The 144,179-nt window shown below is 36.1% G+C and overlaps 1 protein-coding gene and 1 pseudogene across 1 annotated transcript; both read left to right on the top strand.

Moving 5' to 3' along the window:
- Positions 1 to 66,928: 66,928 nt before the first annotated feature.
- TGFBI (transforming growth factor beta induced) lies at positions 66,929 to 128,262 on the top strand. Its single transcript, XM_074213504.1, has 17 exons — positions 66,929 to 67,319; positions 76,949 to 77,047; positions 92,145 to 92,209; positions 93,976 to 94,136; positions 94,500 to 94,664; positions 95,715 to 95,861; positions 99,160 to 99,301; positions 101,952 to 102,164; positions 102,361 to 102,498; positions 103,565 to 103,710; positions 111,077 to 111,213; positions 112,180 to 112,310; positions 116,471 to 116,595; positions 118,132 to 118,234; positions 124,667 to 124,746; positions 126,639 to 126,663; positions 127,586 to 128,262. The coding sequence occupies exons 1-17, from the start codon at positions 67,186 to 67,188 to the stop codon at positions 127,624 to 127,626; spliced, it is 2,052 nt and encodes a 683-aa protein (XP_074069605.1). The 5' UTR covers positions 66,929 to 67,185; the 3' UTR covers positions 127,627 to 128,262.
- LOC141506598 (large ribosomal subunit protein eL6 pseudogene) lies at positions 107,538 to 111,069 on the top strand (annotated as a pseudogene).
- Positions 128,263 to 144,179: the final 15,917 nt, after the last annotated feature.

The raw sequence follows: 144,179 nt of genomic DNA, 5'->3' as shown, positions 1-144,179 counted from the left end.
AGTCACAAAGGACAGCCAAAGAAAATGCTTGGAATTAAAAGATGGAATGGAACAGCCAGGAGGTCAGTGTCACAGGCCTCAAAGAATACATATCAGGCTAAGATATAAGAAGTCTTTCTGTAGAGAAAGAATCTGAATAAAGATTAAAGCATACTTTTTAAACTTTATTTTTCTTGGGTTTTTTCTTTTTGGTCTATATTTTCTTTCACAACATGACTAATACAGATATATGTTTTATATGATTACACATGTAGAACATATCAAATTACTTGTCTTCTGAATGAAGGGGATTGGGAAGGAGGAATTTGGAACTCAAAATTTTTAAAAAATGGTTAAAATTGTTTTTTACAGGTAACTGAAAAAATATTAAATAAATATAAAAAAGAAAACTGGAAAAGTAAAATATAGTTAAGGATTCAAGAGGTGAGGAGAATATAGAGCTGAATTGATCCACCAAGACATCAAAATGAAAAGAAAAGGAAAGAGTGGCTAGTTTAGGGGAGATGACCTAGGAGATTCTTAAGACATCAAGGTATTTACAGAGTGATGAAGACTAGAATTTTGTAAGGGAAAGGCAGAAGGAGAGGTGAAAACCCATTAAATTATGGTCAGATAAGGGAATTTTGGAATTCTTTAATGTAAAGTACACATAAGGGTGATGGTAGGATCAAGAATGTACCCATCTGTGTATAACTGAGGTAGGATGGAGGAATAGCACATGAAAAACAAGAAGGTTGAGACACTAAGTATTGAGATGCTTGAGGGAGATTCACTATGTATGGTGATGTCTCCTAGAATGAGGTCAAGAGCTGTGGAGGAGAGAAAAATCACAAGCTAGTTAAGAAATGGGAGAACGTTCTAAGCAGGAAGAAGGATGTGAGTTTTGGTTCACTGGGACAGTGCGTTCTATAGACAGTTCTGAGTAAACCAACTTGAGGAAGTAGAGAATTTGTGCTGGGTGGTAATGAGAATTAAGTTTAGTGAATATGTGGAAAACCAGATTTATTTAAGTCTGAATTCTAGACGAGAAGAATTTGAACCTGTGATATAATACTAATTAGTAGGGAGCCTCAGTGGGCTTATTTCAATTGCACCTTGACATGATCACTCTGAGAACATTTGTTGCAGAGCCTTGAGGAGAACTGACTTTTTTTTTGGGGGGGGGGAGTTGAACTGGAGTTCTATATTAAAAAAACAAACTAATGAGGAGAATGAAGGAGAAGGGACAGAAAAGATAAAATAAATAATAAGAACTGATTGGATATGGAAAGCAGAGGACTTCAGGACTCCCAAAATTTTAAATACTGATTTTCAAAGACCATACAATTACATTTTTATTTACATTTATATTTTGATAGAATTTTCATTCCTTTCAAATAGCTTAACAAGTTAGCAAGAATAATTAGGTGTCTCTCAGACTGGCCAAGAAAGGATAATGATCATTGTTGGAAGGGTTGTGGGAAATCTGGGACACTATTACATTGTTGGTGGAGCTGTGAACTCATCCAAACTTTTTGGAGAGAAATTTGGAACTATGCCCAAAGGGCAACAAAAATGTGCATGCTCTTTGATCCAGCAATACCACTACTAGGTCCATACCCTGAAGAGATGATGAAAAAGGGTAAAAACATCACTTGTACAAAAATATTCATAGCAGCCCTGTTTGTGGTGGCAAAGAATTGAAAATCAAGTAAATGTCCCTTAATTAGGGAATGGCTTAGCAAACTGTGGTATATGTATGTCATGGAACACTATTGTTCTATTAGAAACCAGGAAGGATGGGAATTCAGGGAAGCCTGGAAAGATTTGCATGAACTGAGGCTGAGTGAGATGAACAGAACCAGAAAAACACTATCCACCTTAACAGCAACATGGGGGCAATGATCAACCTTGATGGACTTGCTCATTCCATCAGTGTAACAATCAGGGACAATTTGGGGCTCTCTGCAATGGAGAATACCATCTGTATCCAGAGAACAAACTGTGGACCAAGGACTATTACCTTTAATTTAGGGGAGAAAACCTGATATCTTATTGTCTGAGCTTGCTATTTTTTATACTTTGTTTCTTCCTTAAGGATATGATTTCTCTCTCATCAATTTGTGTCAATGTACAACATGGAAACAATGTAAAGCCTGACAAATTGCTTTCTGTGGGGGGTGGGGGAAAGGGAAGTAAGATTAGGGGAAAAATTGTAAAACTCAAAATAAATAAAATCTTGAAGAAAAAAGAATAATTAGGTGTCTTAGGAAACTACCAGATGGAAAAGTTTCCAAACACTGATGGCCACTAGGTGAGTGTGTCCTCGTCTGAGCTTTGCATTGACATTATGTTCATACTGGGTAGATATCTCCAACCAATGGTGTTGATACCTAGGGAACTTGTCTCCCCGCTGTTGGGTAAAGTCTCAGAGTCTCTGCTCCCATGTGGTCAGGGTCAGAATCTTCTCTCCTCCACCACATTAGATTTGAAGATCTGCCTAGTACTGTTTAACTCAGCCCCAATGGCAAAATTTATTAATTGTGACTGAAGGGAGTAAGGAAAGAAGGGAAGAATGTGGGAAAGAAGGGAAGAATGATGACTCCAAGGATTTGAGACCAGGTGGCTATGTTTCCCATAGGCTTATTTCAGTTGCACAAAAGTTGGACATCTTAAACATTTCCAAATTTTCTTGGAAACCAGAACTTATAGTAACATGAATTTCTAATTTGAAAAAATTTCAACTGTCAGTGTTGGCTTCTGTATGTACAGATGTGTACTCAATATAACTGAAAATGTAATACAGATTTTCCTTGAAAAAAAGTTAAGACATTTAGACTCTTATTTGAGTGACTCATATTTTAACCAGACAATTTAGGACATTGCTTCATTCTGATTATGAATTTTAATCCTGTTCTTTGCTTCATTCTGATCATGAACTTTAATCCTGTTCTTTGTTCAAGTTTAGACAAGGAAACTAAATCATAAGTAAATACATACTGATGACTCCAGAGATTCAAAAGGCATTTCTTTTTTTGAGCCCTTGAGAGTTAGATCATAAATATTACTGCTAGGAGTTTTAGCAAAGTAAAGAAAAGAAAAGGTGACGAATCCTGGGTTTATTTTTTTCTCTCCTAAATTTGTTATTCACTATTCTTTGAGACTGTCTAGATTGTGTGAGTCATTTATTGGACATTTTGAAAAGTAGCACAAACACTAATCTGTCTGGACTGCTCTCATGCATAGTCCTGCCCAGAGACAGGAGGTATGGAATAGATGATCATTAAAGGCCCCAAGAATCCACATATTCTATTTTCACATAATCAGGATAGCTACAGTGTATCCCCTCAAATATAATGCATCACCAATTGTCCCCTGCACACCTACTCACCTGCTGCTGAAGGGAGTTGGAGGAAGTCATGCAGTCTTCCTGATTGAATATTCAATAAATCCATGAAATAAATCTTCTACTTGGCTCTCACTGCAACAAGGCAATCCTCTTGCCCCCTCCCTAACTCATTCTCTAAACCCTCTATACAGAAATTATTCATAACTTTCTCTCCTTAAATCTTCCATAATTTCTCCTCTCTACAAACTGTACTGACTTTGACACTTATTTTTCTGATTAAGTGAAGCAATGAACCAGAACTCCTTTCTTTTCATTACAAATGCCCTTGATGTCCTGCCCATTCATGCTTCCTTTCCCCAGTCTTTGATAGTAGGGTGTCTCTTCTTGACAAGGCCAACATACAATACATATTCTCTATCCCCTGCTATCCTCTCCAGCAGATTATCTCCTCAGTTTTCCTTCCTCTTTTATTCAATTTCTCTCTTTCTACTGGTCTCTTTCTTACTTTCTTCAAACCCTTTCCTACCCCATTGAAGATAATTGACTGAAAGAAGGCAGATCTCCTACTTCTCACAAATTTGCTCAAACAAAAACCTGAAACATCAGAGTACACTGAATCAAAAAAATTCAGTCAAAAACTATAATGATTTCTTCTATCCAGGACTGCAAATGAAATTAGCCAGAAGTACACAGGGAGTAGAACAGTAACATCACAAACAAGTAAATAGCCTTTCAGCATGATCAGAATTGGATCAGAGACCAAGACTCTGTAAAGTTTTACATTGTTTGTAGAAATCATAAGGCAGTATCCAAATCTACTATACCAGAGGGCAAAGTGAAGTAGAAATAATCTACAATCACCTCCTGAAAGGAACACCAAAAAGAAAAGATTCAGGAATGTTATAGATCAAAGCCAGAGCCCCTAAATCAAATAAAAATGCTATGAATATCTAGAAAGAAGAAATTCAAATGCCAAGGTACAATCAAGAAATGGCAATTTCTATTATAAGTGATAAAAAACATCTTATAATACATTAATCCAAAAAGTAAAAAAGAGAGGTTTACACCAAAGAGTAATTGCTATTGAAAAGCTTAGAATAATCCTACAAAGAGAAAAAAATAGATCTTTATTAAAATAGAGAATTTTCAAGTATTTTTGATAAAATGACCAGAGCTGAGTAGATATTGTGAAAAACAAATACAAGTCAAAAAAAACCTAGAAAGGTAAATATATTAGAATGAAATTTATTATTATTTTATTTTTATTTGTTCTGTTAAATATGTCAGTTACATTTTAATCTAGATTGGCAGCTGGAGTTTTTCTGCAGCTTGTTTGACACTTCTGTATTAGAGCAATAGAAGAATCTACTGTATGAGGATATAATGTTAACTTGCTAATAGGACCAGATGAAATAAGGGATCTTTCAGAACTTTGATGTTTTCAAAGTAAACTTCTTCAGAAGTTAAATTTAAAAAAAAACAAAAGACTTGTAAAATGATAGATTCTGTACTGAGGGTTTGAAGAGGGGAAAGAGGAGGGAGGGTAAAAGAAGGAAGATATTAGTGAAGAAAAGAGGAAATGGAATGCTATTTATCACTATTGAATTGAGAGAAGAAAAGTATATACAAAGATGGAAGAAGGGCTGGGGAGAATGGGAATTAGATGACCTTCACTCTGACCTGAAAAGGATTAAAGGAGGAGGGAATACACATACATAAAACACAAACACACACACTTTTAGTGTGCATAAATATAGAATCCAATAGAGAAACAAATAGGGACTCAATGATTCAGTTGAGGGAAGTTAATACTGGGAGGGAATACTTGCCAGCACAAACAAACTTCATAATCCTAAAGGAGAGTTTAAAGGGAGAAAGGAAAGACCTAGACTCCAAGGGGCTAATCCATCATTTGGGGAATGTCTGAATCAGCTGTGCTATATCGATGCAATGAAATTTTATTGGCTTGTCAAAAATGATGAAAGAGATGATTTCAGAGACTCCTAAGCAGGATGAACTAATGTAGAATAAAAGAGTAGAATCAGGAGCACAATTTATATAAGAACACAAACACTGTAAAGAAAAACAACTTCAAAATACTTAAAAACCCTGCTCAATTTTGTAGCCAACCATGTCTCCAGAGGATATATGCCACTCACTTTTTAACAAAGAAGTGATAGACTCGAAGTGTTTATGGACATGGCCATTTTGTGAATTAGTTTTGCTTAATTTTGCTTGATTATGCTAATACAAGAGGCATTTTTTTCTGTTTTAAATAAGGGAATGTAATTGGGACAGGAAAGGAGGACATAGCAAAAGTGACAGAAAACAAGGTGCTTTAAAATAAAAATGCTCAAAAGGGAACAGATGGAAGAGCAGACAAGCAGAATAGTTGTGAAAGTAATATATAGAATTTATTATACATCTAATAAAATTTATTTTACATGTAGTAAAACCAGGCATATGAAATAGAGAACCATGGTATCATATAAATTGTCCTTTTGTGCAGTGTCTGCCTTTATCTAACTCTCTTTCATTCCCTCTGTCTGTCTGCCTCTTTGTCTCTGTATTTATTTGTCTGTCTTTTTCTGTCCCTCTCTCAGTCTCTTTCTGTCTCTCTTTCATGCTCCCCTTTCAACTTAATTTTAAAAAATTTATTTTATGTCCCCCCTCCGAATATTGCATAATTGATCTTTAAAGTATTTACCATTGTTGAACTAAACAGAGACTGGAATATTTTTTCTGCATTTTAATAAATATGATTTTCATTTTCACATCTGACCAGTACCATGTACTGTAGCATTGGAAAGTTTAGTTGTTCATAAAAAGGGCAAGGCCATCATATTCTTGTCTGACCTAAAGCCAGGATATTGCTCATTTTAATGAGATTCCTGAAGAGCGAAACACTTGTACAATTATTTCTGTGTTGTCTCTGTGGTTACTTATTGAAATTGTGAACTTGAAAGACAAGGATCTTTTACCTGAGAATTAAACTTCCCCCAGAAGTCATGGGCACATTTGGATAAGAGCCTGGAGGAACAGTGGGTTTTCTGCCTTGTTCCAGTGGGGTATTGGAGCAGCAGACATCCTGTATGTAAGTAGTGTTTTCACAGCTACATGAGACTTCAATTTGCTATTCCAGAATATGGATCTTTTTCATCTTACCCTAGCTTTTGAACTTCAAGTATTAGACCTCATGCTTTAGATATGCTTTTTGGAGGTCTTCACCTTGTTATCAATGAAAAAATTTGCTGAGCTGATCTAGGATTAACCTCTGAACAAATTCTAAAATTGTTGTCTTACTTTAGGGGGTTATCTGGTTTCCTGTTTTTTGATCCTGTCCCTTTTCCTGATACACCTTCAAAATTTGTTCTTAGCCAGCCATCAAATTTGTTCATCCCTGAGAGTTTGTTCATTTTTACAAAGTGTTCTTAAAGAGACCTAAGAGAGATGCAAATCTCTAAGGATGAGATTTTAGGCTCTGTGAATAGCAGCAGAGCTCTATTAAGTATGGGATAAATGGGGATTTGGCAGGTAGTGGGAAAGATATATCTGGGAAGGGTATATACCTTCCTGAAACTTCCTCAATTCACTATACGTATACATATATATATATATATATGTATATATATATACATATATATATATATATATATATATGTATAGCTGCATATAATTCCAAGTTCAAGAGGCTTCACTAGAAAGGGATAGTTGTTGCTGCTTGTCCTTTGTTTTTTGTCTTATCATTAACTTGATTGTCATGGTCATTTTTGAATATGAAGGACGACTATTATTGTTTGAAGAGGACCAATGATTTCACTAGTTGATATGTCTGGTGTGTGAATTGATTTGGAATGAGGCAGAGTTGCACAAAGTTGTTGGTCTCACTCTTTCTTCCAGAATCATCAAAGTTCAGTAACAAAAAGTCAGAACAATCAGCAGTGGCCTGGGATACAGTGGATAATCTTGGTGTCTCTGATGTCTGACCTAGACCTAAATGCTCCTCAGCACTTGTTTCAACCCTTTTGTGGCCACTGGAACAAATTCTTTCAGCTACCCATTTCACTGGGGATGTCTTCATTTTCTTAGAATACATACCCCACTAACTCACTGATGTACTTATAGTTGTCAGTTACCTTCATCCTGGTTCACCCCCTTTGGAGTGTGGCCCTGTACATGCTACCACTTTTTGGAGTCACAGGTGAGTTGAGTGCCAGGACACCAAAGGTAGAAAGCCAGAAAGAATAAGATAGGAGTAAGGATGTTAAATCAGCCTCATTCCTGATCCCTGGGAACTCACCTTCTGATATTAACATAATGAGGACAATCAGGAAAAACTTTGAAGAAATACAGAGAAGAAAAAAAAATGTTTACAGGATCTCAAAATTTGAACTTTAGAAGGGATGTTTTGTTGTTGTTTTGATATTTTAGTTGTGCCCAACTCTTCAAAACCCCATTCGGAGATTTCTCAGCAAAGATAATGGAGCATTTTGCCATTTCCTTCTCCAGCTCATTTTAGAGATAAGAAATTGAGGCAAACAGAATTAAGTCACACAAAATTAAGTCAGTCACATAGCTAGTAAGTGTCTGAGGCTGAATTCAAACTCAGATTCTCCTAACTCCAGGGTAGTACCAACCCATATTTAAAGGAATCCTGTCTGTAACTCAACCAACAAATGATCAATTCTCCAGCTTCTACTGGGACACATCCCAAGGGGGAATTGCTTTTCTAGGCAAGACATATCTAATTTTTGGAAGTTATGTTTTATTTTTTCCCCTGATGTCAAGCTTAAATTATCTTCTTTGTAATTGGTACCTGTTTCTTCTGTACTCTAGTACCCAGTAGAACAAATCTAATCTGACTTCCCCATGGCACTTGAAGGCAGGCATCATTTCTATACTCCTTAAGTTTTTTCTTCTCTTGATTTATCAGTATTGGTTATTTCCCCCAATCCTCATATGTTATGGATTCAAGTCCCTCAAAGGGGGCAACAAAGTATACTGTGCTTGTTCTAGTATACTAAATTTGTTATCATATTCTGTACTTTTGTTATTGTATACTCAGATTCAGGTCTCACTCTGGACCCCAGTGTCAGGGAAAAGGAACTTTACTGCCATGGGAAACAAGGAGCTTCCTCTTCCAGGGCAGAGGGGAATACTTGTGGTCATCCATAGATTAGAGCACAGACCAGGAGAGCAGACAGAACCCTCTTAAGACCTTAAAGTAATTGATTTCCCTGAGGGATATCTCAGAAAACAGCAGCAAAATCCCTCAAAAGTTTGAGAATGTGCATCCTCCACCCTGAGAGCAGAGCCCCCACCTTAATAAAGAGTAAAAAACAATTCATAGGTTGGGGAAATGAACAAACAACAGAAGAAAAAAAATTGACCACAGACAATTAATTTGATCCCATGGAGGAACAAAATACACACTCAGAAGATAACAAAGTCAAAATTTCTGTATCCAAAGCCTATAAGAAAAATATGAATTGGTTTCAGCATATGGAAGAGCTCAAAAAAAGAGTTTGAAAATCAAATAAGAGAGGTAGAGGAAAAATTAAATGAGACAGATGCAGGAAAATCATAAGAGCAAGTTAGCAGCTTGGTGAAGGAAATACAAAAAAATACTGAAGAAAGTAACATCTTATAAGCCAGTTTAGGTCAAATGGAAAAAACAGTCCAAAAGTTCATTGAGAAGAATGCCTTTAAAAGCAGAATTGGCCAGATGGAAAAGGAGATACCAAAGCTCTCTGAAAAAATAATTCCTTCAAATGTAAAATGGGGCCAAGGGAAACTGATGACTTTGTGAGAAATCAAGAATCAATAAACAAACAAAAAGAATGAAAACCTAGAAAAAAATGTGAAACATCTCACTGGAAAAACAACTGATATGGAAAACAAATCCAGGAGAAATAATTTAAAAATTATTGGCTACTTGAAAGTCAGTGACCAGAAAAAGAGCCTAGACTTCATTTTCAAGATATAATCCAAGAAAATTGTCCTGATATCTTAGAAGCAGAGGGCAAAATAGAAATTGAGGGAATCCACAGATCGCCTTTTGAAAGGGGTCCCAAAATAAAAACTGCCAGAAATATTATAGCCAAATTCCAGAACTCTCAAGTAAAAGAGAAAATATTACAAGCAGCCAGAAAGAAACGATTCAAATATCATGGAGTTTCAGTCAGTACAACACAAGATTTGGCAGCTTCTACATTAAGGGTTAGTAGGGCTTGGAATATGATATTCCAGAAGGCAAAAGAGCTTGGAATGCAACCAAGAATCAAATACCCAGGAAATCTGAACATCCTCATTCATGGGAAAATATGGACATTCAATTAAATAGGGGGTTTTTCAAACTTTCCTGATGAAAGGACCAGAGCTGAACAGAAAATTTGATCTTCAAGTACAGGACAAGATGACATGGGTGAATCTAGAGACTATTTCACTGTCTTATACTGCCTCTCATGATGTCATTAATTTGAGGATAATTATTGCCAGTTGCTGAACTGGCAATTGATAATTGCTGAATTAACAAGGAGGCAGCCAGTATTACAAAAATTATGATCATTAGAGGGGCAAGTATTTGCAACTGGAATTCCACACAGTAGCAACTGCTAGGAAGTCCCAAAAGGGAACTGGACACAGGGGTTCTTATTTTGGTGGAGGGAGAGGGGCTTCAGATGCAAGGGAGTTAGGGCATTCTATGGTTTTACAAGGTAAGTTGTTTTGCATAACTACTGAAAGTCCATAGAGAAAGCTTGGGACTCCCTGTGGGGGGATTTAAGGACATCTATAAAATAGTCAAAAACTAAAATGATAATGTCTGACCATTTCAAGTCAATTCATGGATTTGAGAATTTAAACAAGATCACCTTTAGCCAACTGGAGCTTGTCAATGTGAAGATTTGAGATTTGTTCTAGTAATTTATCCACATTATTGATATAAAAATCATGTATTGAGACTTTTGCACTCACCTGGCCCTGTGATGTGAGCATTATACTGCATCTGAGAATGAATTTGTATTTAATTAGAAATGTTTCCCTCTGCTTTTAACTAGATTACATATAGTGGGTGCTGGTGTTCCAAAAGAAACAAATTCCCTTAGATGGCTAGCCATTTCATTCTCTAAGCGAGAATAAGACAAGTTTATTATGTTTATTCCAGACAAGTTCTACCTCCTCCTTCTTTTAGTTCTTCCAGATGATCTCATAGTCACAGCTAGCATTCTGACGGGAAGGAAGAAAAGAAGAAGGAAGGAAGGAAGGAGGGAGGGAGGAATATTTATTTAGTGACTGCTCTTTTTCATATTCTAAGGGAAGCAATTTACAGACCTTATATATGGAGAGAATTACCAAAAACTAAGAAGACAGATGATGCAAAAGTAACTGCTTATGTCTTTTTTTTTTGTTTAGGGTTTATACCATTTCTTTTTTTTAAATTTATTTTTTATTCTCATTTTGTACAAATTTTTTTACATTAATAAAATATTCTTGTTTACAAGTAAACAAAATACCCCTCCCCCCATGAATATAGATAGACTTGCTTGGGTGAAAAAAGTAAAGGGGAGAGAAAAAAATTAAAATTAAAAAAAAAGAATAGTAATAATTGTAGGTATGGCCAGGTGGCACAATGGACGAAGCACCAGCCCTGGAGCCATGAGCACCCGACTCCATATCCAGCCTTATAAACCCAACAATCACCCAGCCATGTGACATGCAAGCCACCCAATCCCCACTGCCCTGCAAAAAGCAAAAAGAAGAGAAAAAAAAGACCCAAAATAAAATAAAATAGTAATAATAGTAGGGGTGGCTGGGTGGCAGACAAAGCATTGGCCCTTGAGCCAGGAGCAGCTGGGTCCAAATCCGGCCCCAGACACCCAAAGATCACCCTGCTATGTGACCCCCAGGCAGGCCACCCAGCCCCACTTGTCCTGCACCCTCCCCCAAATAATAATAATAACAAAAAATGTGCTTCAGTCTTTGTTCCAACACCAACAACTCTGTCACGGGTGGATCACATTCTTTATGATAAGTCCATCACAAAAGTTACTTCCATATTTTTCCAATGTTGCCATTGCTGATTGCAACTCCCTCCTTTCTTATTTCTCCACTACCATGTACTATATTTTCTCTCTCCTTTCACTCTGACTCTGCTGTAGGGTCACTGAGTGGTGCAGCAGACAGATCCCTGGTCCTGAGCCCAAGAAGCCCTGAGCCCCCATACCACCCCTTAGGCCCAGAATCCACTTGACCCTATGGTCCTCGGCAGGCCTTCCAATCCCAGCCCCTTGCAAGAAGTAAAAAAGAAAATGTGTTATATCTGATCACTCTCCCCCCATGGTCCATCCTGTCCTCCTTTATTCACATCCCCACCCCTTCCCCCTGCTCCCCCCTCCTTCTTACTCCAGATGTCTATACCCCATTGAGTATATTTGCTGTTTCCTCTCCTAGCCATCTCTGATGAGAGCAAAGGTTCCCTCATTACCCCTTGCCTCCCCCCTTCCATATCATTGCAATAGCTCATTGTAATAAAAAAATCTTATTATGTGAAATATCTTGGACTATTCCCCCTCTCCTTTTTCTTTCTCCCATTCCATTTCCCTTTTTTTCTATTGACTCCATTTTTACACCATATTTTATCTTCGAATTCAGCTTTCTTCTGTGCTTCAACTATAAAAGCTCCCTCTACCTGCTCTATTAACTTAGGAGGTTCATATGAATATTATCAGTATCATATTTCTATACATGCAGTTCATCCTCATTGAGTCCCTCATATTTCCCCCCTCTCCTCCAATCTCCATGCTTCACCTGAGTCCTGTATCTGAAGATCAAACCTTCTGTTCAGCTCTGGCCATTCCAACAGGAACATTTGAAATTCCCCTGGTTCATTAGAAAGTCCATCTTTTTCCCTGGAAGAGGACATTCAGCCTTGCTGGGTAGTTCACTATTGGCTGCATTCTAAGCTCTTTTGCCTTCTGGTATATTGTATTCCAAGCCCTACAAGCTTCCAATGTAGTTGCTGCTAAGTCCTGGGTGATCCTGACTGCAGTTCCACGATATTTGAACTGTGTCCTTCTGGCTGCTTGTAATATTTTCTCTTTGACTTGGGAGTTCTGGAACTTGGCTATAACATTCCTGGGGTTGGTTTTTGGGGATCTCTTTCTCGGGGAGACCAGTGGATTCTCTCCATTTCTATCTTGCCCTCTGCTTCTAGAATATCAGGGCAATTTTCCTGTAGTAATTCTTTGAAAATGATGTCAAGGCTCTTTTCCTGATCATGACTTTCAGGTATTCCAATAATTTTTAAATTATCTTTCCTAAGTCTGTTTTCCATATCAGTTGTTTTTTCCATGAGATATTTCACATTTTCTTGTAATTTTGGTTTTGAAGCATTGATTCCTGATTTCTGGTAAATTCATCAATCTCCCTGAATTCTGTTCTTTGTCTGAAATATTTGTTCTCCTCAGAGTTTTCTTATCTCTTTTTCCATCTGGCCAATTTTGCTTTTTAAAGCATTCTTCTCCTCAATAACTTTTTGAACTGTTTTATCCATTTGACCTAAGCTGTTTTTTAGCATGCTGTTTTCTTCAGCACTTTTTTGGATTTCCTTGACTAAGCTGCTGACTTCATTTTCATGTTTTTCCTGCATCTCTCTCCTTTCTTTTCCCAGTTTTTCTTCCAACTCCCTCATTTGATTTTCAAAGTCTTTTTTGAGCTTTGTCATAGCCTGAGCCCAATTTCTGTTTTTCTTGGAGTCTTTAGATGCAGCAGCTTGTGCTTCCTCATCTTAAGACTGAGTATTTTGATCCTTCTTGGGCTCATTTGCAAAATATTTTTCAATAGTCTTCCTTTTGTTTCTCTGCTTGCTCATTTTCCCAGCCTGGGCCTGGTTTGGGGGTGCTTTCTGAGCTTTTGGGGCACTCCCACAAGGGTCTCAGTGTGTGAGGCTCTGTCCTCCCTCTTGGTCTGTGAATGACCATAAGCGCCCCCCTCTGCCACAGGGCCGAAGTGGGGGGGGCAGCTGCTGTTCTATGGGGGGGCCTAGACTGCAATCAGTATCTGAATGTGGTCAGACCCCCAGAGTCCTGTTCCAGGGGCAGAGGACTGAGCTCGGCAGTCTCTCTCTCTCTTCACTCCCCTCCCTCAGCTCAATGGGCTCATTCCCTGGAAGCTCCTGCTTACTGGCCTGGCCTGCTTCTGTTTCCTGGATCAGGGCTAGGGAAAGACCATGCTGCTTGCTGTGTGCTCTGAAGGCTGGGCTCCATGTGCTCACTCTGGCAGAGGTCCCCCGCTGTTCCCCCACTTTGTGCTTGGTGCTCCCCGGGGTGCAGCTCAGGAGACTCCCCCACTACTGTGAGCCGTGGCTCCCAGTGCCCTGGGGCTGCCTCGGGGAGGCTGAAGTTCTTTGCCTCTGGCAACCCCTCTGGCAGGCCACCCCTCAGACCCCGGGGAGCAGAGCCTTTCTGCTCTTTTCCAGGTTACCTTGAGTAGGAGAACTGCCTCACTGGGTCCCTCTGTGGGTTCTGTCTCTCAAAAGTTTAGTTAGAGTCCTTAGCTTATGAGTTTTGTCAGAGATCTAAGACTGGATCCCTTCTTGTTGCCATCTTGGCTCCACCCCCTGCTTACCTCTTTAATATATCCTGGCACACATATTGCTTTCCCATCTGCATCTTTATCAGTAATGTACAAATGAACTAATGAACCTTTCTTTAATCTAAGCAAATTCAACATTTATAAAGTGCCCATTATGTGGTAGGCACAATATCTCCAATGCATAGGTAGATGATAGATGGATGAATAGATAGATAGATAGATAGATAGACAGACAGATAGATAGATAGACAGACATACTGGATCTACAAGACAAAATGAATGTGTAAACAGATGAGTATATTCATAATTTAAGGGAAATGGAAAGAACTATAAGGAAATTAGTATGGGTTACCTATAGGAATAATCCATGATCTGAGTCATGAAATGAGCTAGTGATTCTAAGAAAGACGAGGGAAAATGGAGTGAATTCCAGGAATGGGGATAGTTCGTGAAAAGACATATAGATAAGAAATAAGAGTGCTAAGTCAAGGTCATGATTAGTAGGATTGTTTAGCTAGAACTTAGAGTACCTAAAGGGAAGTGTTATCATTTTTAATATTTTATTTATTTTCTAATTATATATAATAGTAGTATCTACCTATCAGTTTTTTGAAAGGTTTTGAATTTTACAATTTTCCCCCACCATCCCTTCCCTCCCCCCCACCACAGAAGACTGTCTGATAGTCTTTACATTGTTTCCATGGTATACATTGATTGAAATTGAATGTGTTATAAGAGTAAACATAAACACCCCTCCCCACCCCAAGAAGATGAGAAACCTCAAGAACAGAGAGAGAGAGAGAGAAAATGTACTTCAGTCTGTGTTCAGATTCCATTGGCTCTGTCTCTGGGGTGAGTTGCTTTCTTTTATCATAAGTCCACCAGAGAAGTTGCTTCAATATTTTTCCCACAGGTGCTATTACTAGTTGTACCTCCACTCTATCCCTCCCCACTCTTATGTATTCTATTCTCTCTCTCTGTTTATCCTGGCCCTGTCTAAAACTGTGTATCTGAGTACCCTCTCCCTCAATCTTCCCTCTCTTCTATCACCTATTCTCCCCTTCCCTCCCCTCACTCCCCCTTACCCCATCCCTTTCTTTTCATTTTTCTCTAGGTAAGATAACATTCCTCAGCCTATTAAGTATGTATGTTATTTCCTCTCTGAGTCATTTTTGATGAGAATGAAGGCCCACTCACTGCCCCCCTTGCCTTCCCCCTTTCCACTCCATTGAAAAAGCTTTTTCTTGACTCTTATGTGAAATTTCTTAGCTTCTTCATCTCCTTTCCCTTCCTCCCAGTACTTTCCTTTATCACCCATTGACTCCATCTTTTTACTATATTATATCATTATATTCTGCCCCTTCCTATGTCCTGTCTATATATGCTCCTTCTAACAACTCTTATAAATGAGAAGGTTCATATGAGTTATCAATATCTTCTTCCCATGCAGTAATACAAACAGTTCAGTATTATTAAGTTCCTCATAGTTATTCCTTCTCTTCCACCCCTTCTATGGTTCACCAGAGTCCTGTACTTGGAGATCAAACTTTCTGTTCAGCTCTGGTTGTTTCAATAGGAAAGTTTGAAAGTCCCCTGTTTCATTGAAAGTCCATCTTTTCCCCTGAAAGAGGATCTTCAGTTTTGCTGGGTAGTTGTAAACCAAGATCTTTTGCCTTCTGGAATATCATATTCCAATCCCTACAAGCCCTTAATATAGATGCTGCTAGGTCCTGTGCAATCCTGACTATGGAGCCATGGTAGTTGAATTGTTTGTTTCTGGCAGCTTTTAGAATTTTCTCTGATCTGGGAATTTTGGAATTTGGCTATAATATTCCTGGAAGTTTTTCTTTTGGAATCTCTTTCAGGAAGTGACTGGTGAATTCTCTCGATTTATATGTTACCCTCTGCTTCTAGGATCTCTGGGCAATTTTGCTGTATTATTTCCTTGAAAAATGAAGTCTAGGCTCTTTTCCTGATCATGCCTTTCAGATAGCCCAGTGATTTTTAAATTATTTCTTCTGGATCTATTTTCAAAGTTGGTTGTTTTTCCAATAAGATATTTCACATTTTCTTCTAATTTTTGGCTTTTTTTGGAAGAGTTTTATTTCTTCTGAATTCTTGCAAAGTCATTGGCTTCCTTTAGTTCCATTCTGCATTTGAAGGAGTTATTTTCTTCAGAGACCTTTTTTTATTTCCTTTACCAGCTGTCCATTTCTACTTTTTAAGGCATTCGTCTCCTCATTTGCCTTTTGTTTTGCTTTTTCATTAGGCCTAAACTGGTTTTTAACATATTTTCTTCAGTATTTATTTGTAGATCTTTCACCAAGCTTTTGATTTGGTTTTCATGATTTTTCTGCATTGCTCTCATTTCTCCTCCCAATTTTTCCTCTATCTCCCTTAATTGCTTTTCAAAGTCTTTTTTGAGCTCATCCATAGTCTGAGCTCATTTTCTATTTCTCTTGGAGGTTCTGGATGCAGAAGCTTTGATTTTGTCGTCATCTGAGTATGTCTTTTGATCTTCCATGGGACTAAAGTAATTCTCTATGGTCAGATTCTTCTTTTTCTGTTGTTTACTAATTTCCTCAGCCCAAGACAGCATTTCCAAGGCTTTGGGGTTTTTTTTGGGGGGGGGGGAACACTCCACTGGGACCTTTATTCCTCCAAGGTCTTGTGCTCTCTTGCCTGTGCTTGTAGATGGCCCCTGTACTTCACTCTGCCCTGGAGCTATAAGGAGAAATCCAGCTTGGCTACTTAGAATGAAAACCCAAACTGCAACCTGAATCTGAGTGTAGGCTAGCAGCAGAGACCTACCCTGAGGAATAGCAGAGAAATTTCTTCCATCTTTTCTGACCCCCTTACCATCTGTGGGTTGTATTCTGGGGGTGCAGGCTGCTTTCTCCAGATTCTTGCTGCAGATTCTGCGGCTTGTACTCCTCACTCCACACTCATTCAGGTGTAGCAGAGTTCTCTTACTGCCCCTTCAAGCTATTGCTGGTGATCTCTGGGCTGGGTTGGTCTGGGCTGGGCTGCAACCATGGTTTTTTCCCCAACTCCTGATCCTGGTGGAAACACACCTTTCACATGGAACCTCTAAGTTATCTTGGACTGGGAAAATCTATCACTCAGTCTTTTTGTGGCCCCTCTAAATTTTGACTAGAGTCATAATTTGTTGGCTTTTGGAGTTTTGGAGGGAAGGAGTTCCCCAGGAAATGCTGCCTTCTTGTTGCCACCTTGGCTCTACCCCCCCCCCATTGTATTCTGCCCCCCCAAGGTAATTAAGGGGGAGTGTTATTCAACAAACCTAGAAAGGTAGGCCAGAGCCATTAGTGAAGGTTTTTAAATGCAAAGCTGAGGATTTTGCATTTTATATTAGATGTCATAGAGAAACATGGAAGATATATGGCCAGACATTCTTTTAATAAAAAATTTGGCAACTTTATTATAGAGGATGTATTGGAAAGCAAAGCATGGAAACTGGGATTGCAAATAAGAAAGTTTTGCATTAAACTAGATGAGGGGTAATATTGACTTAAACTACACTGATACTTAACAGAATCCCACTAAAAATGAACCAGCTGAATTTCATGGGACCCAGATAAAAGTCAAGAAAGCAGATTTATATTCCAGAAGATAATGATGATAGAGGAAAAGAGAAATAAAACTTGAGACTCCTTTTGGTCATCAGAGACCATGAAGAAGGTCATCTGAGCTGCCTCTGATTTGTTCTTTGCAGGGAGGACTTTGCAGAAGCTTTGGAGAAAGAAAATTATGAGGAAATTATGAGACTGAAATAAAGGAAAACCTGGTTTGAAATCCTCCTCAGACACTTTGCTTTCTCTGTTATCTTGAGCAAATTACCAAACTCTTTGAGTTTCAACTACCTTCTCATTTGAAAAATGAGAAAAACTATAGACTCTACATTACAGTAATTGTAAAGATCACACCAGATAATGTATATTAAACATTTTTGTAATCCTCAGCAGCACTCTATAAATGCCAGCTATTATTTTCACTGAAGAGGGTGCTTACATATTTGTTGATGGGGATAAAGATAGTGATATCAGACACAAAATAATGAAGTCCTATTCATTTTTTATAGCTTTGACTCTCTGTCCCAATATTTTATTAGAATAAACTAAAATAAATGATTTTCACAATGTGATGGGGAGAAAGGAGAATTTCAAACTCAATTGCGAGTACAATTCACTCCATTAAAAGTTCATTTGTTATCTGTTTGAGCTGCAGCCAAATTTGGGATGCCAAATTCCTGCTGGCTTGCTCAAGTCACTGAAGGAATTGAATTGGTAGTTGTGTTTCTAATGATGAAGGTATTGAACCAACTGTATTTTGCAACTATTGTTTAGCAGGAAGGAGATACTTGAATTTCTTTATTATTTACCATTTGTACAACAGCAGGCTGATGTAGTTTGAAAACTAGAACACTTTTGTTTTAGCGACTATCATGGTGCCTAGAATAAATTCATTCCCCACTTTATCTCATAAAATCCTTGCCTTTTGTCAGGATTCACTGCAAGTGATCCCTTCAACCATGCACAAGTTATTAGGGCTTTCTCTTCTCTCTAATTATATTGTGTTTATTTGTCTGTATAAGTATTGTATCTGCCTAGAGGGGATAAGCTAGTAAATATTTTTAACAGCCTGCTCTTTAAAAAAATAAAAGCAGAATACACATTTAAATTTATCCAGCATTACTAACATTGTCTATATCACTTTGTTGTCTAAACAAATCCCCCCCAAAATCTAATAAATCAAATATCAGTTTGTAGCATTTGTTAATTTCTATGGTATAAAAGCTCATATTAAAATTCAACAATCAATTCATATGAACTGGTTAGAACTGGCTAAAACATAGGCTAAGCTTTAAGTTTCTTGAGGGTAGGGAATGGTTTTCCATTTGTTTCTGTATCCTCAGTACCTGTACTTAGGAAAAAGAAAAAGATGACCTTAATTGAAAAGAAAAATTCCAAGTGCCAGATAATGGCAAAATGAGTTAGAAATTTTATTTTAAAACAATTTTAGATTCATAATCCATATCATGGCCCCTTTGAAAATTCGGTGAAGCTTATGAATTCCTCAGAATAATGTTTGTAAATGTATAAAATAAAATACATAGGATTAAAATAGAAGTCAATTATATTACAATACAGTTATGAAAAAGATTGAGGACCACAAGTTAAGAACCATAGCAGTCAGTCAATTGTTAATTCAGTTAATGTGGTATGTGTTAATATTTCCCAGCCTCATAATTTGGTGCAATAGTGGGTCTCATCTCATTTTAGGTCTTTAAGAAATGGTTGGATGACCACTTGCTGGGTGTTTTATAGAGAGAATTCTTTTTCAGGTATGAAACTGGCTAGATGATCCCAAGACTCCTTCAAACTCTGAGGTTCTATTATTCTACAAATCTGGAGTTTGTACTAAAAGGCATCAATCTATTCCTAAATTCCTTCTTCAGGGAGGAGTTCCCTAGACTACCTAGCAAGGTGTCAGGGACAATTACAGAAAGCTGAACTCCTTCAAAAACTGTGTCTTCTACATATTGATCTTCTCTAATTGGTTGCCAAGTCTTATTCATTCTATCTCCACAACCCTGTCAAGTCATGCCACAGTCACTTCAAATGAGGTTTTCATCACCTCTTGCCTGAACAATAACAATAGTTTCTTACTTAGTCTCTATGTATTCAGGCTCTCAACTTAGCTGCATTTCTTCCACATAATTAATAAATGGATATTCTAAAACATAATCTTGACTATGACATTCTCCTGGTCACCAACTCCATCTTTTCAGCCTGATTTTTCATTATGTCTCACATATTTTTTGGTAGTCAAACCAGCCTTTGCTGTTCCCATAACTTATATTCTATTTCTTACCTCCATGAATTATCCCCAATGTCTGTAATATTCTACTTTCTCATCTCAATTTTCTGGAATTCATGATTCCCTTCAAAGCTCAAGCTCCAGCACCATAAGAGATTTCTCCTAATTCCTCAGTTATACTTTCCCTGTTTCCATTCTCAACTTGCTTTGCATCAGTTTATCAATAGAGATATTCTATATGTAGACTATAAGATCTTGGAAGGTAGGAACTGTTTGGTTTTTCATCTTTGTATCCTTAGGGCTCAGGACTGTTCTTTGATTATATCAAATGCTGTTGAATTGAATAGAGAATGTTCATTTAAAATCTGTATGGGATGTAGGAAACTATTTTTCACACAATGAATAGCTGTTTTGGTACTGAGCTAACTCGATGACCTAGAATCCAATAAAGTTAACATCAGTTCTGCGACATTGTGGGAAGTATGGAGTCCAGAATGAGGTTGGCTCTGGTCCCTCTGTACTCTGTCTTTGTCAAATCACTTTTGGAATATAGTGTAGAGTTCTGAGGACAAACATCAACAAATTGGAGTGACCATTGAATGAAGATAGAAGTAGGAAAATGTACTATGTAGATAACTGTATCTGCTTTGAAGTCTTTTCACAGATTCTAGCTGTGTTTAGTTTCTGTGTATAATTAGGACTTTAACTGAGAAAGGAAAACTCCCCAACAATGAGAGTTTTCCAGAAATCTACAGCACTGCCTCAGGAAGTATTAGATTCCTCCTTACATTTTAAGTGATAACTAATTAACTACTTGTCAAGGATATTATACAGGGAATTTCTTTGGAAGTAGGGGTTATGTTGGATAATCCATGAAGTCTTTCAAACTGTCAGATTCTTTGAAGAGTAGTTGAATAAAGGATTTATATGGAAAACAGGTAAGACTTTTCTTTTTCTAAGCACTAAGAAAGTATGAGAAGCAATGAATAGAAGTTGCCACCAGGTAGATTTAGACAAGATATAAAGAAAAACTTCTTAACATAGAGAGATAACTCAAGAAAGAATTAGCTGTCTGGAGAGGGAAGGAATTTCCCTTCACTGTAGGACCCCAGACTGGATGACTACAGTTTAAAGATATTTTAAAGGGGTAATCCTATACAGGTATGGAAGCAATTAGTAATAAGATGATGATGTTCTGATGTTCTTTCAAACTCTAAGATTCTGTGACCCTCCCTGGAAATAATCAGGTCCTTTGAGAGGCTAGGTTAACCTTTCCCAATAGACTAGAGGAAAAGGTAAATGTTGATTTAATATTCAAGCTTGGTGATAACATAAACTTTTTCTTGATATTCAGGGTTCTATGCTATCAAGTCTTCACCCATAAGGTTCCTGAACATTCTCAAACTCTCTTTACTATTGTATTATGGGAAGGAAAGGAATATAATTCAATTTAATTAAATGAGTCTTTTACAGTAATACATGATTTCAAAGTTAAGAAAAATTTCAGAGATTTTCTAGTCTAACATATATCTTAACAAGAATTTCCTGCTGAGAGGCAGCATAGTATAGTGGAATAAGTGCTACATTTGAAGTCAGAAGGCCTGAGTACCAATCTTTTTTTTTGGGGGGGGGGGCTTTTGCAAAGCAATGTATAATGTATAAGATGCATCCTTTTCCCAAAAACTTGGGGGTCTAAAAACTGAGAGCATCTTATATAACAGTTGTAGATTTTTTTACTTGCATTTACCATTTTTTCACACTTCTTGTCTTTGTGTTCATTGTTTCACATTTGTTGCAGGTATATTAGGCTATGTTTTGCCATGCTCTGCCTAGAAATGGCTCAGAAAAGATTTCTGTACAGTGATGAATTCAAGTTCAAAGTGATTCATTTTTGCAAAAGTGAATGGAAATCATGCTGCTGAAGGTCAATTTGATCTTCCTCCAACTGAAAAAAAATCACCATCTTAGGAGAGTCTCTGACTGCTCTCCTGATTGGGCTCTGGTCTGGAGTTGATCATAAGCTCTCCCTGGGCAAGTCTGTAAATGATGCATGCTTAGTCTATTCTGTTTCATGAAACCAAAGCATCCATTGTGCCTCCTTTGAAATCAGTCACTTCTTTTTCATCACAATTCGGCTCTCCTGCTGACCCATCTTTGTGGACACAGGAATTCCAGTGGCCCTTTTCTTCAATCCATCTCTTCACTTTCCTCTCTAACCCAGGCCTTTTGGCTGACTTGCCTCTTGGCCTTCTTCAGTGGGGTTTCTTCTTCCTGTAGCCAGGCTCTGATTGTTTCTCTCAGTTGGAGGAGGACCAAACTGACCTTCAGCAACATGATTTCCATCCACTTTCATGAAATGAGTCACTTTGAACTTGAATTCAGCACTGTATGAAAGTCTTTTCTGAGCCATTTCTGGGAAGAATGTGGCAAAATGAACTGGTAACAAATGCGAATCAATAAGCACAAAGACAAGCAGTGTGAAGAGTGGGAAATGCAAGTATAAAAATCTACAACCACTGGATAAAATGCTCCCAATTTTTAGACCGCAATTTTTTTGGAAAAGGTTATGTCTTATACATGAAGAAATATAGTGCCTTGTCCAAGTTATCTACAATTTCCTTTTCCCTAAGAAGATTAGATCACATGGGCTGGAGGTTCTTTTCAGCTCTAAAATTAGGTTCCTATGGTCTTTACAACATTTTTGACCTGCAGTTCTGTGGTCTGATAAATACATATGAGCAATAAAAAACCCTACAAAATAACTTTAAGAGGGTGAAAGTGTTAATAAGTAGGCACTCAGAAAAGGCCTCATCCTGAAGGTGGTTTCTGAGTTGAGTCCTTAAAGAATCTAAGGGTTTCTAAGAAATAGAGTTTAGGAAGAAGTGGATTCTAAAGATTAAGGACCATGAATGTAAAGGTGTGAATGCAAGAAAAGAAATGTATATGGGGAAGAACAACAGACTGGTTTGACTGGAACCAAAATTGCCTGAAAGAGAATAAAATTTGGAAAAGGTTGCAAAGGTATGTTTATCCTAGACTGCTTTTAATGCTAAAGAATTTTTACTTAATACTAGAGGTGACAAGGAGTTATTGAAGCTATTGAAGCTGTTTTGTTTTTTGTTTCTTAGGTTTTTCACAAGACAAATGGGGTTAAGAGACTTGCCCAAGGCCACACAGCTAGGTAATTATTAAGTATCTGAGACTGGATTTGAACCCAGGTACTCCTGACTCCCAGGCCAGTGCTTTATCCACTGTACCACCTAACTGCCCCTGAAGCTATATTTTTAAAGAAAAGGTTTCTCATATTGCCCTGGTTGGAAATAAAGAATCTACTCGCAGGTCTGATCCTATGACAGACTGACAAGAAAACTTTCAGTCTTTGTGTCCTGGGATGGTTTCATTACTTCTCCTCCCCTACCACTTCCCCCCTTGATCCTGGGAACTCAGCATATTAATGCCATTCTTAATACAGATATCCATCTAACTAGGGCACGATACTTCAGAGCTTTCTAAATTTAAGAAATCTGCCTGCCTCAGGCTCCCCACTACTATGTCTAACTTGAAGATAATTAGTAGAAGAATCAATTGGTCAGATTTAAATTCAAGGAATATTGAGTCAGTAGCTGTATAGCAAACTCTAGTTGATAATATGCTAGGGCTTTGTTATACATACCCTACATCTCTTTACCACTCCTAGATGCCTTGTCATGGAGGAGGGACTTGTCCAACTCAATGAAAGTATGGTCTATGTCATGCAGAGTTAGCCAATATGATTAGATCATGATGAAGAATTCCTGACAAAAGGTGATCCACTGGAAAAGGAAATGGAAGACTGCTCCAGTATCTTTGCCAAGAAAACCTCATGAATGATATTAAAATGCTGGACAGACAGGTCTGACATGCTTTGGTCCACAGGGTCCACAAAGAGTTGGATACAAATGAACAACATCTCTTCACAATCCAAAGTCTTGATGCCTTGAAGTTCATGGTAAAATATGATTTGCAGCTATAAAACATCACTAATAGAATTTTGGTATTGAAAAGATAGGTTTTTGTTTCAGAGAAAAGGTCAGGATCATTCAAGGCATAGCACAACTTTCCAAATCATACACTTCAGGGTCTAGTTCATTGTCCACATACACTGTCAAGAAGCTCACCAGGATGACCAATCACTTGTGTCTGATAGTCTGAACAAGAAGAATTCTTTGTTAATTTGATTTTTCCTATGTAAAAAAAGTTAATTCAAATTCTCTTGAGTGACTGTGAATCTAGTTTAGGATATTCTGCAGTATTCTCAGGCTTGATACAATCCACACAAATAGGGAGCATCTGGAGGCCTCATCGTATAAGGAAGTCCTCTTAATCTTTTTGTTGGACATCTTCCCTGACAACAGAGAAAATCTTCCGTGGTTTGCCTTCCCTGTAAAAAAGTAATCAGGGAAATGTTTTCCTTATATTGAGTTCAAAATCTTTGCACCTTCCCCTATCTTTTCAATTTTTATACTCTGGTAGACACAGAGTAGGAAACAAAAATGAAATAAAATGAAAAGAAATGTAGTAATCCATTTTGGCAGAAACACAGAGTTCATAAGGCAAGTAATATAAAATAAAGATAGAAACACAGGATGAAGGGATTTTTGAAAGCCTGAGGCACAAGTTTATATTTATCTTAAAGGCAATAGGCCTAGAACTGCCATTGTACTAATCTCATAAAGCTGGACCACTCTAGGCACTAACTTAAGAGATGAACTGGACTCTTTCCTGGCATCTCTAGAGGCAGTCTTGGACTCATTGATTCAACTGAATTTTACAAAATGTAAGCATGGGAGCACTCATTCTTACAATACCCTACTAAACTGTATAGAAGTAAGAATCTTGGAGTGGCTAGATGGCGCAGTGGATAGAGCACCAGCCCTGGAGTCAGGAGTACCTGAATTCAAATCCAGCCTCAGACAATTAATAATTACCTAGCTGTGTGGCCTTGGGCAAGCCACTTAACCCCATTTGCCTTGCAAAACCCCCCCCCCAAAAAAAGTAAGAATCTTTCCCACCTTGGTGTTTTTTGGAAACCCTCTCTCCATCTAGAGCTGAAGAAACAACTTCAGCATAAACTTCTCAACAGGAAGATGATAGTTATACTTTCTGAACAACTCTTTCCGGCTAGCACCTTCATCTAATTCATCAGAGTCCCTGACTGACTGTGAGGATCTAAACCAATTGGTTTTCATACCAAGAAAGTCCATTCACTGTTTTTGACAAGGTTGATGATTTTGACATATGGTATACAAGATTTGTAGATCTGAACAAGGCCATTAATACTGTCAGTCATGAGGGTTTATGGAAAATTGTGTCAAAATTCAGTTGCCTAGAGAAGTTCATCAGTGTTGTATGTCAATTTCATGACAACAAGCTTGCCTGGGGTTCTGAATAGTGGACGATGCTCTTGAGCTTTCTCAGTCACCATTAGAGTGAAACAAGGATGTTTCTCCTTTGCTCCTATACTTTTTAAGCATGATGTTTTCAGCCAAGTAATCAAAAGCCTTCACTAAGGATGAACATGGCCTCAAAGTCAGCTACCACACTGATGGTAGCTTCAACTGGAAAAGGCTGCAAGTCAAGACCAAAGTGGAAGGAGTATTGGTGTAGGATCTTCTATTTGCAGATGACTGTGCACTCAGTGCACAAACTGAGATGCAGCAAAGTATGGATCAATTCTCTGCTGCTTGTTTAATTTTGGTCTAACAACTAATACCAAGAAAACACAGGTGCTCCATCAATCAGCAGCACACCATCCATATGTGTAAACATTGATTACAGCAAATGGAGAAGTTTTTTTGTTGTTGTTTTTTTGTTGCTTTTTTTTTAGGTTTTTGCAAGGCCAATGGGGTTAAGTGGCTTGCCCAAGGCCACACAGCTAGGTAATTATTAAGTATCAGACCGGATTTGAACCCAGGTACTCCTGACTCCAGGGCCGGTGCTTTATCCACTGTGCCACCTAGCCACCCCAATGGAGAAGTTTTGAATGTGGACAAGTTCACTTACCTTGGCAGTGTCCCTTCCAAAGAGGTACAGATTGACAATGAAGTTGACACACATATTGCCAGAGCTAGCTCAGTGTTTGGGAGGCTCCAAAAGGAAGTATGGGAGAGAAGAGGTATTAGACTGACTACCAAACTGAAGTTCTACAGAGCCACTGTGCTGACCTCATTGCTTTTTTATTGATGTTTTACTTTTTCAAATGGATATTATGAAAGGTTTTTTTAAACAGTCATCCATATGCCTATGAATATTTCTAAGTTACAAAATTTCCTTCTAACCTCCCTTCCTACCCCCCCTTCCCTCAGCAGCAGTCAGGTTAATATTTTGCTTACACATTTGTGTTAAACATGTTTAGAGGAGGGGTGGCTAAGTGGCTCAGTGGGGTGGCTAGGTGGTACAGTGGGGTGGCTAGGTGGCGCAGTGAATAAAGCACCGGCCCTGGAGTCAGGAGTACCTGGGTTCAAATCAGGTCTCAAACACTTAATAATTACCTAGCTGTGTGGCCTTGGGCAAGCCACTTAACCCCATTTGCCTTGCAAAAACCTAAAAAAAAAAAAACATGTTTAGAGGTCAGCTATTTTTGGTATAAAAAAATTAGGATTAAGGGAAATAAATACATAAGAGACATTTTTTTCAAATGTGAATGTAGTTTTCCTCAGATTCTGAAGGATTTTTGTTTTGTTTTGTCTTGTTTTTCTTCCTCTGGATGGGGATAGCATTGTCCATAGTTGGTATAATAGGCTTGTCCTAACTCTCTGAACTGCTGAGAAAAGATGCATCCATTAGGGTTGATCATCTCACAATGTTGTTAATGTGCATGTTGTTTTCTTGGTTCTACTCCCTTCCTTCATCATCAGATCCTGTAATTCCTTCCATGCTTCTCTACAGTCCAATCATTTATTAGAAACAATAATATTCCATAGTATTCATGTATCTGTTTAACCAATGCCCAGTTGATAGACATCCCCTCAATTTTGAATTCTTTGTCTCTACAAAAAGAGCTGCTATGAATGCTTTGGAATATGTGGGATTTTCCCCATTTTTTATGATTTCTTCTGGTTTTAAGCCTAGAATTGGAATTGTTGGATGAAAGGGTATGAACAGTTTTATTGCTTTTTGGGCATAGTTCCATATTGCTCTCCAGAATAGTTGGATCCATTCACAACTCCACCAGCAATGCATCAATGTCCCAATCCTCCCACAACCTCTCCAACATTAATCATTTTCCCCTTTTTGTTATCTTAGCCAATCTGATGGGGGTAAAGTGATACCTCAGAGTTGTTTTAATTTGCATTTCTCTAATCAATGATGATTTGGAGTATTTTTATATGATTATATATAGCTTTAATTTCCTCATCTGTGCTGTATGCCTTTCTGGCTAACTTATCTGTTCCTCATAACTAATATTTGTCTCAGACGAATGTCAGAGGCAGGAGACAAAGATGACAAGTTCTTCATTTATTTTACAGAATGCAGGAGTTTAAATATCCTCTTAGTTCCTGGTTTACTCCCAATTCACATGGTGTTCTCCAATTAGCAAATTAAACAAATGTCTCTGTGCTTGTGGAAAGCAGGTGATAAAGTTTACTTCCTCAGGCTAGTACTTCTTACACAATATTGCTATCACCAGTGATCTGGAGAGCCGACCCAGGAAATTAGGCCAGGCGTATACCTGGGCAAGAGGACCACTAGGCCATTCCCAGTCACACAATGAACTCTCTGTAACCCTCAATAGTCTCTTACACATTTGAAAATGGTCTATTTATATCCTTTTACTATTTATCAGTTAGAGAATGACTTGCAACCTTATAAATTTGATGCAATTCTCCATATATTTTAGAAATGAAACTTTTATCAGAATTCCTAGCTGTGAAGATTATTTCCCAGCTTTCTGCTTTCCTTCTAATTTTGGTAGCATTGATTTATTAACACAAAATCTTTTTAATTTAATATAATCAAAATCATTCATTTTCAGTTTATAATATACTCTATTTCTTGTTTGATCATAAATTTGTCCCCTTTCCATAGATCAGATAGATCATTTCTTGGTCTATTAGTTTATCTATGATGTAGTCATTTATGTCTAAATCCTGTACTCATTTTGACCTTATTTTGGTATAGGGTGTGAGATATGGATCTATGCCTAGTTTTTGCCATACTATTTTCCAGTTTTCTCAACAATTTTTGTCAGATAATGAGTTCTTATACCAGAAGCTAATACCTTTAGGTCTGTCAAACAGTAGATTGCTGCAGTCATTTACTACTGTTTCTTTTGAACCTATCCTAATCCACTGATACATTCCTCTATTTCTTCACCAGTCAGTACAAGGCAGTTTTGATGACTGCTGATTTATAGTATAGTTTTAGATCTGATAGAGTTAGGCCACCTTCCTTTACATTTTTTTTTTCATAAGTTCCCTTGCTATTCTTGGCCTTTTGTTGCTCCAGATGAATATTGTTACTATTTTTTTCTAGATATGAATTTATTTGGATGAGAAGTTCTTTATAATTGTGTTCATATAGTTTCTGGGTTTGTCTTGGGAGGTAGATTCCCAAGTATTTAACGTTATCTACATTTACTTTCTTTTTTTTTTGGCAAGGCAATGTGGTTAAGTGATTTGCCCAGATCACACAACTAAGTAATTATTAAGTTTCTGCCATTGGATTTGAACTGAGGTCCTCCTGACTCCAGGGCTGATATTCTATTTACTGTGCCACCTAACTTGCCCCTACAGTCACTTTAAATGGAATTTCTCTATCTCTTGCTCTTGAGCTTTGTTGTTCTATATATATATAGAAATGCTAATGATTTGTGAGGGTATATTTTATATCCTGCTACTTTGCTGAATTTGTTAATTGTTTCAAGGAGTTTTTTAAGATGATTATTAGGGTTCTCTAAAGATATCATCTTATCATCTGCAAAGAGTGAAAGCTTTGCATCCTCATTGCCAATTCTGATTCCTTAAATTTCTTTTTCTTCTCTTATTGCTAGAGCTAACATTTCTAAAACTATATTGAATAGTAATGGTCATAATAGACAATTCAGTTTCATCCCTGATCTAATTGGAAATGCTCCCCATTTTATCCATATTACATATGTTTGTTGATGGTTTTAGATAGATACTACTTATTATTTTATGGAAAACTCCATTTATTCCTAAACTTCCTAGAGTTTTTAATAGGAATGATATATTTTATCTAAGGCTTTTTCAGCATCTATTGAGATAATTATATTATTTCTGTTGATTTTGCTATTGATATGTTTAATTATTTTGATTGTTTTCCTAATATTGAACAATCCCTAGCTATTGGTATAAATCTTGCTTGATCATGGTGTATTATTCTAGTAATAAGTTGCTGTAATCTCAATGTTAAAATTCTATTTAAGATTTTTGGCATCAATGTTCATTAGGGAGATTGATCTATTATTTTCTTTGTCTATTTTGGTTCTTCCTGATTTAGATATCAGCACCATGTTGTTGTCATAAAAGGAATTTAGTAGAACTCCTATTTTTAAAAATAGTTTATGTAGAATGAGAATTAATTGTTCTTTAATTGTTTGGTAGAATCCACTTGTCAATCCATCTGAACCTGGAGACTTTTTATTGGTGAGTTTATTGATGATTTCTTTGATTTCTTTTTCTGAAATGGTTTATTTAAGTATGTTATTTCCTCTTCTGTTAATCTGTGCAGGTTGTATATTTGTAAATATTCAACATTTCATTCAGGGAATTTCCTCCTCATTGGTAGTTAGTACACCTTTTTCATTTTTGATACTGGCAATTTGGTTGGCTTCTTTCTTTTTTAAATTAGATTAACCAAAAGTTTATCTATTTTATTGGCTTTTTAAAAATAAAATCAACTCGGTTCTATTTATTAGATCAACGATGTTCTTGCTTTCAGTTTTATTAATCTCGCCTTTAATTTTCAGAATTTCTAATTTGGTATTTAATTGGGGATCTTTAATTTGTTCTTTTTTCTAGCTTTTTAAAGTTGCATACCCAATTCATTGATCTCCTCTTTCTCTATTTTAATCATAGAGATATAAAGTTTCCCCTCAAAACTGCCTTGGCTAAATCCCATAAATTTTGATATGATGGGTCATCATTATCATTTTTCTTGGATTGTTGATTATTAATTGTTGATTATTTCTGCTTTGGTGTTTGATCCACTCATTATTTAAAAATAAGCTATTTAGTTTCCAATTCATTTTTAGTTTCTCTTTTGGTGACTCTTTATTACATGTAATTTTTACTGTATCATTGCTGAGAAGTATGCTTTTATTATTTCTGCCTTTCTGCATTTGAGTAAGAGGTTTTTATGCCTTAGTACATGGTCAACTTCAATATAGATGCCATGTACTGCAGAGAAAAAGATATATTCTTTTCTATCCCTATTAAGTTTTCTCCTGAGGTATCATATCTAAGTTTTCTAAGAGTTCATTCAACTTCTTAACTTCCTTCTTGTTAATTTTGTGGTTAGATTTATCTAGTTCTGAAAGAGGGAGGTTAAGGTACCCCAATATTAAAGTTTTGCTGTCTATGTCTCCTTATAATTCACTCAGCTTTTCCTCTAGGAATTTGCATGCTATACCACTAGATGCATATATGTTTAATAATGATTTAGCTTTATTACCTGTGGTACCTTTTTTTTAGGTTTTTGCAAGGCAAATGGGGTTAAGAGGCTTGCCCAAGGCCACACAGCTAGGTAATTAAGTGTCTGAGGCGGAATTTGAACTCAGATACTCCTGACTCCAGGGTCAGTGCTCTATCTATTGCACCACCTAGCCACTCCCTGTGGTGCCTTTTAAGAAGATATAGTGTCCTTATTTATCCCTTTTAATAATATCTATTTTTGCTTTTGCTTTATCTGAGGTCAGGATGGCTACCCCTGATTTTTTACCCCAACTAAAGCACAGCATATTTTGCTCTATCCTTTTACCTTTACCCTGTATGTTTCTGCTTCAAAAGCATTTATTGAAAACAACATATTATAGAATTCTGTTTTATAATCCATTCTGCTATCTGCTTCAGTTTTTTGATATATTTCATCCCATTCACATTTACAGTTAAGATCACTAATTCTATTTTTTCCTCCATACTATCTTTCCCCTTTAAATTTTTCTCTTTCCTTTCCTTTTCTTCCTCCTCACCAGTTTTACTCTTTGTCCTTTAACTTTTCTTTTAAAATTCAACTTTCAGTTTATTTTCACTTATACCTTCACCTCCTTTTTATTAGTCCATTCTTCCATTATCTTTCCCTTCCCCTGCCCCCACTTCCCTGTGGAGTAGGATAGATTTTTAAACCCAAAGGGGAATGTATCTTATTCCCTCTCAGGGTCAAATCTATTGAATACAATTTACTCAGTGTTCACACCCTCCCTTTTTCCCTCTAAAATTATAAATCTTTGTGTCTCTTCACCTGGTATTATTCATCACTCAGGTACTATTAATCACAGCTTGATTAATTGATTGCTTGATAAGCTCAAATTGATATCAAAGTTCCATCACAAATTGATTGATTGTTTAATAAGCAGCATTGCCTCAAAGTCACTAAGTACCCTCCCCTCTTCTGTCTCATTAGAAGTACACTTTTCAAAGTCTTGAATTACATCAAATAATAATCATTTTCCCCTTACCCCTTTTTCAAGTACCCTCCAAAGACACACAATCCTCATGAGTCAAAGTATCATCTAAAGCCAAATTGTTTCATGAACTATTTGTACCCCTCCCCCAAGTCTATTTTCTCCCTCACTTTGCCCCCTCCTCCCCCTCCCCTTGTTAAGAGAAGTAAGGATTAGGCCAAACTTTTATTTAATTAACTATAAAAGTCTTAAAGGGCTCTAAGTACTGGGAGGCTCTGAAGGTCTCACTTGAGAACTTTACAAATGATTGTAAGTTATGGGAGACACAGATTCAACTTATGATGCCCTCATCAGAGAAAGTGCTAGGTTTTGTCAGCACAGCAAATTAAAGTGGGTCAAAAGATACTGAGACATTTAAGTTTAGAGTTAACAGCCCTGCTTTTCATCTGGGCTTTTTATCTCAAATATAGTGATGTCAACTTGGACCTCTTCAATAGAGAAGCAATACCCAACTATACCCATATCCTCTAAGTCCAATTTCTTTAATTATATTCAACCCTTTAATTACCCTAATAGAGGTAAAATTCTCAAGAGTTAGAGGTTTGAGGGGTGTATACAATTTGATGGTCCTGACTAACATTTGTTTGGGGTTTTTTTGTTTTTTCCTTTCCCTTTTCATTTTTCTTTCTATGCATCTCTTGAGTTGTGTATTTGGTGACTGAATTCTTTGTTCAGTTCTGGTTTTTGTGTCAGGAAATTCTGAAAGTCCTCTATTTTGTTGAACATCCATCTTTTCCCCTGACAATATATGCTAAAATTTTCAGGTTAATAAATTCTGGGTTGTAATCCCAGGTCCTTTGCCCTCTGATATATGGTATTCCAGGTATTCCAGTCCTTCAGCATCGAGGCTGATAGGTCTATAGGTCTAGTGTGAGTCTGATTGTGTTTCCTTTGTATTTAAATTGATTCCTTTTTACTATTTATTGTATTTTCCTCCTTTTATTTAAGAGATCTGAAATTTAGCTATAACAGTCCTTGGAGTTTTTATCCTGGGGGTTTATTTTTGGAGGGGGGGGTCTGTGTATTCTTTCAATGGATATATAGCAGATTTGGAAAGTTTTCCCTTATAATTTCTTGCATGATATTTTCCAGGGTTTTTTTATCTCATTTTTTTAGTAGTCTGATGATTTGTAAATTATCTCTCCTGGATCTAGTTTCCAGGTCATTTGTTTTTCCCAAAAGTTACTTTACATTTTCTTCAATTTTTTCAACCTTTTTATTTTGTTTGATGGAATCTTGTAGTCTCATAGCTTCATAGGTTTCTGTTTCTTTAGTTCTAATTTTAGGGCTTTATTTTCCTCAATTACCTTTTGTGGTTCCTTTTTAAAAGTCTTGAATTCTCTGGTCATTTTTTCATAATTTTCCTGCATAACTCTCATTTATTTTTTTCCATTTTTCTTCTTCCTTTCTTCTTTGGCTTTTAAATTCTTTTTTAAGTTCATCTATGAGTTTTTGGATTTGAGTCTAATTCATAGACTATGTTGAGACTTCCCCCATGAGTGATTTTTCACTGATTTCTTCTTCCAACATGGAATTGTTATCATCTTTATCAAAAGCAATTTTCTACAGTGAGTGCTCTTTTAGCTTTCTTGCTCATCTTTGTTGTTTTAGCTCTGCTCCTGGAGTACAAGGAGTATAGATCTAAGTTTTGGGTTTTTTTTAAGCTGGGGATGGGGTCTGATCCTTGGCTTGTCATTGGCCAAGATATTGCCTATGCAGTCCAGGCCTTGCCTTTGCAGAGGTTTATTTCCTCCAAATCCAGTCCTGTCTTTTGCTCCAGTGTTCCCAGGATTGAGACTTGTCTAGAATTGGGATTCTCCCTACTGGCTTGCTATCTATCTGTTGAGACCTTTGCTGATGTCAAGCTCTCTGCACTTTGGCTAAAAGCCGCCTTCTGGCTTTCCTGCTCTCCTTCCTCCTAGGCTTTACTTCCCCTTTTTCCCTCAAAGAGACAGACTTCACTAAAGATCATCCACAATGTTTTACACCATTGAAAACTTCTTTGGATCTTCTATTTTTCTTGGTGGGATCTGTAACATGAATGTCAGTTCAGAGGCTTCATTTATCTTTGGTAGGGAAAAGCTCTGGAAGCATGTTAGTTTCATGTCACCATCTTGGCTCTGCCCCAGAAGTTCCTGCTTATTTCATTGCTATATGTCTATGAAACCTGGACAGTCTACCAGAGCCGTGTCAGGAAAGTGAATTGCCTCCATTTAAATTGTCTTAGGAAGATTCTGAAGATCATCTGGCAGAGAAGATACCAGACATTGAGGTCCTTTCTCAGTTTAAAGTACCTAACATCCCAACATTACTACAGAGGTACAACTATGATGGGCTGGACATGTTGTTAGAATGCCAGACTAACACTTACCAAAAACCTAATTTATGGAGAATTCACACAGGGTAAGAGCTCATAAAGTGGTCAGAAGAAGCAATACCAAGATACCTTGAAGGTCTCATTAAAGAACTCTAAAATTAATTGTACAGTATGGGAGACACTGGCACAGGACTACCAAGCATGGCATTCACTCATCAGTGAGGGTGCTGCCCTCTGTGAGGAAGGCAGAATTGAAACAGTTCAAAGGAAATGTGACATTCATAAGCTTATCATATCCACCCCAGGTGTTCACATGGACTATTTGGGCCAACCTGTGGTAGAGCTCTCAGCCATAGTCAGAAACACTATAATTTGTCTCAAACATAGTGATGTCATTTTATCTTTTTCAATGGTAATGGACTTACTTCTAAGGATAGGAAGACTCTCACATTCAAACCAGGATAATATACAAACACATATACATACACATAATTAATTTTAACCTTTGCTAAAAATTTTCAAATATTTTGCTATAATAGAGATAATACTATTTCTGTTCAAGGGTGGGGAGATGGAAAATGATCAAACTTGTGAATAAGGGAGAATATTTTGGCAAAAATGTGAAATGCAATCAGGCACAATATTGGGCTATCTGTAATGGAGAATACCATCTGTATCCAGAGAAAGAATTGTGGAGTTTGAAAAAAGACCAAAGACTATAGTACACACCCTACTTATAAATTTTAATTTATATTTATATTTAATTTTTTAAATGTTATCTTATTACATAATTTTTCCTATCTGTTATACATTATTTTTCTTCCTTAGGGATATGATTTCTCTCTCAATACATTTAACCATGGAAACAATGTAAAGACTAACAGATTGCCTTCTGTGCGGGGTGGGGAGAGGGAAGTAAGATTAGGAGAAAAATTGTAAAACTCAAAATAAATAAAATCTTTCTTTAAAAAAATGTGAAGGATGGATTGGATAATTAGGAGGCTATTATTGTAATAAAGGAGATTGAATCAATATGATAGTAATAGAATTTTAATGGAAGAAGAAATTAAAAAACCATCTCAGACATATTTGTACATAATTTTTTTTGTGATATCTGGTTCTACATGCATATATTTGAATATTTGGATGTCAGAATTAGGATTCTAAACAAAGATCTTGGTGTCTGGATGGATGGAAACAGGATACAATTCAATAAAGGAAAGAGCAAAGAACTGTCCTTTGTTTATACACATCATCCTCCAGTCACAAAAATAAGACCAAACAAGTAGAGTAGGTGGCAGACCTGATTTAACAACAATATAATGTAAAAAAAAGACTTAAGGGTTTTTTTGTTTGTTTGTTTGTTTTTGCAAGGTAGAGGGGTTAAGTGGCTTGCCCAAGGCCACACAGTTAGGTAATTATTAAGTATCTGAGGCTGGATTTGAACTCAGATACTCCTGATTCCAGGACCAGTGCTCTATCCACTGCACCACCTAGCCACCCCCAACTTAAGGGTTTTAATGAACTAATAGGCTTTTTGCAATCTTTTTTTCACCAGTTTCTCCTTCTTTTCTCTAAATTCATCCTGCCTCTAAAGTATAGTGTTTTGAGTCCTGGACTTGGAATCAGACCTCACACTTACTTGTTCTTTGACCCTGAGCAAGTCACTTAACTGGTATCTTCCTCAATTTCCTTAACGAAAAGAAATGGGTGATAAAAATAGCACCTACCTTCCAGAGTTGTCATGAGGATCAAATGAAATCATATTCTTAAACTTTTAACACAGTGCCTGGCATACACTTGGTGCTTAATAAATGCTTATTTCTTTTCTCTTTCCTTCTTAATATCAGCATAACCTGCCTTCTCTTTACACTTTCTCTGGGTGATCTTTTATTTTTTCATGACTTCAATTATTATCTCTATGCAATTGATTTCCAAGTCTAGCCTCCATTATGTCCCACATTCCTAACTGCTTCTTGGAAACCAACTGGATGTTTTCACAAGCCCCATAAACTACCAAATCCCAAACAGAATTTGCCCTCCTTATTCCTTGATCTGACCATCCTTAAAATACTGCTAAATTATATTAAGCCTGAGTCACTCAGATGCAAAACTTCAATCATTTTTTGACTCTCATTTTCTCATCCCTCAAGTACTTTATTTACTTATGTTTGCAAGGCAATCAGGTCACACAGCTAGGTAATTATTAAGTATCTGAGGTCACATTTGAACTCAGGTCCACCTGACTCCAGGGCCAGTGCTCTATGCACAGCACCACCTAACTGTCCTATAGTAGGTTTTTAAATAAGTATTTGTTGAATGTATGGATTTATTATAACTACCCCCACCCCATCTTCCTTCAACAGCTCCAGTTAGCTGCTTTATAAGCAAGATGTGTGCTTGTAAATGTTTAATAACTAACTCTGAAAATATATATTTGTTTATATGATATACCTTTAAGATTAATCTGCATTATTAGCATTTTCTCCACCACTTTCTTAAGTCTAGAATATGAACAAAACAATAAATCAAGCCCAAATTTGTAGCATTGGCCAATTTCTGAAGTCTATCTGCTCACACTGAAATTTAACAAAATTTAACAATTTCCTGAGTCTATACACCCCCTACTTATAAATTTCTAGGGAGCTATTCTATGAAGTTACATAACTATATACTAGTTCAAAGTAAGAATTTTCTATAGTATAGACTAATGATGAAAAACTCAAATAGAAATAGGGTATAGGCCACATATTGACTTTGTTTTAAATGTAATAGTATCTATACTTCATTATAGTTCTATTTATTTTGTTAAATATTTTCTATTTATATTTTAACCTGGCTCCAGCTGCACTCCCATAGTGTCTTTGACATCTCCGATTTTGACAAATCCTGATTAACTCCTCAACAGATCCTTATCTCATCAGTTATAGATATTTTATTTAATATTACCAATGATAGGTGGAAGGGATCTCAGAAGTCTACTCCAACAATGTCATTTTAGAAAAGAGGAAACGGGGGCAGCTAGGTCGCATAGTGAATTGAGTCCTGGAATTGGGAAGACCTGACTTCAAATCTAACATCAGACACTTAGTAATAACCTAGCTGTTTTTGCCTTGCAAAAAAAAAAAAAAGGAAACTAGGGCCAAGAAAGACTAATTTTCTGCTGTGTAAAATTAGTTAAATGTTTTTTATAAGAATCAAAAAATATGTTAAATAGTATATAACTATTATCTATATTATGATGTGACTTGCCACCCGGGAAACTCACTCCACCCCTGGATTTCATACTCTGTCCTGTCAGCCTCTCCCTCTGGATGGTTCCTCCCTAACCCTCCACTTTAAGGAGGGTGCCCAGGCTGACCTTTTTGGACTTTCTCTCTTTCCCCATTAAAATGTGAATTCCTTGAGGTTAATCACTTTCTTTTTGATTTTTAAGAAATATTTCTAGCTGGCCAAGATGGCAGAGAGAAGACAGGCACAGTTCTAAACTCTCCTGATCTTCCCCCATATATATGAAACAAACCTGTTAACAGAAATCTGATCAATAAAACCCAGAAAGAAAAGTCAGAAGAAAGAACATCTACCTCAGGATTTATCTCCCACAATAATGGGTCACTGGTCGAAGAGGATGAACTCTTCTGGGTGCATGGGACTGAGGAGAGCCTGGGAGCCTGGATTAGCCTCCTATTAGCCTGATTAGCTGCAGGGCTAGCTAGAGTCTGGAAACCTGAGGGTCCAAGAACAGGACCTGATGGATCAGTGGCCAGTCTAGAGTCTGGTCCACTGTGGGGGAGGGGGGCTTGGGGAGCTTGTGAGCAGGACTAGAGGGAGAGTTCCAGTGTGGGAGAGCTGTAGACCTCATCCTCTGGGCTCCTCTGGTCAGGAGGAACTCAGAGTCCAAGCCTCCATTTCAGCTGAAGTCTCTTCCTAGAACAAACACAATTACAGACTACCTTTGCCCCAGGCTAAGGCTCAGTAGCAAGAGCCACCTCAGCTGACAATAAGGGGAGTGATCACCTCACCCCAGGGTATAGCCCACTATTGATCTAAAACAGAAGTATTTAACAGCTTCAACTACTCCCTGCAGTCTAAGGCAGAGGGCCTGAATCAAGGTCACAGACATTCCAGATAAAGAAACCAGCAGCCCCTACTGGACAGCTGCAGATATTGCACTCAGTGAGCAAATCCTCTAGCACTCGCATTGGCCAGCTGGAGGTACTCCACTCATTGAGTAAAGCCTCTAGGGATCCCAACACCAAACATCTGTGAATCAGCCCCTCCACAACTCAAGGTCTTAGTAAAATGAGGAAAAGGCCATCAGAAAGAAGGGTCCATAGAAAAATTCTTGGAAGGAAAAGACCCTAACTCAGAGAGACCTAGAACCTCTGAGGAGAATCTGATCTGGTCTTCAACACAGAAAGACTTCCTTGAAGAAATAAGGAAGGAGCTTTAAAAATCAATTGAGGGGCAGCTAGATGGTGCAGTGGATAGAGCACCAGCCCTGGAGTCAGGAGTACCTGAGTTCAAATCTGGCCTCAGACATTTAATAATTACCTAGCTGTGTGGCCTTGGGAAAGCCACTTAACCCCATTTTCCTTGCAAAAACCTTTAAAAAAAAGAAAGATCAACTGGAAAATTTGGGAAAAGAAACCCAAGAGAAGATTAACAAGAAAGCAAATCACTGGAAAGTATAATTGGACAAACACAAAATGAGAATAATTCTCTCAGATCCTTAAGTGGACAAATATTAAATGAGAATAATTCTCTCAGATGCTCAATTGAACAAATGCAAAAAGAAAATAATTCTCTCCAAACCTCAATTAGTCAAATGAAAAGCTCTTTCAAAAATAGAATTGACCAATTGGAAAAGGAGTTGCAATAGGTAAATGAAGAAAACTCTTCTCTAAAGAAAAAGAATGGGGGTGGCTAGGTGGTACAGTGAATCGAGCATCAGCCCTGGAGTCAGGAGTACCTGAGTTCAAATCTGGCCTCAGACACTTAATAATTACCTAGCTGTGTGGCCTTGGGCAAGCCACTTAACCCCATTGCCTTGCAAAAAAAACTTAAAAAAAAAGAATGGAGTCTGTGGAAACTAATGACTACACGAGACAGCAAGAATCTGTTAAACACAACCAAAAAATAGAAAAAATAGAAGAAAATGCAAAATTCCTCAGAAGCAAAACCACTGACTTTGAGAATAGATCAAGAAGGGACAACCTGATAGTCTTCCTGAAAATATTGAAGAGAGGGAAAAAAAAGTCTAGACTTCATATTACAGGATTTAGTGATGGAAAATTACGCTGATATCATGGAACCAGAGGCCAAATAGTTATTGAAAGAATACATCTCTTCCCTCCAGAACAAGATTGTAAAATGAAAACACCATTTGGTCATGGTATGGCCAAATTCCAGAACTATCAGATAAAAGAAAAAATCCTGCAAGCATCAAGAAAGAAACAATTTAGATACCAGGGAGCCACAGTAATGATTATACAAGGACCTGACTGCATCAACATTATTGCATCAAAGGGATATCTGGAATGAGATATTCCAAAGAGCAAGGGAGCTTGGAATGCAGCTAGGAATCCACTATCTGGCAAAACTAAGACTTTTCTTTCAGGGAAAAGATGGACATTTAATGAATTGGAAGAATTCCAAAAATTCCTGATGAAAAATCCAGAGTCAAATAGAAAATTTGGACATCAAACAGGAGGTTCAAGACATGAAAAGGCAAAAAAAAAAAAGAGGGGTAAAGAAAAAAATACTGCTATCCAATAAGATGAAACTGGCTATATCCCAGCATGGAAAAAATAGTCTCATAACTCCTAAGAAATGTAACTCTATCAGAGAGAATATACTTAGCCATAAATGATGGACACTCATGACTTATCCATGACACTGCTACGCAATGGTATGAAACCGGCTATAACCCTACTTGGGATAAAGACTCTAATAACTCTCAAGAACTGTAATTCTATTAGAAAGAATACACTTAGCTAGAAGTGATGGATACTCAGGATTTTCTATGACTCAGATACAGTGATTTAAAAACTCTTCCTCCTTAAAAGGGGGGACAGGAAGGAGATGGGAGAATGTAAGGGATTGAATGGGGTTAATCTCATTACATTAAGAGGTACAAAAATCCTATGGTAATAGCAGGGAAGAAGGGAGGAGATGAGAAACTCCTGAATCTTCATCCCATCAGACTTGGCTTAAAGTTAAGTTACACACACACACTCAGTTAATTTAAAAAACATCTTACCTTTCAAGTATTAAAAGGGGGAAAGGGGACAGGGGGGGATGGAGACAAAGAGGGGGAGAAAAAGGGAAACTAACAGAATGAAAGGAAGGGTAAAATGAAAAAGGAAAGGGGAAAGAAAGGGGAGGGGTGGATATAGGAGGACAAACACACTGAAGGGAGTGGTATTCAGAAACAAAATACTGGGGAATATGGTTAAAGGGGGAAAAGGGGAAAATATAGAGGGAAGATAGCATGGAGGGCAATAAAGAGTTAGTAATTATAACATTGAATGTGAATGGGATGAACTCTCCCTTAAAATGTAAGTGAATAACAGAGTGGATTAAAAACAAGAATCCTACAATAGGCTACTCACAAGAAACTCATTTGAAGCAGAGAGATACATTATAGAGTAAAGGTAAAAGATTGAGGCAGAATATATTTTGCTTCAGCTGAAGTGAAAAAAATCAGGGGTAACAGTCCTTATCTCAGACAAAGCAGATACAAAAATAGATAGCATTAAAAGAGATAAGGAAGGAAACTATAATCTCCTAAAAGGTACCATAGATAATAAAATGATTTCAATACTGAATATGTATGCACCCAATGAAATAGCATCCAAATTCTTAGAGGAGAAGCTGAAAGAACTACAGGAAGACATAGATAGCAAAACTCTACTAGTGGGAGACCTCAACCTCCCACTCTCAGATTTAAATAAATCTAAACATAAAAGAAACAAGAAAGAAGTTAAGGTAGTAAATAGATTATTAGAAAACCTAGATATGATAGACATATGGAGGAAATTGAATGGGGATAGAAAGGAATATACTTTTTTCTCTGCAGTACCTGGCACTTAAACAAAAATTGACTATGTACTAGGACATAAAAACTTAATAATAAATTGCATAAAGGCAGAAATAGTGGATACATCTTTCTCAGATCACAATGCAACAAAAATCATATGCAATATTGGGCCAGGGAGACATAGACCCAGAACTAATTGGAAACTGAATAACCTCATTTTAAATAATGAGTGGGAAAAAAAAGAATGAGTGGAAGAAACAACAAATTATAGAAAAAATTAATTATTTTTTCCTAGATAATGACAATAATGAAACAACAAAGTGACTGTCAGGAGACATATCATATCTTTAAATGCTTACATGAATAAATTAGAGAAAGAGGAAATCACTGAACTAAATATCCAACTAAAATAATTAAAGAAAGAACAAATTTAACCCCCCCCAAGTAAATACCAAATTAGAAATTTGAAAAATCAAAGGAGAAATTAATAAAAGCAAAAGCAAAAAATCTATTGAATTAATAGATAAAACCAAGAGTTGGTTTTATGAAAAAACTAAAAAACTTGCTAAACCTCTGGTCAGTTTGATTAAAAAAAAAGAAAGAAGAAAACCAAATTGCTAATATCATAAATGAAAAAGGTGAACTCACCAACAATGAGGAGGAAGTTAAAGTAATAATTCAGAATTATTTTGCCCAACTCAATGCCAGTAAATTTGACAATCTAAGTAAAATGGATGAATATTTACAAAAATATAAGTTTCCCACATTAAATCAAGAGGAGATTAAATACCTAAACAACCCTATCTTGGAAAAAGAAATTCAACAAGCCATCATTGAGCTCCCTAAGAAAAAATCTCTAGGGCCTGATGGATTCACAAGTGAATTCTACAAAACATTTAAGGAACAATTGGTTCCAATTCCATATAAACACTTTGGAAAAATAGGGGAAGACAGAACTCTGTCTAATTCTTTCCTATGACCCTAATATGGTGCTGATACCCAAACCAGAAAGAGTTAAAACAGATAAAGAAAATTATAGACCGACCTCCCTGATAAATATAGATGCAAAAATCAAAAATTAAATCCTAGCAAAACGATTACAACAAGTTATCACTAGGATAATACATTTTGACCAAGTAGGATTCATCCCAGGAATGCAGGATTGGTTCAATAGTAGGAAAACTGTTAGGATAATTAATTATATTACAAACCTACCAGAAATTATATGATTATATCAATAGATGCTGAAAAAACTTTTGACAAAATACAGCATCCATTCCTATTAAAAACACTAGAGAGTGTAGGAATAAATGGATTGTTCCTTAAAATAATTAGCAGTATCTATCTGAAACCATCAACAAGCATTATATTCAATAGGGAGAGGCTAGAGGCATTCCCAATAAGATCAGGGGTGAAGCAAGGATGTCCATCATCATCACTCCTATTCAATATCATATTAGAAATGTTAGCTTCAGCAATTAGAGAAGAAAAAGAAATTGAAGGAATTAGAATTGGGAAGAAAGAAACAAAACTCTCACTCTTCATCCAAAAAACTACTGGAAGCAGCTAGCAATTTTAGCAAAGTTGCAGGATATAAAATAAACCCTCATAAATCCTCAACTTTTCTATATATGACTATCAAGATACGTCAGGAATAGCTAGAAAGAGAAATCCCATTCAAAGTATCCTCAGGCACTATAAAATAACTGGGAGTCTATTTGCCAAGGCAGATTCAGAAACTTTTTGAAAACAATTACAAAACACTTCTCACACAAATTAAATCAGTTTTAAATAACTGAGCAAACATCAACTGCTCATGGATAGGTAGAGCTAATATAATCAAAATGACAATTCTACCAAAACTAAACTACCTGCTTAGTGCCCTACCAATCAAAATTCCAAAAACTTAGTTTAATGAGTTAGAAAAAGTTGTAAGTAAATTCATATGGAGAAATAAAAAGTCAAGAATTTCCATGGATTTAATGAAAGAACAAAAGAAAGTGACAGCCCTAAATTATTAGAAATTATATTAGAAATCATTGTATTATGTTATATTATATAATATCATATTATATCATATCAATCATATCATTTCATATTATATTACATGATATTACATCACATTATATAATATTACATTGTTACGTTATGTTATGCTATGTTACATTATATTATGTTATATAATTATATGCATCAGTCATCAAAACTCTCTGGTATTGGCTAAGAAATAGAGTGGTAGACTAATGGAATAGACTAGGTGCAATAACAGGAAATGATTATAATAATCTGCTGTTTGATAAACCCAAAGAGTCCAGCTATTGGTATAAAAACTCCCTCTTCAAAAAAAAAAACTGCTGGAAAAATTGGAAGTTAGTATGGAAGAAACTTAGATTAGACCAACACCTCACACCCCATCCCAAGATAAGATCCAAATGGATACAGGATTTAGACATAAAAACAATACTATAAGCAAACTAGAAGATCACAGATTAGTTTACCTGTCAGATCTATGGAAAGTGAAGTAGTTTATGATTAAGGAAGAGACAGAGAACATCACTAAAAAAACAAACTAGATGGTTTTGACTATATTAAATTAAAAAGCTTTTGCACAGACAAAACCACTGTAACCAAGATCAAAAGAAATGTAGTAAACTAGGAAACAATCTTTACAATTAATGATTCTGACAAAGGACTCATTTCTAAAATATACAGAGAACTGAGTCAAATTAAAAGAAAAGCCATTCCCCAATTGACAAATGGTCAAAGGCTATGCAAAGGTAATTTACATATGAGGTGATGAAAGCAATCCATAGTCATATGAAAAATTGCACTAAATTATTACTTATTAGAGAAATGCAAATTGAAGCTTCTCTGAGGTACCACCTCACACCTCTCAGACTGACCAATATGACCAAAAAGTATAATGACCATTGTTGAAAGGGTTGTGGGAAATCTGGGACACTATTACATTGTTGGTGGAGCTGTGAACTCATCCAACCTTTCTGGAGAGAAATTTGGAACTATGCCCCCAAACATGCATACCCTTTGATCCAGCAATACCACTACTGGGTCTATACCCTTAAAAGATGATGAAAAAGGGTAAAAACATCACTTGTACAAAAATATTCATAGCAACCCTGTTTGTGGTGGCAAAGAATTGAAAATCAAGTAAATGTTCCTCAATTGGGGAATGGCTTAGCAAACTGTTGTATATGTATGTCATGGAACACTATTATTCTATTAGAAACCAGGAGGGATGGGAATTCAGGGAAGCCTGGAAAGATTTGCATGAACTAATGCTGAGCGAGATGAGCAGAACCAGAAAAACACTATCCATCTTAACAGCAACATGGGGGCGATGATCAACCTTGATTGACTTGCTCATTCCATCAGTATAACAATCAGGGACAATTTGGGGTTCCATGCAATGGAGAATACCATCTGTATCCAGAGAAAGAACTATGAACCAAGGACTATTACCTTTAATTTGGGGGGGGGGACTGATATCTTATTGTCTGATCTTGTTATCTCTTATACTTTGTTTCTTCCTTAAGGATATGATTTCTCTCTCATCATCCTCAATTTGTGTCAATGTACAACATCGAAACAATGTAAAGACTGACAAATTGCTTTCCGTGGCGGTGGGGGGGGTAGGGAAGTAATATCGGGAAAAATTGTAAAACTCATAATAAATAAAATATGTATAATTTAAAAAATGACAAGGATTCAAAACTGAATATGAGAACTTTGCTTTAAAATTCACTTATATAATAAATTCATTTTATGGAAAATTCATTTTAAGGATGATGGAAAAATTAGGCATGAGCAGATAAAATTTCTAATTATATAAGAGGAAAAATTAACATAGACATGTGTCATGGCATAATGAATGGATTGCTCAACTTGAAGAAAGGAATACTGGATGAATATTTCAACATTCACTTAATAGTTTTGTGATCCTAAGAAAGTACCTTGACCTCTATGGAAAAAAAAGAAATATTTCCAGTATATATTAAGCATAGTACCTACCACATCATAAACACAATAAATATTTATTAATTTGACTTTATAATTCTTCATTGTCAATATGCTGCAACTCATTCACAACTTTCTGTTTTTGAATTGGCTCATCATTTTAATTTCTTTAAAACTGTTGCATTCCCTGACTTGCAGCTATATAACATCACCATAAGAATATCAATCTTTAAAAGATGGGCTTTTGTTTCAGGGGGAAACTTTGAGTCATTAAATCCTTACACATTTTCCCAGGCAATCTAGCATGCTCTTGTGAGTGTGTGTGTGTGTGTGTGTTTTGTGTGTGTGTGTGTGGGGGGGGAATAATTGACAAAAGAATAAAAAATGCAATAAGCATAAATAAAATTACATTTTAAAGCCTTAGATATGCAATCCACAAAGATCTTTATTTGCAGATTTGCGGATTTACAGTCCCATTTTGATACAGATCTACAGTCTGAGTATTTTGTATGTACTATGGTGATGGGTGATAATTACTTACAAACCTTAAAATGCTATGTAAATGTCATTTGTTGCTGTTTTTATCAGCAGTAACAACTCTGGATCAACTCTGTGTTCTCTCTGAGAACCATTTTCCATGTATCTTTGCTTCATACGTGGTCATTGTCAATTCACCCTCTGCTGGTCACCCTAGTAGTGATGAACCTTGCTGCATTTATTGAGACTCATTCTCAAAAAACAAAAATCATCTTTTGCTACAACTATACTCTGAAAGTATTTTCCTTGAAATCTTCAAAAGTCTTTCCTTTCAGAAACCATTTCCTAGGACATCTTAACCTTTAGTTATTCCCTTAATCTGTAAACAATAATTATAGTTATTTCTAGTTGAACATGTTTTCTCATATTTTTATAACTATAATAGCTTGTATTTACATGGACCTTTAAGATCTGACAAAGCACTTTCTTTCCAGTAACCTTGTGAGACAGATAATAAGAGAAGAGCAGAAGCAGTTTAATAGGATAGAAAGCATTCTGACCCTGGAGTTAGGGAATCTGGATTCACAGCCCATTTCTGACATTTATTTCTTGTGTGACCTTAGACAAATCACTTAACCTTTCTTGGTTTCCTGTGTTCATTGTTGTTTTTTTCTTCATTCTCAAAGAGAATTATGACATGCAAGTGAATTGGATTTAGATGAGGGATGACTATGCAAATTCCCCAGCCTCACATTCTCCTCCTGAGCCATCTAAATTCAGTGGCAAGATAATAATCAAGATTACTGGAGATGGTCCTATAGATATACATCTATAAAGCAAAAGGGTAAGAGAAAGGACTGGATTATATAGCCTCTGAGGTCCCATTTATCTCTATGATCCCATAAAGTTATGTGATTTGTCCATAATCACACAACTAATAGATATCTTTGTTTATTGTATCTCCATTTTTATTTTAAATAGGTATGTCTGGTCTATACTGTTAGATTGCCTGACAAGAACCATACATCTTCCCTTCTTTTGTATTTCCTAAGAGTGCTTCATTCAACTATAGTCAGCATAATGTGATGGAAATATTCCTGGAATCAGAATCAGAAAACCTGGATTAATATACCCTGACTACGAGGCTAAATGTGATTTCCTCATCTGTCAAATGGAATCATAGGATCATAGCTTTGCCACCAGAAGAGACTTCAGAGTTCAAACTAAGGATGCTTTTTACTATATTCTATAGTCAATTATCTTTGATTTCATTATATATTAATGATCAATCAATATTATGATTACATCCATATGGACTAGTTGAATTGAATAGAATTTATTTTCTCCTAGATTTTTTTAAAAGGAAAATACTTTCCTCATAAAAGTAAGTAAATCTTAAAGTTCTTTAGAAAAAAATGAGTTATTCCTAATTAGTGGTATTGGCTTTTGCTCAAGGATGAGTTCTTGATGAGTAATCCAAGCATTTATCATCATTACTCACTAGTTTGCTTCAAAACAAAATTTGCCCTAAGATTTCACACAAAACTTCACAGAAATGAATTGAGCTTGGTCTTACTTTTTTAGGATTATTACAATTATCAGAGGAGCAGCAGTTTTCTTTATCTATTCCAGGACAATTTTATACCCAGGTCAAAGTTAAGTCTGTGTTATACTGAAGTGGGGTGAGGAGCACTGGCTTTCTGCCAGATTATTTGAAGAAGACTCCACTCATACACAAATAAAACACAGGCAGTTCTATTAGGAAACAGTAGCTGTCTTCATCAAAGAGAGAGTTACTTGTCATTAGGTTGTGTCCATAGTTGACACTAACAATCCAAACATCTGGAATCACTTGCACAAGAAAAGAAAGTCATTAAAGTGTGGGACCTTCTGACATGTCAATTTTTCTATTCCTTGATTTATCAATCTAATTGTCCCACCATAGTTGGTCCCCAGGGTAGATTGCAAAAACAAATGTTAAAAATGGGACATGACTTTATTACAATACAATGCCAGAGAAGGCCATGATGATTTTACAAAAATTAACAAGATTTTAAACCTTTATTTTTTATCTTTAATCACCGGAAGATTCTTTTTTCTTTTCCTTATGTTTTTCTTTTGGTACACATACACCATCATGACCCCTCTAATTTGGTGGGCCATAGTCAACTTTTATTATTAAGATGCCACTGGGATTGCTAATGTTAACAAAAAGTAAAGACTGTTTACTTAACAAAAGATTGCCAAATAATATTAACTATTGTTCCACGGATAATGAAGCAAAGTAAAAAAAAAATAGAGCTAAAATTGTATTGCCTAAAATGTGAGTACTTATCCACCTGAATTAGTCAATCCCTTGCCCCACTCTAAACCTGTTTCTCTATCAACAAAGTGAGAACAATAACACCTGCATTATCTACCATTAAAGATTATTGTGAAGATTAAATGAAATTATTGTGAGATTAAATAAATGAGATTAAGTGAAGATTAACTAATGAAGATAAAGTCCTTTGCTGAAAGTGCAACACAAATGTCAGTTATTGATTTAGCATTATCATTATGATTATTAAAGAATGCTGATCAGGACAGCCTGGTCAACTTGATGAATCCAACAGATTAAATTTTAGAGATGAATGTCAGCTATTGCTTTATTGTTATTGAATAATTTGTTATTTGTTGGTCTTCATTGTCATCTTGAAGTTTATACTCCCAGAAGTTGAATTGCAGATTTTTTGAAAGTTTCAAACTTGTAAAACATAATGTGATCATTTTAACATTTATTATGATAAACTTTGTTTCTCATTTCTTTGTTTTTGTCTTTGTATCCAGCACAATGCTTTGCATGGAATGGGCATTTAATAGGTACTTATTGGATTAGATTAGATTGGATTGGATGCTTCTGAGGTAAAGGGGATTGTTGGTTCAGAACAAATCCCTGAACCTAAAAAGACTTTTGGAAAATTTTATCATGTCAGTTTGGCAGAGAAGAGATGACTCTCAAATCTCTCTGTTAAATCTCATATTATATGGAATTCAGACAAGGGCATAAGGACAAGCAGCTAGATAACCAGCATGCAAGCAGTTAAGCAGACTATAGGAAAAAGACATTAACCAGGTAAGATTGCTTAAGATGTATACCATCATGTAGGTATAAATATTGAAGATAATTTGGGTGAAGGAAGCATAACGCATTGAGGAATCCCAAAACACAACTTGGGTAGGCAGGCCCAAAATACAAACATTCCTTGCAGTGGTATCTGACTTTCCTGGAATATTTCTCTGGTCAGTCTGACCTTTACAGTAAGCTTTGAGTTAGATGATTTCTAGCCACATAAAGTTAGGTTCAAACAATATTAATAGAAAGTAAATAATAAAGTATTTCCCCACAGGATGTTCTTAGATCCAAGAGAGAAGCAAGCATTCACCTTTGACATGTTCATTTTTTGGAGCTTTTTTAATAACCATATATTTAAAGATGTTTATATTATACTTCTGAATTATTTGATAGATTCTCATGCAATAGAAGAAAATGATTTGGAAAAGCATAAAATAGTCAAGATGGTATATTATTTCATGTAAAAGAATAAACAGAAGAGCAATCCATTCATTATAATCTCCTTTGAGTTCTTATAAATGAGTTTACAGAGTACACTTTTACAGGAGGGCTGTTTTCTTGTCCCAAAGCCAGAAATTGAGGTCTACAATCCTGTCTTTAATATTAGTCTTAACTCCATGTTTATCTTGAGATTTTTTTTTCCTTCTTGGCTGCTTTGGTTTTACATTTTTTCTAGATTGAGAACAATATTTTCTGGAGAAAACAGTTGAAAAAAATCTTCTGATTATTTATTTATTTAATAATATATCAATGACATATCTCAGAAATTTTCAAAATGAAAACTATCAAACAAAATCAATGAATAGATACAATGTGAGACTGGAAATTTGATAATAATCAACAGGTACCATTATCATAAATTCCAAGGACTTATTCATAACTTTTTTTTTACTTTTTTGACTAGGATTTGGTGTCATTAGTTTTTTTGGAAATCTTTTTACAAAGATTTTGCATTTGCAAAAAGATTTGACTTATAATTCATCAAGGAGAAAATAAAAGTAAAAGTCTGCCTGACTAAATTATATAAAATACAATAAAATAAGAGTGTGGGAAGCTTCATATATAATTCAGTTCAAAACAAGGCACTTTCTCTTAAAGTTATATAAAGGTTTACCAGACACAGTGAATGCTCAACAAAAATTAGCCTCTCCTCCAGGGATAATAAACTTGGAAAGCAAATGATTTGCATTGTTGGATTCAGGGTCAGATGGAAGATAAAGGTTGTGGTACCAAAAGATTTCAAAATATCTGGACAATTAAAAATAAATGCTCCAGGCTTAGTTTGTTGTGCTTCATGGCATGGTGAAAACAAAACAGAATGAACAAAAACAAAAATCTTTCAAGAATCAGAGGTATAACACTCATTCCTTAGGCAAAGATGGCAACTGCTCTTTTTTTTAAAAAAAAATCAATGACAATGGTTCTTTTGGGGGGCTATCAATTCCTTTGAACTTGGTGGCAGAATAGATTTAAGAAAACTAAGTTAACTTAAGTGCCTTCAGGTAGTGCACATGAAAATATTTCACAGATATGCAGAATATTAGCATTAGAAGAGATCTCAGTGCCCCCTACTTCAACTCATAACTTGAAAAGAACTCTAGTTACAACATATCTGGAAAGGGTCATGCATTACTTGCTAGAAAACTTCAAAGCACCTCCTTCATTTAAAACATTGTAACAGAGATAGATAAATGAACAGTTGAAACTCGCAGTGAAAGGGGCTCCATTTGGCTCAAGAAATTTGGGAATTTATTACATCTTTATAAAAATTGTGGGTTATAGAAGGTCATAGCAATTGTTAAAAGAAGTAAAAAATTCTGATTTTATGTTTAGTTCTAGGTAAAATGCCCATAATAAATATTTAGTTTAATTCTGTGCTGGATTTAAAACACACCACAGGCACACACACACACACACACACACACACACACACACACACACACATCATGATTTGGGGCTGAATAGGATCTTACATGATTTTTTAAAATTTCATTTATGAAGTCAGAATTGAGAGACATTTTGCCAGGAATGCAAAGCAAAAATGCACAAGTGTTTATTAAGTGCTTACTTTTTATCAGGTGCTGTGTGAAGAGTTGAAAATTAAAAAAAAAAAAGAACAACACCTGCCCTCAAAGAGTTTACATTCTAATGAGGGAAAACATCATACAAAAGAAAGTGGAAAATGGGGTGATGTGGGGAGAACAGATGGTCACAAAACACTGGGAGTAAGAAGCAGAGCCAGTAGGGGAATGAAACATGACGATAGAATGAATGTCCTGGGAAGAATTTACCAGTAGAAGTTGTTGATCCTCTATATTCTTTCTTTTCTGAGCACCTTGATAATTGTACTTATTCTAGGTCTGCCATGAAAGCAAGTCACCTTAAGAAATAAGTAATTTAAAAAACCTGAAGGCAGGAAATAAACTTTTATTATAAAAACCTATTTTTGTATCAGGTATTAAGCTAAGCATTTTAGAAATATCATCTCATTTGATCCCCATAATAAACCTAATAAGTTAATGCTATTATGAATTCCTTATTTTACATTGGAAACTGAGAAAAAGCTTAAGTAACACCACTGAAGTGTATGAGGTCTTATTTGTCAGATCTTCTGACTATTGTTCTACCCATTATACTACTTAGCTGATTCTAAGCAGATTTGAGTTTTATTTCAAGTATACTGAGCATTTGTTAAATGCTCTATGCATTTGCTATGTAAGGTGCTATGGGAAGTATAGCTCTGGAATCCCTACCTCCTTTCAGATTTATTGGGAAGATTTATTTAGAATTCTATTTCTGTCACTTTAGGTCAAGCCCCATTCTAATATACATTCTGTGATCAACATTAGATTCCTTGAAGGCAGGAACTATCATTTTCCTTTTTGTCTTAAGTGTTTAATGAATGTTTATTGATTGATTAATTAGAAAGCCATAGGGCAAATGGTAAAGTTTTTTTAATTAAGACAGAATAGTAAGACAAGTCACCCAGAAAAATGATATGATTCTTATTTTTTCCCTTCATCTCTCTCATTCTCTTTCTATTCCTCTTGGTCACAAACAAAATACAATAGATGTAATATCCTATAGGTAGAGCAGGAAACAACAACTCCTAGGGAAGCTCAATTTGGAGTAGGAATTATATGGAGTAGGAAACACAGATTTAGAGTTTGGAGGAAGATTAGACATTCTAAAACAACCATTTTATTTTAATGATAAGAAGATTCAGAACTAGGAAGATCAATAACTTGTCAGATACCAACTGGGTGGTAAAAGATTGTGCTAACTACTGGAGATACAAATATGAAAAAAGAAAGACAATTCCTACCCTCGAGAAACTTACAATCTAATGGAGGAAGAATAACATATAGAAGGAAGCTGAAAAGAGAGGAAAAGTACCTGGAAAGTCCAAAAGGAGTGCAATGAAGAGATGGGAAAATTTAAGACTGTTTTCCTTAATTAGATGCTTTGGCAGTAGTTCTTGGCTCCACCTTCCTTTCAATCAGCAAGGACACTGAAAGTATTGATGAGGTATGTATATTAAAGCAATGTTATGTTACAGAAAAATGAGGTTCCTAGTATATGATGGAGAAATCCAAAAGAGTATAACTGAGTTATTTTTTAAGTTACTTTTTATAGAATCATAAGAATTAGCTGCATGGGGCAGCTAGGTAGTATTGTGGGTAGAGTTCTGAGCTTGAAAAGAAGACCTAGGGGTGGCTAGGTGGCACAGTGGATAAAGCACTGGCCCTGCAGTCAGGAGTACCTGGGTTCAAATCCGGTCTCAGGCACTTAATAATTACCTAGCTGTGTGGCCTTGGGCAAGCCACTTAACCCCATTTGCCTTGCAAAAAGAAAATACCTAGAATAGGGCCTGGCATATTCTAAGTGCTATTTAAAAATTATTTCCTTCTCTTTTCTTTCCCCTTCCTTTTTTTTTTTAGTTGGTATTGATTTGCATCTTTGTTCATGGACTGACTATACAGATATCATATTCAGAAATGATGGTCATGTCTTAACTAGTCCTTTCTTGTCTGTTATGACATGTTCAATGTCATTTTTAAAATATTACTCAGTCCTTTCTATGCCTAAAATCTTCTAACTCCTTTTTTTGAAGAGGACATTCATAAATCATAAGCAAAAGACTTTTATGACTAATTGGCTTCTTTCATTTCTTAATCCTGAATCATATTTTCTTCTTCACTGGAGAAATCACAGGACCTGTGCCTAATGCCTATGATTATTTTTGCGTTGAAGTCACTAAGGTCTATTTTGACTTAAATTTTGAAGATTTTATCAAAATATTTATATAATTACTTTACAATTTTATTCTCTGCAGTAGAGCTAGTGCATAGCCTGCAATTATCTTCATAACTATCTTCTTGCTTTTGTTCAGCATAAACATTTGAAGATGAGATTACTGAGTCCTGGCAATAAAATCAACTTAACCAACGTCCTTATTTTCTTTTCAAAACAAATCTTGATAAACCTTTATTTCATTTAACAGTAACCTCTTTAAATTGTCTGGATTCTTTAATATAAAGACTATTAAAATTAATAAGATTCTGTTCCTAAAATGGTATGAGAGTTGATTGACCATCAGTCAAAAATCTTGCATTTCAAGTAGCCATCAGTCTTTAAAAATAGTATAAAATTATATGATTTTTATATCCTCTGTCACCTTATTTTTGCCATTCTACTCCATCATTGAAAAATAAAGTATGAAGAGGTTGCATAAGACTTGAGTGCCATTTTATATTTTTATTTCATGGATAGCCATCACTGACAAAACTTGGTCACCTAATGGACAAACTACTGATGATTATCCCACTTCTTATTTTCTGGGTCAATTATGAGATAGCAGAATTTCAAGAAACTTAAATGGTAGATATATAATCTGTGTACAAACTGGTATGGCACAAAATAGAATATGATAAAAAAAAAAGATTCAGTAAAATTTTGAGGAGAGACCATGATTTTCTTTTTTTTCCCAAGGCAATGGGGGTTAAGTGGCTTGCCCAAGGCCACACAGCTAGGTAATTATCAAGTGTCTGAGGTCGGATTTGAACTCAGATACTCCTGACTCCAGGGCTGATGCTCTATCCACTGCACCACCTAGCTGCCCAAGACCATGATTTTCAATTGGCAATTCAGATTTGTGAAGGTGGTGTTATCTAAGTTGAGTCATAAGAGAAAAAAATAATAAAAAAATATATTTCAAGCATGGGGATAACCTATAAGCTAATGCATCAATTGGCTAAGTAAAGAAATCTCCTTAAATTCAAGAGTTGCAGGACAGTTAGGTGGCACAGTGGATAGAGTATTAACCTTGGAGTCAGGAGGACCTGAGTTCAAATCCGACCTCAGACACTTGATAATTGCCTAGTGTGTGGCCTTGGACAAGTTACCCCATTGACTTAAATAAATAAAATTTTAAAAAAATTCAATAGTTGCTTTAAGTTAATTATCATCCTAGAAGCTCCTTATTATCTCTAGTATTAGATATAAACATCTCTTTTTGGCATTTAAAGTTCTTAACAGCCCGGTCTTTTCTTATCTTTCCAAGTCTTCTTAATGTTTTTGAAAGATTTTCTTGCAAACAGCTTAGCTCCTATTTATATCATCCTTTTAAACACACACACACACAAGCATGAAGACACATACACAGACACACACACACAGACACACAGAACTCAATGCTATATTCTGTCTCATTTCTACTTAATTGAGGGGAGCAGAATTAAGGAAGGAAAGAGACTGGAAGGAAGGCTAAGTAAAAAGCCCAGGTGTAATACTGCTTATTCAGGATCCAAAAGTGGAGATCTGACACTTGTTCTTTCCCCTTAGAAAATATGAACCATTTAATCACTTCCACAAATTATGTAGTCCAACTTCTTGCTATGTCTCATACACAAGACTCTGTTCTATTACCTTGCCTTTTTACTGAATGTCCCCCAGGCCTGGTCTGTGCTCTCAGTCTGTCATCTCTGTCTCTGTCTTTGTCTCTCCTTCCCCGCCTCCCCCCAGCCATCCAATTCAATATTACCTTCTGGAGAATTTTTCTTGATCCCCCTAGTTATGAGTACTTTACTCTAAAGTTTCTTGTATCAATGTTGTAGATACCTTGTATATGTATACACAAGTTTATGCACATCTATGTATACATACCTCTGAGCTTAGACTTATAATTCCCACTGGCACTAAGTAATAGTACTGGTTGAAAACCCAGAGGAATGACTGATAACTTTTCTCTTCAGTATACTAGGATAATCATACGGAATTGTGGTTTTCAGCACTCTTGCATATAAGCCCCCCATCTAGATTATATTATCAATTACTCAATAGATCTCCATTAACTTTCAGAAAGGAGATATGCTGAGAAAGTATAAAAAGAAAAAAGCAATAGTTACTAAACAATTCCCAGAAACTTCTCTTCTTGCAAACACAAAGTTCTTGGCAAAAGTAGGTTTAAATAACATTAATGAGTTATATATGGAGAAAATACATGAGACCCAGAAGTACCTCCTGATTTCTAATCCTAGAAGTTCTTTTCTCACTTTACAGAGTCCTGGAGAGTTTTGGATCAGTGTCTTTATAAAATACATGATCAATATTTCTCTATGAAGTGTCATGATTCCTGAAATTTGTCATCAGGAAAAAAAAGAAGCAAAAGATAAATATCTTCAATTTATGCTTAGCAACTCATAAATCATTGGTCCTTTTAGTTTGCCTGCTAATCATCATGCCTACAGTGCTAACACTTCAGTCATTGATGTCTGGAAGTACAGACTGACTATGCCTCTTCATGTAGATTAGAAATAGACTGATAATATCTACATTTTCTCTAAATATTGGAACCAGGCAGGAAACGTCTGCTTCAAGGACTGTTTGCCCCCATTGACTGGACCCTAATCATGCCTTTATATTTACACATTGTCTTCCCCATCAGAATATAAGATTCTTGAAGACAGGACTATTTCACTTTCTATTTATATAACTCCAGCATGGATAACTGTCTATTGATTGATTGATTCTCCCTTAGTCTGTTTTGAAAATATATATATTTGTAGATATAATACTGTACTGTGTTTTATTCCATTGGGGCATCCTGATGCTATGAATCCCAGAAATTTTTGCTGAGTGAAATATTGAAAAAGGATTCTCTCAAGGGAAAAGGAAGTCACATCTAAAGAAATTTATGGGGAAATGCTCTTTGAATGCAGTAGCAATTTAGTCAATACCTCATCAAACACTGAAGGCATAGCCCTACCCTCAGAGATTACATATGCAATTAGATGTACTGAACAGTAAATACACATGATTCTCCATTTAAGCACCTGATTATCCTACCACATAGTTTGTATTGACAGTAGGCTGCCAGGATTGTTAAGCAATTCTGGCTAATCCATGGAAAATTGTTCATATTCTCTATGCAGAACTAGTGCCAGCCCTCCCCCTTTTGGATTTTGAGTATACAGGAGCCCACTTCCTTGGCTTTGGGAAGAAGACAGACCTTTTTTTTTATCTCTTTGGCTTCCCTCCCAGTCTCTTACCTCACCAGTCCTGTTCCACTTAGCAGAATTCATAGAGGAGAGATGGAATGTAGCATTAAATGTGGTGTGCATATGTACCTGTGTGTGTGTTTTTAATATGATATCAAGGAAATAAACTGTTTGGATTAAAAACTTTCCAAAAATAAAGAAAACATCCATTAGTTACTTACTTTATGGCATTTGTATTAAGTAAAAAGAAAGAGTCCCCATCTTCAAGGAACTGACAATCTAACAGGTGTGACAAATATACAGAAAATCTTGGAATAAAAACAAGGGAGTTTGGCAGTACAAAAGAGTAAACTATTTATAAGTAGCATGATGACATGAAGTTTTAGGTAAGAGTAACAAGACAGTAGTGTTTAGGAGGGCTTAAATCTGAGACAGCTGGAAGACAGAGTTTCTTGATCTTAGAATGATTTAAGTGTGAGTTGATGAGTGTATGAACTGCAAAAGTCATGGTTGAAATGAAGAGGGAGACTCCAAGGGAGGTTTGAGGTCAGATAAAAGAATTTTAGAAATGATTAGATGAAGATAGGACTTCCAGAGGAATGAGAATGCAGAATTGAAGACGACTCAGATTTCTAGCTTGGGATTTTGGGGAAATAGTAACAGAATTGGAAAAGTTGGGAAAGGAAACTGACAGTGGGAGTTATTCATCCCTAGGCTTATTTGCCAAGACTATGGAATCTTCTTCTCAAGAGACCTTTTAAAACAGAATGGTCTCATTCTTCGGGAACATTTGGTGTACAGTACCTCACAAGAGCAAGGAGATGGGGTATTTAAACTCTCATTATCCATACAGCCTTAGGATTAAAGAAAAATAAAACAAAAAAAAACACAGAAATTCTCCCTATTATGCTCATTTTTCCACCCCCAAACTCAGAGGTTAAATATAATAATAACCCCTGATTCCAATGGCAAAAGTACCTACAAACATAAGTCCTGTGTGTTCCTCTATCAGTATGCTTACCTGGATCAAATCAATGTGAAACCGCTTGTAAAAATTAATTCCCTTGGAAAATAAAATTGTTTTCTGACTAATGAACAATCTTTGGCAAGTACTGAGTGATTAGGCAAGGCAGAATCTTATTTGGAAAAATTTTATTGAACAGTTGTGAAAACAAAATGCCATCCAAAACAGTGAAGAATTGAAAAGTTCCTCTCTTTAGGGTGGATTTTGAATTCTAGTTCCTAGAATCTAGCAGCCTATTGTCCAACCACAGGCTGCAGGTTTTCTAAATTTCCACTGTCCAGGGGTCTAGTGACCTTCCTTCACGAGCATGGAAAAAGGAAATGACTGCAACTGAGCCTAGTTTCCTTTTATTGTTTTGTAAACTTCACTAAATTTCCAATAACTGCAATATAGACAAATATTTCTTTGCTTATTCACAACATCTTATAAAGGGCTATGAAAAATGATGTTATAAGATTAAAAACTACATGAGGGCAAGGCCTGTTTCTGGTTTCTTTCTTTCTTTTCCTAAAATCAAGCATAATGACTTGAAAATTTGGGGGTGGGGGGAAGAGAGGCAAGGGAAGAAGGACCAAATATATGATTTCAATAATAAGGGGACCTCCCAATGAGAAAACTCCTTCTACCAAGACATAAAATAGTCGGGGTGGGGGGCATTGAAAGGGTGAGTGATTTTCCAGGGATCACATAGTATATATCAGAGGTTGGACATGATCTGAGGTCTTTGTGGTTGTGGTAGGCTCTCTATTCATTATGCCATAATTCCTCTTTATAAATTATTATTTTTTGGAGGCAATCAGTATTAAATAACTTTCCCAGGGTAGCTAGTATACAAAGCCAGATTTGAACTCAGGTCTTTCTGAATTCAGGGTCAAGGTTCTTTCCATTGTGCCACATAGGTACCTTTATACTGCTTAATGATTTAAATATGGAATGTGGTCTAAAGAATAGTTTCAGACAGGCTAACTTGGAGCTCAATGAAAGCTATCAGTCAAAAAGTATTTGCAATTGAACTTTGTTTTAAACAATGAATGTATTCCCCAGATAAATGGGGAATGTTTCAGTGCATTAAGACTGTATGTTATTTGAATTAACTTTTGTAAAATTTAAAATCATATTGTAATTTTGTTCTTTATTTGGTTTGGTAAGTTCAAGGTGGGGAAAGAGTTCTAGATTTTTACCTGTACCTGGTTTCAAATTGTGCCAGTTTCCTCCTCTGTAATATTGGACTAGATGAAGTCTTAGATATCTTCCTCTATTGAATATTCTTAAATTAGTGTTCATGGGAGAATGAGTTGGGGGAATGGTCATATACAACTGAGATAAATGGAATTGATTCATTTGAATATGAAAGATTGTTGCAGTTTTCCATCATCCTACAGACATGTTTGCACTTTAAAGTCAAATGAGTAAAAGGCAGGATGCTCTCTGGAAATAATTATAGCCATGTCAACTGTCTTAACTGATACTTGGAATGTAATTATGAATCCAAACTTTCTTACTCCTGTCCATATGTGCTTGATAAAAGGAGTTCTGTGTCTTTGATTGGGCTGAAGAGGTGGTTACAAGACTGAATAATCTTTTGCCTGTTCTTCTACAGAGCCAAAATGGGACCAAAATTCATGATTTCCTTTTGGCAAAAATTGTGTGGAACAGCTAATTAATCAGGACCCCTTAATACAGTAATATTTTTCCCCCCATCAAACTGTGTGAGTTGTTCTCTGCACCAAGTGAAAGTAGCCTTTTTGTTTAAAACTCCTAAAGAAGTCTTATATTTACGTCACACAATTCTCTCTTTCTTCTCTTTAGATTGTTTAGCATGAAAGGGAAAAACCTTTCCAAATAAAAATTCCTTAATGTGAAAAAATTTCCCCTCTTTGGCTCAAGGATCATCTCTGGGGATAGATTAGATGCCTGATCTTTCTTCCTGCAGCTATCACTCCTAGTCATTGTAATCTAGAATGGAAATAATACAAAATATCTACTCATAAGAAGGATTATTTACTTTAGAATATTTCTGCAATATATGGACTAGAAGTTGGGAGTTTAGGGAAGGGAGAGCGCTATACTTTCCCTGTTGAACTAATGGAAAAACTGAAGTTAGAGAGGAAATAAGTCACATGGACACTACTGCTCCAGCAAAGTTGATATACATCCAAATATATACATACACACACACACACACACACACACACACACACACATATAAATATACATATATATATATACATATATGGTGAATTCTAACATGTAGACTTGAGTTTCAAATCTGAGTTCAAAACAAATACTTATAGAGGGTCATTCACATTGACTCCTCTCACATAGCCTCTCCTCCTTCATCCCTAGAAATAAATATCATTTCTCTGCCCTCCTTTGCAATGTGGATTCCAGAGACTGTTATAGACTGAAATCCTAAAGCAGTAAGTATCCTCTCAAGCCAAAGGGCACTCACATCTGTAGATGATACATGAAGGGAATTCTATTTTAATTTAGCTCTCCTGTTTCTTAATACTAGAAAACTCTCTCCTAACAGCTCTTAGCTATTTAACTCACCTCTCTTCTAACACTAGAAAAGACAGAAAAATGTAAACTGTGCATGACTTTGAGGTCAAGAAAGATACAGATCTTCAGATCCTGTTTCTGTCAATCACTTGTTCGGTAAATATGGGCAGATCATGGCATCTATGTTAGTCATGTGATGTCTTGTATACCAAGAAGGTAATAAAACTCATACTACCTGCTTCAACCAGTATGCTCTATTGTTAAATTAGGCAAGGTCAAAAGAATAAGAAAAAGTTCACCAATGCATTAAATAATCCTCCTATGACAAAGCTCTGGGAGGACCTAAACAGCAGTAGGTCATGTTGGGTAGGTATGGTTGTGTCGCCATCTGTATCTTAATGTAAGATTCTTACATTGAGATCACATATTTTATATTTGACTTACTTGGTAGTGTCTGAGGACAGTAGGCCATGCATGAGAACAAAATGGCATAAAATTATTATCATTACATGAGCTTAAGCATAACTCCAAATATAGCTAATTCAACTTATGCACTATTCCTATCTCTGTATGGTTTCTAACCTCCTGGACATTCATGACTTTTCTTGCCTGAAAAATCAGTCAAGAAATCTACCATGATAAAAATAACTGATTCATAATACTAGAACCATGGTAGGTACTTAAAAATGCCTAATGAATGATTGATCAGTTATTGTTAAATAACTTAATTCTATAGGAAATCATAGATTTAGAGCTAAAGAAACCACCTAGTCCAATACCCTCATTCTGTTCCTCTAAAAACTGGAGAATAGTTTACTTGGATGCAGAGAATGAAAGCTCCTAGTCCTGGGTCCTATCCTTATTGATCTTAGGAAATTTATCTACTCCTCTTGGAACTCAGATTCTTGATCTGTAAAACAAGAGAGCTAGTTTTGATGGTCTCTAAGATCCCAACCAGTTCTAGTCTAAAATTGGATTACTTATGAAATGTATGCAAAGTAAAATAAAGAATTTGACCTTTATAAAAATAAGAGAAAAACAATGAGGAAAATGATTTACTAACATGTTGACACTTTTCCCCTCAAAAAAGGGAGATTAATCTAAGGGCTCAAAACTGAAAATATAATCCAATACAAATAGTATGCTCCACCCACAAGAATTAGATTTGGAGAAAAGTCCATTTATGTTTCCCTGGCAGTTGAAGCCAGCTGTTTTAAGAGTAATTGGCACTTCTAACTGAAGAGCAAGACAGAGACCATTTCTGCCTTGGCAAAGTTGTCACCCACATGACTGTGGTTGATTTCTTTCCCTTTCAAAGCAGCTATCCTGGGTAGGAGTGGGGCCAACATAACCTCCCCAAACTGCCTGGAATGCTGTCTGGTCAGAAAGCACCCTGGAGACAGATTTCATGCTTGTATATTGAGATTTCCACTAGTTTGTTTTGAAGAGAACCCAAGGAGGATGTTGGAGAACAATAGGCCCCTTACCTGAGGATGGCGATGGACTCTGAGGTTCAAGGACCTGAGTTCAAAATCCACTTCTGATGCTTCCAATCTATGTAACCTTGGGCAATTCTTTTAACTGTCCTGAGCCTCAATTTCTTTATCTGTAGGTTCCTTTAATTATAGCCCTGAGATCTTCAGTAAGATAAGTTCTGCATCTAGCAAATAGTTATTCCTACTTCAGTTTCTATCATGTAATTGTAGCTATATTCCTTACAGAGGCAGTGATACACAACAGGAATATTATAGTCAGAAAGCTCACATCCAAGTCAAGAATCTGCCACTTAAAAGTTGTGCAACCTCAGGTTCTTCACTGAACTCCCATGACTTCAGTTTCCTTGTCAAGAAAAGGATAAACTGTTTGACACTAAAAATAATGTAGGTGATGCTAAACAAGTAAGAGAAATGCACAGAGGAAAGCAGGAAAGGTTATAAATGAACATATTATCAGTGATGACTTACAAGAAATAACATAAAAGATAACATCTGAGAAATATAGGAAACAAGGATATGTACCTGTGATTTTGTTGGTGTGGGAAGAACTTGCTCTACCACTGATGGTGGGCAGCTTCTCTGCAATTTAGTCTTGTACAATTGCCTAGATAACTGAGAAGTTAGGTGATCCCTCAGCTATTTCCAGGAAATGTATGATTGGTAAGAGGAGTGAGCCCAACTGCCCATATGATATATTACTGCTTCATTGACTGTATTAGTCTCAAGGAAGGATTAGAGAAAGGCATCTCAAGTATAAGACCCCTCTTGTTCTCTCAGCACTTCTCAGTACCTCTAATCTCACCACAATATGCTAACTCAAGACCTAAGGGATACCAACACCCTAGACCTCCTCTCCTCTTTGAATGACGAGCTGATGTGGTGGAATATCAAAATCTTTTCAGTACTTTCCTTTGGAGATCACAGAAACTAGACTTGTTTTGCTACCTCCCTTTGTTGTGTCTCTCCCTCCTCTCCCCATTAGATTATAAACTCTTTGAGAGCAGAGACTGTCTTTCCTTTTATTAAATGTATTCCAAGCAATTAGCACATTGCCTGACACATAGCAGGCATTTAATAAATGTTTATTGGATTGGTTCGGTTAAAAGGTATAAATGAGTTTTGATCTTCACTGTTAAGAAACAAAAATCAGGGGTGGCTAGGTGATATAGTGGATAGAGCACCGTACCTGGAGTTGGGAATACCTGAGCTCAAATCCAGCCCCAGACACTTAATAATTACCTAGCTGTGAGGCCTTGGGAAAGCCACTTAACCCCATTACCTTGCAAAAAAAAACTCTAAAAAAATTAAAAAGAAAAAAAGAAAGAAAAATGAAAACTGATAAAAATTATTTAATATTTAACAGGTTACAACCATTCTCAATCTTTTAACCTGTAAAGCAATGATCAGAGATGAACTGATAAAGGTTTCAAAATCTGCTCTGAGTTTACATTACTATAGTAAGTACTATCTATTTAAAATGATCAGCAAGTATTATCTGTAATGAGAATAAGTCAGAAGACTTCCTAGTAAGATCAGGGATAAAGCAAGCATATCCATTATTATTACTATTATTCAATATATTAAAATACTAGCTATAGCAATAAGAGAAGAAAAATAAATTAGGCAAAGATTAGGCAAAGAAATAAAACTATTACTTTTTGCTGGTGATATGATGGCTGGAAGAATTCTAAAGAACCAACTAGAAAACAAATTGAAATAATTTGTGATTTCAACAAAGTTAAAGGACATAAAATAAACTCATATAAATCATGAACATTTGTATAATCAAAAAAATCTAGTTAGCAAGAGATAAAGAAGTCCTATTTAAAATAACTATTGCTAATATAAAATACTTGGGAGTCTACCTGCCAAGACAAATACAGGAACTATATGATCACAATTACCAAACACTTTTCACCAAAATAAAGTCAGATCTAAATAATTAGAAAAATATTCATTGTTCATAGGTAGACTGAGTCAACATAATAAAAAGGACAATTCTACTAAATTAATTTGCTTGTTCAATTTCATACCAATAATACTGCCAAAAATTTATTTTAGAGAGATAGAAAAAAATGACAAAATTCATCTTAAAGAACAAAAGTCAAGAATATTAAGAGAATCAGTAAAAAAAATGTAAAGGAAGATGACTTAGCTGTATGGATCTCAAATTGTATTCATAATCATCAAAACAATTTGATTCTAACTAAGACAAATAGTGGTAGATGAGTGGAGTAAAGAAAGTACACAAAACACAGTAATAAATGATCACAGTAATCTAATGTTTGATAAACCCAAAGATACAAGCTTTTGGAACAATAGTCCACTGTTTGACAAAAACTACTAGGAAAAATAAAAAGTATTTTGGCAGAAACTAGGTATAGATCAACATCTCAAATCATATACTGAAATCAGGTGAAAATGAGGATATGATTTAGACATAATGATCATACCATAAGCAAATTAGGGGGAGTATGGAATAATTTACATGATAGATCTATTAATAGGGGAATAATTTATGATCAAACAAGGGATAATATGTGAAATGAAAAATTTTGATTACATGAAGTCTTTTCATAAACAAAACCAAAGCAGGTAAGATTAGAAGGAAAGCAGAAAAATAGGGAGTAGAGGATTTTATAGCAAATTTCTCTGATAAAGCCCTTATTTCTCAAATATGTAAAGAACTGAGTCAAATTTATGAGCATAAGCTATCCCTCAATTAATGCACGATAAAAGATAGGCAATTTTCAGATGAAGAAATCAAGGCTATCTACAGTCATATCACTATTAGTGAAATGTAAACTAAGACAATATAAGATATCACTTCATACCTATCAGATTAGCTAACATGACAGAAAGAAAAATAATAAATGTTAGAGGGAGTGGGCAAAAATTGGGAAACAAAGGCATTCTTCATAAAGTTGTGAATTCATCTAACCATTCTGGAGAGAAATTTGGAACTATGTCCAAAAAGCTAAAGAAGTGTGCATACTTTTGGATCCAACAATACCACTCCTACATCTGTATCTCAAAAAGATGAAAAAAAGGTAAAGGACTTAAATGTACAAAGATATTTACAGTAGCTCTTTTTGTGATGGCAAAGAACTGGAAATTTAAAGGATGCTTATCATTTGGAGAATAGTTGAACAATTGTGCCATTTGACTGTGATGGAGTGCTATAAAAAATAACAAGCAAGATGGTTTCAGAAAAACCTGGAAAGACATATATAAAACTGATGCAAAGTGACATAAGTTGGAAAACATTTTTCATAGTAACAGCAATAGTATATGATGATCAGCTGTTGAATGAATTAGCTATTCTCAGCAATACAAAGATCTAAGACATTTCTAAAAGATTCATGATGAAAAGTGCCAGACAAAGAACTAAAGCAGTCTGAATACAGATCGAAGTATACTTCTCCTTACTTTATTTTTTCTTAGTGTTTTGTCAGTGTTTTATAACATGACTAATATGGAAATATTTTTTGCATGACTACACATGTATTACCTATATCAAATTGCATGCTGTCTCAGAAGGTAGAGAGGAAAGGGTGGGGAAGAGAGAATTTAGATCTCAAAATTTCTACAAAAAAGAATTTAAAAATTTTACTTGATAAACCCAAAGATACAAGCTTTTGGAACAATAGTCCACTGTTTGACAAAAACTACTAGGAAAAATAAAAAGTATTTTGGCAGAAACTAGGTATAGATCAACATCTCAAATCATATACTGAAATCAGGTGAAAATGAGGATATGATTTAGACATAATGATCATACCATAAGCAAATTAGGGGGAGTATGGAATAATTTACATGATAGATCTATTAATAGGGGAATAATTTATGATCAAACAAGGGATAATATGTGAATTGTAATATGTAATTAGAAAAAAAATTGAAATGTAAAAAAATAACTGCTCTGAGAGGCTGAGAAATGTAGGTCTGAAACACTTTTAAGTTTAATTTATCCTATTAAAATGTCCTCCCTTGCTTTCTTTTTAGACAATCAACAAAACAATAAATCAAGCCCTGATGTGTAGCATTTTCCAGGGTGTAAATGCTCCAACAATGCATTCTCAGAGCCAGCTGGAGCAGGCTCCAATTGGAGCACACTCCTGATGGGGATATGATTCTTGTACTACCTATAACACAGAGTTGTCAGGAAATCTTTACAAACTTTAAGATATTACAGAATTAAGAGTTATTATTACTATTCTTAGCTTCAGGACCCATTCTGGAAAATAGAAAGTTAGTTCTTGGATAATCTGGGTCATTTCTTTAATATCACAACCCCATTTATTTCCTTTATGCTTTCACACCAGTCCCTAGATTTGTAGCTGGGAAAATTACACCCCAGAAAGCAAAAGTAAATAAGTCCAACAACTCAAGAAAGATTTGTTTGAATCACAATTATCCTATTCCTCACCTTGACCTGAAGGTCACGATGACACAGCTTTTTAAGGAAGGCATGGGACTAACAGGGAACTATGAATTCTGGCATGTTTTACCAAGCCAGAAAAGATTAGACAAAGGGTTCATTTGTGGACTGGGACTGTCTTGGAAAGTTTTTTAAGGTTCTCATAGAAAACTTGGTAATCGAGTGATTCTTTTTTAATGGTCACAACTCATGAATGAAGGGATTGTGATTTGCATAAATGGAAGATGTAACCACACTTAGAAATCAAGTTTCTTTTTATGTATAGAACACGAAGGCTTGGAATGAGAAACGGATTAAGTATCAGATTCTTCCATTGATTACCTGAATGACCTTGGATCTCTTTGGGTCTCATTTTCATCATCTGTAAAATGAGGGGGTTGGAATAGTTGGTCTAAGCACTGAGGAAAATACAAAAAAATGCTTCATGGAGGAAAGTAGAACTGTCAGTCTAAATTGCACAATCTAGTCCCAACAGGGCAACCACTGACACCTCCCCCAGGTCATAGTATACCTTTCTTATCAAATAATCAATCAATAAACATTAAATGCCTATAATGTACTAAGCTCTGTGCTAAGTGCTGTTCCAGAACCGTTATTATGGGATTAATTTTATAGGGTCAAAGAATGTTAGACATCAACTAGTACAACCTCTTTATTTTACAAATGGGAAAACTGAGACCCAGAGATATGCTCCAAGCACTCATAGTCTGTTGAAGAGCTGGAACTCAAGTCTCCTAACCACTGTGAAATAATCTTCAATTTCTCTCTTTTCAGGTCAAGCCCTGGTTCCTCCATAGACTTTTTCTTAATTACTTCTATCCTCATTGCCCTCTTAATTCTCTCTTGAACTCGATGTTTTTAGTTTTGTGCTGTGTCTAAGGAAGACACAACTCTATAGTGCTCTAGGTAATTTTTTAGAATCATAAATTGCAGAGAAAATGTAAACCTATATTGCTAGAGAGTTTCCTCATGCAGAATTACCTCTGTCAATGAAACCTGAGATCCAGTTCCCATCTCTTGTCTTCTTAGACTAGCACTTAATTATACACTACCTTCTACTGGTGGTTTAAGTGCTTCCATTCTTTCCCAGTTGTCTCCCCAGTTAGAAGGCAAGCTACTTGAGGACAGTATTATTTTATTTATCTTTGTAATCTCTCTGAGGTCAAGCAAGGATTCTCCCAAATCTGTTGGGTGCACCAAATCCCAGTACATTGTTTGATTTTAATTGGGCAAGGTGATTTCAAGGAGACAAACCTCAGGTTCCCAGCGTCACATGAATGGGCTGTCCCTCGGATTTGGGCTGATATCTGGGTGGAGAAGGTTGTTTGTCACCCTTCGCTTTTTGCTAGTGGATCCCTAGTCTGCAGCCCCTTTGAGAATCTATCCAGATTTGCCTCTCAAGACCTATGAAGCAAAGCAGTACAGGGTGGGGAAAGGGGAAGTTTCCTTAGAAAGGAGAACAAAGGCAGGGACAAATGCAGAAGGTTTAGGGCTATCCTCTAGTGGGTAGAGGGGGTGGGGTAGGGAGGGGGTGTTGAGGGTAGTCTGGATGGACCGCACACTCCCCATTGCATTGCATTGCTCAGGCGCTGGGGCTTCTCCGCCCCCTTCCAGCCTCTCCCGCTCCCGCTCCCTGGCTCTTATTTAACCTGGCTCCCCCAGTTGGCGGATCTCTCACTTCCACTTAGGAGCCCGACGACAGATTGTGTGTGCCTGTGTGTGTGTGTGTGTGTGTGTGTGTGTGTGTGTGTGTGTGTGTGTGAGCGTGTGAGCGTGTGAGCGTGTGCGCGTGTGTGTATGTGTGTGTGAGCAGAGCTGTAGCTCCCCAGTCTCATTCCCTTCCTGTCCCGAGACCATGAAGTCCTTTGTGTGGTGGCTACCCCTGGCTGTGGCTCTGGCTCTGACCCTGGGGGAGACCCTTGCAGGACCAGCCAAGTCTCCCTACCAGCTTGTACTACAACACAGCCGACTCCGAGGCAGGCAGCATGGGTAAGCCTGGGACAGCAAAAAAAAGAGGGGGGGGGGGGGATAGAGAGAAAAGGGAAAGGAGGACTCAGGGGCTTCCAAAAGCAAACTTCACTGAAAACTTGTTTCCTTCTCGGACTATTCATTGCCTCAGTCTTCTCCTATTTCTTTTTCCTAATGGAAGAATTATTTGGGGAGTTAAACGAAAAATGAAAGATTTCTACTGCAGCCACCTTACTTTTTGAATTTCCAGCCTTCCTCCCACCAAAGAAAATAGTTTCTGTCTTAGATCATGTGCTTCAGTGCCCTGCCCCCAAAACTGGTTTCCCTCTGATTTTAAGGTTTGAAGCTTCTGGGGAACAGACCTGTTCTTGCTTCTGGTGTAGCTTAGCTGTACAGCCTAAGGGAACGAGTTTGGGAACAGGTTGGGGCAAATGTTTGGGGGTCATCATATTGCCAGGGGCATGAGTCTGTCAGACTTAGAGAAATGGAAGTTCCACTGCAGGACCCCAACTCCCTGGGATTTGGAGAATAAGTAATCACTTTTCCTTCCTGGTCACTAAAGGATGTTTGGACTTGCAAGGATCCTATATGTGAATTTAACTCTTTTGATGGGGAAAGAAAAGTCAATTCAACAAATCAAGCTACTATCCAGCCTCTGTTGTGGGATCAACAAAGTTTGGATAAGTTGAATTTGAAACAGCTTGGTACAATGAACTGATTGTGGAGTGAGGAGATATGCATTCAAAACCTACCTCTGATGCTTAACTACTTGTGTTACCTTAGGGAAGTCATAACTTGCCAGGTTTCAGTTGCTCCATTAGCAAAAGTAGTAGAAGAAAGGCAGAATGACATTGTAGAAAGAATACTTGGAGTCAAAAGACTTGGATTCAAATCTTGCCTCTCCATGACCTTGGGGAAGTAACAAGATCTGTGATTCGTAGTTTCCTCAATTATAAAATGAGGAGATTGGACCAGATGATTTTCTGTGTCCCTTTTACACCTAAATCTATGATTTTGTGATATCTAAAACTAGAAACTTTGAAAAGACATGACCTTGTGGTGCTTAAATTATAAAGGGACAATACAACATAATCAAAGATAATTATAATGCACAATAATACATGATTAGTACGTTAGGGCAATACAAATCAAACTGTAATGGGAGATATTTTCCTCCTAGGAGAAAAGTCATGGGGTTGAAAGGATAATAGATGATATCATAGAGGAGGTTATATTACTATCCAATTTTATAAGACAGATAGATAGAAACTTAAGTCTAAGATAAAGAAAGACATTCCAGGCACAAGGAAACAGTGTGAGTAATGGCACAGAGGTAGAAAAACTCATAATATGTTTGAGGGGGAAAAAGTCATACTTATCAGTATGCTTCTCTATGATTGGGTCTCTCACTCTACAATGGTCTTGGGAAATAGAACATGCAGTGACTAAAGCAATCTCTGCTGCTCCTGACACCACTGCCACAGAGTTGACCTCAAGTAAAAGGGGGGAGGGAGTATGGGAGTAATTTTCATCTTGGCGAAAGTCTCAAGACCTTTGATTCACCATTATCACTCAATTATTCTCCTAAGATGAGGAAGGAAGCAATAGTTAGAGAGTTTCTTTGAATTCCTCTAGGTTACATCCCTTTACTACACATATAAGGAAGATGGACAATGGACAGAGTACAGGACTTGAAATTAGGAAGATCTGAGCTCAAATCTAGCCTCAGACACTTTCTAGCTTGGCAAGTTATTTAATTTCCACCTGTCTTAATTTCCTCAAATCTAAAATGGGAATAATAATAGCCTATTCTTTCCAGGGTGGTTGTGAGGGATGAATTGAAATATTTGTTAAGTGCTTTACAAACCTTAAAGTTTAAATCAATGAATCTATTAAATGCTTGAAGTACTCTTTGGCAATTAGGAGGCTCCTACTGAGCTCTACAAACGGTTTCCATGGTACTATAGTTATGTCTGCCCTATGGATGTAATAAGGCCCTTGATGTGAGATAGGAGTTTCTTCTCAAGAAAAATTTTCAAAAGCAACTTCTCTCTTCTCCACTCAGGATAGCTCCCTTTGCCTGAAGATAAGAGTATAAGCCAGAACCTTGGAAAATGAAAACTAGAATGGGCTTTAAAGATCATCTACTCCATCTCCATGGAGGAGGAGGATGAAGGTGAGGTAGAGAGTTTAAGAGATTTGTTCAAAGTTCTATCAATCTGAAGGGACTTTGTGATTTAGTGGAAAGAATAATGCATAGAGTATCAGAGGATCTCTACTCTAAACCCAGTGAATTAGTGGCATTAAGTGCCTTTGGCAATGTTCTTATTGTATCTTGTGAGAGTTTCTTCAAGTGTAAAATAAGGGGAGATGCTTAGAAGACTTTTAAGATTCCTTCCTGCTCAGCTCTTTGGATATTCAGACCTCTGTATCTCCCAACTTCCCTTTGTGGCTTTATTTCATTCTTTCTAGACATAGGTTTAACTTCCTTCATAAAAGTTTTTAGAAGTTAAGTTTTTATCTTAAAATACTTTAAAAGAATTTCTCAGGGAAAAAGATGGCCTAAAATTTTGCAAATCATTAAGATGACAAGAAATTCTATCAGTGATCCCTACCAGATGTATTTGTCCCATTTCAACACAATTCACAAGATTGTGACTAATAATATTCTATAGCAACACCTCAAATTCATTTAGTAACTCATCTCTTTCAAACTTAAAGAACTTAAATATACATGCTATCATACACTCCCCATGTCATTCAAAAAGCAGGAGTTTGGGACTGCTTATGTGTCAAACATGCGTATCCTAAGAAAGATCAAGAGAAGTTGTAACTTGCCTAAAACCCATCCAGGATTATTTAGAGCTAAGGTTTTAAAGATCCTGACCCAGTTGGATGTTTTTGAATATTGCCTTTGTGCATTGAGCCCTTAGAGCACTTACAAAATGATCAGAATTTGTCATTTATGATCAAGATCAAGAAGTTAGGATATGGTTATGTATATGGTTATGTATATGTAGTTATATACACCACATCCCACACTTTCTATAGTATTCTCAGAGTGAAGAAAGACAGGGTAGACCTGTGTCTAGACTTCTAGATGTGTCTTTCAAACCAATTAAGATTTGTGGCCAGTGTTAAGATCTGGAAAAAGAACTCTGGGGGGGATAGATAAGTCTGACAAATAGAAGTAGACTTGAAAAAAATATAATAGGGAATTCAGATGATGGCAATGGAGAGACATATCTGTCTATAATTTATAAACTCTTAGAGATGAAAGCTTCTGTTCCTTTACCCTAGAATTCTCTCTCTTCCACTCTTCTTATTCATCTTCACTCTAAAGGGTTGATAATAAGAAAGGAAACTCTAACTGTAGAACAATGGATAGACTACCAAGCCTCAGTTCAGTAAGCCCTGAATACTTCAGACACTTACTAGTTGAGTGAACCTGGGCAAGTCACCTAATCTCTGCTTCCTTCAGTTTCCATAACATAAAATGTGACCCTAACATTATTGTGTGGGTCAGATGAGGTAATGTTTATAAAAAGCACTTAGCACAGTGTCTGGAATATGGTATTCATTAATGTTTATTCCTCTCCCACTCCTAGTCCTCCAAAGTCACCACTAGAAAGGAGAATAGAGTGGAGAAGAGAGTACTCCTGTTCTGGTCACCTCTCTCCTCCTCAGGGCATAGTAGGGACAGAGTTTTCTTCCCTCATGACTTCAACATCTCATGCTGTTCTTCCACTGCTTTGGAAGAAGCTTTTGGAAGACTAGGTCCAAGTCTGAACTTGAATACAATGTCCTTGTGACCATCCTTTATTGTCATGACCAAGGAACCAAGTCTCTGGGCTGGTCATTGTCATGAGAGCACAAAACATAGCTTCATCCAAAGGAGGAAAAGAGATCTGAGGTAGTTAGAGAAATGTAGATGCCTGCAGCAGTTTAATCTTTTACTAAGGACTAAGCTAAATATTTATTGAATGAAGGAATGGATGAGGTTATGCTTGAATTTAAGGAGGGAATTAAAGAGGAAACCAGTAAACTTTTTTATAACAGACTGAAACCATCACACTAGCTTTCAGGGAACCTGCCTAAAAAAACTATCTGTGGTTGCAGCCTCCAAATCTTATTTCTCCAAACAGAAAGGTACAAGTATCAATTCATTTGGAATAGACTAATAGACTACCTCTCCATAAAAGTTCAGACTGATTCTGTTTGCCTTCTGATAAGTTGTTTCTTCTCTGTCTCTTTGCCTCTGACTTGTCTGTCCACCAGACTCCCTTTGCCTCTCTTCCTCTCTATCTCCCTCTATCTTTTCAGGAGTCAGTTATGTGATATTTGAACCACATGCTTGGCTAGGGGTACTTTTATTTTCATTTTAGGATCTTGGATTTTAAGGACCTGATGATCTGAATCCCTGGGAGTACAGGTTATTATCCCTTTCTTGCCTTGTTGCATTAGGATTGAATTATTGTTGCACCACTCCCTTTCCTGCCTAACACACCCAGAAATAGATACATTCAGTTAGATACTGGACTTTTCCAGTAGAGAAGGGCTATAAGTAACTCAGGAGTCAGATAACCCAAATTTACATATAAGCTCTGTTATTCCACAGCCTCCCCCACATGCCCCTGAACTAAGACTCTTCATCTCCAAGATTAGTGATTGAGACTAATAGGTTCTGAGGTTCCTTCTAATTCTTTATCAATAATCCTATGATTTTTACCTAGGTAGCACAATGAATACAGAACTGAATATGGAGTTAGGAAGATCTGAATTCCAATCTAATCTAGACATTTACTTACTATTCCTGTATGATCCTGGACAAGTTATTTAGCCTTAGTTTTCTCAACTGTAAAATGTGGATAATAACTACACCTGCCTCTCAGGGTTGTTGTGAGGATCAAATGAGCTAATATTTGTAAACCTCTTAGTTTATTGCCTGGCATATAATTGGTGCCAATAGGACTATTATTACTTCCATCACCACTGCCACTGCTACTTCCACTGCTACTTCCACTATCACTTTTACTATTACTATCACTATCACCACCACCACCATTATTACTGCTTCTGTTGCTACTAACTCTACTACTACCACTACTACTGCCACCACAATTGCCTCTACCACCACCACCACTACTCTACTACTACTACTACTACTACTATTACTACTACCACCACCATTTTTACTTCTTTCTTTTCTTTCTTTTTTTTTAGTTTTTGCAAAACAATGGGGTTAAGTGATTTGCCCAAGGTCATACAGCTATTAAATGTCTGAGGCTGGATTTGAACTTAGGCCTTCCTGACTCCAGGGTCAATGCTTTATATACTTATTTCTTTCCTTTAATTAAAAAAACTGCAAAATTCAGCTTTCCTTCAGAATCTCAAAAAGGAGATTTGACATCTTTTGGGATTAGGATAATGCATTCATTTTAACCCAGATGCCATAAAATGTAAATGTTCTGTTACATAATCTGTGAAATACTTTTTTTTAGAAAGAGGAATATCCAATCATAATGGACTGTGGAAACAGTTTCATTTAAAAATTTTTTTTAAACTGGTATTTTTCTGTCAATGTTCCTTTTACTTTCCCATAAACATATACAGCACAACACAATACACATAAATTGAAAGATAGATGGAATATTACAGAATGACTATCATTAAGACTCTATCTGTACTATGGATTATGCATCTAAAAGTAATAAATGATTGTCCTTGAGCAAAAAGGTATAGTGTCTACACTGTTTCAGGGACCAGGTTCATAACTTTGTTCAAAGTTCCTAAATTGTCATTGAGCAAGTTACTTAACTCTCAATAATCTGGACAGCTCGAAGAATGAAATAAATAGGAGACATGGTGTTGATCTACTTCAGGAAGAGGGAGTTTTTTTACCTGGAAGTTCCCCCTGCTACTGAAATCCTAAATCTTCCTATGTGCAAAGCTTTATGCCAGGGATGAATGATACAGAAAACATTTTTGTTCTTTAAGCAGCTTACCTGCAACTGAGAGGACGGAACATTTACATAGATAAATGAATACAATATAATTTGAGCAAGAGAATACTAATGCCTGGGATGGGTTTCTTTTGGGAGGTTTTTTGGTGTGAGAAAATGGGGTTAAATGACTTACCCAAAGTCCTTCAAGTTAATACATATGATGTATCTGAGACCAGATTTGGATTGAGGTCCTCCTGACTCCAGGGCTGGTGCTTTATCCATTGCATCCTCTAGCTGCCTCATGGGAGCCCAATTTTGAAGAACTTCACAATACTAACTGAGAAGTTTATATTTTATCCTAAAAGGAATTAAGAAGCCACTGGTGGCGAAAATAGATCTGTAATTATAGTAAGGTGGCTAGGGATTAGTATTGATAATGACCAGTGATTCCTTTGCATTTTTATAGTTTCAGTTTTGAGCTCTGAGATTCAAGTGCGTCGATTTTAAAAAGTCATCCAGAGTTCTTGAAAGGCAAAACTATTTGAACTCTTTTTTTCCTGCTTTCTTCTAACTCGTGATCCAGCCAAGATGAACTGCTGTTTGGGGTTTAGCCAGAAGTCCTGTTGATGTTTTAGCATGAATCCCTCTTGTTCTCCGGGTGTTCATATGGAAACATTGATATAACTTAGGTCAAGTTCAGGGAAAAAAGAAGATTGGGGCTTTACATTCTAAAAACAAAATAAATTTAAAGAAAGCAAAATAAAACAAAATAAGAAAGCAAGACAATACAATCCTCCTTTGGAATTGTGAAAAACTTATTCCTAACACATCCCAGGTCACTTTGATAATAGTTTCCCCATATTTCCAAGAAAAAGCATCAATCTAATTTCCCTTGTTAGCTGAATGTTACTGTTCAGTCATTCAGCCTAGTCCTACTCCTTATGAACTGTAGACCCATAACACACCAACATTATCCATGAAGTTTGCTTGGCAAAGAAACTGGAGTGGTTTGCCTTTTCCTTCTCCAGTATTTCGTTCATCTGTGTGTGCTGTTTTTCAAATTCAACAGCTAGCTTCAAGAAATATTTCTTTAACAGCTATAGACACTTGACACATACTAGCTGATTGCCTTGCATCCAGGACCATCTCCAGTCATTCTGATTCATATGTGGTCACTGGAACCAGTCAACTCCAGAGGAGAAAGTGAGGCTGGTGACTTAGTACAGTACCCCCTCACTCAAATTCAATCCATGTGCTTGTCATGACATCACCTCCTTGATGTCACATGGTCTTTTTTGAGAAGGAAGGACAAATATCCTCTTCCTCATCATCATCATCTCTCCTATGTACTAATCTTACAATAAAATCTATGACTAAAAGAGATAGTCAGAGATGCTCTAGTGGATACCCTCCACCCCTGATTTTACCAGTGAGGAAAGTGAGGTTCAGTAGTCAAGCTCTTGACGAAATACACACCAAAGGTAACCACCATTGAGCTAAGATTTGACCCCAGTTCCTCTGACTCTGATTCTATCACTCTTTCTATCATCCTGAATGCCTCCATGCTGACTTTGTGAAAGAATATAAAAGAAGTACAAAACAAAGTATTTGTTTTAAGTAATCTAGTTGAGTAGAGGAGGCCTGTTGCTACAGAAGCAAGTGAATAATAGAATGCCATTTTTGTTAAGCATTAATAGCTATGGTCTCTAAATGGGAATGGTAGAGATCAGAGGAGTAGGTTATAATAGCTGATAAATAGTTGGAAAGGAGGGCCTCAAGCTTGGCTGTAAAGAATGAGTTAAATTTGGATAGGAAGAAGAGAAGAGAGTATTTGACTCTCCTGTTCAAATAACAATAGAGCATAAATAATTATAGTACTGGGAATGAACTCTATTTCAATCATCCACTGACTTTCAAGTCAAATGTCTCTTTTGTTCCAGAGAAGTAGTGAGATGATATAGCCTGTTAACATGAAACAGTTTTTCTGTGTATGAACCTTACATATCTGAAAATAGAAACCGTGATTTTGGCTTTATCATCAGATAACACTATTTGATCTTCCAAGGACAATTCTGCTATTATGTTAAGCATTTTTGAAAGCAGCCTCTACACTTCTAGAATGTTATAATATTTTGAGCACATTCTGTTTCAATGTAACAGTAATAATTCACATTTTTCTAATGGATCATAGACTTAGAAAATAAGTAGAACATAGATACCATTCCCACTTTATAGAAGAAGAAATTGAAGGTGTAGAAGGGTTAAATGACTTGACCACAGTAACATAAGTAAATGAATCAGGATTTGAAGCCAGAGCCTCAGACTCCAACTCAGTTTTCCCACTGTACTATGCTGTTTCTGGGTTTACAAAGTTCTTTCCTCATAGTAACTATATGTGGCAGATAGTACAGCTGTGGTGATTGCCATTTTACTGATGAAGAAAAAGAATCACAGATAAATCACATGGTATTATGGGAAGAGCCCTAGAACTGATCATATTTCCCATGTATAAGACTCACCTTAATTTTGGGCCCCAAATTTGAAAAAAAAATGTATTATAGAAAGTTATTGAAGTCATTTTTATTCATCATGAAATTCAAGGACCTTCTGATCATTGCTTTCAGGCATCTTTTGGGCAAGTCTGGTGCATGGAAACAAGCTTAGTCCATTCCATTTCATGAACCTGAAATGTCCATTGTGTTCTCTTTTGAAACCAGGAACTTCTTTTTCATCAGCAATTCTTGCTTCATGCTGAACCATCTTTGTGGACACAAGAATTCCACTGGCCCTTTGCTCTTCATTCCATTCTTCAGTTCCCTCTCTAGATCAGGGCATTTGGCTGCTTTACCTCTCATGTTTTCAGTCGGGTTCCTTCTTCCTGTAGCCAGTCTCAGATTGTTTTCTCAGTTGGAGGAAGATCAAACCGACCCTCAGCAGCACGATTTCCATTCACTCTTGCAAACTGGATCACTTTGAACTTGAATTCAACACTACAAAAATCTTTTCTGAGCCTTTTCTGGGCATGACATGGCAAAACATAACCTGATATACTGGTAACAAGTGTGAAACAATGAACACAAAGACAACAGGCACAAAAAAGTGGGAAATGCAAGTAAAAAAATCACAACAATGAGCACAAAAGCAAGAGCAAAAAAAGCAGGAAAAGCAAGTAAAAAAATCTACAACCACTGTATAAGAAGCTCCCAGTTTCTAGCCCCCAAATTTTTTGAAAAAGGGTATGTCTATACATGGGGAAATATGGTATACCTATAAAACAGAGATAATTATATCCATGGTACTTTTCTTGTTAGGAGGATGTATTTGGGTTTTTTATGTTTTGTTTTTTGGTCACAAAACTAGTATGTAATCATAGCATGGGCTTCCTAATTCCAATACTATCTCTCCATTCCTGTACCTCTCTACTGGGTTATTCTAAGGTTCAAATGATACAATGTTTATAATACATATGACACGATGTAAACATCAGTTATGATTTTATTAAGTGATTTCCCATTAAACAACACAGCTAACAAATGATGATCAGGTCCTCTGAATTCCAAATAGAGTGCTCAGCAATCCACTGCATTTGAGGGGTCCAGAAATTATTGAAGTAGGAAGCAGCTCAGACCCTAAGAAACTCTAGGTCAATTGGTGTGAATGGTAGACTGCTTACCATCTTTCTGATGTTTTTTGTTTTCCTTTCAGCCCCAATGTTTGTGCTGTGCAGAAGATCATTGGAACCAACAAGAAGTATTTCACAAATTGTAAACAGTGGTACCAGAGGAAAATCTGCGGAAAATCCACGTAGGTTCGAGAGTATCACCCCACCCCCCAGGAATCACAGCTAAGGTTTCCCTACGTTTTTTGTGTGTGCGTGTGTGTGTGCATGTGTGTGTGTGTGTGTGTGTGTGTGTGTGTGTAAGAGAGGGAAACAAAGAGAAAGAAAGAAAATGCTTATAAGCTCTTGGAGTAGAGCTGAGTTTGGGCTCCAGCACTCTGAAATGTTGCTATGCATAAGAAAAAGATATGAAACATGTATATACATGTTTGAGAAGCATATGCTTTTAGTATGTCACTTTATTAAATTACAAGAGTAAATGGGCCAATTTTGATTTCCTACCTTCTGCCCTCTACACCCCCCCCCCATTTTTACTTTTGACAGGACCATGATAGTTTTTTAGGACTGATTCAAGGTCTAGGGAAAGACATGAAACTTCTTATGTGAGGTTTTCCTAATTCTTAATCAATGATATATGTGTTTGTTGGTTACCATGTAATGCTAGAAAATAAGATCAGTCAATAAGCCCTGGAACAGAGAATGTGCCAGATATGAAAGGAATGGATGACATGCTGGAGAGCCTGAACAAAGAGTATTTTTTTAAAAAAATAACTTAAAAGAGTACTAGTTTTGGAGCCAGAAGACCTGGGTTTGAATCCTGGCTCAGTTAATGATTATATATATATATATATATATATATATATATATATATATATATGTATATATATGTACTTGGGCATGTCACTTAATTTTTCTTGACCTATTTTCTCAGTGTAAAATTACTACTACTACTACTAAAATGGACTAGATCAATGGTTCTTAAAGTTTTATGAACTTCTTTTTTAAAAATTAGTAACTATATTTCTATAATTAGTGCCTTTTGCAATCCTTTTTTATTTTATGTACTTAAAAATATTATTCTGAGAAGGAATTCATAGACTTCATTCAGACTCATTTGACTGTCATTCAGACAGACAAAAAAGTCAAGAACTGGAATAGATTATCTTTAGAGTTCTTCTTTGCTCTAAATCTGTGTTCTAATAATTTTCTGCATCTACATAGAAACAGACATGGCAATGCAAATGAAGATTTTGAGAGTTGTTTGTTTGCAGTGATGGGATATGAAGTCACATGACTGTTCAAGATGCATACTTAGTGACTTGGTTAGTATAGGTGGAGGCAACAACCCTTAGCACTGCCCAATGCTGCATGAAAACAGAGTAGCCTGCATGTTCTAACAAAGATGTTCAGAATTCCAGTGAAACATATCTGTTTGGGAGCCAACAGAAAACAGATATATTTTTCTCTGGTCACGAAAATGGACAAGCTGTTTTAAAATTGGTTTATCTGTCTCAGCTAGACAGACATGTTCTCTAAGTGACATTACTTTGTAAAGTAGGGCCTGTACAGCTCCTATGTCTAGAAAAGAAAGGTTAATATATTATATCCCCAAAATACTTTCCAGTTTCTAGAGTTTAAAATTTTTATTCCTTTTAACATCATTTTGTATAATTTCCTCCATCTTAATGGGTAACTGATAGAAAGATAGATGAAATATCTTCTTTATTCTTAAATTCAAATGCTTTCTTATTTGTGATCCTAATTTTAATTATGGTAAGTGACTTTGGGTACTATTAGGCAAGGAAAAATTGGCATGCTGAATTCATAGAATTTAAAATTAAAAGATAAATTAGTGATCACCTGGGCCACTGGTATTAAACTCAAATAGAAACTGAAGTCACTGAATCATCCATAAGAATCCCTACAAGCCACATACTGACTTAGAAAACCACATATTAACATTATCTATTTTCTAATATATTTTTATGTATTTTGTTAAATATTTACCAATTATATTTTAATTTGATCCCCTGGCATTTAGAAGTGTTGTAGGCTGCACATATTTGACATCACTGAATTTATCTAATTTCTCTCTCAAAGAGGTTAAGTGACTTGCACCCTTTCTCAAGGATATAGGACCTTAGATATATTTGTTTGCATATTGTCCCCCCCATTAGATTGTAAGCTCCTTGAGGATAGGGACAATCTTTTTTTGCTTCTTTTCAATATCCCCAGTGTTTAGTCTAGTACCTGGAACAAAAAAGGTGGTTAATTAAAAAGTTTATTTGATTGATAAATCTAGAACCAAAAGGAACTTTTAAGACTATTTTGTCAACTCATTGCAACAACTTAACAGAATCATCCATTATGTCAGACATTGTGCTAAGCACTAAGGATACAAAGAAGGCAATAACAATTTCTGCCTTCAAGAAGTTCACAATCTGATGAGAGGGACAATGTGCAAACAGTTATGTAAAGTTAAGGATGTAAGGAATAAATTGGAGATGAGTTCAGAGGGAAGATAAGACCATTAAAGGGAAATGATAGTAGGAAGGATGAAAGCAGAAATGAGGAATGAGATAATGTCAGACACAGGGAATAATCAATAAAAATACAGAGGGAGAAAATGGAATGTTGTGTTTGTGGACCAGAATGAGGTCAACCTTGTTGAGTCCACTTATAGATAAGAAAATTAAGGCCCATGGAGGTAAAGTGAACTTCCCAAGGTCTTACATTTATCAACTATTAGAAGTTCTCACCTCTTTGGATACATGTGCTCTGACTACAGAGTCCATATGCTCTCCATTGTACTACCTTAAATTTATCATACCATAAAATTCTAAATTAGTACTAGCCTTAGTCCAGGTCCAGTGGTTTTAAGGAGAGGCTAGAGCTAGGTGGTGCAGTAGATAGAAGGGTATTCAGGAACACCTGAGTTCCTGAGGTCACAATGTTATTTGCCTCCATTTTCACCATCCATAGGATGAACTAGAGAAGGTAATGGCAAACACCTCAGTATATTTGTCAAGAAAACCCTAAAAAGGGATTAATTAAGAGTCAGACATGATTGAACAGCAACAAGCAAATGGCTTCCAAGTGACTAAAATTGGCATTTGATGCTCTGAGTCAAGGCCTATTCTTAAAGCCAAAAGTTAGATGTGCTATGGATACTCAACTCTGTTCTCTGTACATGTCAAATTATTATTATTTCACTGGTGGGCAAGTGGAGGTTCTGTGAATTTGATGTTATCCAGATGTAAAGGAAGTTGACAACAAACCCAGACCCAAATTCTATCGTAGGTTATTCATAAAGATGTCCAGAAAGAATGATACTAAATAAACAATTTTCTTTCCTCTTTACTTAAGAGCTGTGCTAGTTAAGCTGCAGGTTTCTCTGTTGTTTTGAAGTAACAGTCCTGAAAAGTTAGCAAACAAAAATTATATTCAAAATGATACAATCATTTTGAGCAGTATCAGTGGGGAAAAATGAAATGCCTCATTTAAGTGGAAACTGAACTATGTTTGAAGGAAATTAGGGATTCTAAGAGACAGTCAAAACCTTAGTTGGTTAAGAAGTATCTATTAAGTGCCTACTGTGTGGTAGGAATTATGCTGAGCATGGGGAATACAAAGAAAGGCAAAAATAGTCTCTGCCTCAAAGTCCTTTTCTAATGAAGGAGACATCACAGGAGCAAATATATATGAAGAAAGCTACATACAGGACAAATATAAAATAATCAAAAGCTGGAAAGAACTGAAATTAAGAGTATTTCAATTGTCCCTCAGGTAAATTATTAAGAAAGAGGAGATGACTTGCAAAGAATCCAGAAAAAAGAGGAAAGTAAAGAAAAAGACTAATTTAGAAGGAAAGACTGGAGGAAGCAACATTAAATATGAGAGTAGAATAAGGAGAAAGGACAGGAAAAGAAGGCATGAACCTTATTCTAAGGGAGATATTTATAAACAAAAGAGAAAACTATATAAGAAAATGTATTACTAAAGTGTCAAATTCAATGAAATCATGTGGTGATATATTTGGTACATATAGTATGTGCTTTGGAGGCAACTTTTTTTTGCAGGAGTGAGATGTTTGTGAGAGTTATCAGGGAAGATTTCATAGAGGAGATAGGATTAGAATATGGTTGGGGGAGCAGGAAGACTCTAGGCCAAAGATGCAACATTTAAAATGGCACAGATATGGAAACTAGCATGTCATATTTGGGATATTGAGGAGACTATACTCTAATGAGAAACATGGACAATTGAATAAGTAAGAGAGAGCCAAATTGTGAAGTGAGCAGAGAAGTTTTACTTGAGAACCTAAACCAAGGGAAATGAAGAGAAGGAAAACTCAATCAGATCAGCATTTGCTCTTTCTCAGTAGAATTTATGAACACTGTAGGTGTAAGTACAAGGGCAGATTGAAGCACTGGTCAATGGAAATCTTTGGTTTTCATTCTCTCTACTTGCCTTTGGCCTCCAAGGCCATGAATGATAGAGGGTTTGTATTTCTCGGTATCTGCATCATCCATTGCCTCACCAAAATTTTTTTTTTCCTTTAAAAGTAACTTTTCTTCAGTTTGAGTAAGAGAAAAGACCTGAGTATTTGGTGCTTTTTGTCAAACACAACATATGGATTTAATACAGGAAATGATTACAAATGACCCTCTATTCAGTGACTTGAGTGTATTTTATTACCTTGGAAAATTCACTTCAGATCCCATTTCAGATTTTAAAAACTCAACAGGGGTGACATAGACACTGATCATATAAAAGGGAACTCAGGGCCCATGTTTCCCTGTCAGAGAAACATGCAGCCCAAGAAGTGTTTTGAGCCCAAATCTGATTAGTAACCTTAACATTTTTGCATTCAGCAATTCAACCAATACTGCAGGAAATTGTGGTCAGCAGGTCTCATTGCCTGTATGACAGGCTGTCTTTGTTCAAGGCTCCCTGAAAAAAGGCCTGCTTATTTAGTGTGCAGCCTTGACCCTGACATCATAGAATTGGAATGATTTGTAACCAAGGCTCAGACATCATAAATGTAGTTTTATTTAGACCAGTACAAGTGCTGTCAAATTAAAAAAATAAAATAAAAATCTATGTCTGTTTCAAAAGTCCTACCATTGTTTAATGATTTAGATATTTATTAAAGAGACAAAAATCAAGATCTGTCAGAGCTGGGAGATAGGATGTCGCCAATGACTCTAATAGAAACTGATATTTCTTTCCCAGGACTATGAAATTGCCACTTAAGTCCTGTGTCAAAAATTTGGGAATTGAACTCTTACTGATTATAGCTAGTATGAAGCAGTCTTTCCAATCCCAGAACCAGAGCTTGCTGGAGAGACCACTAGGCATCAGTGTGACTGAAAGGAATGTGTTTTGTCCCCCTCTTCCTCAATAAAGAACAGCTCCTCTATTGCCATGCCTCTAGATTGTCATTCCTCAAGGTCCTGAAGCTGCCATATTCTTCTCTCCTTCTATCTTGAAATGTACCACATTGTATGACTAGGGACCAGAGCCATGCTGGACAGCTGAGATAAGCATAGGATAGCTGCAAAGAGCATATGCCATTCACTTCTCTAGCCCCAGGTCATAAAAAAACTCAGCCCTAGATTTCCCTAGACCCTATTCATTTTGTCTTCTTTTTCCAGTGTCTTCTGAAGCCTCCATTTATTGTTAATGACCTTCTCCTCACCTTACACCTCTTTTTTATATTTGTTTCCTTGTATTGAAGTGACTTAGTGGCACAGTTCTGGACTTGAAGTTAGGAAGAAGAGTTCAGATCCTTGCTCAAATATTTGCTGGTTCAAGGAAAGTCACTTAGGAGCATCTTGGTTGTACAGTGAATAAAGTACAAACACTGGAATCAGAAGGACCTGAGTTCAAATCCAGACTCAAACTAGATGTTGTGACCCTGGGCAAAAAACAAAAGCAAAAACAAAACAAAAAAAAAACTCCATAATGTCACTTAATTTCTCTCAGCCTCAGTACCTATCTCACATAGTTGTCATGAGGATCAGATGAGATTATCCGTGTAAAGTGCTTTGTAAAATTTAAAGTGCTATGTATTTCTCTTTGAAATAATGTCTTTCTGAATTGTAAGTAAAAATGATTTTAGCATTCTTTTTTTTAAATTTTAAATTCCAAATTCTATCCCCCCCCATCTCCTTCCTGAGTTGGGAAGTAATTTGATATGTTATACATGTGCAATCATGAAAAAAAATGTTTCTTTATGAATCATATTATGAAATAAAACAGACAAAAAACATAAAAAGTGAAAAATAGTATGCTTTGATCTGTATTCAGACTCTATCAATTCTTTCTCTGGAGGAGAAATTCTATCTTCTGGAGGAGGATAATATTTTTTATCATGAGTCCTTTGAAATTGTCCTGGATCCTTGTATTTTAAAGTACTATCTTTATACCTGTTAGATATTATAACATGATTTATAAATTTTAAAGTATGATCTTTATACATACTAGTTATTATTGTTTTATTCTTGTGCTCACTGAAATCCAGTTTTCTCTACCTGGTCCTCCACACTGAGGACCTCATATTTCTTGGTACTCTCCTCGTTAAATATGGCTGCTTTCTCTTTCAAAGCTCCTGTTCAATAGGAGGAGAAGTGGGAATATTCCTTGCTCCCCAGTACCCCTTTCATGATGTGCTTCATAAGGGAAATACTCAATCCTCCTATGAAACCAGAAGGGTATTCAATAACATGAGTAACATAAGCAAATGACCCAGAGAAGTAGGACATGCTCACTAGATGCTGAGAAAGTCAGTCATGGCCCATTATCAACAGAACCACAGGTCTATACATTCAGTAGCTTGCATAAACTACCCAAATATTCCAAAATTTAAATCACTTATACAAACCTTCCAGAATTCGTCTGAATCAAGTCCATGTGCTTCAGTTCAGAGTACTGAGCAAGTTTATTCTGTAGTTCCAGTCCTTGTAGAATAGAAAATCTTTTAGTAGTGAAAAAAAAGGTTTAAAAATTTGTTGCCACTTCTGAGGAGGGACAGGGTGATAGAACAGAGAGAGAATAGATAAATGGGATTGGGGAGGAATATAATGTAGGGCAATACAGTTAACAATAGCAATGGTGGGAAAATACTCTGATGGACTTATGATAAATAATAAAACCTCTCCCAGAGTATCTGAGCACAGACTAAAGTATACCTTTTTTCCTTTCACTTTATTTCTCTTGAGGTTTCTCTGTCTTTTGTGGGGAGGGAGATTTATGTTTGCTTTCATAGCAAGATTATGTAGTAATTTGAAAATAAATAAACAAATCATTAAAAAATGTATTGCTTTCCTAAGATTGGGACCCTGAAAAAAAAAAGCTAAAAGTAAAAATAATCAGGATTATAGAAAAAGAATTGCTTATATTTAGATAATCAATCTGGGTTTGTTTTAAGATTCTGTTAGAAAACCCTGAAAGAGAATGTGTTTGCTTAGATGAGTCTGTACCCCTCTTTTCCTCCCTTAATGAAGTTCAGCTTATCCCCAGGCACTGACAGTGATCACAGAAGGGCTAGCACATGGAGGAGATGGTGATTTTTTTTTCTTCTTTTCATTTAACTTCATTGGAACTTAATTTATAAATGGAAAATTCAAACTTCCTTCTTCATCTGATTAAAGTATAAATGCAGATTAAGAGGAGATGGAAAGAAAACTAAAAACACTTTGTTCTTATATTTATGCTTTTGACCCATCCTAATTATGTATTTATCTTACCCACAAGTTGCACTTCATATCTGAGGTAGACTTTTATGATTAGTAATAATAATATTATAGGAGCCTGTAAGATATTAGGAAGCATGGTAATACTTAAATACTTAGCCAAATATGGACAGACTTTCCACCAGCAAGCTGACCTCTTAGTGATAGATGGTGCAATAACATCAGTAACAAAAACAATAAGGAAAGGGACAGTGCCAGTGATTTCATTATATAGGGAAATTCAGGGTGAGGAAACTCCATTCACCTATATAGATTATCATCTTTTCTACAATATATAACCTTAGAGATTTCTCTAGATTGGTGATGTCAAATTCAATTAGAAATAGGGAATCACTATTACTTAAATAAGGATCCTTATGAGTCACATATTGACTTAGTTTTCAAATGTATTTTTTTATTCTTTTGTTAAATATTTCCCAATTATATTTTACTTCAACACAAATTTTCCTTGTTTTGAATCCTCTCTCATATTTATTATTATTATTTTTTTTTTTGCAAGGCAATGGGGTTAAGTGACTTAACCAAGGCCACACAGCTAGGTAATTATTAAGTGTCTGAGGCCAGATTTGAACTCAGGTACTCCTGACTCAAGGGCCGGTGCTCTATCCACTGCGCCACCTAGTTGCCCCTATTATGATTATTTTTACAGAGTCAGTATTATAAGCCTTAATAAATTGTACTTGGTAATGATGCCTCGATTCAGTTAAGGGTCTGAAGAATACTTAAATAAAAGGTTATTTCAGGGAAGAAGCTTTTTTGTAACTAAATTTAAGCAATCCATTCTATTAACCAACTTCCTTTCCTTTTTTACACTTCTTGCTCTGGCATTTCATCCATGAACATCTTCTCCAGAACTGGATCCAAGTTTTATGCCCTCTAACATATTGCACTAACAGGTGATAGAATATTCTTTGCTCCTCTCTACTATTTATAGGTTTTCTCACTATTGTTCTCAGGCAGAAACATCTCTTGCTTGGAGTAGGCATGTTCACTTTTCCTTGATATCAGTCTACTCTGATACTGAGAGGTACAATCTAACTGGTTTTTTTTTATTAATAAGTTCAACACCTGGCTCTTTCTTTTATAGTTATGTCTGTCCTTCTGGTTGTATTGGTTGATATTCTTTCAAGTACCCTAGCCTCCATGTTTGGGTCCTTTATGCTCATCCTTCAATGGCTAGTTATGTCCATATACAATAATAAAACAGGGAACAGATGGTTGAGCTATGCTGTCATTTCCAAGAAAAAAGTATTCAAGGCCAAGTAACTCACATAAATGACTTCTTTAAAATTATGGGGAGAGGCGGTTAGGTGGCACAGTGGATAGAGCATCGGCCCGGGAGTCAGGAGTACCTGAGTTCAAATCTGGCCTCAGTCACTTAATAATTACATATCTGTGTGGCTTTGGGCAAGCCACTTAACCCCACTGCCTTGAAAAAAATAACTAAAATAAAATGAGGAGGGGTCTTTTACAGGTGCACATCCCCAAGAAATTGCATGATCATATCCATTAGCAATATATAGACATTCAGTCCCAGTAAAGGCTGGGTACAACTAGTTCTTCTGAAGTTCCCTTCCAAAGGAGGGGAAAATCTTTTTCATCAACCACAAAAATACTGAGTCCCAGAAGGCTGGTCTGAAGACAAACTGAGCTCTGAAGAGTTCCCCTAGTTTGAATCCCTCTTCCAATCCATCCTCTTCCTTAAGTAATAATAGTACCTAGCATTTGTACAGCACTTTTAAAGTGTGCCAAGCATCATACACATATTATCAAATCTGATCTTTATAAACAACTCTGAAATTTAGATGTTATTATTGTTCCCATTTTATAGATGAGGAAACTGAAGCTCAGGCTAACATGACAAGCTGGGAAGCTCCTAACTCTGCTACTCTGCCCACTACACTACTGGGGACAATTGCCTGCTTAATAATTATATTTCTAGTCTTATTTTAAATGACTTTTCTTCATATATTCCATGTTCCAGTCAAATTAGGCTGTTCATTGTTTCCTACACTTGGTATTCCTTTGTTTGAGTAATCCTGAAGCCTGAAATATATTCTCTTTTAACCTCAGCTTTCTTAGTTTAGTTTTCTTAGTTTCTGATCAGTCTCCCAAAAGGGAGTCTTTGTTGATCTCCTTAAATATAGAATTTTCTCCTTCCTCAAATCATTTAAATGCTTATTCATTTATATATTGCATTCTCCTACTAGAATGTGACCTCCTTGAAGATAGATACTATTTTGTCTTTGAATTTCCAGCAACTAGTACCTTGCATATAGTGGGCAATTAACAAATGTTGGATTTGTATTTGGAAGATTGAATTGGATTCATAGCTTGGTGTGAGCATTGAACCTGTTTTAAAATCTTCTGTCAGAGTAGCTCAAGATCCCTTATCTCTTTTTTTTAAGTTTTATTGATGTTTTATTTTTTTAACATCGTAAGTATTTATAGATTACCCCCACTCTATGAGCCATTTCTTGTAACTAAATGAAACACTTACATAAGCCTAGCAATATATTTACCTCATTTAAAATACATGCAATGCAGGACCTAGATTGCTTTTAATTTGGGGGGTGGGGAGCAGGGAGAGGAACAGGGAAGGGAGGGAGGAAGAAAAATGCAAAATTCAAAACCTTGCAAAATAATAATTGGAGTAAACTACTTTTGCATGTATTTGGAAAAACAAACAAATATTTAAATTTTAAAAAAGAAAATACATGCAAACATTCGAAATCTATAGTATTTTCTCATCTCTCTGAATTGTTCTTTTTAATTAATAGAAATGTATTTTCTCTTTTATTCCATTAAAAATGAAAAAAATTTCTTGTAATAAATATGCACAGTTAAGCAAAACAAATCATCTCGGTATCTTATCCATGTCTCATTTTGCATCCTAAATTGATCACCCCTCTGACAGCAGATGAATAGTATGTTTTGTTATAAGTCCTTTAGATTCCTGAATTCTCATTGTATTGATCAAACTATGATCATGTTGATTATTTTCTTATTGCTTTCAAAATTGTTTTTATAATGCTTTTATTCTATAAATTATTCTCCTGGCTCTGCACATCGTGTTTATCACTTTAGAAAAGTCTTCAAAACACTGTTATAACATCATTGCTATATCACAAATTGTCTTCTAGCTTTGCTAGTTCATTTTGCACCAATCTATATATCTTCCCCCATGCTTTGAAAATCATCTATTTCCTCATTTCTTATAGAACAGTGTTATCTCAATACAGACATATACCACCACTTATTCATCCATTCTTCAATTGTTGAATATTTCTTTAGTTTCCAGTTTTTGTGATCATAGAAAGATAACTACAAATATTTTTGTACAGGTGACTTTTTCCTATTTCTTTGATCTTTTGGGGAAATGTGGATTATAGATAGGTCAAAGGGTATTTATTGCTTAGCAACTTTTTTATAGATATGAATTGTTTTTTAGAAAGGTGGAATGTGTATTTTCCTATAGCCTCTGAAAAATTTATCATTTTCTTTTTTGTCATCTTTAACAATATGATGGTAGAATCTCAAAACTGTTTTAATTTGCATTTCTCTAATTCATAGTGATTTGGTATTTTATTTTCTAAAGCTAAAGATAGCCTAGGTTTCTTCCCCTGAAGAGTTCCTATTCATATCCATAGACACTTATCAATTGAATGATTTTGCTATGTTTTTATTACATAATTTTATTATGTAATGATTTCATCATCATAAAATTTTCTTCTATGAAATGCTACTTTTCCCACTCATTTTAGTGCAACTACCTTATTCTTTTTCAGAAGGTAACAAGTGAATTTTTTCTATTTACATTTTGTTTTCTAGTTCAAAGAGATCTGGGCAATTTTCTTTTAAGATTTCTTAAGCTGTGATGTCTATGCTTTTTTTCCCCCATAGCATTCAGGTAGAACAACGATTCTTAAAAAATTTCTCTTATATTTGTTTTTCCACATTTAGCTGCCTTTCCAGTGATATAGCTTATATTTTCTTCAATTTTTTCAATCTTTTGACTTTATTTTAACATTTATTTTTGCCTCATAGTGTCATTGGTTTCTGTTTGGTCTATTTTGATTTTCAGAAAATTTGTTGTTTGGGCATTGCTTTCTGTTTTTTGAAACCCTTTCTAATTCTTCCATAGCTCTCATTTCTTTTCCAGTTTTCCTCTAGCACCCTTATTTTACTAACAAAAATATTTTAACTATTTTTAAAATCCTTGCTTTATCTTCCAGTAACTCTAATTGAATTTGTGGCTAAGCTGTGTTTTCTTTGATGTCTAGTTTACAGATATTTTGAAATTATTCTCTTCTTCAGGATTTCTGTCTTTAACATTCTTGTTACCATAATAACTTTTATAGCGGGATTTTTTTTGTTTATCTATCAATTCTTCCAGTCAGCTTCCTATTGATGTTATAACTAGACTCTGGCTTTCTTGGGGGGAAAAAAGGTCTGAGTGAGGGTTGTGTTGTTCCAAACTCTCAGGGACAACTCAAATTGGAAATGTGATAACTTTTAGGGATCCCTAAATGATCTGTTCCTGGGAAAACCTGATCACTTCTCTGTGATCTGAGTTCCATAAGTTCTTGGCCTGGGTTTGGGATCTGAATAATAGTGGACTGATACTGGACTCAGTCAGCTTGAAAGCACTACTTATTCAGAATGACAGAACTGCAGTCTCCCTTTTATTCTTAGTTTCCTGCCCTGGTTATTCCACTGCAGAATTCAGATTGGGCTAATAAAACTGGAACTAAGAACCATTCTTCCCACTTCCACCCTCCCTACCACTCCCTTGTTCTTAGGATCTGAGCCATATTGCTGCTGCTTGCCTCAGAACCTATTCCTCTCTTAGTATGCTATCTAGAGCCAGAGACAGCTCCATCCTGAAATGCCAGATACCCACCTCATTCTAACCTAGTTCCCAGAAATGGATAGCATCGAGAAAGCTGTCAATTGGCCCTTGTTTCTATTATAATGCCTTGGTATTGGTCTGTGCAGGGACCTGGCAGGAATCTGGGGGTGTCGCAGTATGAATCTGGGACCTCTTCTTGCTCTAGAGCATAGTGTCTCCTGGGTTGGTTCCTTTGTGACACAATCCTGGTCAGACTATGTCTCTCTTTTTTTTTAGGTTTTTGCAAGGCAAACGGGGTTAAGTGGCTTGCCCAAGGCCACACAACTAGGTAATTATTAAGTGTATGAGACTGGATTTGAACCCAGCTACTCCTGACTTCAGGGCTGGTGCTTTATCCACTACATCAACCTAGCCGCCCCCATGTCTCTTTTTTTGCACTATTTGCAAACCTCTTTCTCTACCTCCCTGTGCTGACCTAGGCTAGGAAAAAAGTGACTCTGTGACTTTTTCAGAATTTCCCCATCAGAATTCCGTCTGGTGCTTTTTATGAATCTGTTTGGAACAGTCTCTTGAGAAAAAGTTTTCTGTATTTCTTCCTGCTGCTTTATCATCATGTTTCTACTTTCCTTTCTGCCTTATTTTCAATTCTCCCTTGTTGTGTTGATTCTTCCCCCCCCAACACACACACACACAAAATCTTTTTTTCACCAGAGAAAATAACTATTTCATCCTCTGGGAGTTTTGAAAATTTTTGTTGGGACAATTGAATTACAAAACATTCCAGTACTTTCATATGTTGAAGCTAAAAGACTGAGTTCAGTGGAAAGAAAACTAATTGTCTTGGGATGAGTTATCTAACACAGTGGTAAAATGTGGTACCCGTGTACATGATGAACTCTTAACAATCCTTGACTGCCCACCACTAGATCAATGACTTCTTCCAATACCTTCTTGTCTTTGTTTCCTAAAATTTTGACTTTCAACTTTGAATTTTGGAAAAATTAATTGATTATTAATTATTCTTCAATATGCCAAACCTCATTTCTCTCTCTCTCTTTCTCTCTCTCTCTCTCTCTCTCTCTCTCTCTCTCTCTCTCTCTCTCTCTCTCCTCTCTCTCTCTCCTGTAATAACACAGCCAAGGATAATTTTCTTATATTACAGAACTAAGAATTCTATGCAGTTAAGTTCTGCCTTATCTTATAGTGCAATAAGTAAATGATTCTTGATAGTAAAGTTTTCGTAATGGAATGGCATTAGGTAAGAAAGAATGTTTTGAACCTTCCTATTTTCCTTATTTCACATTTTTAAATCATTCAACTGTATTTAAACTGAAATCGAAAGTTTACTTCTGACAAGACATTAGCTGCCTTTTAAAAAACCCTCAAATATTCCATCAGATCTGTGTTTAGATCAGTGAAAGTAATGTAGGTTACACCATCTAAACATTCTTTTACCTTTACTAGTTAAAAATAAAATAAAAAAGAAGTCTTAATATTGAATATCAAAGACATAAATATTTAGGTATTTCATATTTCTTAAAGACTGGCCTATTTCTCATTCTGAGTCTGTGCTAGAATTGCTCATAGAGAACATCTACTTCAACCTTATTTTGAAGAGAAAATTGAGCTTGCAGAAAGAGAAGTAATTTGCTCAAAGTCACACACTGAGTCAGTGACAAAAATCAAAAGTCAGTTTTTAAACTCCCAGGCTCGTGATATTCTTATGCCATGCTTCTTCAAAGACTCTTCATTGTCTTCCAAATAAAGTCCAAAGACCCTAACCTGGCATTTCTAATTCTCTATGATTGGATCCCATTGTAATCTATATGGTGGGTCAAAATGATAGATTTTTCAGAAGATCTATGCTTGAATATTGACTTTGTAATTTATAATCTAAATGGCCTTATGAAATCTCTCTGGAGAGCTGACTCCTCTGCAAAATGAGGTACCTGGATTAGAATCCTTCCATCTCTAATCTAAGACCCTCTGATCCTATCCTCTTGGTCTTATCTTCAACTTTTCCCTTCCCCACTATGCTCCCACCAAACTGAACAATTTATCATATTCTGAATCTCTGGATCTTGAGTTTTTGTTTCTATTATTCTTTATGTTTGGAATACCTCCTAGCTGTCTAAGGGCTATACATGTTAAATGTCATCTCTGCCATGTAGTCTTTCCCAATCTCCATTCCTTTTCCCTAGTTAGATATAAATGTCCTTCTTAGGTGTTATAGCACTTTGTTTTTCCTTGTCTTAAAATGCCATGTAACTTTATATTGTAATTGTGTATGTCTATGCACTCAGTTGTATGAAGCACAGAAAACAGTCTTACTCAAGTCTTAATAGCTTTACCTCAATTTTTAGCACATAGGAAAGGAAGCATGCTGGACTTATAATCAGGAAGACATTTAAAGGGCTATCATTACAGCAAAGGTTTTTAAACAAATAATCATTGAACAAAGGAATGAATAAATAGTAAGAATTTCGCAAATATTTATAAAATTGAACTGAATTAATTTACGAAGAAATATCAAAATATATTTTCCTATTTTGTTGATTTTTAAAAATCTAAATATGGAGATTATTTTTGGAGGGATTGTGATAAAAAGTGAAGACATTTGAAAAGGTTTTTGAAAAATTTATCCTAAAGCTATTTTTTTTTTTATCATTCTAGAATCATCAGCTATGAATGTTGTCCTGGATATGAGAAGGTCCCTGGTGAAAAAGGCTGCCCTGCTGGTAAACCAGTTCCTAAATTATTGACAAAGCAATATGGGGAGCTAAAAAGGGTTCAAAATCTAGGGGAGGGGCTATAGAGCTTCACTACTCTCAGATTATGAATGGGTGGCATTCTGAAGCATTAATATTGTTCTGACATTTCTAAGAATCATACTGGTATGGTTAGTGTAAAATAAAGTCTAATAGAAGAATCTAGAGGAAGCATAATGCTCATCTTTCTTTCAATGTTTGTTATTCCTGACTTCAGGGAGATAGATTTTTTTCCCTTAATGAGACTGGTGATAGTTCTAATTTTGAAGATGTTCTTGAATAAACTTAGATGGAATGAGTCCATTGTCTCTTATTAATCTTGACCGTTAAAACAGGTCGGGAATAATTCCAAGCTGTGCATAGCATCAGTGTCTGCCTAATGGCCCATCTCGTTTCTGATTTGGAGGGGAATACATAGTAGAAAATCCCTGTAAGGAAGCAAGTGAAATTGAAGAGATCTGTAGGATCCCACAAATGATCCTTTTTATTTTTAATTTAGATAGTATAACCAAAGCCAGCCTGTATTTCCCAAATAGTTTTTGTGATGAGTAATGCTTCCTTTTGTACTGCCATGTGGAAAAATTAGCTTTTAATTTGGAGATCTAGTTTAATGACTATAAGAGAAATATAAAAATACTGACACAGCAAAAAATTGTATGTCCACAGGTAAATTTTCCTTGAATCTTTCATTGAATATCCCTCTTATTTTAGTATCTTCCCTGTCCCCCACACACTATATTATCCTTGAATGGATTTCTTTTCCTTTGATGTATTTTCAACCTTCTACATAAATTCTATAAAAATCTAAGATACAGAAAAATATGCAATAACATTTGGTACCCTGGTCATGGAAGGGGTGGACAAATGTTATTCATAGATGGGACATACTGCTATTGGCGAAATGATAGCAGAGATTGGGGGGAAAGAAAGGGAGCAGGAAGACTGACCTTGAGCATATCATTTTACTACTAGAACTCAGATTTACCATCTATTAAAAATGCCTGTAGCTTAGCATACTGATATGTGAATTCATGCCTTCTAGGGAGAAAATCTATGAGATTTATAGAATGTTTCTAAAGAAATAAAGTATAATTCAATTCAAATGAGGATTCTGAAGTTCATTCATTCAAATTATTCTGTAGCAAAGATCAGTTTAGTGAGCTATATAAGAATGAGATTATTTATAACTCATACACTAATTTTGGAGGATATGAAATGGATGCTTCTAAATTTACCAAAGAGTTTCCAACAATCTTACTTGTACAATTTACTTGCAATTGGCTATGAAGAAAATAATTGTTTGATCCTATAGTCTTCCCCTAATTAATACATTCTGGAATAGTTATTACCTACTTCTACCTCGGGATCTTTTGGAAAATAATTAAGATGACTTTAATACAGAATGAACCTCTCAGGAATAAGTGAAGCATTTGTGTTTCATAGGAATTTTGGCCCTCAGGCTTCAATTCACTGATAACCTATCAAACATTAAATCTTCCTTAGAAAGGGAGACTAATGGTGTCAAATTCAAATGGAAATTTTCTCTCCAGGCTATATAATGATTTTGGAAACTAGAAATTAACATTATCTTACTTGTATTATAATTTTCTTTATTTTGTTAAACATTTCCCAATTACATTTTTATCTGCTTTATCACTTTTATGGGTTGAGTTTGTCACATCTGATGTAACCAATCGTTGTCTATTTTTTAAAAATACACCATTTGATCTTTGCAGCACTGCCTCTCTCAAACATTTATGAGACCTTGGGTATTGTTGGATCTACCACCACTCAACTTTACACTGACAGGACTGAGAAACTGAGACCTGAGATGGAAGGTCCAGGAAGTTTCACAATCTTTGCTCCTAGCAATGAGGCCTGGGGTGCTCTGTCTGCTGTAAGAGAATGATAATTTACTTCTGGGATATTTTTGCTTCTTTTGTTATAAATATTCATGTTTCTGTCAGAATCAATGTATAATAAAGGGTGAAATTGTATTAGAAAGAGTCCACAGATAAAGAAGTGTTACCACATCAGAAAACTTTCCTTTTTCCCTTACTGAACCCTGGTGAAACCTGGGTTTAAACTTTTTACCTGTTGTTTTCATAGACTGGGTGACCTATTTAGGAAGTTAGATTGCATCTAAAAATTGTGATCAAACTCAACTAGTATCAGACGCTAGACAAGGGACTGTCACCATAAGAACTGTTACCAGATATACAGACTTTTCTTTCTTCTTTGCTTCCTTTCTTTCTCCCAGGAAGTTCTGGATTCCTTGGTCAGCAATGTCAACGTTGAACTACTCAATGCACTTCGATACCACATGGTAGACAGACGAGTCTTGACTGATGAGCTGAAACATGGAACAACACTAACTTCTATGTACCAGAACTCAGGCATCCATATCCATCATTACCCCAATGGGGTAAGTAAATAATTTTTTTGTCCAGACCTGTAATTTGATTAGTATGTCAAACTCTCTATGAAGCATTGGTACAGATCAGCAACTTGTCTGTAGCTTTCAGTCTTAGGAATTGAGAAGTTAAATCATTTGTCCACAGATATCCAGTTGGTATGTTTATAGAGGTATGTTTTGAATCTAGGTCTTCTGACTCAAAGACTTTTAATCTTCTATCCATCCACTATGCCATGCTATTTTCCAGAATAGGAGCATATTTTATTTATATACTATTGCTCTTTATCAAGACCTACCATCTTCAGTAGAACTTGTTTTCTGAGAGGTTTGTCTACTATATTAGTTTGTGTGGTTTTGTGGAGAGAAAGAGAGAGAGAGAGACAGAGAGACAGAGTGACAGAGAGACAGAGAGACAAAGAGACAGAGAGACAGAGAAAGCAAGTGAGTGAGGGGTGAGAGAGTGCCTCAGAGCCAGGAAAACCAGGGAGAGTTAAGTCTTGCCTCTAACACATTCTGATTGTAAGACTCTAGCAAGTCATTTAACTTTTAATGTTTTAGGCAACTCTCCAACTCTCTTAAGTTGTAGAGAATGTATCAACCAGTATTAGTCAAAGAAGTTGTTTATTAAGAATTCATTCTATCAAAGAAATCACTGGAAGCACAATATACCACTCAAATCACAGGTCCACTCAAAATTATTTTAAACTATGTGAGGTTAAAAAAAATCCACATAACATAGATAATAGTCCTCAATATTTGACTAGGTAAAACTCTGAAAATTTAATAGTTTTTATTTAGGGATTACAGGAGAATTAATAAAAGGATTAGGTATGGTTCACAGAAACTCTCACCTCACTGAAGTGCCCCACAGAATGAGGCATTTGAAAAGATAACACTAGATTCCATATGGAGTTTAATTGAAAGAATATAGCATGTAAGAGAATCCTGCTAATGCAAGACCATTATCAATCTGAGGAAATGAAATTCTGAGTTCATTTTATGTAAGACTTTTCTTTCCACCCTGTTCCAATTCCTGTTCCCTATTTCCTCCTCTTGCAGATTGTTACTGTCAATTGTGCTAGGTTGCTAAAAGCAGACCACCATGCTACCAACGGTGTGGTCCACCTCATAGACAAGGTCATTTCTACCACTACCAACAGTATCCAACAATTCATTGAGATTGAAGATACATTTGAAACCCTTCGGGTAAGCACTTTACTTGGACAAATGCTACTTGTTCTGCTAGAGTCAATAGTTAACTTTAGAAATACAATATTTGAGTGGTCAGGAAAAAATTCTTACTTCAATGGAAGAATTGGAATAAATTTCTTAAAAATGCATATTATGAAATTAATTATAGTAGCAATCATTTGGAGTTTATATACTAAAATTAACATTTATTTCAGTGTGTTTATTCCTAGGTCTCTCCTTCTTAGTTGCAAAACCATCTAATCTTATTGGCTTCACCAACAGAAATAGAGGGATTTTCTTGGGCACTGAAGATTAGCTCACTTGTTTGTTATTATTATTTCAAACTAGGTCACATCTGGACTTCTGACTGAAACACGCAAGATACTGGGTTGTATGGTCCTCTAGAGTATGTCCAGGACTGTAAGAAAATGAAACTGGACCCACTTTGATTAATGGAGTTTCTGACTTCTTTATTTGCTACTTGGACTTTATGAATATAATTTTTATATAATTCTACATTTTATCCTAAAAATAACAGTAAATCACATTTATATGATAAGATTTACAAAGCACTTTCCTTCCAATAACACTATGAGATAAGTAGTACAAATATTATTATCCCTATTTTATAAATAAAGGAACCTGAGGATAAGGGTCTATGACATTCAAATTTATAAGTCTAATAAATGTTAAAGATCAGAATTAGAACCCAGAAAATATGACTCTAAGTTCAATGCTCGTTGTGCTCATTATACCTTTATTTCTCTCCTTATTTTGATATTTTTATTGAATGCTAGACTAACTACTGTCTACCATATATATATATATATATATATATATATACATACAGTAAAACATCAGTTCTAGATAGGAATTAAGGAGTTTTGATTGGGGCTTGCTCTAGGGCGCTGACATTTAGAGAGTGCTTACTATACTTGTTGGTCTTCAGCAGTGTGAAAACTACTGAATTGAACACATGTATATAATAATTAGCTAAAATAGACAACCTCCCCCCACCCCATGCAACCATGTTCCAGCTAAGTCCTTTCCCAGTCCCAATGCCTCTTACCTCAAGCCTCACCAGGGTCACTTGCCTCATGTGTGAAAATATTTGTTCTCTCTCTCTCTCTCTCTCTCTCTCTCTCTCTCTCTCTCTCTCTCTCTTTCATGGACCTGGTTTTCAGTTCATTAATCTAGAACAAGTGGTCTGTCAGGAATTGATTTCTGGAAACCTTGACTCCTTTGCATTGAGACATACTCATTTTTTTTCATAAGAGGCTATACAAGTGATGATGACAAAGTATGAGACTTGGGAATCAGGGTTATAATTGTTGGCTTAGCTCCTGTTTCCATGTATGACTATAGGGAAGCAATTTCTTGCTTCACTGGTCTCACTGGACATTTGCCTTTCTACATGGGTAGGAGAAATTGTTCTCTACCCCATTTGAGCAATTGAACAAGAGGAAATGAAACTGTTTTGTAAGCAATTTCATAATTCCTTGAGAAGTAAACTTCCTGGCCACAATAGCCATGAAACATCAGAATTAAGGAGTAAAGGAGATTATGGTATCTGTTTCCCTGGAGATTTCCAAGGCTAAATTGAAAAACTCTGGATCCAGGCTGATATGGGTCTAGTTTTTCCATAGACTAGCTGAATTCTGAAGGGGAAGAGGATCATAGATTCAGAATCAGAAAGAATCTTAGGGTTCACCTAATACAACCATTGTGTTTCCAAAGATGAGGAAACTGAGGTTCACATCAATTAAGTCATGCATCCAAGATCACAAACATACTATGTGACCATGCTTGGATCTGAAAATAGGTCCTTTGATTGTAAATACAATACCCTTTCCACTATGCTATACTGGCTGTTTCTTTTCACTGTTGAATTCTGTAATCTATTTGCTTCTGCATTTCCACAGGACTTCTCCTAAGGTATTATTTACAATAATAGATCATAGAATTGGGTTCTTGATTAAATAGTTTCCAATTCCAATTCTTCTTCTTCTTCCCTTCACCTTCTCTCCCACCCATTGAGAAAGCAAAAAATATGATCCCCATGAAGAACATATTTCTTCATTAGCCAAGCCCCAGGTTAAAAAACAAGAAAAATAAAGGAAATAAATAAATATATTTCTATCTGTTCTCAGTGTTCACTAGATCTCTTGCTAGAAGTGTATAGCATTTTTAGGTGTATCATTATATTGATCAAAGTAGCTAAACCTTTTAGCAGTTGATTATCTTTACAGTATTTCTATTATGTGAACACTGGTCTCCTGGTTCTGCTTACTTAATTTAGTTTCGCATCAGTTCATATGTCTTCCCAAATGTTTTTCTGAAATCATCTTAATCATTTCTTATAGCAAAATAATACTCCATTACAATCATATCACATAATTTGTTCAGCCATTTCCCATTTGATAGGCATCCCCTTTGTATTCAATTCTTTGCCACCATAAAAAGAACTACTATGAATATTTTTGTGCATATGAATCCTATTCCTTTGATCCCTTTGGTGTATAGGTCTTCTGCTGGCATTTCTAGGTCAAAGGGCTTTTTTTAGTTTTAAAGCTTTTAATAATTTTACAATTTTATAGCCCTTTGGCATAGTTAAGGTTGTTCTCCAGAATAGTAGGATTAGTTTATGACTCCAGGAGTTTACTTATTTTCCCATATCACCTCCATCATTTGGTATTTTCTTTTTCTGTCATCTTAGCCAATCTGATACTATGAGGTGATATCCTAGGGTTGTTTTAATTTGTTGGATTATAGAATTTAGAGATTAAAACTTGGACCTTTTAGGTCTAATCCAAGGTCAGATTTTCTAAAGATCCAATAAGTATTTAGGTGATGGAGTTGAGATTTAAACCTATGATTTCTGACACCAAATCCATCTTTCCTTCCATTATATCACAATGCATCTAGAAAATAAAAAGAAACAAAACATAAAAAATATTAGGATCACTAAAATAGAATATATGCCATAGGCTAATCTAATTATTCAGCAGTAGGGGGTTTTAATACATCTTAGTAGGCAGAGATACAATTACCTTGCATTTTGATTTAGGATTTCATTAAAATTTTAAACCCTTTGAAGACAGGTTAGTCTAAAGCCAGCTGCATATATTCTGTAATTTTTTTACTGTAGAAAAGAGTCATATAAAACCTACGTAGAATACATGCAGCTTAAGGGTAAGAATTCTGTAAGTCTTCATGGTTGTAGTGTGTTTGGCATCTTGTACAATAGGCATTTAAGAAAAATTTTTATTTGAATTGAATTCCCTAAATGGGGATCATATTTACTTTTTTTTAGGCTGCTGTGGCTGCTTCAGGCCTTAATACTATGCTGGAAAGTGAAGGTCAATTCACTTTCTTAGCCCCAACCAATGAAGCATTTAAGAAGATCTCTCCAGAAACCCTGAACCGTATTCTGGGTGATCCTGAAGCACTGAAAGGTAGGTGGTCCCCTCATCAAAGAAATCAAAGCCTGGTGTCAAAGTTAGTGGCTGTATTTGAAGATAGTGTTTTGGTAATAGCAGTTATCATTATCATTATTATTACTATTGATAGTAATAATAATAATAATCTTATACTGAAAGTCCTCATTGGTTTATAAAGATGATACAAGTTCTGGCAAGTCTTTTTAAGTTACAAGGCTTTCTTTCAGTACAAACTCAGCAGACTGTGTCCGTCAACAAGAGTCAATCTAGTTAATTAGCTCAGAAAAGACTCATCACCAAAAGTTTGACTCCTAAGTAGTTACAGTGCATGAGCATCTCCAAAAGAGTGGAGGGTTTCTCCCCTATGAAAGTCATAACCCTTTCCTTTAAGATCATGAATCTATTCAAATTAAAAATGTTTCCCAAAATAGCTGGCTTATAAATTATTGTATAAGTATTATTCATATGATTCTCATTTAACCATGTGAGAGATGTAGTTCAGCTAAACTTAGGAATGCATGCATAAAAGCATAGTAAATACAAGATCATAGTCAGAGTTGGAAAAGACTTTGAAGGTTATATTGTATGACCTTATTTGACAGTTAAAGAAACTGAGGCCCACAGGGATTAATTAACTTGTTGCAGTACACAGTTAATAAGTACATAGGCATATAAAGTGTGTACCTTGACAGACACACTTGGAATTTTTGCATATTTTAGGCAAATATTTATTCAATGTTTGAACTCAATAATAAAGGACCTTGTATTTGTTTGTCAAAGGAAACTAAATTAAACAATTTTTTTCACAAACTTTACTTAAAAACACAAGCCTTAAAAGTGAGATAGTAAATTTCCAGTCTTTTAGAGACAGTGTGTGCCTGAATCTACCTGACATACCCATACAGATCTAATACCCAGGAATGAGTAGCAGTATTGCCATTTGAATGCAGTGGTTGTGACTCCAACTTCAGAACTCTTTACACTTCATTTTTCTGCCTCTTCTAAAAAATCTATCCAAAATCCAGAGGAGTTAAGCCAGGTAAAGGAGGAAGAGTTTCAAATCAGAATAGGCTGAATTCACTTCCCCTGAGGTAACTTGAGCAATAAGTCAGTCAAGAGTCAGATGTAGTTCCACCGTGCTCCTGAAGGACTGAGCAGAGAGTTTAACATCAGAATCGGTAATAAAGGCAACAAAGTCTTTTTAACTTCCTGTCAATTCATTCGTCTTGAATCTTTCACATTCTTGCAAAGGTGGAAAAGGAACCAGGAAAATATGGGAGCAGTCTTGTTATTAATAGAATATATAGGACCCACACAATAACATACTATTAGAGCTAAAAGAGACTTTAAAACCCATTTTGTGCTATTTCCTCATTTTACAGATGAGAAGCCTAAGGTCCAGACAGCATATGTTGTTTATCCTGGACCATACGACACCGTACATGATAGACTTGTTTTCTGACTTCAGGTTCAGGTCTCTTTCTAATACACTCTAATACCTTCAACCATATTCAGTTTTGGATGTTGTTGAGTCCTTGTCCCTCTGACAAGTGAGTCAGCCTTAAAGCATTCAGATCTGCCCTAGAGAGATAGGCAAAAGTAGCACTGGTACAGGTATTAGATTTAGAGTCTAGGTAACTAAAGTCCATCCCAGAATAGGGCTGGGTTCCAAAGTTTCTAGCAGATGCTACATTCAACAAGCATTCACATGCCCTTCCATGGAAATGAAAACACCAAACAATAGGAAAAGCTCTTCCCAGGCTCCTTTGGTGGAGCAAAAAGAACCAAATCACTCTCCAATGCTATAACTTCCCCCACTGATGACTGTCATGTTTCTATTCCCATATTCTATAGTAAGAGGAAATGTGCAACAACATGAGAATACAAAATTATGCTCTACAGTTAAGAAGAACCAAAACCAGTCAGGAATCAAGAAATCCAACAAGAATTTATCAAGCACTTATGTGCCAGGCAAGCCCAGTGGTGACAGTGTTAAACTGGTTCTAATTCCACGACTTCACCATTACTGGCTGTTCATAAAGTATATACCATTTGTGTGTGTGCATGTGTGTGTATGCACGCATATGCACACATATGTGTTTGTTTGATGACCCTAAGCCAAACCAACACCAATACCACATCTGTGTTCCTGTGTTTATACCTATCTACCACAAGAAAACAGAAGGGAAGGAGACCTGAGACCAGACAACTCAGGTTCCCTTGTGTCTCATATCTTCTAAACTCTCTATTCATTTTTCCAATACTCTCACTCTTTTGACTCATATCAAATGCTATCTCTTTTTACCAGCAATGTTGTTCTCCTTCCAAAATCAGTTTTTTCCCTGGTAGCATAATTATTCACTAGTACTGGTTTAGAAGTCATTTATTTCAGTTTCCTCATCTCCAAAATGAGAGAATTAAGAAAAATCCCTTCTTTGTTGTTTAAATCTTATGAACTTCTGAATCATATTCAGGTGGGTCCTTTCTTAGCCCTCCCATTATAGATGCAGCAGTATCCAATGCATATGACACTATCCATCAGCACAGCGATGACAATTGCCTGTGATCATTCTCCATCTTCTAGCATGTTGCGATCCTGCTCTATCAATAATGTAGGTTTGTGATATTTCAGTTCTTGCTTTCAGATGTCTTGTTTTTTTTCCAGACTTATTAAAGAACCACATCCTGAAATCAGCCATGTGTGCTGAAGCCATCATTGCAGGAATGTCCATGGAGACTCTGGGGGGCAACACCCTGGAGGTGGGTTGTAATGGTGATGTACTCACTATTGATGGGAAAGCCATCATTTCAAACAAGGACAACTTGGCAACTAATGGAGTCATCCATTATGTGGATGACCTACTGATCCCAGACTCAGGTAAAGTTTGATAATAGCTAAGAGTTAAGTTTTCCAAGACATCATTATCCTAAATTCTCTGGACTTTCTCTGCATTGGTGTTCTTTATAGGAGATTGTTGCTTCCCAATATAACATTTTTACTGATGTGTGATGTGTCTTAAGAATGGAGGAACATCATTTAAAAATTTGAAACCAGCTTTTGTTTTCTCTTTTAGCTAAGACTCTAATGGAATTGGCTACTGAGTCTGACGTTTCTACATCCATTGATCTTTATAAACAAGCTGGCCTTATTTCCCATCTTTCTGGAACAGAAAGCTTGACCCTTCTTGCTCCTCTGAATTCTGCATTCAAAGGTAAAGTTGACACAAAAAAAATGGCTTGATAGTTTAGAGAGTAAAGACTCTCTCTCCACTACCAACCTCTTCCCCATTGCTCCATTTCAAATAATGAGTACAATACACATGGGATCTTAGCTTCATTAAATAATTTGTACTTTAATGCCACAGAGAGAGGAGGTACTAATCTGGGTAAATTTAAGACTTTTTGGTGTTTTAATCAGTAAAAAATGTGTGAGAAAAAGGTGACTGAGAATCACTTCTTTAAAAAATAGAGTCTGTGTATTCTGGGCAAAGATCATTTATTTTTAGGGGTGGCTAGGTAGCTCAGTGGATCAAGCACCGGCCCTGGAGTCAGGAGTACCTGGGCTCAAATCCGGTCTCAGACACTTAATAATTACCTAGCTGTGTGGCCTTGGGCAAGCCACTTAACCCCATTTGCCTTGCAAAAACCTAAAAAAAATTATTTATTTTTGTGTACTTTGTTTATGAGATCATTTGAGAGATATAATGGTAAGTAAGGGATGCAGTTTATGACATAGTGAATAGAAGGCTACCTTGAAGTCAGGAAGAGGTAGGTTAAAATCCTGCCTCTGACACTACTGGCATATGCCATTCAAGTCATTTAATCTCTCAATGCCCCAGACAACTATCCAAGAATATGCTACAAATGAGATTGTTTTCTGTACACTGGAGGAAAGAATTTCCATTTTGGCTCTTCCCCAAACCAAAAAAATCACAAGTCTGGATCGTAAACACCCTAAAGTGTAGTCAATCAATTTCATTTCTTATAAGAGTCATGACATTGGAGGAAGGAAGCAAAGCATTTTCAACCTTTGAGTGCTTTCTAAACTTCCTATTCAAAACTTATCACCTTGACCCTAGCCATTCTCTGGATATCTTCACAGTTAGATTCCAGAATTTGGTAAAGTTAAACTTTAGGATCTGATTCTTCTACACTCAAGAGTCAGATAATGAATTTTTAAATTTCAGTGAGTGGCAGGTGTTTTTACTATATTCAGTTTGTTTGTTGATTGTAAAAAAAAATATACCTCACTGAACCTTAATAAATATTCTCTTACAGATGGTGTCCCTTATGTCGATGCCAATATGAAGAATTTGCTTCTGAATCACATTATTAAAGACCAGCTGTCTTCCAAGTATCTGTACCATGGACAGACCCTTGACACTCTAGGTGGCAAGAAACTGCGAGTTTTTGTTTATCGTAATGTAAGTTCTGATATTATTTTATATGTTTGTAATTGTGCTCCTTCTTTGGACAAGTTTCATGGATTGTCAGATTGTCATCTTATCTCTGTATATTAGTAGAATGGGGAGAAATAGTAGAGGGATCTTATATTAAAAAATGTTTGTGCGAGCTAGGGAAAAAAATTCCTGAAGATAATGTAGGAATCAGACCTTATTTTGGGAATATAAGATTCTTGCAGAACTTTGAAGATAACTTAGACACAATATCTGCCTAGGAGAATTGAAGCAAAGGAATATAGAAACATTCTACCACTGTCAATTCATATTCTACTTATATTTATATTCCTTTTTTTAAAACCATGCTTTTTTAGTTAGCAGTCCTTATTTGGCACTCATATATTTAATAGGTCTATCCTTTGCCCTTCCCTAATCAGCATAGGCAGTGTGTTTATAAAAATTTTGGATGATAGGAAGATGAACAAAAATAACTAACATATAACAATGGCAAAAATGGGGTTATAAAGGATTTTGAAAAACCTCAATAGTTAGCTGAATATATAATTAGAATTAAATAGGGATAAATGGGGGGGGGTTAGGTGGTGCAATGGATAGTGCACCGGCCTTGGAGTCAGGAGTACCTGGGTTCAAATCTGACCTCAGACACTTAATAATTACCTAGCCATGTGGCCTTGGGCAAGCCACTTAACCCCATTGCCTTGAAAAATCTAAAAAAAATAGGGATAAATATCAAGTCCTACACTTAAGGCTGAAAAAAAAAATCAACTGTATAAAATGAAAGATGTAGCTAGTCAAAAGTATATGTGAAAAAGACTTTTTTTGCAAGGCAATGGGATTAAATGGCTTGCCCAAAGCCATACAGCTAGGTAATTATTAACTAGGGTTTTCTAAGTGCTCTATCCATTGTGCCACCTAGCTGCCCCCGAAAAAGACTTTCAATCAGATTTTAGTAGCATGATTGTTGATCCAAAACCAGATAACCTCAACTTGCTTTGATCCACACCTATTATTTCACTGATATCATAAATACAAGTTTTGACTTGTATTTCCATAGCTACAGATTGACTGATCATCAATAGCATACAGTCTTAGAAAATTGCTTAAGAAATCGAGAAGCTAAATTACTTGTCCATGGTCACACAAACAGTATATAAGAGAAGCAAAAATTTAACCCAGTTTTCCTGACTCCAAGTCTGACTATATACTACCTCACAATATAATCTTAGACTGAATTAATTGAAGCATTGTGTCAGAACAAGGGAAATGTATTCTGCTGTATTCTACCCTTATCAGACCTCATCTGTCCAGAAGAATTGGAAATCAAGCCATATGGCAATCACTTGAAAGAACTGTAGATATTAGACCTAGAGAGGACAGACCTTAGGTAGGGTGGGATATACTATGGAACATAACTCTCTTTTATAAATTAGACTAGATGACTGATGAGGTCCTTTCCAATTCTCAAATTCTTTGATTCTGTAATTCTATGATGTATGAAAAGAGCTAGGATGTGGCAGAATCATTTATTCCAAGTAACAATGAATAACAAGCATACATTGGCTTCCACTCCATAAAAGGAAAGTTTCCTAATTCTTAGAACTCTTTAAAAGTAAAATGGGCTGGGGGCAGAGCCAAGATGGCAACAGGAGAGGACCATCTCCTAGGTGCTCTCAATCAAAACTTACAAACTAAAGACTCTAAATTTTTGAGAGACAGAATTCACAGAGGGATACAGTGAGGCAGTTCTCCAACCCAAGGTAAGCTGGAGAAGAGCAGAAAGGCTTGGCTCCATGGGGTCAGAGGGGTGGCCCACCAGAGGGGTGGCCTGCTAGAGCCAATGGCAGTGAAGGTAGTTTCCTGACCTAGACCCCAGGGAGCAGCAAGCACAACTTGGGGGATCAGCAGGGGACCCTCTACCCGAGTGAGCACGTGAAGCCCAGCCCTCAGGGCACATAGCAAGCAGGTTGTGGCAGCTCAGATCCAGAAACTGGAAGCAGGCAGAGCTGGTAAGCAGGAGCTCCCAGGGCATGAGTGCTGAGACTAGGGAGGGGACTGGAGAGAGATTGCTGAGCTCTGTCCTCTGTCCCTGGAACAGGACTCTGGAGTTCTGACCACATTCAGATCCTGATTGCAGTCTAGGCCCCCCATAGAACAGTAGGGACTCCCCACTTCAGCCCCATGGCAGAGGGGTGCACTTATGGTCATTCACAGACCAGGAGGGAAGACAGAGCCTCACACACTTGAAAGCTCAGGAACCACCCCAAAACCAGGCACAGGCTAGATAAATGAGTAAACAGAGAAAAAAGAGGAACACTATTGAGAAATACTTTGCCTGTGATCCCAAGAAGGATCAAAACACTCAATCTGAAGATGAGGAAGCACAAGCTCCTGCATCTAAAGACTCCAAGAAAAACAAAAATTGGGATCAGATGATGACAGAGCTCAAAAAAGACTTTGAAAATCAAATGAAGGAGATAAAAGAAAAATTGAGAAAAGAAATGAGAGAGATCAGGAAATACATGAAAATGAAGTCAGCAGCTTAGTCAAGGAGATCCAAAAAAATGCTGAAGAAAATAACATGCTAAAAACCAGCATAAGTCAAATGGATAAAACAGTTCAAAAAGTTATTGAGGAGAAGAATGCTTTAAAAAGCAGAACTGGCCAGATGGAAAAAGAGATAAGAAAGCTCTCTGAGGAAAACAAATCCTTCAGACAAAGAATGGAACTGAGGGAGGTTACTGATTTTACGAGAAATCAGGAATCAATACTTCAAAACCAAAAGAATGAAAAATTAGAAGAAAATATGAAACATCTCATTGAAAAAGCAACTGCTATGGAAAACAGATTTAGGAAACATAATTTAAAAATTATTGGAATACCTGAAAGTCATGACCAGGAAAAGAGCCTTGACATCATTTTCAAAGAATTACTGCACGAAAATTGCCCTGATATCCTAGAAGCAGAAGGCAAAATAGAAATGGAGAGAATCCACCAATACCCCTGAGAAAGAGACTGAAAAAAAAAACAACCTCCAGGAATATTATAGCCAACTTCCAGAACTCCCAAGTCAAAGAGAAAATATTACAAGCAGCCAGAAGGACACAATTCAAATATCATGGAACTGCAGTCAGGATCACACAGGACTTAACAGCAACTACATTAAAAGCTCATAGGGTTGGAATATAGTACTCTGGAAGGCAAAAGGGCTTAGAATGCAACTGAGAATCAACTACGCAGCAAAACTTAACATCCTCTTCCAGGGGAAAAGAATGGACTTTCAGTGAACTAGGGGAATTTCAAATGTCCCTGTTGAAATGGCCAGAGCTGAACAGAAGGTTTGATCTTCAAATACAGGACTCAAGTGAAGCATAGAGAGTGGAAGAGAAGGGGAAAATATGAGGGACTCAATGATGATGAACTACATGTGTTCCTATATAGAAAAATGGTACTGATAATACTCATATGAACCTTCTCATTTAATAGAGCAGGTAGAAGGAGCTTTTATAGATGAAGCACAGGAGAAAGCTGAATTTGAAGATATATTGTGGTGTAAAAATGGAGTCAATAGATAAAATGGAAATGTAATGGGAGAAAGAAAAAGAAGGGGAGGAATAGGATAAGATATTTCATATAATAAGATTTTTCTTTATTACAATGAGCTATTGCAATGATTTGGAAGGGGGGAAGGCAAGGGGGAATGAGGGAATCTTTGCTCTCATCAGAGGTGGCAAGGAGAGGAAACAGCATATATACTCAATGGGGTATAGACATTTGTAGTAAGAAGGAGAGAAGGGGGACAGGGGAAGGGGGGGGATGATGAAGGAGAAGATGGACCATGTGGACCATGGGAGGAGAGTGATCAGATATAACCCATTTTCTTTTTTACTTCTTACAAGGGGCTAGGATTGGATGTCCTGTCTGGGACCATAGGACTGGGTGGGTGCTAGGCCTAAGGGGTGGTATGTGGGCTCAGGGCTTCTTGGCCCCAGGACCAGGGATCTGTCTGCTTCACCACTCAGCTACCCTACAGCAGAGTCAGAGTGAAAGGAGAGAGAAAATATACTACATGGTAGTGGAGAAGTATGAATGGAGGGAGTTGCAATCAGCAATTGCAACGGTGGAAAAATATGGAAGTAACTTTTGTGATGGATTTATCATAAAGAACGTGATCCACCCATGACAGAGCTGGTGGTGTTGGAACACAGACTGAAGCACAATTTTACTATTAATATTATTATTATTTTGGGGGGGTTGCAGGGAAAATGGGGCTGGGTGGCTTGCCTGGGGTCGCACAGCTGGGTGATTGTTGGATGTCTGAGGCTGGATTTGGACCCAGGTGCTCCTGGCCCAAGGGCCAGTGCTCTGTCTGCCACTCAGCCGCTCCTGCTACTACTACTACTACTACTATTATTATTATTATTACTATTCTATTATTATTATTACTATTCTATTTTTTTACTATTATTACTATTCTATTACTATTCTTTTTTTTTGGATTTTGCAGGGCAATGGGGTTGGGGTAGGTTGCACGGGATCACACAGATGGGTGATTGTTAGGTGTCTGGGGCTAGATTTGGGCTCGAGTGCTCCTGGCTCCAGGGCCGGTGCTCCATCCACTGTGCCACCTGGCCATACCTACAATTATTATTGTTATTTTTCTTTCATTTTCATTTTCATTTTTTTCTCTCTCCCCCTTTACTTTATCATCCACGTGGGTCCATATTTTTTGTGGGGGAGGGCATTTTATGTTTGCTCTTAAACAAGAATATTTTAGTAATGTATAAAAATTATTTGTACAAAATAAGAATAAATAAACAAACAAACAAACAAATAAATAAACACATGAGGAGGGGGGAAAAAGTAAAATGGGCTGCTATGGAAAGCAATGATTTTTCCCATGACCAGTGGATTCTAAATAAAGATTGGGTGAATACTGGCTGAAGATGTTATAGAAGAAATTCCTGTTCAGGTACAGGTTGGACAAAATGACCTTTGAGGTTCAATCTAATGTTGAGATTCTATTATCTTATGTATCCTATATCTATTATCCTATATATTCTATTACCCTGGGTGATTTTGAGAAACCAAGCACATTATTCTGAAATTCAAAAGAGATAAGACAAGCAAAAAGTTAATACTTTGCCTCAATAAATATAATTTTTGAGTCAATAAATATAATTTTCATGTACTAAGTATTTCTAAGAAACATAAATGGAGTCAGAAAGACTAGAGTTTGAAGCCTGCCTCAGGAATTTACATCTGTACTCAGGGCAATCTCTCTGTGACTTAGTTTCCTTCTCTATACAATGGGGATAGCAAAAGCACCTACATCACAGGTATGTTGTGGTGATCATATTAATTACCATATCTATAAAAAGCATTTTATAAACCTTAAAGCACCATTTAAAAGTAGATATTATTAAAAATGACCATAATTGAACCAATACTTGAGGACAAATTTGTCCAAATTCAATCTATTAATTTGATAACTAAAGGACAAATTGATACTCATCCTGGTATCTTTTTTTAATGTTACTTACTTTATATCTTCCTAAATAAATCCTTTTTTCAGTTTCTTTGAATTCAACAACAATATAACAAATACATTTACGATGTATTAAAGCACTGTGGAGTAAACTGGGTAGTGTAATGATTAAAGTATCAGCCCTGGAGTCAGGAGGACCTGAGTTCAACTTCGACCTTAGGCACTTGACATGTATTAACCATATGACCCTTGGCAAGTCACAATGCCAAATGCCTAGCACCCTCCTCCCCAAAATATTGTGATGGTTATCAAGGGCATTAGGAGTTTGCCATCTAATGATCACAATGTGGCATGTAAAAAATTAAATGTTAGAGCATTAGTAGAATCTTGGAAGGCAAAAGAGAGGTTCAGACAAAGTTTTATGAGAAATTTTAAGAAGGAAATTTCACTACCCGTAGAGAAAAGTGAGGAAGAATAATCTAGGAAAGTTGCATGAAGAAGTTAGAACCTGAGATAACCTTAAAAGGAGAAGAATCTCAATAGACATAAATTAGAATGAGATCAAGGAGTGGGTAATCATCCAATTTGTAGAATGTGTGAAGAGGAAGAATATGAAATCAAAATAAACCTAGGTGTATCCCAGATTGTGACATACCACAAATGCCAGGCTAAACTCTTTCCCCTTCTCTCAAGATGGTGGACAAAAACCCCCCAAAGCCTCCAAAGGAAAAGAAGGTCAGAAAGGAAAAAAAGGAAAGGAAGGCCAAAAAGGAAGATGGGGCTGAAAAGGTGGTGAAAAAACCTCGAAAGCATTGCAGTCGAAACCCAGTCTTGGCCCAAGGGGTCAGCAGATACTCCAGGTCTGCAATGTATTCCTGCAGAGCCATGTACAAGCAGAAATATGCTGCACCAAAAACCTGGATTGAAAGGAAAAAGAAAGACAGGGTGCCTGCTGCTATCTCAAAGCCAGTTGGTGGTGATAAAAATGAAGGAAACCAAGTGGTAAAGATTCGCAAAATGCCCAGGTATTACCCTACTGAAGATGTTCTGAGAAAACTACTAAGTCATGGCAAAAAACCCTTCAGCCAGCATGTGAGGAAACTTCACTCTAGCATCACCCTAGGCACAGTTCTGATTATGCTCACTGGCTGCCACAGGGGCAAACGTGTGGTTTTCCTGAAGCAGCTGGCTACTGGTTTGCTACTGGTGACTGGACCTCTGACCATCCATTGGGTTCCTCTACGAAGGACCCATCAGAAATTTGTCATTGCCACCTCTACTAGGGTTAACCTTTCTAGTGTAAAAATTCCAAATCATCTTACTGATGCTTACTTTAAGAAGAAGAGGCTCTGTAAACCCAGACACCAAGAAGGAGAGATTTTTGACACAGAGAAAGAGAAATATGAGATTACAGAGCAGCACAAGGCTGATCAGAAAGCAGTGGACTCTCAGCTCCTGCCCAAAATCAAGAAAATTCCTCAGCTCTGCAGTTACCTGCATTCTATATTCTCTCTCTCCAATGGAGTTTATGCTCACAAATTGGTGTTTTAAATGCCTTGCAGAGAACTCTTATTCAAGTATTTGCAATAGCAAAAAAAAAAAAATGCCAAGCTAAGAAGTTTATATCATGTCCTATGGGAGATGCATTAAGGATATTTGAACAGGAGATTTATATACTCATTTTTATTGTTTTTTCTCATACAGGAATGCCTTGCATTCTTTTAACCTTGATGATCCTTTCTGATATACCAGTTGAGATTCAGGAAATGAGTTTGTTCCCCAAAATCATGTCTGAATCTGATGTCATAGATGAGAGTCAGGGATTCTAAGAAGAATATAAATAAATAGCCTTTTCCTCCCTTTCCACTATCATTACTTTCACAGAGTCTGTGTATTGAGAACAGTTGCATTGCAGCCCATGACAAAAGAGGAAGATTTGGTACCCTGTTTACTGTGGACCAGATGTTGACACCACCAGTAGGGACCATCATGGATGTTCTTAAAGTTGACAACCGTTTCAGGTGACATATATTTCTTCTTTCTTCATCTCTTTGCATTTAATATTATGACAATTGTCTGAAATTTTCATGGGCTCAGTTTCCCTTCTTCTTTTCTTCCATTCCACCTTCCTTCCCTCTATCTTAAGTATTTATGTTATTTACAGTCTTTTGTGAACTTGACTAATGGAAATGTGGAAAGGATGGATGGCATGCCTAGAATAAGATATAAAGGCCTCTAACATAACCTTCTCAGAATGATCTCTGAATTCCTAGGAATATAACTTCATTCACAGTGATAAAATGCAAAGAAAATGCTACCCTCTACTGTTTTAAGTATCTAGTAAATTGAAGATATCTAATTTTTTCCAATCTTTTTCTCAGTTTATTTCCCTTTTCTTCCTTCTCTAGCAATATGGTATAATGCAGCTAAATTTGCTTCCCATTCCCTTCTTTAAAGCCCCCATAATTTGTATTCAATTGTTATTTTCACTTAATTGTTTCTAAATTGCTTGTTACTTCATCATTTGATGCATTTACATCCCTTCAGTTACATTCCTCATAATAAAGCACAACTGGCAGCAAGATTGCTAAAGCTAATAAAATTTTAAACACAATAGAAACCATGAACACACTAAATGTTCTGATTCCTGAGGGGCCTCCTTAGTGTGTGGTTTATTTGCACCTCTTTTCGTCCTTCTTACTGTCATCCCTTTGAGGGTACAGTCGTTTGACTGACCATGTTATTGGCAGCAGGATTCTTCACTAGACAGAGAAGAAGCTGGGGTGGGGGAGGGGAGCAGGAGTGAGAAAAGGTCAAATTCAAACCAGACAGTGGTTCTTTTTAAGGGGCTCTGACAAAAATTTTAACAGGGAAGGCTACATTTTACCTATTCTCCCCCATTCTCTGTGGAAAATTGAGAACTAAGTCCCCACCGCCTCCCCTCCCACAAAAGTTCTCTAATTGCTATTACCTCTGTCTTTCCCCAGCATGTTAGTAGCTGCTATTCAAACTGCAGGACTGACAGAAACCCTCAACAGAGAAGGTGCCTACACCTTCTTTGCACCAACGAATGAAGCCTTCCAGGCCCTGCCACAAGGGGAGCTAAAAAAACTCATGGGTATGTACTTCATATTACCACACATTCAGGAAGGACACCTGAGGAGATGTTTTCTCTCAGGGATTTACTTAATAAGTGTTTGTTCCCTTCCCCAACTGTGGTTCTTATGAGGAAAAAAAATTGGAAGTCTTCCAAAACTATACATAAGGTCACTTCAAGTTATGTCCATTTAGCAGCTGAAATGAAGTCTTTTTTTAGAAGGTGAGTAGAAAGCTACCTACCCTCTGATACTTACTTACATTCTTTTCCTTCTTTGTTGCTTTGATTTAGTTTGGTTTTTTTTTCCCTTGGTGAATTTGTGATATCATCCATGTGTGGAACTTCCAATGTGGAAGCTTCCTCTGTAATACAGATCACCAACTCTTCAATGGAAATAGTATCATCTTAGATAGTTGCTTGAGGGCTTAGCCTTGGTCATGAAGCTAGAATGTGTCACAGGTGCTACCTGAACCCAGGAACTTCCTTATTCCAAGGTCGGTTCAATATTCACTGGATTGTGTTTCTTCTCTCCCTCTTTCTTGTATTTAGGGGAGTGGGGTAGAGAGAGGAAGGAGTTTGGTTTAGTTTGGAGATTTCATAATTTTTAGCGAGCTCTTTTAGTGAATGGGACACTGAGAAGGTAAATAATTTTTTCAGAATCCCACAACCAATAGCTGTCAGAGGCAAAATTCTCTCTACCTGGTTTTGAAGTATACAGCAACCACTACATCACACTTCTTTGTCCTACTTCTTAGTTATTAACTAGTACTTAATAGTTTTAGAGTCAAAGATCTGTCAGGAAAGCCCCTGTCTGCTTCCCCCTTCCTCCAGACAGATCTATCTCAACTCATCCCAGGTTAGTGAGTCTTTTCTTTTTTTTATATCAACATGAACAATTAGGGATTACTTTATCCACACTCTGAAACTCATATTCCAATATTATTCCTTTGGCCATTTTATGATAGGAAAGCAGAAATTTCATTTGTAGGTCCTTAAAGGGCTGAACTTGAATCCTCTAACTTCTCACCAAAATCCTCTAACCTCTCACCAAACCAACAGTCTTCATGGATCAGTTAATCATTGTCCAGTAAGCCCCTTTATTCATATTCCTAAAGAGGATGCCTTCACTTTCATTCTAAACACAATTTATTTATGTTTCATCTCTCCAATAAGAAACAAATGTTTCATAATGTAGATAAGGATTATTGGGCCTCCATTTGTGATAATATAATCAGGGAAGAGGAAAAGAAGATGGTTCTCTACTTTTTTCTTGTGTTATAAAAGCTATAAATCTATTTTCTATTTCCTTACCCATACACAAAGCTAAATCTAAATCAATCATGGTGCCCCAATATCTCCAGGCAAAAATCTATCTTAATTTTGTAATGATCTATGCCATTCTAATGTTTATGTGTAGTATCATCAGATTTGGAAGAAGGGGCGCCAGAGATCAACTACCCCAACTCTCTCATTCTACAGACAAGAAAATGAAGGTGTAAAAAGGCATTCCCTAAGAATTTCCTTAATCCTCCTAGGGTTATATTTGCCTAAGAGTACACAAATAGCAAGTACAAGAGTTGATATTTGAACCCAGAAGGCAACATTGTCAGAGGTATAAAGGGAAGAGCAAAGTCAGAGAATCCACATTAAAATCTCATTTATTATATGTATAACCTTGTAAAAAATCATTTAAATTTCATGGAAGTCAGTTTCCTTAGCTATAAAAGGCTTGAATTAAAGAATCACTGAGGTCTTTCTTGGTTCTGAATCTATAAATATATGGTTATATGTGAATATTAACTATATTTTAAACATCTGACCCACTCCCAGTCTAATAATTCCAAATCCAATGCTCTTGCTACTTCCTGACACTGCCTCCAATGTAGTCCCTCAGTGTATGGTCAGATAAATATACACAAAAACTCAATAATAAAATATATCCAGGTCTTGAGAGACTTTAGATTTCCTCAGTTCTTCTGATTTTGGCTATACACAGTCTATACTCAGATCCATTCATGTATGTAGAATCTTGCCCCTTTGTGCTTAAAAGTTCAATTGCTTACTAATAATATGAGTTTTGCAAAGCCTGAGTGAGTTCTCCACCACCACTAAAACCTACTATCTTCTCAGATGAAAGGTATTATAAAAGTATAAATGAGCTATAAATGACCAATAGAGAAATCCATCCATTTGGCTGATAATATATCAGATTCAATTGAGATCAGGAGACAGTAATTTTTAAAAAATCATGTTTGATTTCAGAAGCATCTGTGTAGCCTTATTGATATAAGCCTAAGCAATGAGATGTTTTACTTACTTGGCCAAAATAACTGATATAGTTCAATAGGAATGCTGGACTGTAATGATCAGGAGGCACTATAATGGTAATACCCTTTATTCCCAGATAACAGCTGTTTTTTCTTCTAAGTTCACCCATCAGGAAATGAGAATCTTGAAGAAAAAATTCATTTGAACTTAGAAAGCATAAATATATTACTACTGTATATACCTAGTGGTAGCCACTTTTCTGATGAAGCATCCCAGATGTGGAAGCTGGAAAAGTCCCTGACTTTTTGAAGCAAATATTTAGTTCCAGAAAACATGAGTCATGCTTGTAGAGGTGTATGACTTAACTCATTCCCAGCTTCAGAAGTGCAGTGAGCATCAAAACTAAGTAGGTTAGAGCATAACTAGATCACAATTTTACACAATATTTCACATATTGGACCCATTACTCTGAGCTGCCATTAGACAAATGCACCCCATTGTTCATCTCAAGGCACTATAGTTTTGTTAGAAAAGTATAAGACTGCAAATTTTAATATACTGCTTTGGTGTAGCTATAGTATTGAACACTAGGCTAGACACTAGTGTTGGATAAAGGCTTGTTGACAAATTGATTGACTACCTATTTCTCAGAGTTGCAATTGGGATCAAGTAAGAATTTACTTGAATTATTTTGTAATTATAAAGCACAGGTGTTTGTAAGGTGTAAATGAATTAATGGATATAAAATGCTTTGTGAAATTTAAGGCACTATATCATTATCAGTAATTATTCTTAAAAATAATAGTTCTCATTTTCTGCATGTAAAACTAGAAAATAAAGGTAAACTGAGATGTCTAACTTTGCATCACAACTAAGTTGTAGATGTAGAAATAGCATACAGTATAGAGCATGTGGTTCTTATCAAGTAGGATTTACTTGGAAGATAAATTTCTTCATAACCCTTTCTAGACTAGTGATAAGACTGGCAACATGGTGAAATTCATCCTGTCCATTCTGGGAAGTTAAACAATTCCTCCTTTGCTCATTAATCTCCCTTGACTTCTTAAACATGAAAATATTTAAATAGGAGAAACAGTACAAAATAGTATACAGAAGACCTGGGGAAACTAGATGGCACAGAGGTGAGAATACTGGACCTTAAGTGAAAAGATACATCTTCCTTAGTTCAAATCTGGCCTCAGATGCTTATTGGCTGTGTAACCCTATTTGCCTCAGTTCCTCATCTGTAACATGAGGTGGAGAAGGACATGAGAAATCATACTAGTATCTTCATCAAGAAAACCCCATATAGGCTTGTGAATAGTTGGATACAACTGAACTACAACAATAGAAGACAGCTTGGAGGGGAAAACAATTGGATTTAAAAGTTTTCTTTTGAAACTTACTAATTGTATTATTTCAGGTAACTTCCTAGTAGTATATATTAAATTAGAGATAGTTTACAATCTATAGTTTTGTCATATGGGTGGATGAAGCTCCTAAACTGAAATGTATTTTATGTGTTTTATATATACATATATCTATATATGTGTATTATTTATATACATATGTGCATATATACTTGTATATATGGTATTCTAAAATAGAGTTAATCTTAACACCTTTCAGATAGCTGGTCATTGTTGGGGTTTTTTTAATTTTTATTGAATATCTGTTTCTTGTAACACCATTTGTCATAGATTGAAAGTTCCCTAAAGGATAGGGGCCATAGCTATTGAATTTGTTCTATATATCATTATGTGTGGTTAATAGCTTTCTAAACATTTTTGATAATCATCATAATGACATGTCTATCCATTCATTAATCCTTTTGATTGTTTTTTATTGGTGTATTTTGCCCTACTGATAAATCCAAGAATTAATTTCCTGTTCAAATGATTTTTCCCTTTTAGGAAATGCTAAGGAACTTGCCAATATTCTAAAATACCATGTTGGGGATGAGATCTTGGTAAGTGGAGCCATTGGAGCCCTGGTGAGGTTAAAGTCTCTTCAAGGTGATAAACTTGAAATCAGCTCGGTAAGTGTTTCTTGTTTATTCATTCATGAGTAGCTAAATACATAAAAACACTAAATTAGACCCTACCTTGGCACCACATCACTGTTGAGTCCCAGATAGAGCAAGAGGGTACCTTCAGGATAGTGACAATGTATGCAAAAAGTTGGTCCTTTTGGGAGTAGGAAGAATTTGAAATAAAGAACCCACATTTTCCCTCAGTATAAGCACCTGGTATTAGGATCAAAGAAAAAGTGCAGATCAAATGAGACTATCTTTATGTAAATGTATATATAAATATACATACATATATACATATATACATAATATATCATATATATGTATTGAGTCATTTTGCTAACCTCAAAACATTATATAGATTCTAATTATTTCAGTCTAATGCTAGTCTTGAGTATTAGAAGATATTCTAAGTATTTGGAATACAAAAGAAAAACAACCTTGGGGCGGCTAGGTGGCGCAATGGATAGAGCACTGGCCTTGGAGTCAGGAGTACCTGAGTTCAAATCCGGCCTCAGACGCTTAATAATTACCTAGCTGTGTGGTCTTGGGCAAGCTGCTTAACCCCATTGCCTTGCAAAAACTAAAAAAAACTAAAATAAAAAAAAACAACAACCTCTACTCACAAGAAGTTTGTGTTCTAAAAGAGGAGGCCTAACAGAGTAAGCACAGGATGCTGTGCTTTAGCTGCTGGGAGGTGCAGGTAGTGCTGGGGAGAGGCCTCAAGCAGAAAGTGGTGTGGAGCTGAGTGTTGAAGAAAGTCAGGGTTTCTAGGTGGTAGAGGTAAAAAGGAAGAGTATCCCAGGCATCAGGTTCCATGATCTTGCATAAGGCTGCTCAGACTCTGGAAGAAACAGAGATGAAGGGACAATAAAACTGACTTTAGATTGCTATTCACTGTCTTACTAGTCTTCTCTGACTGTCTGTTGATTCCTGGCTCTTTTATATCTTATAAATTAAAAAGATGCTCCATCTGTCTCCACATTCATGACTGGGCCATTCTTTGTTCAGTAGGGTCCTTCAGATTATTAGCAAGGGAAACACAGGGGATTACATTACATTCAGAATTGAAATCTGTTTTCCAAACTTATACGTTACTCATTTTCACATAATCCATGATCCACTTGGTTCTTCACATATGCCATTCCATCTCCTGCCCTATGTTTCCTCATTGCCTATCCATCAAACCTTGAAATGATCCCTTTTCACCTCTATCTCTTAGAATTCTTATTGTTTTTCAAAGCTCAACTCAAATGTCTGACCCTCCAAACTTCTAGTGGAATGTGCACAAATATTGCTTTGTATTTATTTTTTACCAACTTTTATTTGCATTTGTAACTCCACGGCCCAGAACAATTACTGGCACATAATAAGGATTTAATAAGTGATTTTTGCTTGATTATTGGATGTCCAAAGGACAAATAGGGACAAGTGGGAAGATTTTGGGATTCACTATTAATATTGACTTGGGTTATATTTATATGGAATCTCTTTTATTGCTGTATCAAAATGATTTTTTTAAAAAACTGTTTTCTTCCCTAGAAAAATACTGTTGTGAATGTCAACAAAGAACCTGTTGCAGAAGCTGACATTATGGCCACCAATGGGGTGATCTATGCTATCAAGAGTATTTTGCAACCTCCAGGTAAGGACAAAAAGATAGCAGACTTGTTCTGGATATCTTGTACTAACTTCTCAGAGATGTATCCTGACCTGAGTTGAAGAAATACAGAGAGCACAGCACAGACAGAGGATGGAGGTGATAGATATGTCTAAAGGAAAGATTACTAGATTTGAAATCAAAATAGCTGAGCCCTAGTCCTAGTGTTGATCTAGTTGATTCACTGTGTCCTTAGGCATTTTCTTAATCTCAATTTTTCCTTTCTCTAAACTGAGAAAGAAAATAGCTGCTCCATTTACAAGAACTCATCTTGTAAATTTTGAGTATGCAAAAAGATTCAATAGTATTATGAACTCTGTAAAAACAACTTAAATTTTTTGAAAATCAATATAATCAACCAAATTGGTTTAAGTTCTATCTGCATATAAATTAATTTCAGCAAATAAAATGTCACAATTTTTTCAAGATTCTTGACCCTTTCATTCTTATTCATTTTTCTTCTTATATGGTTACAGTGGATACCCTGTTCTCCTGCTTCTTCTCCATTCACTTTGCATCACTTCCTTAAAATTAGCCTTAGCTATTAAAGAGTCCCTGTGTAAATTCCAAGAAGCATTGTTAACTATTTGTTTCTAGGAGTCCAGTAGGTAGAATTATCTCCTTCTTTCGGTCTTGTCCACACTCAGTGCCCACATTAAAATGGCAGCAGACAAAGGTCTCTCTGAGCATGCCTTACTTATGGCCTTACTTAGTTCCTTTGGTATTTCTAAACCTATTTCACTGTAATATATAGATTTTATGTTTCTTATGTTGCTTGTGAAATTACAGTGTAAACTCCAACAACCACCATGGAAACTGGGGTGGGGGGAAGGACAAAGCAAATAATTTTTTTAGGTATAGAGAAAACCCTCTTTAATTTGTACTTAGAGGGAAGTTTGATAGTAGCTGAAAATAGTATAGCTTGAAAGTAGCTGAAAGTATGAATTAGAATTTTTTGTTTAACAATTATGGTTTTATGCCTTTTGAGGTACTCCTCTCCTGTGGAAGAGAGGCTGCTGAACATCATGTAAATTTTTGATGATTCAGGTTCATTATAAATACTTTTCCTCATCCTATGGTATAATAATACATAAAACAGTACTTAAAAGCAGGATTTACTTTTTAGTTCTTTCTCTTCTTTCACTGGCAGCAATTCCTTTTCCTTCTGACCATGTGTATAACTTTAAGGATACCATTCCTTCCCTGATTCTCCTCCTAATGTGCTGAAAACTGAGAAACCCAGTCACCACACTTGACAGGAGAGTTTGTTGATAAAAGTAATCAGGCTCTGATTGCCTCAAGTTCTCTTCTGGGTTAAGGTACATAACAGAATTGCTGGAGCTTCACTAGTATTATTCAAGGTACTTAGAGGCCCTTTGTCTGCTTGCTTTAGTAATCAAAGCTATGTTCCAGAGGGATGAGATTATCTGAAGTCTACTCTTCAGATAAGTGGTATTTTGGTGGATATTTGGTTGAGAATTGAAGGAAACAATGTAGTCATAAAAAAGAGTCTATTCTGGGCATGGAAGATAGCCTTGATAGCCATGAAGAGAGAACTTATTTGAGACACATATGACCATGCAGAAATAGGCAATGAAATTTTGATTTCTGAGGAATAAATACCTAATTGACTAGTTTGACTAGAATGTAGAATGCATAAAAAGGAGTAATATGAAATGTCTGCAAAGGTAGATTGCAGGCAGATTGTGAAAGGCTTTAAGGAGTGTGCACCTTATTGTGGAGGTAATAGGGAAACTTAGAGGGTTTTTGAGCAGGGGAGTGATATGGTCAGAATTGTACCTTAAAAATATTATTTTGGTAATTGTATGAAAGAGAAGAAAGGGAAACCAATTAACAGACTATTGCAATATCTCATGCGAGAGGGCATGAGGGCCACTATTAAGGTAGGAGTATAAATGGAGAAATAGGAAAAGATGGACTAAGTTTGTGGAGACTAAGTTCTTAACACTTAGTGACTGGTTGAGAGTCATATAAGAGATAAAGGAGAGGTAACTCTGTGGTTGCAAACTTGAGCTGCTAGGACAATAGTCGTACCCCTAATGAAACAATGAAATCTGGAAGTGGAATTGGTTTAGAGAAGAAGATAATTAGTTCTGTTTTAAACCCATTGAATTTAAAATGCTAATTGACTATTCAGGAGAAATATCCAGCAGAAAGTTGATGCTGTATGACTGAAATTCAAAAGGGTTTCATTAAGATGATCACTGACAGGGCAACTAGGTGGCACAGTGGATAGAGAATCAGCCCTGGAGTCAGGAGGACCTGAGTTCAAATTTGACCTCAGACACTTAATATTTATTTACTCTTGTGACTTTGGGCAAATCACTTAATCCCATTACCTTACAAAAACCAAAATTTAAAAAATGATCATTGAACCTATGGGAACTGGTGAGGAGTTAAGTTTGGAGAAAACGTAAAAGGGTCCAGGACAGAATCTTGGGAGACACTCATGTTTAGGGTATGAGAGATGGTTGATGATTCAGCAAAGAAGGATGAGGATTTGATCAAACAAGCAGCAGAAAAGCAATGTTCCAAAATCCAAGGGAAAGTTGAGTTTGCCGAAGGAGGAAATGGTCCACCATATCAAAAACTGCAAAGCTATCCAGCAGGATGAATTCTGAGATGAGGTCTTGGTATTTAGCAGTAAAACTTTCATTGGTAAATTTGGATACTGGAGTTTTCATCAAATGATGAAGTTGGAAACCAGAGGCTATAAGTGTTTGGAAAGATAGTAGAAGTCAAGAAGCAGAAACCACAAGTGTAGACAACTTTTGTTGGAGTATAACTGTGAAAAAAGAAGAGAAATTTAGGATGACAGTTTAAGTGGAGATGAAAAAGTTGAGTTTTGAAGACTGGGAGAGACCTGCTCATAGTTAAAGATATCAGGAAAGAAATTAGTATATAGTGAGTGACTGAAGATAAAGGACAAAGTAACAGAGAGAAAAAAGGAGAGATCTAGGAATAGGAAGGGAGAATTGTCTACAAAGAGAAGGATCCTCTATTAGCATCATCAAAAATCATGCATTAGGTATTAAGCTGGGCACAGGACTAAATACAGGAGATTCAGAGAAGATAAAAAGGAAATTCCATAACTTTAAGGAAGTTACCTTCTAATCAAGGAGAGAACATGTAAATTAGTATGGACATAAAAGACATATACAATTTGAAGGGAGTTAATCTTAGGCGGAAAGAGGACTGAGAAAATCCTCTTATTAAAGATGCAATTTGAGCTGAGTCTTGAATGAAGCCAGGGAAGTAGAGAGGTAGGTGGAGGAAGGAGGGTATTCCAGGAATTAGGGACAACGAGCAAAAAGGCATTGATGGAGTGTGGTGTAGGAGGCATATCCAGAATCAGGGGAAAGGGGTGAAGTGTAAGAAGACTAGAAAAATCAGAATGAGATGCATAGTAAAGGTTTTTTATAAGTCAAAGGGATTTATCTATGAGTCTAGAAGTATTAGAAAATCAAAGAAGTTTATCGAATAGAAGGGTGACAGAGCAAGACATGCTTGAGAAAGATCACTCTGGAAATTGAATTAAGGATGAACTGGAGTGGGGAATGACTTAGGGCAGGGAGACAAACCAGTAGGCTATACCAGTAGGTGTAAGGTGATAAGGGTTTATAACAGGATAGTGGCAGTGTAGAAGAAGCTATATGTCAGAGATGTTGTGAAGAGAGAAAACAAGACCTGACAACAGATTGAATATGGGGGTTGAGTGTGTGCAGGGTGTCAAGGAAGCACTGAGTTTGTGAACTTGAGTAAGAAAATGGTGGTAAAAGGGAAGAGAAGGTGGATAAGAGGAAAAAATAATAAGAAATTTTTTAGACATGAGATATCTATGGGACATCTGGTTCTAGATGTCTAATAGACAGTTATAATACTAAACTGGGGGTCAGGAAAGAGTTGAAGCTAGACAAATAGGTGTGATAATCATCTACATAAAGTCCACAATTGAATCCATGAAAATTAATGCGATCAACAAATGACATAGAAAAGGGAGGAAAGAGAAAAGGAATAGAACATTGTATAGAGAGGGTAAAGAGAGAAAAGAAAGTGGATCTCCATTTTATGGTTGAGGAAACTGGAACAGACAATGGTTAAGTGATATCACTAGTGTTATACAGCTAGTAAATATCTGAGACTAGATTTCAAGTTAAGACTGTCTGATTTCCAGGTCTACTATGCCACCTTACTGACTAAAGAAGGAGAACTAGGAGAGAAAAGGGTCACAAAATCCTAGAAAGGGGAAAGTATAGAGTTAGGATCAATTGAAAGTAAGCAGTACACATTATTTCTGGTAGACCAACTTGGCATGTTTGTATGATTCTTTCCAGTGGCATTCAACATCCCATGAGAAACTGATGCTCTAAACAAGATTGGAATTTGTTAGGTGAAAATAAGAGACAAAAGGAAAAAAAGAAGAGAATTCAAGGGTGCAGCCAATATACAGTTCAATTGATTAAACAGACAATACTGTGGAAAAAAAAAAAAGGAAAGCCAGATTAGGACTGAAGAATTGAGAGAAGAGAAAGGGATCAAGGATAAAGCAGGAATTTAAAAACTTGATTTGTTACAGAGTTCAATTAGAGAAATAGATTGGGTACACAACATTTAGATGCAAACAGATAACTTAGTATTTGATAAGTTCAAAGATAACAGCCATTCATAAAGTTTAAAAAATGCTGGGATGGGGCGGCTAGGTGGCACAGTGGATAGAGTACTGGCCTTGGAGTCAGGAGTACCTGAGTTCAAATCTGGCCTCAGACACTTAATAATTACCTAGCTGTGTGGCCTTGGGCAAGTCACTTAATCCCATTGCCTTAGAAAAATCTAAAAAAATGCTGGGAAAACTGAAAATCAGTCACAGAAACTAGGTAGAGATCAACATATCACACCATATACCAATATGATTTTCAAATGGATATTGGAAGTCAGGTCATAAAAAAAATTAGAGTAGCAAGGAAGAAATTACCTTTAAGATCTATAGTTTAGTAATTCATGACAAAACACAGGCTAGAGAGCTTCAGAGAAAATAAAATTAGCCATTGTCAATGCATAACATTTATAAGTTTTGCACATACATATAAAAGCAAACCAACCAATCAATACAGCTAAATTTAGAGGCGAAACAAATAACTGGAGAACAGATCTTTGCAACAAAATTCTCCAAAAAGTATCTCATTCCCAACATATATAAGTAATCAATTCAAATTTATAAAAATAATATCAATTCCCCAACTGATATGGAAAGCTATATTTGTGTTTCTAAAAAAAATCCAAGGTATCAATGACCATATAATAATACTGCAAATTACTATTAGAGAAATGCCATTGAAAGCAACTCATTCCTACCAGTGGCAAAGTTGTCCAAAAGTCATGTGTCAGTTGAAATAGAAATCTCATTTCACCCAGTTTATTATGATTTAGTAGGATCTGAAATTGATGAGACCTTTTTTTCCTCAGAAGTTTTAAAGTTTCTTTGCTGTATTTTGTTTTAACCTCATGATCACTTCTGGTTATAGTCCTCTACCACCTCTACTCCCCCAAATAACCTTCACTTGTCTTGATGGAAAATAATTAAATCAAAGTCATTCAATGACCATGCCTCACATTGGGCATATTTTTCCCAATCCCCAAAGTTCACCCCATGCTGTGCTTCAAGGAAGGAGTTATGTTTCATTGTTTGCTTGAGACCAAAATTAGTCATTACAATTACTCAGAGTTCAATATCCTTTTAGAATTTTTTTATTTGTTATTGTACTGTTTTATCCTTTTTATGCTTACTTGGCTCTGTTTTAGTTCATGTGAGTTTCCTATTTCTTTAAACTCAAATTCATCATTTTTAAAAATTGTATAATGTTACATTACATTTATGATTAGGATTCTTTTAATCTATGACAGTCACCATTGACAAACACAGCTTTGAGGCAGCTAGATGCTTCAATGGTTAGAACACTCTCTGGATTTGGAAACAGGAAGACCTGGGTTCCAACTTTCCTCAGATGTTGCTAGCTGTGTCACCCTGGGCAAGTTGCTCCACCACATCTGTTAAAAAAAAAAAGTAACAGCTAGCTCATGGGTTCATTATAGAATCAAATGAAATTATATATGTAAAGTATTTTACAAACTTTAAAGCACTGTATGCAAGTCATCTATCAAATTACCATGGCTGATATGTAGAGTTTGTTTTCAAAGTACAAAAAAAAATCTGGTAGTTTGAATATCTGTTTGCCTTTGGTCCTCTTTCATGTAGTTACTTCATTCTCAGGAAACTAGGAACCCTGTCCTAGGAATACACTTGAGAAATTCTCTATTTGGGAACTAGAGGAATGAAAGGTAATAAAGGCATTTTTTGACACTTCTTTATAATGTATTCTGTATTCCCTTCTTTTTCAGTCAATAGACCTCAGGATCGAGGAGATGAGCTTGCTGACTCTGCCCTACAAATTTTCAGAGAAGCATCTGCTTTTTCTAAGGTAAAACTAGTTCTCAGTGCCTGTTCTTTGGTCTAAATAACCCCTTATCTTTCAGTCAGGTATCAAAGGTTTGACTTCCTAAAGCTTTCCTAGTCTTGTTAATCTCACAAAATTTCAAAGATAGAATGGGCTCCAGTAGCTATCTAGTCCAGTCAATACTTTGTGAATCTCCCTTTTACACCTGAAAAACAGTCAACCAATAAGGCATCCCATTCTATTGTTAGAGAATTCTCTTTGTTAGGAAGTTTTTCCTTATATCAAACCAAAAATCTGTCCCTTTCCAACTTCTACCTGCCCTCAAGGACCAAGGAGAACAAATCTTATCTGCTTCCTACATGAAAGCTCTTCCAAAGTAAGCTGTTATATCCCCCCATTAAATCCTCCCTTTTTCCCAGAAATATTTTCAATTTCTTCAATTCAATTGGTCTCAAGGTCCCTCACTTTCCTAATCTCCCACTGCTAGACCTATTACACTTCATCCTTATCCTTTCTAAACTACAGCAACTAGAATGAAACATTAATACAGATGTGGTTCAGTAAGGACAGAATATAATGGGGTTATGACTTTGCACACTCTGAACACAATGCCTCTCTTAATAAAGATAACTAAATCAAGCCCCCACCCATTTTTTTAAATACAGGAACTGTTGTTTATTCATGAGAACATCATTTTGTCATTGTTAATTTTTTTTTAACTCAAATGTATGACTTTACATTTTTTGCTACATTGGACACTCTAGTGGACACTCTTGTACAGTCTCAAGTCTAGGCAGCATTAACAACGGTCAGGATGATAAGCAGTAGAATAAATCTAAGAAAAACAAGCAGAAATTTTTAAGCCATGATCAATAGGAGAGAAATATTTTCTCCTGTTTAATTTCTTTTCTTTTCTCTCTTTCCAATTACATGGAAAAATACTTTTCAACATGCATTTTTGGTTAAGATTTTGAGTTCTACATTTCCCCCAACATATCAGTGATCTGATGTAGATTATACATGTACAATCATGTTAAACATTTTAGGAGAGAGAATTAAAAGTGGAATTCAGTGCACAAAATATTCTGTAACCATTCTTTGGCATTATGTGTCCCTAAATCTCATTACATTATTTAATAAAAGAACCTGAAGAAAAAGATTTTAGATTGGTAGAGAGAGACCTGTTTAAATAAGAGTGGTCCTAACTTTTAAAGTATCACACTCTGCCCATACTCAACTCTTACAAGTTGATCATCTACTCTTGTTTTCTGGGAGAAGACCCATTTTTGGAGTTCCCCTGGAAATGACTCACTCATGGCATAAACCAATTGCTAACCAAATTTGTGAATTCTTCAGACCCTTTCCCATTTTCCTTATTCAGGCAACATGGTAGTGACAAAAGAGCCAGTCTCAAAGTCAGAAACTAGCACATAATAGTTGTGTGACCCTGGGCAAATCATTTGACATCTTTGTGCTCTAGGTAACTTTCTAAGACTCTAAGTAGAAAAAGTGTCAACCAGTATTGTTAAAAGAAACTCCCGCCCCACCCCCCCAGTAGTTCCTTACACAAATTAAAATCACAGGTCTAATCCTTCTCTTTCTCCCTAACTCTAGGAAATACAGGTAAAGGATCACTGAGGACCTGTGGCTCCTAATGATTCAATTTTTTTAGTGTACTTTCCTGGCACCTTACACAGGAGGACAGAGATAGACAAGAAGCTAAGACAGTTTAAAAAATATTTCCACACTTTCATTTTCCATGCTCCCTCTGCCCCAATATAAGTGCAACCAATCAAGCATCAACTGTATCATTTGGATGAAAGGGATCACTGAATATTTGAAAACTAGTGGGGTAAATAAATTCCATTGATATTATTCACAGAATATGTAACAAATTACTTTTATTCTCCCCTCAGAATTCCCAAAGATCACTACGATTAGGTAAGGTTAATATTTGTATCTTGTCTTTTGTCTGTAACTTCTCAGTTTGGTTCTTAGGGGGTGTAGCAGTTCTGCATTAGATTATTAATTAGGTCATTTGCAAAGCATTCCACATATAGAAATAAGGGCAAATGCAGAAAAGTCCATCTCTGAAGGTCAAAAAAAAATACTCCTCCACAGAGTCTAAAAGTCACTTCTGAAAGAAAAATTGATAACTCTGGGAAAGGAGGCTCAGAGTCCCCAGGATTCAGAGAGGAAAGTGGAGAGGAAGTTGTAGCAAAGTTTTCCTTCAATTTGCTAATTATCTCTTCATTAAATAGTAGTACCTTTTAAAATATTTAACAATTTTGTTTCTCTTCCTTATCTCTATTGCTGTTTTTTTTTTGAGTAAGACTATAAAGATACTATAACCTCTTTGCCAACTCTCAAATCACTGTCTTCCTAAAAATTGGAATCAGGAAGAAGGCTATGGAAATCAGAGCTGCAAAAAATAAATGGATGCTTAGTCAAAGAGATTCCATGCAAACCTTAGTCTGTAAGAACAGTGTTTGTCTACCAGATCAAGAGTAAGACAAATGAGTTTATGATTTGAGGGAAGGTAAACTCAGAGGTTATCAGTTATTGTGAGAAGCGATGCTTATGGTTTAAGAACATTTGTGAAACAGTGGGTAATAGTATCTATTAGATAAGAAATTAAATATCTTACTGAGGTAAAGAAAAAACTGTCAGACATTCATTGCTATTTAGACTTTTGGGGCATACTTAAAGCTTTGGTCTGAACTCTAAAACTGGATAAAAAAGAAGACATCTGGAAGGAAGCTCATATATTGACAATAGATGTGGAAAAGTGAGTTTCCACCCTTTGTCCAGTGAGCTATATTTTGGTTTTCACACATAATCCTCTCTCTCTGATCTACTTCAGCTCCAGTCTACCAGCATTTATTGGAGAGGATGAAACATTAAGCCAAAGACCTTTGGAAGAATGTGTCATGACAACTCCCAACCATAAACAATATTGGTTTGCAGAAGAAACCAGTTTCACAATTTATTATCCAGGGACTGCCTCTAAAACAGGGTGGCCCCAGAATACCACTGATCTGGGGAGGATGTAGGTAATGGGGTACATATATTTCATGGTCACAAGTACATTTACATACTAAGTCTTTAACATCACTGTATGATTCACATTTTGAATGAAAAATCCAAAACATATAGCCAGTCAAAAATGAAACAAAGCAAAACACATCCTGAATATTCTTTCTGAGAATCATAGAGTAACTGTTGGGGAGAACTCATCCAACATCCTGTGGGTTGTGTTTGACCAGAGCACGGGTGGCAGCCATATTTTTGAACTGGTCTCCATCATCACTAGAATTCACTTTCTGAAAGCCTGTTTCAATTGGAAAACTGCATTACATAAGCTATGGTTTGAGTGGTTCTTTTCTTTGTGCTCTGTGTCTTCTAGGGTTTGAACATTTCTGTCTTATTATCCCCAGGATGTAAAGATGGGGTGGGTTTGTCTAGTGTGTGGACATGAATTTCTCTGGGAAAAGTATGACAATGACACAATTTGTAATAATAAAACAAAAGAAAATATAATTTGTATGTCTGTTTACTATGGACTTGTTTCATGTTTTCTCTCATCTGAAATTTCACCTGTTCAGATTCCTAGGCTGAAGGCAAAAGGATCACAAGAAGTATTCTGATGACTTAGAGACTGTCTAGCAGGCCTGCAAAAAAAGAAAGGACACTGACCTCAAGGACATTGTCTTCAGACTCATACTCTGAACATCCTTAATTTTACCTTAAAGTCCATTAGGGCTCTAAACTCCCCAGGAATCAGGAGTTAGAGGTTCTGCAGGTGGTACCACTCACTGTCCTTAAAGATCATTAAGGTTAACCTCATTTGACAGGTGGGAAAACTGAGATCAAGACTATGGAGAGAAATTGTTCAAGATCACACAATGAGTTAGTGACAGTGCCAGGCCTCTAGCTTCCCATCCTGGGGCTTTTTCTATTATATCTCAACTACTTCTTAGTCTTTACCAGGTGTGCTCTTTATGAATCAGTTTAAATTTATACTCTTTCTGCTTACCTTAGGGATATTTATAGATTTATAGATTTCCTCAGAAGTGGAAAGAGCATAAGACTAAAAATAAAATATTTGAGTTCAAGTTTCAGGTCTGACATTGAGTTTCTATATAAACCTGAGAAAGTCACTTAATATCATAGGCTCATAGGTTTATAGCTGGAAAGGACTGTAATGGTCATCTAGTCATAAGCAAACTGAGTCTCAAACGGTGAGGCCACATAGTTATAATGTCAGAGGTAAGATATAAACCTAAGATTTCCTGACTCCATATTCAGCTCTTAAATCTCTTCATCTGTAAAATGAAGATAATAAATGCTAATTGCAAGAGGCACAATGATGAAGTGTATGGAAGGCGAAAAATATTTGTTATTGGTGCTGAGATGGTTCCAGAATCACAGGAAGCATCCCAACCTTATTTCCTGTGCCTCATCCCTGCCACTACATTTCACATAGAGCACACGGACTTTTCCTGTGGATACGGCCAGACTGAGTCAAGGTTTTGTGGGATACTCTTCTTGAGAACTGCTTATATTATTTGTACTTACTTTCCCCATATCCCCTCCCTGCAACCATGGCATCTCTGGTATCTCCAAAGCACTTGGTCATCAATAGGAGACAAAATCAAAAGACAAGATCCAGAATATAGACAAAATGACTATAGACATGGAAAAGTGAGTTTCTCGCCTTTGTCCAGTGAGCAAGGGTCATGACTAAGCCCTTCCCCAAAACTGGGAAACATTTACAAACTTAACCATTCGGAACTGGAAACCTGCCTATGCACTATCTTTCACACTTCACAATCACTCACATTTTTTTAGTACTTTATAATATCCAGCATACCTCCACACTCATTCTTTCAATTGAGATCCAAAACATCCTGGCAAGGATTATCACTATTTTCAAGAGGCAGAAAATGAAGCTCAGAGATGGCGACTTTTTTGAGTGTACTTGGGAAGGGTTCCTGATTTATTCTGAACTACCAAAGCTCCAGAGAAGAAACTTCAAGATATCGGGTTTAGTCAGCTTTACAACAAATTAAAGATATACTGTCATTAACTCTTGGTCTTTATCCTACCCACTTTCACTTTGGCTCTTTCAGAGCTTGGGACAGCCTCAATCCAGTCCTCTTACCAGCTAGAGATGAAGGCACTGAAGTTAGGACAGGGGAGCTATGGCCTGCTCTTCACTGATCTCCATGAAATAAAACAGTACTCAAGAACATATGAGATCTTAAGGTCCTAAGGACCAGAAAGAATTTCTAAAGTTACCTTAAAGCTGGCCTGTCTCCAAACTATCCAAAGGAAAATAGTTTGCTCCATTCTCCTCTACTTTTCTTTTCCATATCTTCTATAGTCTCATTGTTAAGAAATTTTCCAGATCTCATTTCTATTATTGTTGAAACTCAAGTATATCTAGGGTCCAGAGTCAGGATTCACTGACTGGTTCACTCAGTAGTTTCTTTCAGTTAAAAGGGATAGAGATGTTTATTAGCTGTTTACTAGATGTTTATTAAAACTTTCTGAATAGAAAGGACATGAGATGAGTCCTATGGGCACATAAATAATAGGAAAAATATTTTACTCACTGTCATTTTGGCTATCTAAGGATAGCCACAGAAGAGTCCCAGTCCTACTATCAACTAGAGATGAAGACACTGGAGATGGGACAGGGGATCTATGCCATTCTCTGCCCAAGAAGAATAGGTCTGTGAAAATTAGGAATTTAGGAATCCCAGGCAGTCAGGTCACAGTATATCTTTAGGGGAAAAGCCAAATACTTCAACCTGACCTTCCAAATGCCCAGGGACACCTTTTAGGAAAAAATCCTTGTTGAGAGGAAAGACAGGGATCACTGGTCTTATCACAACATGGATGCAGTAAGAAAAGTTTATCCTCATACTTCTAAAGCAGGGTCACAGTTTTGCTCAGCAAGGATGGCATGCTTCATTTGTTTGGCCATCCACCTGTTTGCTCATCTCAGAGTAGATATGGTGACAGTCCCTGTACTTGTTAGCATCTACTGTAAAATAAACTCTAAAGTATAAATAGAAAAACTCTTATCAATCCAATGTTTTCAAATAAGGAAGCTTTATAGGTTTCAGAACTCAAGTCTGTACTTGAGATGAACCAGGATTCCAGCTCAAGGATGGGGAGAAACAGAAAATGGTGATATTCACCAGAGTTCTCTCTGTCCCTTGCATAATTCTCTTATAAAAAGATTTGGAGGAATGACAACAGTTTTCAGGCAGATACTCTAGATAGTCTCTATACATCTGGCTGAAAAAGCACCTGCTGCTCAAGTGTTCCATGAGTAGGTATGTCCAGAAAGAATTGGGAATGATATGTATTCTTATAAATTTGATTCAGTTCTCTATATATTTTAGAAATGGGGCCTTTATCAGAAACACTGGCTGTAAAAAAAAAAAAAAAAGTTTCTTGTCTTTCTACTTTCCTTCTAATCTTGGTTGTATTGATTTGGTTTGTGCAAAAGCTTTTTAATTTAATCAAAACTATCCATTTTACAATTCATAATGCCTTCTATCTCTTCTTTGCTTAAATACTAAAAGAAGGTTATTCAGAATATTATATAAAGATGATATTTCTGTGTTGACTCAAAAGGTAAATAATGAAGCTAAAACTTAAATACTTTGGCCACAAAATAGAAAGAACTCACTGGGGGAAAAAAAACAAAAACAAAAAACAACAGCCCTGACTGAAGGCCAAAGGAAAGAGGGGAAGTAGAAAATGAGTTGTATACATAGTGTCATGGAAACAATGAACATGAACTTGGGCAGACTGAGAGATGGAGGATAGAAGAGCCTGACATGGAGTCCATGGAGTCATAAAATGTCAGATGCTGAACAACATTTTTTCCCATTTTTAAATTTAGAATTAATGTTTGATAGAATTCACTTGTAAATCCACTTAATCCCTAGGTTTTTTCCCTTTGAGAGTTCATTCATAGGGCGGCTGGGTGGTATAGTGGATAAAGCACCGCCCTTGCAGTGAGGAGTACCTGGGTTCAAATCCAGTCTCAGACATTTAATAATTACCTAGCTGTGTGGCCTTGAGTAAACCACTTAACCCCATTTGCCTTGCAAAAACCTAAAAAAAAAAAAGAGTTCATTCATATACAAGAATGAACTTTTGAAGCCTCTATTTTTTCATTCTGCTAATGTAGGTGTTTAAATATTTGTAAAAGTTTGTCCTTTTATATTGTCATACATTCTATTGGCATACAATTGGATAAAATATTTTCTAATAATTCCTTTCATTTCTTTTCCTTTGGTTGTGAATTCACAGTTTTTTATGATATCAGTAGTTGGATTTTCTCCTTTCTTTTTTCTAATTAGAATAGATAGTAGTTTGTCTATTTTTTGTTTTTTTTAAGCTTCTATATTTATTTATAATTCAATATCTACTTTTAATTTTGTTCATCCTTTTAATGCTCATAAATTTTATTTTTTAATTGATTTTTAATATGCTAGTTTTCTAGGTAGTTGTTTTTCCTAAGCTTTCATGACCAATTCATTGTTCTCTTTTTCTTTTATTGTTGAAACTTTTTAGAAATAGATATTTCCCCCCCCAAGGACTGCTTTGACTTCATTTCAATAATTTTTGGTATGTAGTATCATTGTAATGATTGTTTCTACAATTTGTTCTTTGACCTACTCATTTTTAAAAATTAAATTATTTAGTCTACAATTAATTTGTAATCATTTATTCATAGACCCTTCATTAGAGAGCATTTTGATTGAATTGTAGTCCTTAAAAGATGTATTTAATATTTCTGCTTTTATGCATTTGTTTGTAAGATTTTATGATTTGATAGTGTAAATTTTTATAAACATGTCATGTATAGTTAATATGTATGTCTATATATGCATATGTTTCATTGTTATTAGTTATTTCCATTGTGTCCAACTCTTTGTGACCCCATTTGATATTTTCTTGGCAGAGAATGGTTTGCCATTTCCTTTTCCAGTTCATTTTACAATTGAGAAACTGAAGCAAGCAGGGTTAAGTGACTTTCTCACAGTCCCCCAATTAGTAAGTGTCTAAGACAGGATTTGAATTCATGAAGAGCAGTCTTCCTGACTCCAGGTCTAGCATTGTGCCACTTAGTTGTCCTGCATACATACAATATACACACATGTATATGCCAATATATATATATATATATGTATATATATACATACATATAAATGTGTATATGTATACTTGTGTGAATGAAGCATATTAATATTTTACACAAACACATACACATATATTTACATGAATACATACATATATAATACACATATGAGCAGGCTCTCCTTTCTATTGCCATTCAATTATCTCCAATAATTTTCTGAATCCTTTTCAGATATTTAACTTCTTGTCTGTTTTTTTGGTTAAATTTATCTGGATATGTAAGGAGTTCATTAAGGCCCCTAATATAGTTTTACTATTTCTCCTTGTATTTCATTTAACTTATTTAGGTATTTAGATGCCAGAACATTTGGGGACTATGTTTGGTTTTTATATTAATGCATTATCTATCATACCTTTCAGCAAAATAAAATGTTTCAGTTTCTTAAGTTAATGTTTTCTCTTGTTTTCTTTGAGATCATGATGGTTACCTGTGCTCTTTTGAGTTCAACTTAAAGCACAGATCTTGTTTCAGTATCTTATTTTAACCCTGTGTTCTTTCTTGTAGATTTCTTGTGAACAATATATTGTTGTATTCTGCTTTCTAATTCATTGTCTGCTCTCTTCTTCCATTTTGTATAGAAGTTCCTTTCATCTCAATTCAGTTATGATCATTAATTATGCATTTTCCTCCAATTTATTTTCTTAGACCTTTCCTTCTCTTCCAACCCTCTCTTTATAAAGAGAAGATATTGGCAAGAGAGGCATTTGATATAATCTGCTTCCACTCTTCTTCCTCTTTTGTTTCCTACAAAAAAGCAAATTACAACTTTTTTATCCTTTCTTTTCTTTTAAGCCCCTCTTCAGATTCACTCTCATTAGTTTCAGTGTTTTAGATAGTATTAATTTATTTTTATCTAGGATTCCTACATTTTTTATTCTGCCAAAGGGTTGGAGTCTGGATTCTACTATGTTAATATTAGAATTACACACACACCTTCTGATCTTACTCTTTACTGAGTATATATTCTAGGGCCCTTAAACCCTCCTTATCTTGAATGTCACTCCTATATGCAGATCCTGTTCTCAATTTGGCCTTATTCTATGATCCAGAACTTGATAGTGAGCCACAGAGTTGCTAGTTGGTATGTCTTTCTGTGTGGTCTACATAGGGTTAGGTCCCTCTGTGCTGGATCTAGAACCTCTTCTTATCCTGGGACATAGCCTGGGTTTCCTTTCAGTTCCTTTATGGAAATTCTCCATGAGGCTGTTCTTGAATAGAACCCCCATCCCTAGTGTCTATAAAAGAAGGAAGAAAGGAAAAAAGGAAGGAAGGGAAAATATAAAATCTCATTTATCATATTATCAGAAATCTTGAAAGATAATTTCATAGGCATAATAGAACAAGAGAACAAAGTGAAAAATGAAATAATTTCCCAGTCATTTCCTGAGAGAAACCTAAAAAAATTCTAAAGAATACCAGAAGGGCAGTTAGGTAGCACAGTGGATAGAGGACTGGTCCTGGAGTCAGGAGTACCTGAGTTCAAATGTGACCTGAGACACTTAATAAATGTCTAGTTGTGTGACTTTGGGCAAGTCATTCTTAATCCATTACCTTAAATACATAAAAATTTAAAAAAAGATTACCAGATCAACAATCCAGAATTTCCAGGTAAAAGAAAAATACTATAAGTGATTCAAATACTCAGAAACTTCAGTATGTCTTACAAAACATCTAGAAGCTACCACCATAAAGAAGCAAAAAGTATAGAGCATAATATTCCAAAAGGCAAAGGATAAAGACCTACCAAGAATAATATACTCCAAAAAAACTTAGTAAAATCCTACAAAGAAAAAATAAATCCTCGATAAAAATAAAGGAATGCAAAATATTCCTGATAAAAAAGACTAGAGTTGGATAGAAATTTTGAAAGTCAAACATAAGGAGGATCAAGGGGTGAAGATAAATGAAGCATTTGTTATAGACCACAATAGCTCTGGTGTGGGTCTGGACATGAATTTCCAAGAGTCAAGTCGGGTAGATAAGCATATTCAAACACAAAAGGTTGGGAAGTGAAAATCTACCAACTTTATTTTTGGAAACTCAGACGTTTTATAGCAGAAACTTATCTCAGGAATGACTGGTTAAAAGAGACCCAGTTTTATAAGTTCCTGGGTAAATTTACTTAGAAAAATGCATACTTCCCTATCAAAGAAACCTTTTACAACCATCTTGGAGCCACAGATTATCCTAGGTCAGGGTTCACTGGTGAGCCAACAGATCCATACAATGAGCAATAATCCGTACATACCTTTGATGAAGGAGATCACCAAGGATATGTGAATATCACTCCCTGGGGTTGGCCCTCTACAATTTGTAGTGTTTTCCAATTTTTGAAGTGTAAATGCTCATAACAAAAATTTAGCAATTATCTCTTGTAAGGTAGTTTGAATTGTTTTCAGCCCACTCACTCCTGTTTCTCTCCCTGTTGACTTTACACAACCAACTGTATTTATGTATGTATTCTGACATCTTTTGAACAACTTTAGTTGAAAGTGAAATTCAAGGGATACTCATTCCTTGATTAAGAGTGGTAGCAAAAGGAGCCGTTAGGTGGAGCAGTGGATGGAGCACTGGCCTTGGAGTCAGGAGTACCTGGGTTCAAATCCGACTTCAGACACTTAAGACACCTAGCTGTGTGGCCTTGGGCAAGCCACTTAACCCCATTGCCTTGAAAAAAATCTAAAAAAAAAAGTGGTAGCAAGTTCTATTATTCTTCCTTCCAATTTTCCTCAATGTATTCTTCCTCCTTTTTTATGTTTTCTTATAGGCACCATCAAACTACAGTAAAGTTAATAATAGGTCTTCTGTCTCAACTGATTAGCTATCTGATGCTTGATGACATTAAGATCATGAAAGGGCCCTTTAATCATCCTCCCCTTGATTGGAATGCAAATATTTCAACCCATCTTAAAAAATACACAGTCTCTCTGATATTGGTCAGTTTGCAACTAGGGACATTATTTGTGCCATCTGTAGATACATTTGCATGATAAAATAAATGGGAAAGAACATGGAAAGACATTTAGATAAACAGAGTGCTGGTTAACTTTAATGAGGTCCTACCCTAGCCAAAAGTCCCTAGAGATTAGCAGAGTAAGGAATTGTTTATCTGTTAGCTCTAAGGAAATAAAGAGAATTTATTACCAAAGAAGAGATAGAAAACATTATGAAATGCAAAATGATAATCTAATTGAAAAATTGTTTGCACAAACCAAACCAATGCAACCAAGATTAGAAGGAAAGCAGAAAGCTGGAAAACAATTTTACAGTTACTGTTTCTGATAAAGGATTTATTTCTAAAATATATAGAGAACTGAGTAAAATTTATAAGAATACAAATCATTCCCAGTTGATAAATAGTCAAAGGATATGAACAGGTAGTTTTCAGATGGAAAAATTAAAGCTATCTATAGTCAAATGAAAAAAACCACTCTAAGTCACTTCATTAGAAAAATGCAATTTAAAACAATTCTGAGGTAACACCTCATGCCTATCAGATTGGCTAATATAACAGAAAAGGGAAAAGATTAATGTTGGAGAGAATGTGGGAAAACTGGGAAAGTAATGCATTGTTGATGCAGTTGTGAACTGATCCAAACATCCAAAGGATAATAAAATTATACTACCCCTTGATCCAACAAAACCAGGGAATGAGGAGAGGGAGAGGAGACAGAGCTATGCCATACTTCAGACTGAGCTATCCTTCCCAAAGTGCATACAAGTGCTAACTCTGTTAGGTTCCTACAGTGCAAATCTTGACTATTATTGCTCATGCCTCCCCAGTTAAAGGCCCTGCCACATGCCACTGAGCAATACCACTACCAAGTCTTATCTAAACGAGATCACAAAAAACGTGGAAAAGATCTACATGTAAAAAAATATCAATAGCAGCTCTTTTCTTCTCAGAAAAGAATTGGAAATTTAATGAGATGCCCATCAATTGGGGAATGTATGGACAAGTTGTGGTATATGAATATTATAGAATGTTATTACCTTATAAGAAACCATGAGCAGGTAAATTTCAGAAAACCCTGAAAAGCTTTACAAAAACTGATGCTGAGTGAACTGAACAGAATCAGAAGAACATTGTATAACTTAATAACAACTTTATGTGATGATCAGCTATGCTGGACTTAGCTCTTCTCAGCAAAGAAAATTATAAAATACCTGTGATAGAAAATGCCATCCACATACAAGAAAAAGAACTATGGAATTTTACTTTTGTCTCCTCTTTGAATTACTTTTTTTTTTGCTTTTTCTTCTTGTGGTTTCTCCCTTTTTGTTCTAATTCTTTTTTCACAGTGTGAAAATATGTGTAACACAATTGTACATGTATAACCTATATCAGACAATTTGCTATCTAGAGTGAGGAGATAAAAATGAATGTTGAAAATCATCTTTACATATAATTGGAAAAATAAATAATAAATAAAAAGTCTCTAGCACCATTCACTGTTACTGGTTGAAAGAGGGAGTAGTTGGTCTTATTTCTCTCTAAAATTTGACATTGAAATTCCAGCTCACTACAGAAGATACATTTCCCACCAGTGACAGGGGATGTAATGTCTCATTACTTTGGCAAGATATCTGTTCTTGGAATCAGACATCATATGAAACTGATTTTCCTTTCAAGATGCCAATAAGCATTTGATCAAAGGACTGAGCAGAGGCCCAGTGCAGTTTATAATGAAAATTGAAAACTTCAGTTCAAGAAATATTGCTTTTTGCATGCTTCTACAATGACACCAACATTGCTGTTTCCCCAAAGTGTCATGAAATTGGAGAAATAAGGAACACTATGCTATTTGCAAAGAACAGGAAAAAACATCTTAATCAAATTAAGTTAGTCAAAGATGAAATCAGTTATATTTATTTATTTACCTGTTTGTTTATCTCTTGTTTTTTTAAATATCCATTCTTCTGTCTCTCTATTTGTTTTGCCTTTAAGCCCCAAAAATCAGCTCTAGGAAGAGGTTTGCAATCTGTATTCTGCCCAACATGAAGGGGAATTCTTGGGAAACACAATCACTTTTTCTAATGGCTAGATTTAGAATCAGATTAGAATTCTGCTTTAAAGGATCCCAGAAAAATCATCCTCATTTAGCTAACTACTGGAACTGCCCTTTTCCTTCTACATGATCTAAACTTCTTCACCTTCAGAAACATCAGTTAAAAAGACAATACTTAGAAAAGTTTGTCCTCAGAGGAGATGAAGTCCCTCTCATTTGTACACTGATTATTTTTAACTTGATAGACACTTTAACTTCTAGATGTGCTAGATAATGTAGCAGGGACAGCTGAAAGGAATTGAACCATTTAAGAAGACAAATTCAGTAATCAAAACACTCAGTTAATTACCAGAGTTGTACTTAAAATGTGGTCTGATGGGTACAGAAGGCCAGGGTTTTTCTCCTGGCTCTGCCAGAAACTTCAGGTAAGTAGCTTTTCTCTGAGTCTCAGGTTCTCCTGCAAAATGAACACCTCAGACCAGATGATGTTCTGTTCCTTCCAGCTCTGTGATTCCAAACTTTCCTGTGGTGCTTTAGAGTTTACAAATTACTCTTCTCATGACAACACTGGGAGGTTGTTAATGTGAATGTTATTTTCAGGGGAAGTGGAAAGAATATTGGATTAAAAATCATAACCCATATTCGTTTTTTGAATCAGACAGGAACAGAATTTCGTTTTTTCTTAGCAGAGTCATATAATGAACAACATTAAGATAATTCAAAGAAGAGTAAAAAAACAACTAAAATAAAAAGCTATAATATTCTATATTCATGAAAATTTTAATACTTATTTGACTAAAAGATGAAGAATAAATATTATTGAATTTCCATCTGCAGCCAAGATATGAATGTTTTAAATAGATTTAAAACATTCAGTTGTATACCTAAAAATATAAGTTACAAATCATTTTTTGATAGAGAGAATAGTAAAAGGAAGTAATGGTTATTAGAAAATGTGATTGAATGATTTTCTAAAAAATGAAATTCAAATATTATTTTGCAAAGTTCATCAGACAGTGTTTTGAATTATTTACATTGTTAAGTCACAGTTGCCTCATCTGTAAAATGGGAATAATATTTATACTGTATTACTTCATGGGCTTGTTGAGAGCAAAATACTTTTTAAACTTCAAGAGATGAGGCCTCCCAAGTTTTTTTTTTCCTTTGCTTTCTAGAACCTGATCCTTACAGCTTAGGAGTAGAAAAGGTCATTGTTCTCCTTGAAAAAAAATCAAATTCTTGACTCTTGGAATTAACAAGAAAGTATTCAACGAAAATAGGTGACTTTTATAGTTTTCATAGTACACACACCTCCTTTGGCTCTGTCCACTTCCACCAGGACAGTAGGTTCCATTTTTTATGATAAAGATTCCTTAAATTAGACCCCCAAGAGACATCTGGAACATCAGTCAAAATAGTAGATTTGACATTTTTGTCTTGCAGCCAGTTATGAGGTAGAAATCATTCACTTGGTACTATAGAATTGCTGTTATCATTATTTGTTCATCCTTCATACTCGAAGAAGGCATCAGGGAGATGATGCCATGACATGCATGTGATTTGAATTTATGCTAAGTTACCAGTCTCACCTTCTCCTCTGAGGTCATCTGAGGCCCGTGGCCAGATATGAATCAAGACAATTGTAGATGGCCCTGAATGTGAGGCAACCATGTTTAAGTGACTTGTCCAAGTAATAGCCAGCAAGTGTCAAGTGTTTGAGGGCAGATTTGAACTCATGTCCTCCTGACTCCAGAGTCAGTACTCTGTCCACTGTATCACCAACTTTAGAGGATCTAGAAGTCTAGAGTATAGGAAATTGACTTTCCCCTTGCCCCTGTAATTTAAAAAATGGCAATTGACAATACCTTCCTATAAAGGTTTTCAGATAGTTCAGCTTTCCTTCTTTCCCTGTAATAGGAAGATTAGATACAAAGGTTTTGATTGGGTCTATTCTTGTCACTCAGATGTAAAGTTTTTAAAGTGGATATTCATTTCCATTTGAAATGGATTAGATTTTATGTCCTTAGGATGTTAACCTTTGAATTATGCATTTTATGCTTTAATAACTTTTCCATTTCCTTTGTTGTCTACCTATAATTTTTCTGGCATCAGTCTGTATGCCGGCTCTCATAGCACCAACCCCAATTCCTAATCATATGAGTTGGGCTTATTAGAAGTGTACTTTAAATAAAAATATACATAGACTCTGAATGAGGTGCGATGAGGTAGGGCATCTATTCTTTGGGGTATCTATTTGCTTCTTGATTCTTAATTTCTTTCAAGATACTTAAAAATGCTAAATACAGATATCTCAGAATACTAACCAGTCTCATTTCTGCTTTAATCTTAGAGCCCATTACTTGAAGAATTAGAAGTCTACCTTAAGATTTTCACTGTGTATTACAGGAGACTGAAGTCAAATATATAACCAGGTCCTCCTATATAAACTTTGAATGCAACTTTCCAATCTAACATCCCAACAGCCCTTTATCAGTAGAACATCATAGTAAACAATTATTCTATCTGGTTTATTTATAGGTCCTTGAAGCAATAGGGATTCGGTGAGTTAAGGAGAGGAGTCTAGTATTTTTCCACTCTTGTCTGAAAGCATGCTTCTGCATTAAGAAGTAGTCTGTTCATTCCTATGGCCTCTCCTTTTCCTTCCCTTGGCCCCTACATCCCAACTCTGCTTTCTGTCTAAGTAGCTGGGAAAAATGTTTCAGGAACAAAGAGAAAATCTAGAGAATTAAACCTTACTCCAAAACTTTAATGAATGTATCAAAACACTGTCTATAGAACTGCTAGCCCACAGTCTTTCATTTCCTTTTTTGATGGACAGAATTCTGGTTATTAAAGACAAATGTTCCAAGATCATCTTCCTCCAGACTCGATGGTCACTCAGCTCCATCCAAATGGATTTAACTAATGATTTTTATAATATTGGGGGGAGCCTTTCATAAATCCAGAAAACCTAAAATAGGAACAAAATGTATGTTTGTGTAAGATTATGTGTACATTTATGTAATTTTATATATGTTCACATATATTATCTAAAATGGGGCTAGGGGATGATATGAATTATTATCTCTGGAATCTGACCCATCCCTCCCCAAGGGAGACTTTGAGAAGGATACTGAGGTTGGGGATGTTTTTTTCTTGAGTTTAGAATAGTACTGGTAGAGAATTATATCATCTTTCTTGAATATCATTAGTCTAAGAGTATGATTTTTCAATTCATGACAAAAATCTTTTTTCTTAATGTTAACTTTGAAGGGGAGAGGGTAGCCCTAACCTTATACCCACTAGTTTGGTCCCTTCAAATGAAACATTCTTACATCATAAATAGCAAAGTAATCCTATATCCAAGCAAAGCAACAATCAGAAATTGGAGAAATTAAGATTGTAACATGCTGGGAAAATATATAAGAATAAATGAAAACCTACTGGGAGGAAAATAATCTCTTAGCAGAGAGAGAGAGAGAGAGAGAGAGAGAGAGAGAGAGAGAGAGAGAGAGAGAGAGAGAGAGACATTGACCTCAACTAAAAAGAATTCCTTCCCTAAAAATTATAGTAAGGCAAACTAGAAATCAGGGATGTAGTATAGAGTCACCTCTTCCTTCATATCTGTAGCTTCTGAAATCTTTCTTTCATGGAGTTGTTCCTGAAGAGAGTCTAGAACCAAGTATCTCTCTCAAAGAATGTATGGAATTGACCCTAAACCCTATCAATGGAATCTTGTCACAACTCAGTAACACATAGAAAGTTTTGACTTGGATGGAGACCCAAGGAAATTAATATTCCTCTTCTAGGTTGGAATTCTTTGCAGTCCCTTGATAAAGAAATTTGAAACCTATTGCATAGCACGAATACAAATATAAGAACCTGTAAAAAGAGTGTTTTTCTCTGACATCTCAGATAAATAATCATTGAAAGCAAAAGAAAACAAATGTTCATTAACAGTCCATGCAGTAGATATGGCATTGAAGAGAGCATCACCTGATAGGGTTCTGTAGTGACAGCATGTCTAAGTTACAAGTTGGATATAGCATATATCCTAGAGTCAGGAAAAACCTGATTTCAAAACTGACCTCAGACTCTTTCTTCCTGGGTGACCCCAGGAAAGTCACTTAATCTGTTTATCTCAGTTTCACATTTGTGAAGTAGGGGTGATAAGAGTTGTTATAAGGATCAAATGACATAATATTTGTAAAAAGAACTTAATCCAGGCCTTATATAAATGCTGGTTAATATTATTGCTACCTGTATAGCTCAGGAGTACATGGATTTTCTTAAATTACAGCGACTGATAATAAACAACAAGCAAAGCTAGCTAGATGTAAGAATAATGCTATCAAAAAGCCTATGTAAAAATACAGCTTAATTATATTGTTGTTTAGTCATTTCAGTTATGTCAGACTTTTCATGACCCTATTAGGGACATTGCCATTTCCTTCTCTAACTTTTTTTTTATATTAAAGATATTATTTGGGTTTTAGAATTTTCCCTCCAATCTTACTTCCCTCCCCCACCCCCCTACCAAAAGCAATCTGTCAGTCTTTACTTTGTTTCCATGTCGTACATTGATCCAAATTGAGTGTGATGAGAGAGAAATCATACCCTTAAGGAAGAGACAAAAAGTCTAAGAGATAACAAGATTAGACAATAAGATATCTGGGGTTTGTTTTCTAAATTAAAGGGAATAATCCTTGAACTTTGTTCAAACTCCATGGCTCTTTATCTGAATACAGATGGCACTCTCCTTTGCAGACAGCCCAAAATTGTTCCCAATTGTTGCACTGATGGAATGAACAAGTCCTTCAAGGTTGAACATCACCCTGATGTCCAACTTTTTTTGTTATAGATGAGGAAACAAGGCAAACAGGGTTACTTGGCCAAAAGGAAACAACTAGTAATGTTATCTGAGACTGGATTTGAAGTTAGGAAGATAAGTCTTCCTGACTTCAGGTTCAGGATTCTATTCACTGCACCACCTAGCTGAGGAGTTTTTGTATATACACAAAACAGAGTCATATGAACTCATCAAGAGAAGAAATAAGCATGTTCTGACTTGCACTAATGTGCAGTAATGAACATATAGTAGTAATAAATATGTAAGGCATATTTCACATGGGAAAACTCTAGCATCATTATGACTATTATGTTTTACTGTAACATCCTAACTTTAGCCTAGTCACTGGTTTGATGGATCAACTTCCCTTGTCACTAATTGATCCATGATATTTTATCGAAGTTGATATATGATATGGTCTGATTTCCAGGTTCATTATAGATTTCTTTGTCTGCACTGGTTTTCAGTATACTTGAGCTCTGTAGATTGAATTTGTAACTTGAGAGTCTATAGCAGTTCTAGGTAAGGAAGGAGTTGCCTCTGAATTCAATTCTCCTGCTTTGTAAGAGTATAAATAACTTCCTTCTCTGGAAACTTCACTGTTATTGCCTATTTCTGTGTCAGAATGTCTTTGTACAGTGAGTGGAAAGACTATTTTTTTCCCTCAGCCTTACCTGAAGTGTCTATCAGTCCTCTCTACCTATTCATTAGAAAGTCTAAGTAACTCTCCTATGAGCAATAGGAAGTTATAGTGAATAACAACTTTGAAAGGATCCCTCCATTTTCTGAATCTACTTTGTAAAAAAAGCAAATTGCCCAGTCTCAACAAGTTTATATGAGTAAGCTTCCCATCATTCAGTAAACTTGTGAGACCTTTGATAGCCATCCTTTCTCAATAGTACTCAGTCTCTTGTTACTGATCATAACTCTGCTAGCACATCATATAATCTTTTGGTTCTATTCAATTTTTTAATAACCTCAATCTGTGACTAGTTGGTTGTCTTCTCTCAGCATCTTTCTTAACTGATAGAGGTACAGAGCATGAGTAGCTACATCACTTTCTTCATCTGGGGGTTGAACCAAAACTTGTTTATAGGCAGATTAATTTTTGGTCCATGATAAGCAATGTAAGGCCTAGAGTATCATTTATGATGGAATTGAAGATACAAAATGACACATGTTGACTTCTTAAATCTATTTTTCAGGCATCAAAGTTCCCAATACCTTCAACAATGTGAATTTAAAATATTCAGATTATGGATGTCCTTGTGGATGATAAGGAATAGTACTGGACTTAACTACCAAAGTCAACATTTTTTAGCAATTTGCTTTCAAAATTACTGTAACCAGAGTAGATCTGAAAAGGGAATTT

This window comes from Macrotis lagotis, chromosome 1 (assembly GCF_037893015.1).
Source record: "Macrotis lagotis isolate mMagLag1 chromosome 1, bilby.v1.9.chrom.fasta, whole genome shotgun sequence".
NCBI classification, from domain to species: Eukaryota; Metazoa; Chordata; class Mammalia; order Peramelemorphia; family Peramelidae; genus Macrotis; species Macrotis lagotis.
Note: the sequence above shows the minus strand (reverse complement) of the source record. Positions and strands in the feature narration are given on the sequence as shown.

Coding starts and splice junctions, on each gene's coding strand:
- TGFBI (XM_074213504.1), top strand. CDS start 67,186: ATGAAGTCCTTTGTGTGGTGGCTACCCCTGGCTGTGGCTCTGGCTCTG. Junction 94,665..95,714: donor TCCATCATTACCCCAATGGG/GTAAGTAAATAA, acceptor CTCCTCTTGCAG/ATTGTTACTGTCAATTGTGC. Junction 118,235..124,666: donor GAGTATTTTGCAACCTCCAG/GTAAGGACAAAA, acceptor CTTCTTTTTCAG/TCAATAGACCTCAGGATCGA.